This window comes from Taudactylus pleione, unplaced genomic scaffold, assembly GCF_031769625.1.
Source record: "Taudactylus pleione unplaced genomic scaffold, aTauple2 ptg000253l, whole genome shotgun sequence".
Classification (NCBI taxonomy): Eukaryota; Metazoa; Chordata; class Amphibia; order Anura; family Myobatrachidae; genus Taudactylus; species Taudactylus pleione.
Genome location: NW_028284655.1, coordinates 969,259 through 1,089,899, shown reverse-complemented (window position 1 = coordinate 1,089,899; position 120,641 = coordinate 969,259). Strand labels below are relative to the sequence as shown.

General features: G+C 44.6%; 1 protein-coding gene across 1 annotated transcript; it reads right to left on the bottom strand.

Annotated features, from left to right (window-relative positions):
- Positions 1 to 6,925: 6,925 nt before the first annotated feature.
- Positions 6,926 to 109,334, bottom strand: LOC148515089 (adhesion G protein-coupled receptor E3-like). The gene is made up of 18 exons (XM_088480437.1): positions 109,315 to 109,334; positions 97,674 to 97,727; positions 96,608 to 96,730; positions 85,444 to 85,602; positions 64,688 to 64,810; positions 53,279 to 53,358; positions 50,029 to 50,112; positions 39,489 to 39,681; positions 34,886 to 34,999; positions 31,246 to 31,433; positions 25,073 to 25,246; positions 20,530 to 20,724; positions 19,194 to 19,429; positions 16,754 to 16,814; positions 11,426 to 11,517; positions 8,147 to 8,315; positions 7,594 to 7,695; positions 6,926 to 7,199 (listed from the first exon to the last, which is right to left on the bottom strand). The coding sequence occupies exons 2-18, from the start codon at positions 97,717 to 97,719 to the stop codon at positions 7,149 to 7,151; spliced, it is 2,190 nt and encodes a 729-aa protein (XP_088336563.1). The 5' UTR covers positions 97,720 to 97,727; positions 109,315 to 109,334; the 3' UTR covers positions 6,926 to 7,148.
- Between the last annotated feature and the right edge of the window lie 11,307 nt (positions 109,335 to 120,641).

Here is a 120,641-nt window from a genome sequence, read left to right as displayed (position 1 = left end):
GTTGCTGTCGTCTCTCAATAAGAGATCCAAAGAGCTGTCACTATCAGTTAAGCAAGCCATCATTAGGCTGTAAAATCAAAAAAACCCATCAGAAAGATAGCAAAAACATTAGGTGTGGCCAAATCAACTGTTTGGAACATTCTTAAAAAGAAAGAACGCACCGGAGAGCTCAGCAACACAAAAAGACCCGGACCACGGAAAACAACTGTGGTGGATGACAGAAGATTTATTTCCCTGGTGAAGAAAAACCCCTTCACAACAGTTGGCCAAATCAAGAACACTCTCCAGGAGGTAGGTGTATATGTGCCAAAGTCAACAATCAAGAGAAGACTTCACAAGAGTGAATATAGAGGGTTCATCACAAGATGTAAACCATTTGTGAGCCACAAAAACAGGAAGACCAGATTAGAGTTTGCCAAACAACATCTAAAAAAGCCATTACAGTTCTGGAACAACATCCTATGGATAGATGAGACAAAGATCAACTTGTACCAGAGTGATGGGAAGAGAAGAGTATGGAGAAGGAAAGGAACTGCTCATGATCCAAAATATAACACCTCATCAGTGAAGCATGGTGGTGGTAGTGTCATGGCGTGGGTATGTATGGCTGTCAATGGAACTGGTTCCCTTGTATTTATTGATGATGTGACTGCTGACAAAAGCAGCAGAATGAATTCTGAAGTGTTTCGGGCAATATTATATGCTCATATTCAGTGAAATGCTTCAGAACTCATTGGACGGCACTTCACAGTGCAGATGGACAATGACCCGAAGCATACTGCAAAAGCAACCAAACAGTTTTTTAAGGCTAAAAAGTGGAATGTTATGCAATGGCCAAGTCAATCCCCTGACCTGAATCCGAATGAGCATGCATTTCACTTGATGAAGACAAAACTGAAGGGAAAATGCCCCAAGAACAAGCAGGAACTGAAGACATTTGCAGTAGTGGCCTGGCAGAGCATCACCAGTGATGAAACCCAACGTCTGGTGATGTCTATGCGTTCCACACTTCAGGCTGTAATTGCCTGCAAAGGATTTGCAACAAAGTATTAAAAAGTGAAAGTTAGTTTTAGGATTGTTTAGTTTGTCCCATTACTTTTGGCCCCTTAAAAAGTGGGAGGCACATATAGAAACCGTTGTAATTCCTACACCTGATTTGGATGTAATTACCCTCAAATTAAATCTGAAAGTCTGCAGTTAAAGCACATCTTGTTTGTTTCATTTCAAAGCCATTGTGGTGGTGAATAGAGGCCAAAATATGAAAATTCTGTCAATGTCCCAATATTTATGCACCTGACTGTATATATACATACATACATATACATACACACACTACAGTATACCGGTGGATGAGATGCCACCGGTCTATATCCCAACTCCAGAAGCCCGGTACAGCACTTAATATAGGCATTGAAATACCAAAGGAAATACCAAAATACCGAATGCCTAAGGATGCCAGCCCGAACGAGGTAAGTCCGTGGGTGCCCTTAGCATTATCTGCAGAGGGGGGCTTGGGGTTGGGGATCCCTGGGGGTAGGTTAGGGTTAGACACCCCCCTGGGAGGGTTAAGTTTAGGGTGTGGTAAGGAGGGTTAGGTTTATGCACCTCCAGGAGGAGGTTAGGGTTAGGCACTAGAGGGGGAGGTTAGGGTTAGGCACCACTAAGAGAGGGTTAGGCATAGGGTACTTACCTTCTCCCTCTGGCTGTCGGCATCAGGATACTTCAAATCCATTCCGTGTGTGCATGTATGCTTTAATAAACTTCAACTCTCTATGGTGTGTGTGTCTTGTGATTATTTTTATATTTCTTTTGCTGTGGAACTACAGGTACAAGCGGGCCCGTAATGTCCCACATGCTGGTACTTGTGGTTCTCCAAGTACCAGCATGAGGGGGAAACTTTCTGGAACCTGTAGTTTCACAGCAAGACAATGGCCCTCATTCAGAGCCGCTCGCAAAATGGGAGCGCTCGCTCTGAATGAGGGCGGCCGCTTCTTCTTTAAAAGCCGGCCTCCTGGCTGCTCACTAAGCTCTAGTGAGTGACCAGGTGATGGTCCCGATGATCGAGACCATCGCGACAATCAGGGCTTGCGACGAGACCCTTGAGGTAGGGTCTTGTCTCCCACAAGCCCCAGGTAGCTTCCTGCTCTAACAGAGCAGGAAGCTAATTACTGACATCACTGCTGATGTCAGTAGGGCTGCCTACAGGAACGCCTCCGTTTGTGTTTCAGCCCCCCGCTTACAAAACGGGGCGACAGCCGCCCCATTTGTAGCGAGCTCCGGATCGAGAGAATTTCTTTCTCGCTCCGGGGCTTGCGCACGCGGCGTGTGTGCAGTGCCCCACCATCAACCCGCTTGCGAGCGCATAGACGCTTGCGAGCGGGTCTGAATGAAGTCCAATATTTTTAACTGTTAAAAAAATAAAATAAAAAAAATTCCCATTCCAGGTCTCGAACCTGGGACGCCCACTCTGCAAGGCGCTCACCCACACCTCTAGCCCACGCATGCCAGCCGTAACGAGAGCTGCACCTGTCGTGTATGTGATGTGACATCTGCGAATTACAGCAAGCAATGTGTACAATGTCAATAGCAAGCTCAGCATGTGGCGGCATTGCATAGAAGCGAATGATGGTGGGGAATGGCGGTGAGTCATACAATTAGCTCACTGAGGTGGGGGGAGGTGGTGAAGGGACTTGGGTGGCCACACATAATATATAATTGGATATCGGTGTCGGAGGATGGGCTTGCTGCCAGAGTCAGTGGTTATAGCCGATGGAAGTAAGGAGGTTGGAGGTGCGGAGGCTGTGCCTCAGGCTTCAAGAGCCAGGAATCAAGGATATGCTATGGCTTGCCATGGAGGGAAGCGTAGGATGGGAAGGCGAGCCAGTGCTCTGGTAAGGTGGAGGTGGAGGGAGCACCGGTCTGCTCTCCCGGCAGTGCAGCTGTCAAATGTCCACTCCCTGGTTAATAAGATGGACGAGCTCTTATTGCTTCTAGGATGAGCTAGTACTGGCATCTCTGGATCATCTGTCCCGTGTTATACAGAGACTTGGTTCTCAGAGCTTATTCCTGATGACTCAGTATATAACTCAAATCACTTTGAGCTGATCCCCGTGACCAAGCCATGCAGGTGAAACCACACATCGGAACCGAACCATAGGATGCCTTACAGATGCACAATATTAAGGCACCGCTACTCCCTGGTTGTATGAGGACAAAATACATGTTGTCCAGTGAGTTCTTATGAAGTGCAGCGATATTGTACATGTGTGTTGCTAATGTAAACGGACTCTGACTGATGTCCTTCTATATGAGCTACTAAGGATACACAGGCGGATGTGATGACTGATTTTCCATACTGACACTAACTGTGATTTATACAGTCAGATGATCAATGAGACGCTGTGTTCTTTTTTTATCTTTGTTGCTAAAAGCATTTAATTCTTTTTGAGCGTACTATACATGCTATGTAAGCTAAGGCAACATTTGTAGATATAGTGTGATGTGATATCTGTATCAATATTGTCTAAGTAACAATTAATTGATCACACCGCACTGGCACTTTTTTGACACATTGCAATGTAATAATAATACAGTAATACATTATCTTTGAGTGATTTTTGACTCTGATGCTATTAATAAGAATATTTTGCTCCTGGCATATACATTATTTGTGAATTTGCTCATCCTCACAATTGATTCATACTGTATACAGTTAAATGTTTTAGATTATTAGGTTCACCGAATGAAAAATGCTAAAGTCCAATATGTTTATGCTTTTTTGTCAGATGATATTGCACAACAATATTAAATGATAAGAAGAGAAAATATGTATATGAGAAACTAATCCTAAAATGTGAATCTTTGAAACTCTTCCCGGATTTAATAATAAGGATTATGTTGGTATTTTTATTTCATTTTATGAGCTTGTTCTTTCTTCCTCTATCCATTTCCTATCAGTGCCGAGATAACTCTTTAACTCTCTCATCAGGTGTCCTATACTCCTTGATCCATTAATGTGGATTGGGCATGACACTTGAAAGCAGAAGCGAATGGCTGCACAGGATTACTGATAATAGCTGCTGTTTCTAGGGGATACTATACAACAGGGATCTCTCACTTCCTATCCAATACCAAGAGGTACGAGAGGAAGCAGCAGAACCTCCTGTTCTCCGCATCCCTGACTTTATTCTGATCTCATTCTCTACTGAAGCAGAATTACACTGATAAGTTTGGAATATATTTAACGAATGAGCTTTAAGATTGATCCACATTTTTTCAGACCTGGGTGTATTTTATAAATTTTTATTACATGTAAAAATTATGTGTTATTCTATGTATTGTTTGTAATATTTTGCCGTCCCTGAGGTATTTAGGAACCCATTTATATGGTCCTATTACCATATGTCTTTCCTTTTGTCCTCTGCACTCAATCACACTTTTCTTTGTCATTTGTACTTGTGAGTTCATTTTAATCACATTGCAGTTGGAATAAAGGTTAAGTTTTAACTATACTCCCATTGTCAGTAATACTGTGCTATCATTATAGAGTCTTTGTGTTAATTTATCACAAGACGTCTAACATATCACAAGCTACACAATAAAGTTCTATAGAACAGTCGCTTGTAAGACCATATCACTACACACTGCTCTAACTAAGTTATATCTGGCCATCTAGGACCAGAACATTTATACAGAAGTTTTCTCTAAGACAATGGACAGGAACACCTTGCTCATTGCATCCAGTCATCATTCAAGGTCCTTGAAGAATTAATTAGCAACATCCCAGATGATGAGGATATCACGCATAACCAGCGATAGAGATAAGCTCAGTGAGGAATTAGATTAAGTCATCAGTAAATTTGTTCAAATAGGTTACAACAACCTAACACAGTTAATAAAAGTAAAAAGAGAAGTTATGGACATTCTGAAACTTCTGAACCCAAGAAGCAGGGAATCTAGAGATATCATACCATGGAAGAGTGACTACACCCTGGCAAGCCCAATTATTAACAGGGCGACTAAAGCCCTTTTGTCCATTGTGGCCACAGACAAACAAATTAATATGAATGTACTGTATATTCCAACGACATAACAGTGAATTTTCATTTAATCTTGAGTCTACCCTTAGTATCCCCAGTACACTTTCTGACATAGGAACATGTTGGTAACACAATTCCCTGTGAAATATATCTGATTGTTCTCTTTAATTCATTCAGTTCTATTACCCTTGTATAAATATTTATAAGATGGGATGTTGCGGTATTACACAGTATGTTTATGTTATGTTTTGTGTCTGCCCCTGCAGGGAGACATGCACCAGCACATGTTGTTACTGGTTGCTACGACAACCGACGGTGTGGCATGGGTAACTGCACATCATCCTAGCCGGACACCAGCGCCCAGCAAGTAAGCAGCCAGGACCGGAACTGGGAGCGTATTGCAGATGGTGGAGGATTACTTAAGGTAATATGTTGTAATTTGCACATACAGTACATGTTACTTTGACCACCAACGTTTCAGAGTATATTACACTCTTTTTTTCAGAGTGACGTGACCTAAATACAATTGACTTTTGTAAAAGACCTGGAGTGCCGATTGTGATTTCTACCTATTTACGCTTATATGGAGGAAGGCACCCGGGCATTTTCTACTCTGAGGAGAGTGACGGTCCACATCTGGAATCTTTGGCCATGTGGATAGTTAGGTGAGGACATATCTGTGTTTGGCGATCTCAAAGAACTCTAAAATATATTTCAAAAACACATCTATAACATTACGATTATTACATCACTGGTGGAGAGGGGATGTCAAGATGTCTGACACCCTTTTCCTGCCACATGTGGCTGTATCTTTTTATCAAGAAATGTGGTATAAATATATAACATTAATGGACTAATTCTTTAGCAATCCCAACAGGGAGATTGATGAGGGAGAATGAGATTATAAGATGGGCGTTTTATTTCTAATGGTTCTTAGCAGTCCTGAGTACTGGCACCTTTATTTATTGGAAATCCCTCTGCCTTCATTGCTAGTCTAGTTTAACACTCCGACCTAGAACTTGTATCACCAGACTAGTTTATTCAAGGCCGTAAATAGGGGTGTTGAAGCGGTGGTGTCACCCAGAACGCAAATCCCTGGATATTGCAGAGTCGCAGCCCCATGGCACCTGCATGTGGCTTGCAGGGTGCCTGGAACAGCAGCCTTCAGCCAGTAGCTCTACTGCAGAAGGACGCTCCTGTCAGGCACCCTGCAGCCTGTGGAGCTGACCGAAACATTCTTTAGATGCTCTGGGCAGTGTTCTCCTCCCCAGAGCCGATGGCACCACCCCCTAGGTGTGGCATCACAGGTTTAGAGTCAGGGCAGCCACAGAGCACTGTGCCACCCTGTTACAGCAATGAGCCCATTCCAGATATATAATAACCAGGGAGGCACTAACCTGGCCGTAAGAGCTTCAGCAATTTCTAGGAGTATTGGTACCTTTTCTTTTCATAGTACTGGCACCTTTTTTCATAGAAGAAAGCTCTGCTAATAATAAGTATGATGACAGTTGAGGGAAGCAGTGCAGCAAAGGGAATGAAGCAGTTGCCAGAGCACTGGTGATCAACATTGTCAAATATAGGTGAGATATCCAGGAAGAACAGGATAGTTTTTAAAGGGTCTATTTTACTAAGCCTTGGACGGATATAAAGTCCCAACCAATCTATCCCTAACTGTCATTTTTCTGCCTGTGACATGGCAGTTAGGAGCGGATTGGTTGGGACTTTATCTCCATTCACTTTATGTCCATCCAAGCCTTAGTAAATAGATACCCAAGTCTGTGAATGATGATGCAAGTTTGAAGGAAAAAGGAAAGATTTATTTATTCAAGTTAAGCAGGGACAAGTGTTGTGAAGTGAATATACATTACACTAAATGAATGGTATCAGGTGGACAGGCTTGGCTGTGAGAGCTGATAATGCAGCTAGGTAGCGGATAGTGATGTGTGTGAGGCTGAACAAGACAAACAGTGGCAGTAAGTTTATGTATTACAGTTGGTCCTGTATATAAAGTTACTATGTAGAGAAGCCCATTACTGTGTTCAGTTAACAGCAAGAATTCTGCAATATGACTGCACCATATAAGCAGTAGTAATTGTCTTTTTCCTCAGTCTAAGGACTCTTTCTGTCGTCCGGAAGTTTAGACATTTCAGACATATTGGTCTAGGAAACAACAAAATTATAATTATTGCTCAGAAGTTGCTGCGTACAGTATGTAAAAAAACCAAAACAAAACATTATCATTAAAAACTAAAGCTGGGGACACACCTATACAATGGTTGGACTGATCACCCGATATCGGCTGATTGGCTCGATAAATACCGTAGAGTTAGCTGATAAACAATGTCAAATGCTCCAGCAACAGTGGAATCAGGAGGTCAGGATTCTTATACTGCTTATACAAAGCGATCCCCGACCACCCGATCCCTTTGAAGAAAGCACACACTGAGCTATAATAGGTCATTATGTACAGGGCACACACTGATCCCATAATCGCTCTGAGGATTGAAGCATTTATTGGATCAGCAGAGCATCCACTTTACAGCTGAACACTTACTGATTTAGAGGCTACTTGAAGAGTTCCACTGACAGATTCATCTGATGCCTGTTTGTTGCATATGTAAAGTCTGCGGAACAGTTTGCAGTACTCTTCCCTCACCTGCAAATTACAAACACGCATATGGATGCAAATTTACAGATGGATATTTACCAATATTATTTTAGAGTAAGATAATCATTTCCGTATTACCATAAATGCATGTAGTGGCAAGATGCAGCTAGGTGGTGATAGTGAGCCATGGATTGTGTGTGGGGCTGGAGGGATCCGCCCACACAGGGAAGAAAGAGTAGGTGTGGCCACACCTAAGGGCTGCTGAGTGGAGTCAGTCCAGGGAGGACTGAGGCAGACCAGTCAGGCTGCACTTGGAGACAGTCTAAGTGGGACTGTGGCAGCCAAAGAGCCCACTGTGCTGCCTGCACTTCCTCTTTTATCTCAATGATCTAAGTCTGATTTCGATTCAGTGCTACATAAACATCATCATATATATTAAAATATTTATTTATATTAATGATGCACAATGATTTCAGATACATGATAAATTGATTTTTACCTGACGGTTGAGCAAACAATACACAAGGAAGATGAAAGGACCCTGAAGGCTGTTACATATGGTAAATAAATAGGATATGACTATGGCTCCAGGTCCAAACTGGAAGTAGCCAATGCTCCAGGTACAGCCAAGAATAAAAAGATGAGCCAGAGCTTTGAATGTCTGTAGCCTGGGAGAGATGATGGACAATTAGGTGAGGGAGAAACGTGCATTAGGTCTTCTACATACTGTAGGCTCTAGACTAGTGGCTCTTACAGACTAACCACTACAAATGTAATAACATTCTTATACTAAACCCCTACTGATTGTTAGATATGTATCTCTCCATCCAACTGACTACATTTTGGTGGCGAATGCTATAATGTCAGTTGAGGGTGTAGCCACGCCCATTTAGTGGTGGGATTGGCTGTATCAGGGAGTGCCTAGGTAATATCGGGAAAGCTGGGTAGTATGGATATGCTCTATATGTCTATCTTATCTTATGGCTGTGCTCACCTTACATAGGTCATTATAGACAACATTAGACTATGCCACCAACAGCGTAATTTTACCAATAATGCTTTTGCCACTGAGAGTTTGACATCGGAGTATAATTAAATGTATCAGCTAAGAGGTGGCTTATAAACTACATTCCCTAAAACTTCAAGTAGTAATTTATAATATATTTTACAAAATGAAAAATAAGAGAAGACTGATGACAAAGAGATCATATCACACAGACAACATGAGAAAGATAAGCATGCTAGCTTGCAAAAATGATCATAAAGGTGTGGGCATGACAGAAAAATATATATTGTATTAAGTCAAACTTAGATAAATCTTTTCAATATTGCATAATTTGTGGATATCCTTCCAGAGGCAAGATAGGTTAATCTGTATCTCAGATGGTTGGTTATTTTTTGTGTTAGAAATAGAATAATGATCCTCTCTGGTGCTCCTGAGATTAAATCTACCTGACGTGCACTGGTGAGGGTGTTTGAGGACAAGCTTCTGAATCCCTTCCAGCGGGCCAATAAGAAACATCCAAGGTCTAAACATTTGTCAAGATGACAGTAGATTGCATTCCAAAAAGTTGCAAAACATTGTTTATTCATTAGCACATTACTAGGCTAGAGTACTAAAATGTCATTGTTATTGTGGTCAGTCGGTGGGAGAACTTCACTGCCAACTATGGAACTCCTGGTGCAGGAAATAAAAGGATGTGGCACTTGAAAGAAAAATGTCTTGTACTATATCTGCAGGGTTATAGTCTTATTGTTTGATGATCTGTAAATTTTATATGCTAGTGCTATAGAACAGAAATTAACATCCATTTTATCCATTGGTCCAAATTATATAATATCAGACCATGCATCTTTTGATTTGCCAGATCACTTCTGGCTTCATTGCAGCTTGTTATTGTGGTTAGATCATAACCTAACATAATGGCCGACAGGGGTGCCGAGAGGGGAGGGTACTAAATATCCATGTCCAGGGTGACTGTGGGATCTGTCAGAGGCCCAAGTCAGCTGTGGAGGAGGAGAAATGCCCGATTGAGCAAATGGTATTTTTATTTTTTATTGAAGTGGGTGTGGCTATGCCCATGTATCATCTGTCCGGAATGGGTATGTAATGCCGGCTGTAAGGATGCCTCCTGTCACAATACAGACAGCGGCATCCCGATGGTTGGTATCCCGACAGGGGTCAGGTAAGTATACTTACCCTCCCCCCCTAACTCTCCCTTCTTGTAGCCTAACCCTAACCCTCTGCACCCTGAACCCTAACCCTCACAATTAATTCCTGAACTTAAGTCCCCCTCCTTCGTGCCTAAACCTAACCCTCCCCCCTTAGTGCCTAAACATAACCCCCCCACCAGTGGTGCCTGACCCTAACCCTCCCTCCTAGGGGTGCCTAACCCTAGCCCACCCCAAAAAAACTTGTGCTAACCCCGCTAACTGCCCTAAACCTAACCCTCCCCCTCCGCGGCTAACAGGACTGGCACCCCAGACTTGCAACATTCGGGCAGGCGTCCTCCTGGATTCCAGCGTCAGGATTAAGATAGGTGTCTGTTTTTCGATGCCTATCTTACCTCCCTTGTCGGGATTTCAGCATCGGCATAGAAACCGGCAGCCTCCGTCCACCAGTCTCTTGACTACATCCCATCTGGCCTACTGTATTTCTCGGTGCCCTGATGTCCAATAGTGGTGATTTTCAGTCCATACAGTATTATCTGCCATGGCCCATAATGATCCGGTAGGAAAATTAATGGCATTTTGGCTAGTTTGGGGTCACTCAGTCTGTAATATTGAACATATGTGACCATCTTTAGAATAGACTGTACCAATAAACAAAGTAATTGCCGCTCACACAAATGATGCCTTCCTACTCATAACTGAGTTTTTACAAATGCGTGACCATGCAAATGTGTCACAATTCTAGATTCGCCTGTCATGATATTGCTGCACCTCAATTCCCATTGTAATAAACTGTGGACAAGATACTTTTTTCTATTTGGCATTTTCCTATTGCCCCATCTTGAGGCAGGTACAATACATGTTCAAATACAGGTTAAATCGTCCGTGACCCACTCACCTTCAGATAACTGAAGTATGGTCTCAACCTGTTGCACTTCAGAAATATAGGACGCAGTCAGACTAGGGTTAGCTCTGGTCGAGTCGAGGAGCGTAGTCAAACAGACGTCCTGGTTTTCGCAGACACAGCCGGTAAGTAACAATCCAGCTCGGCAAGCTGACATAACTCTTTCTCTGTGGCATATTTATTATAATATGGAGTGTGCCTCCGAATATTAAGTGTTACAGGTTTAGGATTCTGTTGGTCTGGTCCAGGACACTTGGGTTTAACTGAGGTGCAGGAGAGACGAGAAGGATGTATGTAGTTCTCGCTCATGGGGTACACAGGTAACACAGAACACTAGTGGCATGGAATAAAAACCACTGCCCGGAGTTATAAAGGAATATGTACCTGGAACCGAGGAGTGTCAGCCTGAAACCTTCTGGGTGTGACTTGGCCCATTGACCTAATATAGGCCAGAAGAGGCAACTTCACACTCCAGGACTCTGCATTGATGGTAACCCTTTGCTTACGGGTGAATTGTTTTCAGTTGTGCAAAAAAATAAAATAAAAAACTATTGGTATTCTATCTTCAGAACAATAATGTCTGTATACATCAGATAGGCATATCTTATACATGTATGTGTGATTAAGCTATTACATAATATAGATGTTCAGCACTACACATGACATTCTCTATAAAACTGACCTACAATGTCTTATACTTACCAAGTGTTCTTAACAGTGGACACATTGGTGTTTAGAGATGCAAGCTTCCTTCGGAGGCCCAAAACAGTGAGGACCAAGAGGGTAGTGTTCACCTGAGAGAGTTTGAACGAGAAACAAGGAAAATATAAAGTACCAGAGGCCAAAACAGCACAATAAAGGGGAGCAGAGAACAATGTATCTACAGAGACATTTAGCAAATTTTGTTTATTCAAATATGTGATGATTGAGATACTGTAAAGAGGAAACAACTCAACCTACGGCTTACCGTATACATATAATAAAAAAAATAGCTGTATGCAAATTATTGTTGGCATCGTAAAATATTATTTTTTCTGCAAACTGGGCTCTGGTTACTTCTATGTTCACCTTTACTTTTTACTTTGCACACTTTATTACTGTTGTTTATCTTACTGGCCATTGTTGGAAATATGTGTGTACAGGTTTGTAGGTGTAGCAGAGCCCCTGCATACACCAGCGAATGTCCTGAGACAAGGAACAGCCCAATTTCTTAACAGTGGAGTGGTATTATTGGTGTTATTTGAGATACAACTATACTGTTAAACACTGATTTGATGGACTGTAGCTTGAGTGGAGCAGGGTGATATACAACTCACCTGCCGGTGAGTGTAGCTGGTGACCGGGTAGCGGTACAATGATGCTGGAAGGCTTGGTGGGTGGCTGTAATACTGGGATCTCTCTGGAGCTAAGAGGGAGACTACTGTCTCCCTCTGTGGCACTCAACACAGTGACAAGATGGTGCCGCGCATGCGCAGTAGCTAAGTCGAGTGGCCATCTTTGAACAGGGACTGTAACCTCCCTGAGGGAAAAAAATTAAGTGTGTGCAGTATCAGTCTACACTTTCAACACCCCCCTCGCTATAAGCTTCTCTATGTTACATAAACATTCAATCAAAGCTCTTCTGTAGCAAACTGTAAAATAATGAGAGTTAAGAACATAAGAAAACATCAACAGATCATGTGACTCTGGTGCAATCTTCTTGGTAGACACATCAGCAAGAGTCTCCTCACTGACAGCATGGACCATAACAACAGTCTTTTGACCCACAAACTCAGCACTGCTGTCGCTTCATAGGGCCGTATTCAATTAGCGGCGAAAACGGACTTTTTTTCACCATAGGCGAAAACAGCTGTTTTTCACCAAAAAAAGGGCAATATTTTCACCCAAAAACAGGCAAAAACACAATTGGCGAAAAACTGGAGAAAAGTTTTCTCCATCCCAGTCCAGGCGGAAAAAAAAGCAAAATTCCTATTTTTGGCTAAAAATGTAGGTATTTCTTTCAGAACCCTTTGGACACCCCCTTAATTATAAATTACCCCCCAAAAATGTATGTAAGTTGCGCACTTTGGCGAAAAACGACCAAGCAAAAATTTTGGTTAAAAAAAAAATGTTGAAAATGGTTTTAATGTATTGGGTCTAATATTTTGGGGGCGCTATGGATGTGTGAAGTGTTTTAAACATCACACGCGGCCACAGCTGGCGGTTTTTAAAAATTTTTAAAATTGCAATTTTACGACAAGAAAATATACTTGCACCCATTTTAACGTACCCCCAATTTACGTGGAACAGTAATTTCCTGGAAAAAAAATTGCTTTGTATCATTTTCAATTTTTTTTTTTTCACCCAAAATTGCACGGTTGTTTTTCACCAAAGTGCGCAACTTATGACATTTTTGGGGGGTATTTTATCATTAGGGGGGGATGTCCAAAGGGTTCTGAAAGAAATCCCCACATTTTTAGCCAAAAATAGGAATTTTGCATTTTTTTTTTCTGGGTTGGAGAAAACATTTCTCCAGTTTTTTTCGCCAATTGCGTTTTCGCCTGTTTTTTGGCAAAAATATCACCTTTTTTTGTGACAAACGGTAGTTTTCGTCACTGATTGAATACGGCCATTAATGTCTTTCACACTTGTGACTTTTGAAACTTGCAAAGTCTCTTTGCCTATCTTGGACTTCGACTCAAACAAGTCAGATCTTGACTCTGATTACTGGATGTCTTGAGGTTCACAGAATGCAATATTTACGACATTCTGTACAGTACAGATGTGTCCTCATACATCTGGCCTCCTATTTGCATCGCTATGCAAATAAGATGCATTTGAATGGAAAAGTCACACGAAAAGGCAATCGGAGCTACCGAGTCACACGGCGCTCACATGTTATGTGTAACACTGCTCCTAGCGCATGGAGGATAGATGTATGTGGACACATATGTACAATTGCTGACACCTTGTGCCTGTAGCTATTATGGTCCCTTTTATGTTTGTACAGTACACTTTCCTTTAGCGAAGTGAACTCTATGACCTTTCTGTTCTAGGATACTGATGGCTATAAGATTTGTTCCCATTTCTGGTACATAAAACACATCTTGGATATCTGTGACTTTACTTCTAGTCCCAAATTTCAGGTGGGTTTTAATTGTTCATATTCATATTGTTGTAGCTGTAAGTACTTGATTGCCAATACCTTGTGATAGGATCAGATTTGATTAACTTGGTGAACCATTCCACATTGCATATGAAATGCCTTGTTGCACCTTAAATCAATGTACCAACAATCTTTTCTGTAGTTATCTGTAACAGGATTGATTCATCATTGCTTTTGCATTTCTTGCTTTGCATAGGATGCACACTCTTTTGCATGCACTCAAATGTGTTGTGACCTATTTTGTGACAATTATAGCACTTGAATTTGAAATTTCAAAATTTTTCACTTTTTGTGTGTAATGCAGTGGTCTCAGCACTTGTGTCTGTGGTCAACTTTTCTTTGCCTCTAACTCTACAACTAGGAAGTCAAACTTGGGAGTTAAAATATGTAGCATTGCCATAGCAATCTCTTCATCATCTACTTTCACTCCAACAGATAATAGTTGCTGAGAAACAGACATCATTTGGTCTATGTAATAATCACTCTTACTGCTGCATTCAAATAACTTGATATTGTACTATAAACATCTCAAATTAATTCTTCTCATGAGACCTCCATCTTAGTATGCTGCCTGCAGTGCTATCCACATGTTATTTGCCGACTCCATCCCATGTATAATAGAGTATACATGTTGCTCTACACTTAAGTCTATAATACCATGGATTTCTCTATATTGTCTGGCCTTGGATCTACACCTGGGTTACTGTGACCTGCCACAACCTTTCACGCTCTAATTGAATTTCCATAGCAAACTTCCACTCTTTAGCTTGATTGTGGGTGTAGCTCCTGTGTGTATGCTTCTCATAAACATACTGTATCTGTGCAGCTTCTATGCACTAACCATCTTCTGTGCTGTCACACTGCACTGGAAACACTCTGTGCTGTCTTCATTCTGTGTTTTGTCCAGCTTCTATTTACGGGCTAACTTTAGTGCCGACACATTGCACCGTAAATGCTCTGTGCTGTCTTCACTCTGTGTTTTGTGCAGCCTGAGTCTTGCATGTGCAAAAGATGTGTGCTGCTGTGGGTATTCTAGTAGCTTGGAGCCTGTATGCCTTATACTTGTGTCCCTGTGCCCATAACCTGTTGGAAATAGGTGTGCACAGGTTTGTAGGTGAAGCAGGGTTTTTGCAGAGTTGCCACGGAGATAATATGCAAATGCTCGTCTTAGCCTTCAACTTGTGTACTAGCGAATGCTGAAATGTACAAGCCCTGAGACACCACTTTCAGTACCTGTGGACAGTGTAATTCCACCAGTGGCTAGGAACGATCGGCCAAAAGCACACCATCCTTTCCACCATCGATACTTACACCAGCCTATTGCAACCGTAGTGTCTCCTTGTAAAATTGCCCTAAACATCACCTACTGTATGTAGCTGCAGCTGCAGCTCTGCATTTGGGAATGCAGCCGCACTCACTGACACGCTCATGACACTCCTAAAACACGCTGCCCGTGGAGCAGCCTTTTTTTGCATTTACTTTAACCCATTAATGTGAAAGAGGGTGGCAGAAATGTGCAGTCAGTTGGTACTAGACTAGCCTGTGTGTTTCTCTTATCTGTGTTTCTGGGTGTCAACTGGGGGCAACTGGGCATATGCACGGAAGAGAACTATCTTATGGGAGTGATGTGGCTGTGTAGGCAGAGAGTTGTATCCTATTCTGATAAGTGTATTTGCCCATTGGGCGCCTATTTCAGTAATACTCGTATCTTTGTCACCTAGCATGGGGTAGGTGTCAGTGTCGATGATAACGACTCTCAGGTATGGAAAAAGTGGGGCGCTGCGATGCGTATTCATTAAGGCGTACGTATAAACACAATGGCGCTCCATCTGCAATCCATCCGTATTTCCCACGTGGCCACGTCTGGACCTGTGTGAGCCAGAGCCCACAGACTTATACTCTATACCACCTTGTAAAACAAGACCGTTTGTAATTTGAATGTCCTGAATAAATCCCAACAATAGCAACATTGTAAATGCTCTTCTGTTCCAATATTATCCATTACCAGCTGCACACTTCTAGTTGTTTTACATATAAAAGTTTCATTCTTTTTTTGAGTATTAAACTTATTCAGCATACACTATATTAATCTGCAAAAACGACTCATTTATCAGATGAACATATACAACAAGGCTTGTAGGCAGAGGATCTCCCTGCAGGGGATGTAGTTGACATCTTGACAGTCGGGATGCCGGTGCACAGAATACTGGTACCGGGAAGTATTACGATTATCGGGAAGGTTAGGGTTAGGGGTTAGAGTTAAGCACTAGGGGGAGGGTTAGGGTTAAACTGTGGGGGAGGTGAGGTTAGGGTTAGTCTGCAGAGGGGGAGGGTAAGGGTTAGGCTGCGAGGGGAAAAGTTAGGGGAAGGGTTAGGGGTTAGGGTTAGACATAAGGGGTAGGGTTAGGGTTTAGCTGCAGGGGGAGGGTTAGGCTGTGGGAAAGGATGGTTAGGGGGAGAGTTACGTGATAGGGTTTAGGATTAGGCACTAGGGGGAGGGTTAATCTGTGGGGGGGGTTAGTGTTAGGCTGTGGGAAAGGAGGGATAGGGGGAGAGTTAGGGGATGGGGTTAGGCAGCTTAACTTTGGGCATCGGGATTCTAACAGTCGGGATACCGTTGTCTGTATTCTGACTGCCGGCATCCGCTGGGATCCCGTACCCAATCCCTTTGAAGTCTAGCTGTGTCATACTGTAGAATACTGGCTACTAGCCACCTGTGATGCTATTGACCTCCCTCAAAAGGTGAACCTGTGAGTAAACCTTTTCCTTAAAATATGCCAATACCCACTATATTTGTACCCAACATACTGTAAATAATTGGCAGACCTCTACTAAATTAGGGAAAGAGCAGGTGAGGCATACAAAGTATAATACTATGTACTCACAATGATGAACACACAGACTGGACCAAGGAAACTCCAGATGAGATGACTACTGAGCCAGCAACTATAGGAGAGAGCAGAGAGACACAGTCATCTGTTACTGTCAGGATGCCCATCACTGACCTGCCACATACTGACATCTTACAGTATAACCCATCTTGGAGCTCTCAGTGCAACCACAGCAAGGATTTGGCCATAACGTGAATTTAAGTCTGGGAACGTTTGGGGGAGGTAACAGAGGTAAAGGAGGAGTGTAACTTTTTAGTGACTTAGAGGGAGATTTAATAAAGCTTGGAACGAGATAAAATTGGAGATAAAGAGCACCAACCAATCAGCTCCTAACTGTCACTTTACAGGCTGTGTTTCAAAAGTGACAGGAGCTGATTAGTTGGTACTATTTATCTCCAATTTTATCTCTCTCCAAGCTTTATTAAATCTCCCCCTTAGCATCTGATTCAGAGATGGCGGCTATTGCCAGTGCTGCTGCAAATTTGTGTTGTGACTGTTTTGGGGGCAGCTCACAGACTGCGATCCCATGCACAGAAAATATGGCTCTGGCATCTCAGTTCCTGCTGCCATTCTGTGGGAAAATAGGGTTACTCAGAACTCTGATTATGGACTGATCTGTGACTGATGCTGCGTCTTTGGACTTGCAAAGCCGTCACTGACGTCTCAATACAAGTGTGTATACACAGATGGTCTGATTCAGACCCGCTCGCTAGGATGTGTTCGCACGCAGCCAGCCGATGTTTACAATCTGCGCATGCATACGCATCGCAGTGTGCGTGCGCAAACCAGTGCAAGCGGTCAGGAAGCGTTCACTCGCTGCGCATAGACAGCTCGGCTGAGTGAGTGACAAGACGAGCCGTTTGTGGGTGTTGACATGGGCTGGCCGCTAAAAACGTGGGAGCAGAGGTGAAATGAAGGCATGCCTGAGCGTCTTAACACCGTTTCAGTGTCGTGCGTAATTAAAAGGCAGCGTCATAGTACACATCACTTACACTGAAGCGCTCGCAGTGCCTGCGGTAGGGTATGGTCAACCATAAGTACTGTGTATGCATCCGATTGTACTCGATGTTACCGATGGTTGCATACTCTTCCTTGAGATGACGTGCGCAAGTGGGCGTCTTAAGGCTGGTGGGCATCTGCATACACAGAGCGATCGCACGCTGAGACACAGTGGGCATGCTAATGCCTTGCCGAATTTGCATACGCATCTAGCGAGCGGGTCTGATTCGAGCCCAGAGACCCACAGTCTCAGGAATGTATTGGAAATTAACTGGATGTTCCTGGGTGCTGACTGGGAGGTGCACTGTCTTATGGGAGTGGGCTTGTCGCATAAATGGTTAACTTACACTGGAGGCCATAATCTGACAGAGGATCTGCAACTAGCAAGGGGCTGGTGCAAGTTTCCATGATACGTTCGATGGTTGTGTCTAAAGATGCATAAAGTGTCCTTCCCAGTCCTTACACATCAGGAACCACTGATGTACATAAGGTATACTTGCCGACATTCAGCTCTCTCCTTCCTTGATGTTTTGGGGCGGGGAAAGTGCCATGACCGCATGATCACGTCATCGTGTCCCCCACTCGAAAATAAAGGCATTGTGAAGCAGGGGATGGAGCCACGATAACGCGATTCAGCGTGAATCGCGTCATCGGGCCCCCCTGCTGCGGGGGTTCTAGTAGTAGTCCAGGGGGCAGGCGGCAGCCGGGAGGCTTGTCTTCCTTTCCGGGGGGTCGGGAGCAGCACCCGATATTCGGGAGACTCCCGACCAAATCGGGAGGGTAGGCAAGCCTGACATAAGGGCATATAGTAGTATTTAGCATTAAGTCGCAGACACAACTGCAGCAAAAGAGGCACACACAGACGCCACTGCGTGCGACTCAGAATCAGCCCCTATATCAATGGTTCCCAAACTCGGCCCTCAAGACACCCTAACAGTCCAGGTTTCTAGCATATCCATACTTAATCACAGGTGACTTAATTAGTACCTCAGTCAGTTTGATTATATCGTCTGTGCACAAGCAAGAATATCCTTAAATACTGGACTGTTAGGGTGCCTTGAGGACCGGGTTTGGGAACCCCTGCCCTATATGTCTTCCCTGTGATAGGGCTGTGAGTGCTGGGATTGTACTGTGAACCTCTTGTTTCTTATTCATGTAAAGTGTGTTAGCCATAGCAGTCCTGTGTATGTTTTACACTTAATGTATAATTTGCTTACTTGTCTAGTTGATTTCATGCCCAATAAGAGATGCTGGGTGTGCAAGGATAGTACATAAGGCTGCCTCTTGGCAAACAATCCAGCTGGTACCACAAAAGAGATAAACATCAACCCGATTTCCTCACACGGGATCACTACATATGTAACATAAACTAATACTGTGCAATATGTGACAACAGAATAGACTAATAGAGAATAGAATAATGAAACCAGCTTACAGTTCCTCTGTTCCATATTCATGTGGGTGTAGCACTGCAGAGATCCCCACAATCACAGCAGGAACCCCAAACCCAACAAGACACATCAATGGAAGGTTTGAGCCTTTAGAAGACATATAATTCAGCGCTTGAAGGTTACGGACAGTCATGTAGAGCAGGAGACTCTCAATAAACATCCAGCAGAATGCACCAAGGAACAGGAATTGGATCGCACCAGCAATGACTGAGCAGAGGACCTGGAGCGTGGTAGACAGGAAATGGATTTAAATGTTTGTAATTGTTTTTATGCTTGTGAGTACAAAAATGTCCTGACCCTGAGGAGGTGATTCAGAGGTGGCTGCAGTTGCGGCCACTACTTTGGCTTTATGCTAATGCTGCAGCCAGTCCATGGCTGGATTAAGGGGGGGGTGACAGGGATGGTTGTCCTGGGGCCCCCACACACAGGAGGGCCTCCACACAGATGCCTGGCAACAGGGGGACTAGGGTCACAGGTGGACTGTTGCCTGTGCTGCTGCATGATCAGCAGGGCGCAGGCAGATACCTGTACGGGGACAGTCCGGGGAACCGCGGCGCTCAGTAACTTTATTGAACAGGCGGTGGCCAGTGCAATAAACTTTATTTTGTAACTGGGGTGGGAGAAGCACTGGGCTTGAGTGACAGAAGGGGTCTGTGAAGGGGGCACTGTGGCCATATTGGAAGGGGAGAAGGTAAAGGGCCAAGTTATTGGAGGGGGCCCCCATAATTTAGTTGCCCCAGGGCCCCCACAAGCCTTACTCCGGCCCTGCCTCTGGCTGATGTGCAAATCCGCCAATGTGCGTACAAGATGCACTCCATCGATTGCACCATTGACAGGTGCAGAATGTCCGAGTGACCATAGCCACCGATGTTAGTGCAACCACATCTTTATAGAAGCAGTCACTGGCACAGACACGCCTGCGACAGATAGCCACCCTCCCCAGTTACAGCCCAGAAATGCCCATCAGAATTTCATGGATCTCCATGCAATATTGATCTGTATCTCCTGGCGGTAACCATCGGGACGCATGCACACTGTGTCAGGGACACATGCTGCTTCCACCACTGAATCCCCTCCTGAATCTAATCCAAGAAAACATTACGACAAGCCCATAGAACATCATGCTATCACGGCCTATGTACGAGTGACCTCCTCTATGATAGGATGTACGTGAGCTCACATGCACAAGCAACTTTAAGCATTTGTAACCTTTACATTTATATAAATGCTGTGAAACTTGTTGTAAAAGATAATTATTAGGAAGTTTATAGAAACAGATGAACATATTGCACCAGTAGATGATCCGGGCGAGACAGATACCTTATTAAAGGTTTGCTTAATCCCCACAAGAAAGAGAAGTTGTCCCAAGAAGAGACATCCACACAGAGCTGTCAGGGCAGAGGTGTGAGCAGTCCTCAGAGACCTACAGACGATGAATGTGAGAAGAGACAGAGCCAGGCACGAGAGGGATATACTCAGGCCAATGAGAGAGACCATGGTAAGACTACTGTGTGTCTGTGGGGGGAGAAAAACATAATTTTATCATATACTAAACCATACGACAATGTCTCATAGCACAAAACAATAGATCATGTAGTAGAGAGGGTGACATGACATAAAGGGCCTGAGTCAGGGATCGGCGCTGCTGTGTGTGTGTAGTGGTGTCTGTGACTTTATGCTAATGCTAGTAGCAGCACGCCCGATGGTGTACAAGCCTGCGTCTGACTGTGCAAGGACTGAGACGCCCATTTTGAGTGTCTGTGCACACTGTAATATTATTGGTGCATCTGTAGGTGCCACCATTGGTTGCCAGGAACGCCCTACACTTTTCCGATACTGCGCATGTCAAATGCAACTGTGCCATTGTGCGTGCACGCCATGCAATGCAGGCGGCGTAGGAGTTTTTAGGAACTTTCGCGCATGCGCAGTAGAAAAAAAGTCAGTTGACTCCATGAACATTGGCACAGCGCCCACCTCTGAGTCCGGCCTAAAATGGGCAATCCACGCTCTAAAAAGGAAACACAGATACAGTACAGTACATGTGATTAAATTGTGAACTACTGTAGGTATCACTATTTAAAGGTTGACCCTGCTCATAATCACCCATTAGTAGGTTAGAGAGAGACACGTTAATGGTTCTTAATAGCCATGTGGGTAGTCAGAGCTAATAGGTTATTTAGGGGGAGATTTAATAAAGCTTGGAGAGAGATAAAATTGGAGATAAATAGCACCAACCAATCAGCTCCTAACTGTCACTTTACAGGCTGTTTGAAAAATTACAGATAGGATCTGATTGGTTGGTGCTATTTATCTCCAATTTTATCTCTCTCCAAGCTTTATTAACTCTCCCCCTTAAAGTGAATGTTTTGTCATTGCTGACTCAGTCTTCCCATATGTAAGACGTGAGACTGAGGGGGTAATTGAGTCTCTCTACTAGAGGTTATCTGACTGCTCCCATTGTCCTTTAGAAACTACTGCCAAACATGGCAGAGCCAATAGCAAGGGGGATGGGTAGCTCCGTGGAACCTGCCCTGTTGGGTCAGATCAACAGAACTCCTTTTCTGAGCAATGTAATACCGCTACCTATAGATCTCTGCCTGGAGAAGTGACATATGAGGGGCTGGGGAGTCTGGTACTGAGAGCAATTTATCGTTTGTGATGGATCAACATGTTGAGGAGCTACTGTATAAATGCCAGTATATGTCCAAGAAAGGCAAAAGGCAGTAACAAGTTCTAGTGGCTGATGTGTGCCTGCTGATGGGGTGACATACGATGTGGGCTGACCTGCTGCAGTCTGGCAGGAGAGCTAACCAAAGATGGATCTATAATCAGAGGGGGAAATGAATCACATCTTCTAAAGAGAGATAAAGTGGAGAAGTTTCCCAGCAACCAATCAATCAGCTTCTAGTTAGCATGTATCAACTACATTTCTATAAAATGTTAGGTAGAAGCTGATTGGTTGCTGTGGGCCTCTTTTCCACTTCTCTTATCTTTACAAGGTTTGATTCATCTCCCCCAGAGACTGGTAAAGTCTCTGGGCCTGATTCAGACCCGCTCGTGAGCGCTGAGCGCTTGCAAGCGGGTCGATGTTGGCCCAGTGCGCATGTGCACAACGGACCCGGCTCCGTCGTGTGCATGCGCAAGACCCACATAGCGACGGCCAAGCCGTCGCTATGCGTCTTGTACCAAAGGGGGCGTGCTGTCAATGGTGAGTGACAGCACGCCCCCTTTGGTGGGCGTGCCAGGGGTGTGGCTGCCCAGACGGAGGCGTTCCTATGGGAATACCTACCATCTGGGGCCGGCCCCACTGACATCGCAAGTTGATGTCAGTGGGAGTGCCTTCGGCTCTGATAGAGCCGAAAGCACTCCAGGGCTTGCGGCAACGAGATCCTACCACAACGGTCTCATCGCAAGCCCGATGGTCGCGATGGTCTTGACCATTGTGACCATCTTTTTGGCCGCTCGCTATAGCTGTGGGTGGTCACCCACAGCTATGCGAGCGGCCAGGAGGCCGCTCTAAAATTAAGAAGGACGGCCCTGCTTCAGAGCAAGCGCTCTGTCAGAGCATCCGGCTCTGAATCAGGGCCTCTGTGTGTATGTGTAGGAGGTTTGCTTGTAAGGTAACTGAGGCCATTATGGTTATCAGAGGTTATTAGGGTCTAATTCAGAGCAGCATGCAGCACCGATGTCCACGCAGTTGAGCAATGTTTTGCTATGGCACGTGAGGGAAAACCCCTGAAATCTCCTATGGCGCATGCGTTCCCCAGAGTGTACACACAGAGGCGCTGCTCTGACTGAGGTGCATGGTATCAGAGATGGCTTGTAAAAGTGCTGCTCACATCGGAGGCCATTCTCGGACAGAGAAACTGCAGCTGCCATAGGGCTGGTGCAAGTTTTATGGTGCATCTGATGGTCCATCTAAAGACGGATCAATTAGTAATTCAGAGTCTACATACGCTGACAGTGAGCGCCTCAGTCCTTGCACATTGGGACGTATGGACATGCACCAGGGAAGGGCTTTGTAGCGGCATTTGCATAATGTCGCAGACGGGAGACCACCTATAGACGCAGCCGCACCGTGTCTGCCTCCATCTTTGAATCAGGCCCTTAGCTTAGTGGTACTGAATGTGTGAATTTCTAATAAATGATGGTTATACTTACACCCATCACAAGTCCAAGTAGCTGATCCTGCACCCATCCTGCTAGCGCTGCAGATAGACTAACTGGTCTGAGCAGTTCTCAGGGTAACAGAAGTTTTGCCCAAGTGCATTCTGGGTGTAATCCCCGCACATTTCAGGGTATTGTGACAGTCACACTAGTATGGAGGCCAAGAACCTTGGATTTCCAGTCACAAGCCCAGAAAGACATGCCTTTTATTCAATGACTTTCCTATTTATATGCTAAAACTTCTATTAATAATGATCATTTCGTAAATTATAATTTAAAACAAACACAATGAATATTATTATAATCATTATCCAGTCATCAAGCCATGTTGGATAAATGTAGTATCCTATGATTGTTTAGAGTATAATAGAAATTTATTTTCATACCTAGGGCCCATTTATAAACTAACAAAAATACCAGCGGCAATTTTTGTTTAATATCACTGTGATACAAACGAAAATGCCACTAATACTTATTAATACTTACCCCTCCGGCGAGGTCCCGCGAAGTCCAGCTAACTCTGCGTCCTCGGCGAGGTGCTCCGCTGGGCTACTAACATCCTAACGCTGCCAGCAACAGGCCTCCAGTGTAATGCGCATGTGCGATGGTCCGTCTGGGAATGTGCATAACATGGGGACCCGGCAGTGCCTGGAAGGCTTCGCTGAAGCCGGTAAGGCTCCGTCGGGTCTCCATTGCCGGCAATGGTGACTGCATCGCTTTCGCCATTTAAAAGATGGTGAGAGCGATGCTGTGAAATCTTAGATTACCGGTGTTTATTAAATCCAGAAAGGTGGCATAACTGCTATAGCGAGCGCTAAAGGGGTTATGTTTCGTTAATAAATGGAGCCCCATGTAGGTAATAATATTGTACAGTAGTATGATAATGTCCAATAGTCAGCTAACATTTGGGGGTATATTTACTAAAGTATTGGTTTTTAGAAGTGGAGATGTTGCCCATAGCAACCAATCAGATTCTTGTTAACATTTTTCTAGCACCTTCGAGAAGATAATAGCTAGAATTTGATTGGTTGCTATGGGCAACAGCTCCACCTCTGAAAACCCACACTTTGGCAAATATACCCCTTGGTGTCACAAAGTCCTATGTTTGTGCAGGCATTCGCTATGTCGGGAAGCCGGCGGTCGGCATTGCGTCCGCCGATTTCCCGAACGTATACCTTTGTGCAGAGTGTAATTGAACTGTGTTATGAATATAACCGGAGGTCAGGTCACATTTTGTATAGAGTGTATTAGAATTGTATTGTCATGCTGGGTAGATATAATGTCTTATGTTCCAGTTGGATGATTTCTGTCTCCTATATGTTATCTACACTCCTGTTTACCCCATACATCCCCCGCTAATTCTCCCTACAGTATCTTCTCTATTTTCCAAATTATCCCCTCAAGTTAAGCTTTCTTCTAATTTTATCTTCAATGTTCCTCTTGCCCTTTGTCATTCTATATTTATCAAATGAAAATACTTTTTTTTTTTATTATCCAATATCTGGCTCATGTTGTGGCCACACATTATGTAATATGAGGCTAATTCCAATATAATTGTCAACCTTTTGGTAAGTGTGACACTATCAAGCTCTACTCAGTGACTGAATGTGTATAGCAGTGCATCATATGGTTTCTTTTTACTGTTAATGTGTAATTGTGCTGGTTGTTAAATTAACATAATTTCCAGAACACGAACCTTAATCACAGCAATGTCATGTGGTGCCATGATAACAGCAAAGCTTGACAGGTGTATGCAGGAACATGTGGTGTAATCATTATTATAAGAGGTAGTGATACATCCTGTGTCCGACCAATGACGCTCTTCAGTGTCCCAGAACACACATACGGACTTATGACGAGGTTTGATAGTCTGAGAGAAAAACAAAACAATAATTTAGACAATTCAATGACAATGGCATTCTTCATTTAACTGTATTCACCCCTTGCACACAGGAAGACAGCCAGTATATGGAGCAAAACTAATTTCATGAGAATGTAGCCTGTGTATTCAGGGGACCCGACAGCTCTGCCGGGCTTGGGTACTGGGAGGGGGTATGGCCAACACAGAGCCCCATTTATGAACAAACATAAATGCCAGCTGCATTTTCCGTTTAGTATCACAGTGATACAAACAAAAATGCCAAGGGTATTCATCAATAGTCCTCCTTGTCGGCGAGGTCCTCCGATCGGCTGCTGGCAGCCTAACACTGCCAGTTACGGGCTCCAGTGTAATGCGTATGCACGACGTTCTGTCAGCGCATATGCTTGGCACTGTTACTCGGCGGTGGCAAGTGCAAACAGCTGTAAGCTTAGATTGTTGAATACAGAATAGATGACAGGACATAGATGACATAGCTAAAGGGGTTATGCTTCGTTGTTAATTGGGGCCCTAAGGAAGGTGTGGCCAGACTCCCTCCTGAAATAATGGAAACAATAGATTATGTTACACGGCTGCGTATGGTGTCCGGGGAGAGAGGGAGCGGATTTGTGTAATCGCTTATTCTCAGCACATCTCGCAGGGAGACAGAGGCTCTGATTCAGAGCCGGACGCTCTGACAGCGCTCACTCTGAATCAGAGCCGTCCTTCTGAATTTTAGAGCGGCCTCCTGGCCGCTCGTATAACAGCACTGAATTAGGTCCAGAGTACTGACTACTGCAGAAGTTAGTCCTTTATCTCCCTACCTGAAGTACTGCATCAGGGGTGGGGGCTGCAGGACCCGAACCCCCGCTGGGCCCCTCCAACAGGGCCAAGCCCCCCCATCCTTATCGGCAGTCATGTGTGTATTTATTAAGACCTGGTAACATAAATGAGGCTTGAGGGACTTTGTGCCTCTTGCCTCATAGATATTACTGGTTCCAAAAGACAGTGGGGGAGATGTACAGTACTAAGCTCTGAAAAGTGATAAATGACCAGCCACTCAGCTCCCAACTGTCATGTTACATACAGGCTGTGTTTGAAAAATGACAATTGGGAGCTGATTATTTGGTAGCTAACACTCTCCATTTTATCACTTTCCAGAGCTTAGTACATCTGGCCCTATATTCTGTAGCCCACAAAATTACTTAGCCCATTGTGTGTAGGTGATAAGTGTACTGTAATAAACAATTACAAACAGTTGCAGATTTTATCTAGGGGCTGCGGATTGCACCACCATCCTCCCCCTAGCCCCTGCACCCCACTCCACCTTAGCACAATCGATTTGGTCTATTTACTAAGCCTTGGATAGAGATAAAGTTCACAGAAATAAATTAACACCAACCAGATCCCAACTGTCATTTTTCAAACACAGCCTGTAACATGGTAGCTGATTAGGACTCGATTCCCGGCAGCGCCTGGCCGACAAAAGCAGAGTTCCCGGCAGCGGGAAGCCCGACAGCGCTGGAAATCCCGATCATCGCTAAGGTAAGTATAAACTAACCTAACCTAATCCCCTAACCCTCCTTAGGGGTGCCTAACCCTAACCTCCCCCCAAGTGCCTAACCCTAATCCCCCCTCTAAGTGCCTAACCCTAACCCCCCCCTTCCCCGCTGATAAACCTAAGTCCCCCGGGGGATGCCTAACCCTAAGCCCCCCGGGGGTGCCTAACCTTAACCCTCCCTCCCCCTAGCCTAACCCTAACCCTTCCGGGGGGGGTGCCTAACCCTAAGTCCCCCACGGGTGCCCTAAACCAAAACCCTCCCCCCCCGCGGCTGTTCGCTTGCGGCGCCTGGCATCCCTTCGATCGGGATGCTGGGCGCTTGTCTCCCGGCGTCGGGAAAATGACAGGCGTCTAGATATAGACGCCCGGCATTTCACCCTCATCAGGATATGACAGTCAGGAAGCCGGCTGTCGGTATTAAGGCAGCCAGTTTCCCGATTGTATACCGCTGATTAGCTGGTACTTTCTTGTCTATTTACTAATCCTTGGATGGAGATAAAGTGAACAGAGATAAAGTTCTAACCAATCAGCTCCTAAAGCTGGGTACACACTGACAGATACATTGGCCGATCGATTGATCGGCCAATGTATCTGCTGGCTGTCAGGCAGTGTGTACCCGCGATATGTCGGTGAATGTCGGCGTTCACCGACATATTGCATTGGCTGAGCTGCACAGCCGATGGACAGATATGTCTGCAGACATATCTGTCTATCGGCAAGTGTGTACGAGCAGCCTGCAGACCGCCCGTAAACACACAGCGGCAGCCGCAAGGAGGGGGGCGGCACACGCCCCCCGCCCGCCGGGACACACCCCTGGTCACCAGGACCCGCAGATGATGGCCGTTCAGTGTGTATGAATGACCATCATCTGCAGATATATCTGTCAGGTGTGTACCCAGCTAAACTGTAATTTTTCAAAAACACAGCCTGTGACATGGCAGTTAGGAGCTGATTAGTTGGGACTTTATCTCCGTTCACTTTATCTCCATCCAAGGCTTAGTAAATAGCCCTCTTACCTTTATGTATGTCATGTATGTATGTATGTATATATGTCTTTTACAACCCAGTCAAATTTTAATGTTTATTCGTATTGTTAAGCGCAACGGAATTTGCTGCGCTATATAAGAAACCGTTAATAAATAAAATAAATAATAAATAGACCACTCCTCTCCTCGGTGAGGGCAGGCACAGCAGGGAGCAGGAGACAGTCTCCCTGTGTAGACCGGCCCTACGGGGAGCAGTTAGCTGTGTAGTGGCTTCCTACTGGAAGCTCTGCCTGCTAATCTTACACAGGGCTGGCAGTCTCAGGGGGAGGAAACTCATCCCCATTTGGGAGTCGGTACTGCCAGCCCAGCAGGAAGCCCACATTATTAAGGTGCGTACACACTAGACGATAATTTATATGATTCGCCCGATTTCGACGCATCGGAACGACAAATCGTGTAAAATATGTCCAAATCGTGAGTGTCCACTCACGATCACGATGCTGATGCGCGTACCCGCTGGTCGTACATCGCATCTTCAGATCTTGCCTACTGCAGGCAAGATTTGCCAATCTCATACATGATTTTGTGCAGATTGTTCGTGTGTTGGCACTGACGATCTATCGCACAAACTATCGTCCATTCCGCGTCACTTGACTGACATATCCCTGGACACGCCCAGTCTTTATTTTGTGCAGCATCGTGCCGTGGAAGGAGACAAACGCGATTCGAGCAGCTGGCACACCTGATCCTGCGCTCCTTATATTTTGGGACGTATAATGATAGTGCTGCTGAGCACCAATGTGTTTTAGTGTAGCCCCTGTCCACCAATGTCTATTATTAAATGCATGACCCACTCACTGACCTCCACTGTGTCCCCTCCCCTGTCCACCAATGTCTATTATTAAATGCATGACCCACTCACTGACCACCAATGTGTACAGTATAAATAGTAATACATAACCCACTGTCCACCAATGTTGATTAAATGAATGATTCTCCCACTGACCACCACTTTGTCCCCTCCCCTGTCCACCAATGTGTATTAATGCATAGCCCACCCACTGACCACCAATGTGTATAATTGCATGACCCACTGTCCACCATTCTGTGTCCAGCCCTATTGTGTATATATAATATATATTTAAAAAACACAAAAAACCCAGTATAATTCATATTATGAACATAATAAAATAATTAAATTATTCAAAATAAAACTTTATTGAAAAATTCAAAAATAAAAAATGTATTTCAACATTAAAACACTGTAACATTAAAACAGCATTATTTAAAATGACATTAAAAATACTATAACTATAAACAACATAAAAATTGTTTTGATCAATGTCCATTTATTTTTTTTTTGCTTTCCCATAGATATATCTTTGGATAAGGAATGCAAATTTATAACTGTCTCCCTGGAGCTTATGAAGCCAGAGTGTCTCTGGAGGGTCACTTGTCGTGACTATGCCAACAAGTCCAAAAAACTATTGGCATTAGAGGAGTTGGTCCAATATGCAGTAGCAGTCTATACAACAGCGACGCAAGAGTTAAATGGGTGAGGAGTAATATACAGAATATCAGGACAGAATTTGTGAAAGAGCAGAAGAAGGTGGAAGAGTTCAAAAGAACTGGAGCCTCCGCTGATGATGTGTACCACCCCACCTTGTGGTATTACAATTTAATCTCCTTTCTTCTGGAGCAAGAACCTCAGCGAGGGTCGGTTGTCCTGATGGCCGAACAAAAGGGAGAAGAGGATGCGGCCGAAGTTGTCAGCATGGCGTCCAAAGCAGGTAAGTAAAGACACAGGGGGTCATTCAGACCCGGTCGTTGGCGCCGATGCGCTCGGACCGGGTCGATGGCCCCCCACAGAGCATGCGCACGACGGCATAGGACAGATTGTTGGAAGCCGGGGCCACAATCTGTACTTGCGCCTTCTGATTCTTGGCCTATTCAATCCAGCGTCAGACCCACCATATACCATAGAGCAGCATAGCTATTGGGAGTGATAAAACTTGATGATAGTTGCCTTTTAAATTATAAATGCATATAAAGTAAAAAAACTGCAAAAGTTGTTTTTTCCATGTTTGGAATGCCAATTTTATAGTGTTGTCATAAAGACAGTTATATTACATGCAGCCATGTTGGCAGCACATTTGACACTGTTTTAAATTGTTTTTACACTTGTTTTCTACATTTCCTAAAAAAAAAAAAAAAAAATTCTAAATTTCTAAATAAATAAATGTGTAGTGTGTTTTTTCTTACCTTACAAAACTGGTACTGCAGAACTTTGACAATAGCCTTGCAGGTCTCCGGGGTAATGACACCCAAAGCCTGAGGGGAGATGAGGGACCCAAACCTCAGGTCAGCCAGGGACCTTCAGGTAGCTAGGTAACTCAGGGTAGCCACCAGCCTCTCCTCAGCAGGGATGGCCCTCCGCAGCTGAGTATCCTGCCTCCGGATATAGGGGGTAACCAGACACAGCAACTCCTGGAAGGTGGCGTCATCCATGCGCAGGAAGTTGCAGTAGTCGTCTGGATTGTTCTCCCGAATCTCCAGCAGCAGGGACATGTGAGAACGACTCTCCCTCTGCAGCAGCCACTCCTTCCACTAGCATACTCTCCTCCTTTGCTGAGCCCTCTCATTCACCACCTTAGCCCCAGCATAGGCTAGCAAAACTCTATAGCGATAGGGATCCATCACCACAGAATACAGGATAGAATGTTGTATACTGTAGAACACACTTTGTTAAAGGCGAGCCAAAAACAAAGCAGAGCTCAATAGCAATGTACAGCGTTCAGCAGGCATAAACCAAGCCTCACTAGTCACAAAGCAGAAGTGCACATGCCTAAAATGGTGCCTGCTTTATATACCCCCTAGTTAGGTCCGCCCATTATTTAAATATTGATGATATCTTGAAGATCATCATCAGGTGTTTGGTAAGCTAACGATATATCGAGTACGATTTGCAAATTGTTAAGGACGCAAGATAGATCGTTAGACCATTGGTCAGATTGGACACTTCTAAGCATCATATCGTGTCTTGGAGTGCAGGGGAGCTGCCGAGGAGAGTTCATGGATAATTGCTCACAATATCGCATCGTGAGCACATCATCTAGTGTGTACGAACCTTTAGAATGCTGTCCATAATGTGCTTATAGGGGCTGCAGTCTGCACAGTGCTAGAAGCTGTTGTACGCATTTTACTCCCCTCCGAGATTTTCTGCGCATGCATAATAGATGATTATGGATTTCGGGTCAGCGCTGACCTGTGCTGCAGCCCGGGCAGCCCCCTGGACTGAAAATGGTAGGAACCACCACTGTTTACAAAGGATTCTTCATATAAGCTGTATAATAGCTTAATATCTATTTGGATCTTGTATTATGGATATGATCAGTAACATCCCATTAATAGATTAAAATCCCTATCACCAGATAAATCTGCCCATTATACTTTAACACACTAACCTCTAGATGAGAAATCCTGAATAACACCGGCAATTTTAGGTTTTCCATAGCGGGGTTTGAGACTATTCCAGTCACCACTCTTGAGTTGATCCAAGATACACTGTTATCTTCAGGGTCTTGTCGTGTAACAAATATATTCCCATTTAAGATTGATTCAAGGCCTTTGTAGATGATAAAAATAGCACCATCTGGGGGGAGAAATAAATATAACCTATCTAAGCAATATGCAAATTAATAGAAGGTCATTACTGGTATGTTGGTAAAGTGGCCACAGATGCCACAGGTCAAGTGGTTGGATCACTTTTGGAGATTGTCCATGGAGACAACTGCACACACTGATGTATTGTGATTTCTTCCAGCTCTTTTGCAGAGGTTATAATGCCAACCAAGAAGGCCTAAATATGCTGAATTAGGTAAGGTCGGAAGTAACAATATGAGATTTCATTCAAGCAAACCCGGTGTTATTTATGCCGACATGCATGCAATAATTGATGGAATGCATTCAATGCAAAATGCGATGCATCATACATCCCGCCCAGCATGTTTTTATAAAATGACTCTCAATGACTACAAACTATTTTGTTATAAACCAAAACCTAGACATACAAATGTGACTCCACTTCAAAAGAGGGAGGGTTAGTTGTTCAAAACACTGTATAGCAATGGTTCTTAAACTCTGTTCTCAGGACCACACATATTTCACGTTTCCCAGGTCACCCAGCAGGTGCACAGGTGTTTTCATTGCTCACTGGCACATTTTAAAAGAGCCACAGGTGGAGCTAATTATTTCATTTGCTATTCTGTGAGGAGAACTGGAAAACATGCACTGTTTGGGGACCTGATGACAGAGATTGAGAACTTATGCTTCAGGAAGAAGCAATCATTCAACTTAGAGACACGGGCCCGATTCAGACCCGGGCGCTGAGCCACGGATGCACGCTATGGGCAATTGTCGCCCGTCTGCGCATGCATATGCGGCAAAATAAGCATGCGCGAACCAGCCACTGCGTCGGGGAATTGTGTGCTCATAGTACACAGACTGGATGCTACTTTGAGTGACAGAATGTTCTGTTTGTGGGTGGTAACAGGGGAAGGTGCTTGTGAACGGGGGAGTGTTGCTGCAGACGCAGGCGTGTCTGGGCATCAAAACCAAGTTTTATGGGTGTGCATAATTAGCATGGAAGCGTCATTGTACACATCACTTGGTTGTATTTCAGCCTGCAGTGATCGCAGTGCTTGCGGCGGGGTAGGGTCTACCTCAAGCGCTGCGTGCTGCTCTGATGACTCTCGATGTCACCGATTAATCATACACTTCCTGGAGATGACGTGTTTTAAGAAGGAGAAGTGGACGTCTTTAGATTGGTGTGCATTCACTCTGCCGTCGCTCTCTAAGACATCGAGGGCGTCCTTACACCAGACAGTGCGATCGCGGAATTTGCATACCCGGCCCCTTTTGGCTGCGAGAGAGCGCAGCTTAGCATTCGGGTCTGAATCAACCCCACAGTCTTCTATACAGCTTTAGAATCAAATCCCATTAATCAATTCCAGATACATAATAATGCACTTGAGCTAGGGGTTATATCCAGCGAAGAAAGTTTTTGTATATTCCTTTTCCTGTCACCCCCATTTACTATCACCTCCCAAATACATCTCCAGGTTGTCCCATTATATTGGGTATGGATTCCCTTACTTCACATGTATCCTTTTCTTTTATTTCCCCAACCTCGGGTTGCCTCTCTGCCTTCATAGCTATGTGATACTATGCACCAAATGTTTTTAAGACCTTAGATGTTCAAGTCTTATATTACAATATACCTCATGCCAATGGACTGGTGGCCATATGAAGAAACCTAGATCTAGAAGATTCTTTGACAGAGAGGCCCTGGGTTTTCGTTTTGATTCTATCCAATTTATTTTGAAACACATTTATTTTATTTTTCATGGCACTTATCTTTAGGTGAAGGGAAAGGTCATGGGTACCAGGTTTGCCCCAAGCTACGCCTATAAATTATCAATTTTGACCATGTGTTGGGTGGCCCATTCGGAGCAAACCTGCTGCGCTATAGCCATTATATAGATGATCTGTTTATTATTTGGGTTTCTTTTCATAACATGAACACTGTCACTTTAACATTCATTCACCAGTTTTGTATCGCCTCCATCAATTTTCTGGATGTGACTCTCTAAATTGTAGATGAAAATATAGTTATGTCCAATGATAAGAAATCTATTGACAGGAAAATGTTTTTAACATTATGGGACATTACAAACCATGGAAACAATATATACCAAAAGGAAATTTTTTATGACTAATGCTGGGCATGCACTGCCAGATAAAATGCCTGTCACCCTGCAGATATTGTCGGTAAACACTGCGAGATTTCTCCTGATATCTGCACTTCTCCCCCCAGGGTGGAGACATTTCCCCATTCCTTCCCTGTGACAAAATTGTACATTAGAAGATACTTTCCATCACTATGAAAAATGCTTTTTTTATGTAGAAGCTATCCAAAAGAACTGCTAAATAAATAAACAGGCACAGGAGATGGATAGAGCCACAGTTATTTATGTAAAGGGCCCAAATGAAACAACAGATGAGACCTGAAATTATCTCTAGATACCACAGCTCTTTGTTCCAAATTAGAAATATAATTAAAATAAATATTCTTTTCTGTTTACAAAAAAAGCAAGAATCTATAGTTGGTAATATATTGGTACTGCCACAGTGAGCTTGAACTCGACTTCTTCTTACTGGGTCCTGCGATGCTTGTTTTCGCTGGGTGGCCGCGGTACTGTGGCCGATGAGTGCTGGTCTTTTAATGTCCAGCACCCACCTCAGCCTTCTGCCTATCCTCTGCCTGATGTCTAGCCAGCACTCCCCCTCCCAAACCACTGTGCAGATGGCTCCGGATCCTTCCACCAGGCTCAACTGGTGTTCCCAAAGGGATGTTTTGACGCTCTGTGTTAAATGGGATGGGGATGGGCACACTAAACATCACATCCCCTTTGGCGCTAAACTCAAATTCCTTATTTAGAGATCCATTTGCTGTCAAGGACACACTAAAGGAGCAACTTGCAAAAATATTTTTATTAATGTGCATTTACGGTATTGAAACAGTAACACATTGAGGGCTTGTTGGATAGATAGGATAGATAGCTAATACACTTTTCCCTGCACTCACCAGGCTAAAGTGTATTACTCAGATCGTCTCAATTCCCCCTCCCCTTTAGAATGTAAGCTCTCACGAGCAGGGCCCTCGTCCCTCATGTGCTTCTCCTCCCCCTACGTATAGTATAATTTACTCCTAACTCCCCACAACAGCACCTAACACTTGGTTGCTTATGTCCTGCTGCTTGTGTTATGCAGCTATGTCTATAAACCATGTCCTTGTCCTGCATTGTATTGTACGGCTAATAACTATTTTTTTTGTGTGCTCATTTATGTACCGTGTAAGGTGCTGCGGACCCTTTGTGGCGCCATATAAATAAAGGATAATAATAATAATAATTCAGGTAAAGTCAACATTTCACTCAGAAACAGACATTTCTCAGGACATAACCCTCACCAAGTAGAAGAAAGACAGAAACATACACCCTAGCGTATATATATATATATATATATATATATATATATAATTACCTCTGTCTCCAGACACCAGATGGCATGGTACCTCCATAATGTTGTCACTAACATTCAGGATTATGGACTTCACATCAGGCCTGCAGTGGTCACGGGAAGCCTTCATGGAGAGGTCTAGTATAATGAAAGTTGATTTATGAGTGAGATATAGTCTGATTGTGCAATCATGGGTTATGTTTGTCAAGTTAATGTTATGTATTCAATTGAACTACAATTCCTGTGTGACATCTCCTTAAAATAAATGTCATCCTGAACCATTCATCTAGCTCTTTGCTAATGATACTGTATATTCTCTTTACTGTTCAATAATGGTCTCCTCTTAGTGCTTTTTGAATCATCAGTGAGTTGAGATGTCCTGGTTACTGAATCTCTTGTACTAGTATGTATCAAACATTTTAAGAAGTGGACAAGTGGAGAAGTTGTCAATCCCAATGCCGGCATCCTGACTGCCGGCATGCAGATGTTAAGTACTGGGGTTAGGGCGAGGGTTATGGGCTAGGGTTGGGCACTAGGGGGAGGGTTAGGTACTAAGGGGGGAGGGTAAGGTTTAGGGCGTGGGGAGAGGAGATTAGGTTTAGGCACTAGGGGGTAGATTAGGTTTAGGCAGCAGTGAGGGAGGGCTAGGGGTAGGGAGAGGGGGGTGGTTAAGAAACTGACCAACAGGTGTTGTATCCTAACCCTGTAGGGATGCCGGCATCGGGCTTCTGACGGCTGGGATCCCGAGCGCCAGCATCCCGTCCCCAACCAATCAGCTCATCGGAAGAGCTGTTCTTTGCAGTTTTAATCGCAAAACAACATGCATACTGGATTAATAAATGCTGCTATGTATGCAGTAAATGGCGGGATGTATTGCATTCATAATTAGATGCTTGATACAGTACAGGCCGCACTATGTTATTTTATAGTAGGGAGTCACATTTCGCTAACAGTTACCCTAACGGACTGCGTGTGTCACTTCTACTGCAGAACCGTCTTGTGAAAGTCAAGATGGTATCACAAAAAATATTATACTATGTCAATATTCAGTTGTTCTCATATGTATAATTAAAATGTTTGAAAAACTAAAATAAAAACATTTTGAAAAAAATAAGATTTAAATGTCTTTGTTTGCCTTGCGTGAAGACCCTATTAATATTTTTGATTAGTTACATAGATGTTATATCTACAAGAGAAAATGCAACAGCGTTTAACTAGGTTAGTATTTTAAAATATGTAACGTGTCTCCAAGAAACTATAACCATGCGTGTCAGAGACTCTATGGTGAATACTGTATGTAGTAAATTGTGAATACTGTAGCCTACATATACTGTATGTAGTAATTGGTGAATACTCTAGCCTACATACACTGTATGTCAGGGGTCTTCAACCCTTGGCCCGCGGAGCCGATCCCAGTGGCCCGTCGATGGTGACTGTAGTGCAGACCGCAGTGAGTGCAGTCTGCACTACGCACAGAAACAAGCACACCGCCGGCGGCGCCAGCCTCAGTGTGTTTGTTTTGGCAGCCAGCCAATGAGAGTCAGACAGACTCTCACTGGCTGGTGCACACACGTCAGGAGCCGGACTGGAGCTCACTCATGAACTCCACCTTCCGGGTCCCACAGAATGTAGCATGGCCCCCTGCTGTCTCTCCATCGCTGCCGGAATCGGCATATATACTATTAGACTCTTCTTATATAATCCCCCCCTATATAATCTCATTCTCTTTCTTGCCCACAAGGATGTATGCATACATTATTAGTTATGTGTATACAATAGATATAATCTAATTCGGAAAATTACATTATGGAATATACAACTTTGGTTGTTTTTAGTCTGGTTAATTAAAATTTTTGTATATACAGGGGGGTGTAGTAATTATCGCTCAACATCAATTAAGATGCTATCCCTTATTTAATGTATTTAATGTATATATAATGTATATATAATTGCTTCCTATAGATTACAATATATTGTCTTGTTGGTCTCTCTACATTATGAAATAGGGCTATAGGTATCTATAAATAGAGATTGAAGAACAAATTGATATACGTTACACATTAGAAATATGGATAACTGTTTCTCATATTTATCTTTATCTAGTTGTTATTTTCAATCTGTATTTTTTCAACAAAATGAAAATAATTAATATCTCAATATGGCATTGTTTATTATATGCTTATTATATGTTTATTATATATTTAATACATTTATTGTATATTCTAACAAAGAACGATATAAATTAAGATTTCAAAAATAACAGGTTGTTGCTCCACTATCAAAAAAGACATAAGAGAGAGCTGTATGAAGTTAAAATATAAAGATAGAAATCAGTCTCTATATATCGAGTCCTGGATAAGGAGTAAAGCTGCACATGCACTATCTCTGACAGACAGATAAATGGAGAGTCCCGCTTAATGCTGAGACATGCTGACTGAGGAAGTCGCCGAATCCTTAGGCGGAGAAACGCGTTCTACTAAGTGACGCCGGCAGATACTGGGGTAGATGTATGATAGCGACACTTAACGTGCCGCTATACCGCTTCCTGCTTCGCCTCTTTAGCGAAGCAGGAAGTACTACCGATAAGATGTAAGAACATCTCATCGGCCGGAGAGGGGGAGCGTTAACTCCCCCCTCCGGCGCTACCCGTTAGAGACAGCAGCGCATCAGCCTAGTGCTTATGCGCTGTGTCTCTGTCCCGGCCAGCTCCACTGAGCATGCGCGGGATCTCACAAGTATCGCGAGATCCCCGCATGGAGCCCTTGAGCCAGCAGCCGCCGCAGCAGGGACAGCGCTGTCCCTGCTGTGGGGATAGGCTAGCGCCAGGCTGTAGCTGTCGATAACGACAGCTACAGCCGGCCAAACGGTCAGACGATCTGACCGTTCGTACATAGCCCAGGCTATCGGCGCTGCTATCTTGTAGATAGCAGCTCCGATAATGACAGGGGCGCATAGCGCCCCTGTCACTTACCACCCAGACCCCCGATTATACATCGGGGAGAAGCGGTATCAGCGCACATAACGTGCGCTGATACCGTTTCTGGGCTTCATACATCTTCCCCATTGATCCACATTTACCGATCACACGCTCAAAGGGAACTGATGTTTTCAACCCCTAAAGACGAGTGGCAGAGCCATAAGTGCTACTAGCGGGCTCCCCAGAAACCGCGGGCTCAACATCCCGGTAAAATAACAATCTATTTTTCTTTTTTAATACCACATGGCCACGAGGGAGCTACAACTGAATATTGCAGAAACTCTAAAAATATACATGTGTGGCAAATGTACAGCTAAACAGTGTTTATAAAAAGACTAAGAGACTATCAATCGTTTGGGTATAAGCATTTAAGCAAAAAAAGGGAACTGTTATATTGCTTAATGGATCAACAAGCTGTTTAAAGCTGCCACACAGGTGAAGCAAATTCATGCGGAGAACGAGTGTGTTGTTTGAAGCTCTATATCAGATAAACCGCAGAAGCAAAATACTGTGTATCAATTTGTTTCAGAGTATAAAAATATCAATTGCTACAAAAGTATCCTCATAACTGAATACCAAGTGGATGTTGTTTGCCTACTTGTTATATGTATCATTTATGATAAACCCTGAATAGGCATTTATTTCTTGGTGGAATAAGTGGCATTGATTTACAAGGGCTGTTTTTTTGATTAAGATAAATTATTGTAGATCCTATAAGGTGTTTTTATTATGCTGATTCTTCTAGACTTTTATACATCAGTCAATATATGTGGTATATAAAATTTGATGGAGATTAATGATTAATTATTGGATTTTAATATTGCTGGCCGGCACTTGATACATGTTTATTGTAATGATATTTAATGTATTTTAGAAGTATAAAATTATAATCAATCAATAAATATTAATTTAGATGTTTTCAGCGCTCTCTCTTTTTGTCTATATTTAATATATCCGTGTCAAACAGTCTCCGTGCAGCGCACCCCTGATGCCGGGATCGGCACTACTGAAGTGACTCCTGCACTGTTTCTCTGATGTCCCCGTGGGCTCACACGCTTCACATGTTTGCTTTTACAACAGATCTTAGTTAATATTTTTAGTGATTTCTAGCGGATGGCATTTCCTTAATCTTTACACCACAACATATACACATGTAAATTTATTACATTAATAGACAAGCACACGGCAGACGCCAATGCGCATTTCGCTTAGTCAGCTTTATCAAGGCTTATAGAGCCGACGCCCACCAGGTTGAAGATTTAAATAGCGTTAGTCATCCAATCTGAAGGGAGGACAGTTACCTCCAATCAGCGATGGGATTGCCTCTATACTACTCTAGTATTGTGTCCCTATAGGCTCATCTTGTTCTACTAAGAACTCCAAAACAAAACTATTTCCCTATATCAATGCAAGTTTGATGTTTATTAAACAAATATAGACAATTATCGTAACATCATAAGAAACCTTTCCCAAAATTAATATAGTGATTTCCCAGTCCCTAGATTACAATCCAGTTAAGCATGTGCATAATATAATGTCTGCTAAATTTAAATTTTTTAGTTCTTTGATATTAAATGTTCAGCACAGATCATGCATCATGTATCTACCAATGTTGAGCAATTTACCATCATGGGTTAAACACATTCTCACCTATCTTAGAGGTGCTGATATTCTGATTCCTTGGATCATCAGTAAAAGATAACAGAATAATTGTCTCCACATTGCTCAGGAAAATTGTGCCAAATAGACCCCTCTGGTCACTGGTAAGGGCTGAGGGCATAGCAGACTTAACCAAGATCTCAGTGATACTTTCTACTGTCTTGGTAAGTTCTTTCTCTGTGTCCTGTGGGGAGAGAGGGATTGATAAAATGATGTATAATATGCAATAGTGAGGATGGGAGATGGTGGAAAGAATACAGAGTGAGATTGAATAAAGTTCAGCTGTCACAACACCAGGACCGCACCAGGACTGTGCTTTACTAGGTTACCTTCCAGGCTACCACCTGAACCAATACCAGATAAGTATTTTCCCACTCAGGGAAATATCTGAAAAAAGAATGTTCAGCATTTATATAACACTAATATTCTCCATAAGCGCTATAGCAGTATAAATGACAGGGTTCACAAACAAATTGTAATATGACAAAATAACACAAAGGGAAACAGTACAATACTGGTGTCTCTAGCCCAGTGGTTCTCAAACTCGGTCCTCAGGACCCCCACACAGGTCACATTTTCCAGCAACTGCACAGGTGTAGTCATTACTCACTGACACATTTTAAAAGATTCACAGGTGGAGCTAATTATTTCACTCTTGATTCTGTGAGGAGACCTGGAAAACATGCACTGTTTGGGGGCCTGAGAACTGAGCTTAAGAACATGTGCTCTAGCCAAAGCCTGGGAATCTGCATCAAGTACCGGTAGTAAGGTTTCTCTCCCTCTGCCAGCAAGGCAATGATCTTGTTTCAAAGGTCATCAGGGGTGCTCTCCCCCCAGTGTAAAAAAACAAAAAAATGAATCAAAGTCTTTTTTTTCTGTGTGTATGTTAGCCGCACTTATCAACAATGTAGCTGCACAGGGGTGCTGCCTGTGTCGTTATCAAGGGGCTGCTGCTTCATTCAAGGGTGCTCTCCCCCCAGTGTAAAAACAAAAAATGAATCAAGTGGGGTTTTTTTTCTGTGTGTGTGCACGCATTAGCCGTACTTATCAACATTGTAACTGTGTAGGCTGCACCAATTATCAAGTATCAACTCTTCTTACTTTAGTCAGTGGCTGCACCAATTATCAACTATCAATTCCTTCTTCAGTCAGTGACTGTATCAATTATTAACTATCAATTCTTCAATCCTCAAGGGGTACCCCAACCATTATCTTTGCACAGTCCTCAACTCTATTTATCACTCAGTTTTGATTCCGCCTAGGAATCGTGACAGCCAGCTAGCTGGATGCAACCTTTTGGCCCTTAACTAGATGAAAAAAAAATTATGAGCTGTGAGGTGGTGAAAAATTACTGAAAACTAGTGGAAATAAATGTTATTGAGGTTAACAATACTGTAGAAACAAAAAACAGGCCCATTTTATGTGATTTTAGCTGTTTTATGATTTTTTTTTTAGAAAAAATCCAGAACCAAAAACCAAAAAACACGGAAGGGTGGTTTTGGCAAAACCAATCTAGATCCAAAACCAGAGGAGATACAGATCCAAAACCAAAACATGGGGGTCGGCGCACATCTCTAGTTTAAATATAAGTTTATATGGTACTTCTTTATGTGGTGAGGATGTTCCTCAGTTTATGGGATACACATATAGGACCTCATTCAGACCCGGGCGCAAGCACTGAGCTCTCACAACCGGGTCAATGTTAAGGCCCTGCACACGCACAGCGGCCGCACTGCGCGTGTGCAAGCCCCGGATTGAGAGAGAAACTCTCTCGCTCCCGAGCTCACTACAGAAGGGCCGGCTGTCGATGTTGATTGACAGCTCAGCCCTTTTTGTAGGCGAGGCGGGGGGGGGGGGTGGCTACACAAACGGAGACGTTCCCAAGAGAACGCTTGCTGTTTTGTGGGCGGCCACACTGAAATCAACAGTGATGTCAGTGGGGAGCTTCCTGCTCAATCAGAGCAGGAAGCTCCCTGGGGCTTGCGGTTGCTGAGACCCAACCTTAGGGTCTCGTCGCAAGCCCTGATGGTCGCGATGGTCTTGACCATCGCGACCATCAACCTGGTCGGTCTCTAAGCTTAGCTAGTGACCAGGAGGCTGCACTAAAAAAAAGAAGCAGCCGCCCTCATTCAGAGAGAGTGATCGCTTCTTGCGACCGCCTCTGAATGAGGGCCATACTGTAGAAGAAGGGACAGAGTGATATCGGTGGGAGTGATTTGGTTCCTGCCAGGAAAAGAGGGTCTGGTTTGATAGTGGTATATAAGAACTGTCAGCAGCAACTGACAGTTAGCCATGGAGATCCCTCCCTCCGGCTGCTCACCCCCTGTGTCTTGCTTGGCAGCAGAGTGGTGAAGAGGCTGCCAGGCATAGCGGGGTGGAGCCTGTCAGAGCAGGAGCTGTGAAGATGATGCAAGCCGGCACCGCCCTGCTGGAAAGGTGCCTGCCGGCAACGGACGGTCTGGTGGCCGGGGTGCTGTCAGTGGCAGATTAGCCAGCAGCAGTGACTGACAGTGGGTGGTAGGCGGAACAGCAGCAGTGTGCGGACAGCCATCTGGAAGGTCTACAGGCTTGTAGAGGCAGGGCAACAGCCGAGGGCTGGTTCCTCTGTTCAACAAGCAAAAGGGGCTGGGTAAGCTGTATAATACCAACTAGGGATGGCCATCAGTATGGTTATCATCGATGGCAAAACAGAAAGTGGCCATTGATGGTAGCCAACTATGCAATGGATGACCATCGATGGCTTCACCAACCAATGGTCATCCCTGTTCATTGACTGACTGGCCCGTGGGCCAATCAGAACTGGGGGGCGTGGCTTCGTGGGTGTCAGGTGGCGGAGCTATGCTCCATGTCCTGCACCTTGTAAAAAAAAAACTATTCAATTATGTTCTTCCACCAATGGAGGTAAAACATCGATGAGAAAAACATTCAACATCAGACATAAACCATCGATGATTATGAATCATCGATGCTCGCTGGCCATCCCTAATACTAGTACCTGATACCACAGTAGTGGCCAGACAGCAGTACCAGTTAACCGAGATATGGTAGAGAGAAATTTGTAATTACCACCACTCAGGGGACAAGAACAGCAGCAGCTATCAGTAGGGGAGCTGCATACCAGACACATACTGCTTTCTGTAAAAGTTATGGATTACCAGAACTCTAAGCAAAGCTATTGCATTCAAATAAAGAAAGAGGACTCGTAATACTCCATGAAAGAGGAATTATAATATAGGCCCTTTGCTCTAAATGCATTTATACACATTTACTACTATGAGTGCACTACTAAGGAGAGAGCTGGGGGAGTGGCAGTGGCTCAAATGAGCTATGACTTAAGGTGCGTACACGCGCAGCAATTTTTTGGATGACCTAACGATAAAGATATCTATATCATTCAGTCGTCCAAAAAATCATTCGGTTTCAGCCTCAAAACGATGAACGATAACTACCAATGCGCGCTCCCATTTGTAATTGGTAGTTATTGTTCATCGCCTGAACCTCCCGTCCAACCTGACGATATTCTCAGGTTGAACATGTTCGGGGATGAGGGAGGGTGGCCGGCCCTGAACAAAATCGTACTTGATTTCGTACAGTGGGCCTGATTCAGACCCGCTCGCGAGCGCTCGCAAGCGGGTCAATGTTGGCCCAGAGCGCATGCGCACGACAGAGCCTACTCCGTCATGCGCATGCGCGAGACCCACATAGCGACGGGCAAACCGTCGCTCTGGGTCACACACCAAAGGGGGCGTGCTGTCGATGTTGAGTGACAGCACGCCCCCTTTGGTGGGCGTGCCGGGGGCGTGGCTGCCCAGACGGAGGCGTTCCCAAGGGAACGCCTACCGTCTGGGGCCAGCCCCACTGACATCACAAGTGATGTCAGTGGGAGTGCTTTCGGCTCTGTTTGAGACGAAAGCACTCAAGGGCTTGCCATTGCGCCGAGGGTCTCGTCGCAAGCCTGATGGTCTTGACCATCACGACCATCTTCATGGCCGCTCGCTATAGCTGTGGGTGGTCACCCACAGCTATACGAGCGGCCATGAGGCCGTTCTAAAAATCAAGAAGGACGGCCCTGATTCAGAGCGAGCGCTCTGTCAGAGCGTCCGGCTCTGAATCAGGGCCAGTGTTTGTGCTCAGTTGCACACCCCTGCCTTGGACACACGGGACGATTTCGCTCATGGAGTGAATCATCCCATGTGTATGCACCTTTATTGTATGTCCCTCTGCTGGAAATATACCACTCTTGGTAATTAAACATTATACAGTATATAAGCACTGAGGCTTCAACAGGCATCATCACAAGAACAATCACCATTATTTAATATACACAAGTATTCAAGTTTAGTCAGCAAAGATAAGCGACCGCTGGGATAACAGAGCTCATTTGAATCCTGGTTGTTTCAGCATGCACAACCTGTCATATTCAAAAGTTGTTCTTTAGTAGGGGGCTGGGATTGAGACCATTGTATCTTTCTTTAATCTTTGCAAACTCGTTAGAAGAAATTATACTTATGACTCTGATGCAGCTGTAGTCAGGAGATTCAATATAATTTGTTACAGTTTTGTACATTTTTACTGCAAAATAATTCCACAAAGCACAGAGTTTAACAACATTATAAGAGGCTTTACATATTCATGGAAATTCTACAAATATACATTTCAGAGAGTACAGTAATCCATTCTGGAAAGAGACACTCCTAGTTACAGAATATTCCGGAGAATAGCCATACAAAGAGTCAGGAATATTACGTTGATTTCAAGCTAAAAGATATTTGTATAAAACCATATATATAACAGGAAATTATACTTCTGGCTCAGAGTGCAAATAACTACGGGTTGAGAGGGACCTGGACTCATAATTAAAAATGAGTACCCTCCTATTAAAGCAGGGGTCTTCAACCCGTGGCCCGCGGAACCGTTCCCAGTGGCAGTGAGTGCAGCCTGCACTATGCACAAAAACAAGCATTGTGTTTGTTTTGGCAGCCAGCCAATGAGAGTCAGACAGACTCTCACTGGCTGTTGCACCCACTGCCAGAGCCGGGCTGGAGCTCACTCATGAGCTCCATCTTAGGGCTCCCACAGTGGGAGATGGGAGAGACGTCATGCAAAGTGGAGCGGCCCGGGAGGATGGTGGAGCGGACAGCGGCGGAAGCAGGACCAGGAGCCGGAGCGGGGAGTCAGGTGTGTTTTTCTTTTTTTACGTGTGTGTTTTTGTCTGCATTGCTGAGGGACCACTACTTGGGGAACTACTGGGGGGATGACCACTACTCGGGGCACTGCATTGGGGGGAACTATTACTTGAGGCACTACTGGAGGGAACACTACTGGGGGCACTGCATTGGCAGACCACTACTGGGGGCACTGCATAGGGGGGACTACTGCTGTGGGCACTATATAAAGGACACAACTGGGGGCACTGCATGGGGGGACCACTACTGGGGGCACTGCATGACGGGGACTACTATTGGGGGAACTATATAAGGGGCACTGCATAGGGAGGACCACTATTGGGGGCACTGAATAACCGGTACCACTACAGGGGGCACTGTATAAGGGGCACTACTGGGGGTCTGCATAAGGGGGATCACTACTGGGTGCCAGCATGCCTGCCCTTTGGCACTTGTGGAACTACAAGTTCCAGCAAGTGGCCGGCACCCGTACGCCCACTGTAAAAAAAATAGGTAAAAAAAGACACAACACACACACACACTGTAGATAGTATACATTTATTACACACCTACCTCACTCACACATACTTACCTGCTGCCAGATGTTCACGTCCACTTCTCCCATGTAGAATCCGTTTGGATGTACCTGAAAAAAAGATCATATACTCACCTCCATCCTTATGCTGGTCTCCGTAGCATCCAGGGGTCTTGGCAAAATAACAACCCGAAAAACCCGAAGCCATATGGACAAGTATTGTTATGTGTGTTGTCACACACAACAATACTTCACGAATGACAGCTGACGGGCCTCCTTGGGAATTCCCATGGGCTGCCAGCCAATCAGAGGCCGCTTTACATGTAGCTGCCGCTCATTGGCTGGGACCCACGTGTAACCAGCCAATGAGCAGCCTCTGAATGGCTGGCGGCCCGTGGGATTTCCCGAGGAGGCCTGTCAGCCGTCATTCACAAAATATTGTGTGTGACAACACGCATAGCAATATTTGTCCAAATGGCTTTGGGTTTTTCGGGTTGTTATTTTGCCAAGACCCCTAGATACTACGGAGATCAGCGCGAGGATGGAGGTGAGTATAGGATCTTTCTTTCAGATACATCCAAGTGGACGTGAACATCTGGCAGCAGGTAAGTATGTGTGAGTGAGGTAGGTGTGTACTAAATGTATACTATCTACGGTGTGTGTATGCGTTGTGTCTTTTTTAACTATTTATTTTACAGTGGGGGTACAGGTGCCGGCCACTTGCTGGAACTTGTAGTTCCACAAGTGCCAAAGGGCAGGCATGCTGGCACCTGTAGTTCCACAGTAAAATACAATAGTTTAATACTATTTAACACTTTATTACCCCCATACCCACCACTCCAGGGGTGCAGGGAAGTGCCCCAGGCTTCAGACCAAGCCTTGGGTTTTGGGAAAGGGGGGACCATTTTTGGGGGGGTCCCCACCTCCCCTGAGATCCCCGGCTTGACCTGACTGGCTTGGGATGAGAATGATTTGGCCATGGAGACCCGGTAATAAAGTCTCCTGGCTGTGGCATTACAGTCTGGTTGGTTTGGGTCCGATGCTGGTTTTAAATATAGGGGGACCTCTACACACACTATTCATTATTAAACATACACAAATCACACTAATTTGTGTATGTTTGATGGCAAATCGTAGCTCAGGAGGTGGTGCATTTGAAACTTCTATTGACTCCCCGATTTGACTGTAAAAACAGCCGAATATAGCAAAACGAATAACGGTAAATTCCCGATTTAGGCAGAAATGAATAAAAAGCACTTCCGATTTGAGCCGATGGTGAATTCATTTCTAGTGAAAAAAAGGCCGAATTTGCGGCATTAACTCACCCGATTTCAACTCCAAAAGATGAACAAATAACCCGAGTTTAATTATCGTAAATTCCCGATTAGCAAAAAAGTGATATTTTCACCCGAGAAAGCAATCTCGGATCAACACGAATCTTAGTAAATTTACCCCTGTATGTGTGTTAAATGACCATTACACTGATATTACCTTTTGTTTAATCATATGGGGATAAATGTAATAGTTTGCATGATGTAGGCATTGAAGAGTTTCCAGCGAGTCTACCTGATATTTTAAAGGGGCAATCGTTTAAAAAGAAAAAACAGATTTGACTTTTAAATGATTGTCCCTTTAGAACATGGGGCAGACTCTCTGGAAACTCACTTACTATTGCATTTACCCAATGGAGTCTGTTACAGAGTTGGACATAAATCAGCCATTTGTTCTCTTTTATGGCATGGACGGAAAGATATGCTTCTTGCAAGCTGTCCACCCGCTATCCGTATGTTTGATCATCATCAGTGCACACTTGCACCAGCTTATGCTTGCTGTAAATACATACCTGGAAACAGGCATATCTACGCTCACATCTGATTCTGCATAGCCTGCACTCGCTGAACTTTGCCTACATGACATCCCGTTACAGCCCTGGTACGCCTCTTCGGTTGTAAGTGGGGATGTGATTGCGTGCATAGTGTGAAAATACTCAATAAATGTCAGCTTTATAAGATGCGGCACTCAAAGACCTGTTCACTAAATGTGCCCCTGTATCCCCCAACCCCTGTTTGCTGGTTCCAATGTTCTAGTATTCATATCTTTTTAGATGGTTACCAATTGGTCTTCTATATTCTAGAGCAGAGGTTCCCAAACTCTGCCATTACAGTCCAAGTTTAAGCATAGCCATGCTTGAGTCCAGATGGTTAAATCAAATTGGCTGAGGTACTAATCAAGTTACCTGCGCTCAAACGTGGACTGTACTGGCGGAGTTTGGGAACCTCTGTTCTAGCATAATATCAATGCCTCCACCCAAGGAACCTATTTGTAAATACCAGTGCTAAGAGGCTTGCTTGGGAAAGCCCCACTTCAAAATTATTATAAGCAATCAATATTCCCATTTAAATATATACAGTTTACAATGCTAACATTTCACAACAGTAAACTGAAACTTGTAAATAATAAAATAACATCTATTTATTTTATAGGAATACTTCACTGCTGTTGGTATTTGGTTTGCCTGAATACTGTCACATTGGACAGGTAAGTACAGACATTACACACTATAATGCTACAATACAGGCAGGGACAGTTCAAGGGATGGGCTGGCGGGACTATTACCTGGGGCGCAGACGTAGTCATCCTGCCAGTGCTCCACCGCCGTCACCTCACTAGCAACTTTGCCTTCTTTTACTACTGGCGGACTCGGCCAACAGCCACTGGACACTAGGACCCAGCAGCTTTCCATGAAGGCAAATCATCTGACATGCGCCTTCTGGCCATGATGTGGCAAGAGGATGGAGTGAATGGGGCAGGAAGCTGGAGTAATGGGGCAGGAGGATGGAGTGAATGGGGCAGGAAGCTGGAGTGATGGGGCATAAGGATGGAGTGATAGGAAGCAGAAGGCTAGAGTAATGGGGCAAATGGATGGAGTGAAGGGGCAGGAGGCTGGAGTAATGGGGCAGGAGAATGGAGTAATAAGGGGCAGAAGGCTGGAGTTATGGGGCAGGAGGATGCAGTGACAGGGGGTAGGAGAATGGAATGATGGGGCAGGAGACTGGAGCATGGGCATAACTACCATAGGTGCAAGGGGTGCAGCTGCTATGGGGCCCAGAGCAGAGTTATATGTGTTATATACATTTTTCACCATTGGGTGGTACATAGGAGCCCTCACAAACTTTGCTATGGGGCAGAGCCGTAACTAGACTTTTTTGGTGCCCTGTGCCAGAAAGAGCATTGCACCCCCCCCATTTTTCAAATAGGGACAAAAGACGCGTACCCAAAAATGGGCCACAGCCTCATGGGGAAGGGCCAGGGAAGAGATAGGGGAGGCCAGGAGATGCTGGGGATAAAAGAAGAGGAAGCTACAAGTTAGAATAATAATAAACAGAAATTTGACAGGCCCAAACAGCGCCCACACCACCCTAGTTACAACCCTGTTATGGGGCCTTCACATACTTGGTTACGCCCCTAGGCTGGAGTGACAGGGGGCAGGAGACTGGAGGTACACAAGGGGCAGGGAGATGGTTAGGACACAGGGCAGGAGGTGACACTGGGCACGAGTCTGGTTGAACCTCTGTTGTATGATCCTGACATTCCTACAGAAGCAGGCATCTTCTGGACCAATGATTGCCAACTGACAACACTGACTGCCTAGGGAGGATACATGTCTTCAGAGGATCCCCATTGCAGAGAAACCACCATTTAGGTAAGGTATTATTTTTATTTAGTACACATATACTGTGTGTATGTATGTATATATATATATATATATATATATTTATTTAACCAAGGTTTTATAAGGTTGCTTTGTAGACGACATTAGTCATTTTTTTCTCCTGGCATCAATACGAAAAAATTTTGTTTTGATGTGACATGCAAAAGGGTCACGTACAGTAAAGTTGTCCATTAGAAATACAGTCTCCACTTTACTGTCTGTCCCTCTGCTTCATTTATTATCATGACAAAGCAGACACTTACTGGGAATTAGACTAGTTTGAAATTAAAGAATCGTTTTCCACATAAATTAAATAGGAATGGTAATAAAAGGGAGAAACTGAAATTTTGTATCAGTACATCAAGTTTTCTGGAAAAACCGTATAATATGTATCAATGTCTACATGGTATAAAATAAAGTCTATTGTTGTTATATATCTTTAAGGGTTTAGGCAGCGTCAGCCAGGACGCCTACAAGGGACTTTATTTTACACTATGTATAGACAATATATAATCAACAACAACAACAACACACACACACACACGCTGCCTGGGGTGCCACCTCTTGAGGATCCACAATTATAACCCTAAAGAAATTAACAGAGTACTCTCACTAGGGAGTTTTATAAGCAGACTTTATTCCTCAAAAATGGTCTAACATCATAGTTTAGTCAACGTTTTGGCCATAAACTGGGACGAAGCCCACATCAAATAAGGAGCAAAAACAAAACAGTTTGTCACACTCTTATGTGATGTTGGCTTTGTCCTGAGGAAGGCTAGGTTATGGCGGAAACGTCAACTGCACTATGATGTGTATCAGCACAGGTCTCAGCAAAGGCAGAGGACAAGGAGGAGGAGGATTAAGGGAAATGCATATATTTACAATCCCCAAATCGACTTACATCTAACTCTAAACGATCATCAACACTATGCATGCTGTTTCCAAGTATTAATTAGTAAACTGTATTAGTAAAGATCTATATCACCGTGACTTATTGAGTACAGCAGATAAATATATACGGTTTAAAAACAGGAATCTGTATGTGGATGTGGCACAGCAAGGAACCACTACTACTGTGCATACATTATGATTACATATAAGGTCTCCTGAATGTCTTACCTCTCCAGTATTGTGATTCTTATTTGCTTGGCAGGATACCTCCAGAAGATTGAATGTGCTCTGGAGCACAGAACAGACTGCAGCCTGTAGGGTAGAGAAAGTGGAGGTTTTTTTTTTCATTAATAGATGCATCATTGTCAGTCAGTGATTACAGATACATTGAAAAAATAGTGGCAATTGAAGGCAATTTTTTAAGTCCCTAAAGTAATTTTTTAAAATTCTTCAAAAATGCACCTGCCGCTACCAGCCGCATTCTAGAAAACACCTGCCGCATACATAGGAACCCCCTCCCCTGAATCAATTTCACTAGTTTAAAACTTTGTTCCCGAATATATATTTTTTTGCCCCCAAAATGAAAGTACAATTTTTGGGGTATCCTGAGGACTTTTTAAAACATTTTTGGACACAGAATACTTTTAGGGGACACTCCCAGGGGTGCAGGCTATTTTTTTTAAGTCTGCAACCCAAAACCCCAATTCTGCACTTTTTTTTGCCATGTATTACATGGTGAAAACTTATCTCCATTTTTTAACAGACTTTTCGCACCTGTGAGAAGTCTTTAAAATTGAATATGGGGATACAGTAAGTGAAACAGACGAAAATGACGGCAGTACCAGCTGGGTTCCCAAAAGTTGAAGAAAAAGAATAGTGTTCTTCGTGTGTTAGACAGTTGTATATGTGACTTATTATGTGTGTTGACACTTGCCTGTTATAAAATGTAATAAAACCTTTAACATGCATCTGATATTTGTTACTGTGATTAATTCCAGGGATTTTCAACAAATGAAAACTATTTTCATAAGACCATCTTTGTATGTCCTTTTTATTAATTGTTTTTGTATATTCTTTACACATTGTATTTTTCTCATATTAAACTTATTTTAAAAAGATTGGTCTCTGTGATTCTGATTTGATCCATTTTGCCTGTGGATTCAACCAATTCATGCTACATATACTGTATGTGTGTGTAAGTTGTTATTATCAGGGTAATAATAACTTGGACTGAATTGTAGTCGTAGAGAGTGTTTAAGGCATCTTAAAACTCTTTGGTGGTGGCAGTTATATTATGTAAAATTAATAATGGGAGAGATACAGACATGTCCTTCCTCGTCTGTGCGTTATGAGTCGCATTACACAGGGCACATGAGAGCCTCTTGCTGGCCGTCCTTTTCACCACAAATGCATCTTATTCGAATAAGACGCACAAGCAGACTTTGCTGAGTAAAATGACATGCGCCATGTGTTTGTTCTGTGTGCGGTCGAGTCTGTAAAAATCATTACAACGGAATGTAGTGTGGAAAACAGCCGCTGACACTGTAATGTAGCAATTCGTATGCAGATACTGCTGCAGTCGCACAAAGAACATACACATGCCACATATCGCATCAATCAACAAAGTCTGCCTGTGCATCTTATTCGCATTGCATTGCCTGTTCTCGGACTCTATTCATACTTACCTACCTTTCAGAATCTCTTCCCGGGAGAAGCCCGGGTAAGAGAAGCAGCAGGGGGCCAATGGGGGCGGAGCCTAACAAATCGCGTCATTAAGCCCCGCCCCCTCACGGCAAAACTGCCGCAATTGGGTAAAATTTACATAGGGGGCGGGGCCAAATGCTGTGATTCATGCAGAATCACATCTTAAGCCCCGCCCCCTTCACGGAGACCCGCGATCACCGCGGGTATTCTCCTCATTCTGCCCACTTCACTAGGAAGTGGGCAGAATGCGGGAGAAATGCATACCCTTCTGGGGGTGCGGGGGGTTACCCAAAAAATCGGGAGCCTCCCGCGAAAACCGGGAGGGTAGGCATGTATGACTCTATTACATTGGGCGAGTTTAAAAAGTTTGAGAGGTTACTGCTAAACTCTCACATTTTCTAATCTCTCACCCTATTACATTTGGTGACTTTGGTACTTTTGGTCACCGGTGGTTGTTTTTTTTATTAACTCTGTGTCACACCCACGTCATGCAGTCTGAAGTGAGGGCTGAAATGACAGGTTGTGGATAGAGAATGGATAACCTTAGAGCTGGGTCTGTGTCAGTAAAAGATGAGCGATACAATATAGGAAAACCTCTTCTACTGGATAACCTTTGGCTGCGTTAAGTGCTTCTTTTAACATATTTTATTTAGAGAAAATATTGCACCACAGACTTTCATGAAATCTTTCAGAATAAAGATTAATACTAAAGCATTGTAACGGTGTACAGAATGTCATAATACCAGGGCTCTCACAGGCTATTAGTCCTCATTGACCCAACAGAGTGTACCGTGAGTTAAACTGTAGCAACTCCAGCACCAAATCAGAGCTCATCATGCTACCTTTAAACCTTGCATGGATGTGAGGAAGCGCAGTATGTAACCCATTGTTATTTGTGTGCAGCAAATAAAACAAAGGGGATTTTGTCATGATTTGATCAAAACATTTAAGCCGGCAGCCTAGCATCAAGGGACACCATTTTTATGCAGGAAAATGGGGCCCCGTGATGCTGGGCTGCAGGCTTAAATGCTATGATCAAATCATGACAAAATCCCCTTTATTTTATTTGCTGCACACACATAAATTTGCAGTATATTATTGTTAGCGCCGATAGCAAAAGTTTTTCTGTTTTGTATACATATATGGCATTAATATTGCCATGCTGCTGGTACCATGTATGATATGGGTAAAACCGAGCGCGGGCATATTTCTTTTCTGTTATGTAACCCATTGTTAGCTTATCTTCAAGGTGAGTGCATTTCTCAGGCTTCAAACATTAACTACATTTTGACAAAGAGCACCCTATATTGATGTATAATCACTCCTCAATCCCTTCTATTGATTACAGGGCAGTTATTGGACATATTACAGTTTTTATTACGCCATATAATAGGTGATTGAAAAGGAATATAATGAGGCACATATAGATCTCTGAAATACACAGACAGTACTATCGTTTTCCAATTGAGATGAATTTCCCAACCCTAAGTAGAAAGCTACAGTACCTACAGTAGAATCATAGTATAGGCCAGTGGTTCTCAAACTCGGTCCTCAGAGCCCCACACAGTACATTCATTACTCACTGACACATTTTAAAAGATCCACAGGAGGAGCTAATTATTTCAGTTGTGTTCTGTAAGAAGACCTGCACTGTTTGGGGACCTGAGGAGCGAGTTTGGTATAGGCAATTAGGACCTAATTTATGTAATACACGATGTGGTTCTAGAGACCTCTTGACTGTTCCCACACATTTCCACAAGCGCACATTACTCACCGATGTATTCAGCATGGCACATATCACCAGCTCCTCAGGATTTGTAAAATTGGATTTACATTTCGGCTTCACTATAGCCTCTAGAGACAGATAAAAAAGAGGCTGTGACATGTGACTACTCAATGGCTGTCACTCTACATTTAAATGCACACAGGCCCAATCAATGAATGGGTATGTAATCCTGGAAGTCGGGATGCCTGCTGTCAACATACCGACAGCGGCATCCTGATGCTCAGGTTCCCGACAAGGGTTGGGTAAGTATACTAACCATCCCCCTCATCACACTAACCCTCTATTTCTACATTGTAATACTACCCCCCCCCTTGGTGCCTAAACCTAACCCCCACAGTGGTGCCTAACTCTAACCTCCCCCTCCCCTAGCCTAACCCTCCCTGCGACGCCTAAACCTAACCCCCCCCTATATTTACATTCGGCATCCTGGCTGTCAGGATTCCGGCATCAGGATGTCACCTCCTGCCAGTATTCCGGCACTGGTGTTCTAGCCGGGTAGTGGTATTCCAGCGCCGGGATATCTTCAGTCAGGATGCCGCATGTTGGGATTATAACTACATTCCCCTATAAATTGAATTTGTAAATGGGGTTTGGTATATTTTGTCAACATTCATGCAAATGTCAACATGGTCATAATAACATGTACATCAAGTTGATATTCAGCATGTGTGAGCAGACATGAAAATATATACGTGATTCTTAGCCTTTTATTGGGTGAAAACTGTGGGTTAACACATAGGTCTGGGAACTTTTCCCAGATTGTATGTGTTAACGCATGGCGACAGATAATTTATTGGGCGATAAAAAGGGCAGTAATTAAATAGCCCAGAGGCTACCTCCTTTTTTCACCCCCGATAAATTATTGGGGTTAATTGAATTCTCCCCATTGTCTGTAGTTAGCTAGCCAAAAAGGTCTGTATCCCTGATTTTCGATCTTTGTGATTTTTTTATTTTTTGCTATATCAGTGGGCTGGTGATCGTAGACTAAATCTAATTACTTATGATCAATGTGATAGCCAAAACCAGTGCTGGTGGCTAATCATAACAGAATCGGAACCCTGTCCACCACATAACTGACTAAGGATGACAGATAAGCACAATTTACTTAATAATGTTTGCTGAATTTCTCTATAAGAAACTTTTGGCCTAAGGGTGCCATAAAAAAAATGCTGATACTCTAGGGCGCCGTGATTCAAGAAAGTCATGTCTAATGCAGCTCTTCTAACTACTAACATTGTATCAACTCTCCATCAACCCCTTAATCTAGAAAAATTGAAATAAAAAGGTAGGAAGGTGAAGAGATTGAAAGAGAGGGAGAGAGAGAGGGGGAGGGAGAGAGAAGAAGGAAGACAGAGAGGGAGAGAGAGAGGGAAAGAAGGAGGGAGACACAGAGTGAGACCGCGAGCACACACACTACCTGACAGGGGTGCCTCTACACTATAGTGGGTGGCCGGAAATCGACTGATGATCTCTAAGCTCCGCCCCCCGGCACTGATAATGACCGTGGGCATGTCACTGCATTAGGTCCCACCCCCTACCCATACACCCGCGAATCGCTGCATTTTCAGTGTGGGGGCGTGGCTTAAAGATAGTAAGTCATTGCCCAGCCACCCAATGTAGTGCAGAGGTGTAGAAAAGTTGTCTCCATCTTGAAAGACTTCAATCAAAAGTCCACCAGGTGAGCGACAGGCTGTGATGCTGCCAGGAGCCAGAACAGGGAGGATCCAGAGTGGCCCAGTACATTGTTTGCTGAGTGTGGGACCACCCCTTCTGCCCCGTCTATAATCCGACCCTGGATAATATATATAGCCAGAGGGCAGGGTTTAGCGCATGTCACCGGCGCTGTCACTGTGCAGCTGCTTGAAGGGCAGTCACGCATTTTCATCTTGGATGTGATGTACAGTGAAACTACTATTGATGTTCTGCTGGCATCTGCTTGTATGAAGGTACATTAGTAACTGTTAGGGTCATTTTCAGGAATCAGTGGTGACGTCACAGGGGGAGGAGCTTAGCACTGGCTGCTGCAGGAGCTCCTTTCCTGCCAGGCAGTCATTATCAGAAACTCTGCTGTTAACCCGGCTGGCGAGGGGCAGGCACAGACGCAGAGCCCCCCTGGTGCTCCCTGTTAACCCCAGGCTCAGTATAGGGATGGCTATCGAGCATCGATAGTTAGCAATCTTCAATGGTCAATTGTCAACGAGTTTGCCATCAATGCCAGAGAGCCATTGGTTATCCGACATCGATGGATGAGTGGGAGCAGACGGTTATTTTTTTTATGAGACCGGTATATGATCTGATATAGCTATATGTACCACTTGTAGCTATATGATACCGGGAGACTCATTATATCACACACATTTGGATAAACGTTAATTTATTAACCACAAACTCACTTATAATTCAAAATTCACAGTATATCAGACCATATGCCTTTGTGGGCTTTCATACATCAAAAAGATGGAACAGGTTGGCCGACAGAGTGCTTTGATTAGTAGCAAAAGTGACCAGCCTGTGACCCGCCATTTTTGTACAATGCCACATCCTCTATTGCCGCTAAGGTACAGGGTGATTGATCATGTCACTCAAACTTTTAGGATGTGACCATGGACTCAATAGCGATATATTTATTTTTTTATGATAATATGTTTAGTCCTTTTAAACATGTGTTAGTATGTTGCCTACAGCTTCTATGGTGATGGGAGCATTTTGATGACATGTCATTGAAGCAGACGGCATTTTTTATGCGTGCCTGCATCGGGTGTGCAGTCTACAGTGTTCACGTGGGGCACTAGTACACAGATTTAAGGTAAGATGGTTTGTTGTTATTTCTGCCTGATGACAGTGCTGTGATGGTATAGGCACTGGGACATTGCTGTTTTTTGCATGATCTATATTATATATATAATATATATATATAATAATATATATTATGTGTGTGTATTGTGTTGAGAGCGGTTGCCTCTCACCTGAATTACCCACATTCTGGTGGGATCAGCTCCCTCCAAAGGAGGCTAATGTAAAACCTGTGCATTCTGCAGTAGCAGTGGAGGTTTGGAACTCCAGGTTTTCAGAATTGCACAGGTCCAGCTGCAAGTCATCACTGGAAGACTGGAAAACTTTAAAACTCTCATTCAGCCGATGCTCTGGGCACTGATGTCGAATAGCGGCCAGCGAGTAGGCCTGAGTTTCCGTAGTGCCATGGCCTATTGGATTTGGCTGTGCTAGGAAGCATAGCAGACTTTAGCTGCATGCTATTGCAGCAAGCCGAACATTATCAATCACTTTGGGCTCGGGATCATTTGTTTCCACCTGCATGTCCTTTCACTGTGCCTGTTTGTCCAGACCTTTGTGTGTATATGTTAAACTGCAGTGTCTGCTGCCATTAAAAAGACACTGTTTCACAGGGAACCTGTCTGTTGTGCGTCCTGCTTTCTGTGACCCTGTAACATATTTGGTGGCCCATGCGGGGACACTGCGCTGCTGTGGGGCAGCACAGACGCCAGACGCCTCCGGCTTGGCTAAGGATCCAACAAGTCCTTAAAACCGCAGCTGTTACAAGAAACTTGTTTAATTTGCCATGTACTGTGGGAAAAATTTGTTGTGCGTAGGGAAAATAAAAACTTTTTTTTTTACCCTTTTCAATAAAAGTGGTGCTTAATGCATGTTTTACAAGTCAAATGCTGTTAGCACAATCTCCAAGTGTTTATTGCATGCCTTGTGGTTAAAATCCACATGGTACCTGAACCAGAGCAACGCTCACCTTATTGTCATCAGCCTAGGGATGAATCCCATTGACCATTGCACTGCTGGAGAGGGAAAGGGCAGTACTTTTTTTTCCTTAATGGTGCTTGAGAAATGATATGCTGCACTTTGTTGTCTGTTATAAAAGTGTATTTTTAGAAAATATTGGCCTCTCATTGCCCTTATTTAAAAGTACCTAAATTCTTGCATAAACCTCCAGCAATGGAGGAAGTATTTCGTACTTTGACAAATTTGATGGCCTCTCAACAGAGGAGAAAATATTGCAGCTGGTATCCCAGTCAGTGGAATTGAAAGCTGCTGGGCACTTAAAGAAAATAACTGATTCAGATGACCCAGAGGCATATTTATTGATATTTGAGAGGGTGGCACAGTGTTTAAAGTGGCCAGCCGCTTCTTAGGCTGATAGACATGCCCCCTATCTCCCTAGCGAGGCACAAAAAGCATATGCTGACTTATCCTCCACTGGGGAAGCATGATCTGGTCAAAAATTCCATTTTGGCCCAGTCAGGACTCACTCCAGCTGGGAAGGCCCAACGCTTCCACGAGTGGGCCCTACTACCAGGGGCCCTATTCGGAAGCAGGTTGCAGAACTCTCCAGACAGGGGCAGAGTTGGCTCCAGCAAGAGGTCTGCACTACCGCACAGGTTGTGGAGGCAGAAGTTGTCGACCAGTGCATAAGGACCCTAGATTGAAGTATGCAGCACTGGGTGTACACGTCGATCCTCAGAACCTGGAGGAGTTAGTAATAGTGTTTAAGCGGTATGAAACCACAGAAAATATGGTAAAAATGCCGGAAAAGAGACCAGGGAATGTGTCCCATTAAATTGACATCACAGTCGCCTGTGACCCCGTCTACACCCAATGAGACCCCAATGGAGACTCTGTGGTCATCTGCTATGAATGCGGAGAGCCAGGTCACGTAAGGTGGGCCTGTCCAAAGATACCAGTTCGTTAGAAAATTATATGAATGGCTGTATAATATAGGGTCCATTGTTCGAGAAAACCTTATAAAGGCCCAAGTTCATCACAAACGACCCTATGATGCCACAGCCCAAGTCAGAACGTTCATCCAGGGGACAAAGTTCTAGTGTTGGTGCCGACGTAAGTAAGTTGTTTGCCCATTGGCATGGGCCCTATGAAGTGGTGGAACCTATAGGACCGGTAAATTACAGAGTCAGTCAGCCAGCATGGAGACATAAAGAGCAAATATATAATGTTAACTTGCTCAAACTTTGGGAAGAGGAGAATTCGATTCTTGTACTCTTGACTAGACCACACGGTTCTCCCACTGTCCCTGTGATGGATACATTGTCTACAAAGCTGAAGAAAATAGTAAAATCCGGCTATCGCAGGGAACAAGGGATGTTTACTCATTTGCTAAAATGCACAACATTTGTCAGGTATGAGGAAGATATGACTGGAAAAGTGGTCAGAAAGCATCAGTAACCAAACCAGGTACACAGACGTCTGTTTCATGGAATTTAGGAAGGCTGAATTGTGTCGGTCGCCACAAAAGAAAGATGTGTGTTTCCCCAAGCTTGGAAAAGCAAAAGGTGGGTATGGGTGGTGAGATGGGTTGCCTCTCACCTGAATTACCCACATTCTGGTGGGATCAGCTTCCTCCAAGGGAGACTAAAGTAAAACCTGTGCAGTCTGCAGTAGCAGTGGAGGTTTGGAACTCTGGGTTTTCAGGATTGCAGCTGCAAGTCATCACTGGAAGACAGGAAAAGTTTTAAACTCTCATTCACCTGGTGCTCTGGACACCGATGCTGAATAACATCCAGCGAGTAGGCGTAGTGCCAGGGACTTTTGGATTTGGCTGTGCTAGGAAGAATAGCAGACTTTGGCTGCATGCTATTGCAGCAGACTGAACATTAGCACTTTGGGCTCTGCAGGGGCTGGCTGGCAACTTTGAGCCTGGGGGGCAAATGCAATGAAGTGGCCCCAGGTTTTCTACCAGCCAACCCTGATTGCCCCCTCCATAGCGGTTTTTCACTGCCAGGTTCTTCCATATAATACTGATCCACTTGCAGCACACACTGACCTCACAGCAGTCACTGACCCGTCTCACTATGGCCTCTCTCGGCTCTCCCCTACCACCATGTGTCTCTTCATGGCCTCCCTCAGCTCCCCACACCTCCCTGTCTCTCTTTATGTACTCCTTGACCTCCTACCCTGTCTCTCTCCAAGGCCTTATTAGGCTCCCCCCTCCTCCTGTGTCTCTCAATGGCCTCAGCTCTCCCCACTCCCAGTGTCTCTCACTGACCTCAGCTCCCCCCACCCACCTTTGTATTGCTATGACCCTCATCTCCCACCGTGTGTCTCTACCATGGCCTCCCTCAGCTCCCTTTCCTGTCCGTGTCTCTCAACAGCCACACTTTCCTCTCCTAACCTGGCCTGGTAAATACTGGGCTGCTGGCTCTGCTGAGTACCTCATTGTGCGGCAGTGGCTCCTCCTGTATCCTTCTGCGCTGGGTCATGTGTCCCAGCGACCAGGCCTGACATCACATGGAGGCGCGGGCGCTGAAACACAGTGAATGGTAGTGAAGCCCTCCACTCCTTTGTGCCATGTGTTTGAACTGCGGTTGGATGGGAGAGGGACGTTGCAGCGCAGGAGTTTCAGTGGGTGGTGCCTTAGATGGCTGGCGGCCAAGTGTGTCACTGATTACTCCAGCAGAGGTGGAATGGCCGTGGAGCTTTTATACCTCTGCCTCCCGCAGCTGTTTCATGTACATGCAGAATACAGCTGCAGACGGCCCTGAAACATCAAAATTGCACCGGCCCAGGGCGCAGATGGCACCCTGCCCCCCGGCCCAGCCCTCCCCTGGGGCTCTGGATCATTCGTTTCCACCTGCACGTCTAATCACTGTGCTGGTTTGTCCAGGCCTTTGAGTGTATATGTTAAACTGCAGTGTCTGCTACCATTTAAAAGACCCTGTTTCACCGGGAACCTGCCTGTTGTGTGTCCTGCTCTCCGTGAGGGGTGTATTGGTGCAGTGTTAGAGTTAGGTGCTTGAATCAGGGTCCATACACAGCTTCCGTTGTAAAATCAAATAAATGGAGCTTTACTTCTCAGCATAAATCAAATGGAAAAAACAAACAGCCTAGCCCCCATTCAGGGCAACTGACTCACTTCTTGAGCCCTCCCTAACCTTGGACTGAATACATAATACTGAATACATATGGGCAGCCATTAGGTGTGCTCACACCTGGCTTTTCTTCCCTGTGTGGGTGGATCCCTCCAGCCCTACATTGAAACAGCTATTCACCAGCACCATCTTTGGTGATCCTGCCACATATCCCCATCCCCAGATTAAAACCCTGGTGTTGAGTGACATGGGACGAGGCATTCTCATGGCAAAGTCCCTCTTTACCCTTCTCATGAGAGCCATCCACCACATCCATGATCATCAAAACTCTGGTAATCTCTGGTGGCCTCCTTTTCCAAGTTATGTCTGTGGTTTTATATTCTTTTAACTTTTTCCCTAACTTTATAGTACCACTTGAACTCTGCTTTCTATATGGAGTACTTGAGGCTCATCCTTGGGTACCAGATCAGGCATTAAGAACTTGAAGTAACTTCATCTTCATTCTTGTCAACTTCAACAAAACCCAGCAAGTCCTTTTACTCAGAATCTTCTGGTTTAGACCAAGAATAGCTTCTTCTTTTTTATTTTTAACCAAATAAAGGGTTTTCTTGCTTAAACCTCTTAAAGGCACAATCATTGGCCAACATCTGCTTGAAACATCTTTAACCTTCAGCCTTAAAGCCCTGTATTGGCTATTGGCATATTTCTAGGGCAAATAATTTAGTCACCAGCATCACAATTTCCAGACCTTGGGTTCTTGTGTTCAGAGTATGTTATCTCACGGCTTTGATGGCTATCTGCCACTTCAATAAGGCACATATCTCTTGGATTTTCTTATGCATCCGCTTTTTGGGCCTTGAAAATACAACAAACAGCTTACACATGTTCCACCAGCACAGGATGAAGTTCACTATCTACAGAGGTCTTTATTTTCCAATTCTGTTTAGCTGTGCTTCAAGCTTTGCAATGTGAACCCACTTCACTTCCCCAAATACAAATTTAGCAGTGTTGTATGAAGGCATTGTATCACATACATGAGTATTGCTCTTCACAAGACTGTCAGTAATAACTTTCTTTAAGGTTCTGCTTTCCACAGCAAAACAGTGTAATTGGGTCACATTCACATCAATCTGATCACATGGGGACAGCGGACTCTCATCTGTGGAAGCCATTAACATCTCTGTAGACTTCTGTACATCCTGTACCTTTGCCTCTTAGGTCATACGATCACCATCTGTTTATGTCAGTTCTTTATAATCAAATTTAGACACAGTCTGGTTATCTGGACCTGTAACACTTTGGAAAGACGTCACACCTTTAGCTATGACTGTAAGCTGAAAGTCACTGCCAGGTATCTCATCCACTTTTACAAGATAGACTTTCAGGGAATTTCCCAACTTTGATACTTCTGTCCCTTCTTGTACACTGGTATCGTTAATGAGGGCATCTCTATGGTCCCACTGCTGCTCAGAGATCTCATTCTGGAACATCTTAATTTGTTTCCACCATTCACTATTTGTCTGTTGCCCATTACACAGGACACTTGGCACTGGTAGCATATCACTCTTCTCACCAGCCTTTTCAAGATCAACTTGTAATAATTGCTGCTTGTGTTTATGTACTTCTGTCACACTGGGTTCAGTGTAGACATCGGATGCCATTTTGGGTTCAGAATCCAATCTCTTTTCCTCTTCTGATTTTCCCACTACCACATGGAACTTTTTCTGAGATGCAGAAAGCTGCTCTTCCAGCTCGGCAATTTTCGCCATGGTGCCTTCTAATTTGCTCTCCGACTGCCGAAGATTGCACTTCATAACTTCAAAGTCAACAAGTCTCAACTTTTGTACAGCTATTTCAGACTCTGCCATGTTTCATTTACATTGCAGCTCCAGTTCTCTAATATTCCTTTTCATTTGGAAATTTTGCAACTGGTTCTGTGTACTTAGCAGACATTTCTCAAGGTTCTCACTCTGGACCTCATTCAGAAGCGGTCATTAGTTGCAAGCGGTCGCCCTGAATCAGGGCGGCCGCTTGCATCCTGAATGGCCGCCTCCTTGTCGATCGTTAAGCTGTGGGTTACCCCCCACAGCTTAACGACCGACCAGGTTGATGGTCGCGATGGTGATCACCATCGCGACAATTGGGGCTTACAACCAGACCCTAAGGTTGGGTCAGGGCACTCGTAAGCCCCAGGAGGTTTCTGCTCTGATGGAGCAGGAAGCTCCCCACTGACATCACTGATGATGTCAGTGCGGCCGCCCACAAAACGGTAGGCGTTCGTAAAGGAACACCTCCGTTTTGGAAACCACCCCCCTGGCCCGCCTACCAAACGGGGGCAGTTGTCGATTAACAATCAACATCGACAGCCGCCACTTTGGTAACGAGCTCCAGAGCGACAGAGTTTCTCTGTCGCTCCATGGCTTGCGCACGCTCGCGACCGACTCTGAATGAGGTCCTCTGTCCTTGCAATTTCCAAGCCACGCCATGTGCATGGGTAAGTTTTTCTGCCAAAGATTCACTTTGTTCGGTATGCAATCGGGAAGCTGACTGCCTAAATACCGGCAGCCGGCTTCCCGACTGTCATATCCCGGCAAGGGTGAAATGCCGGGCATCTAGATGTAGACGCCCGCATTTCCCCGACGCCGGGAGACCGGCGCCCGGCATCCCGATCGTAGTGATGCCGGGCGCCGCGAGCGGACAGCCGCGGGGGGGGGGGAGAGGGATAGGTTTAGGGCTCCTGGGGGTGGACTTAGGGTTAGGCAACCCCCGGGAGGGTTAGGCTAGGGGGAGGGAGGGTTAGGGTTAGGCACCCCCGGGGGGGACTTAGGGTTAGGCACCCCCCCGGGGGACTTAGGTTTAGGCAGCGGGGAAGGGGGTGGTTAGGGTTAGGCACTTAGAGGGGGGATTAGGGTTAGGCACTTGGGGGGAAAGTTAGGGTTAGGCACCCCACTCGAATACCCACACCTTACCCTGCTCTCACACCCATACCCCACTTTTACATCCTCTCCCTGTGGACCTTTATATAATAGACTGACATGTTATAACACCCACCCACACAGCCCAAACTTTGACAATTTTTTCAAAACTGGTTTACGCACCAATTAATGCCCCACCTCTGAAAAACTCCACCAAGGTAAGGGGCCCTGCCTGTTTTGTCAGTCCCAGACCCACAATTTCTGATGGCTTCCCTGCTTGCCACCCTATTAGGGAATTAAAACATTTTTTGTTTGCTTCATTTACTATCTCCAACCTTCTGTTATTGTCAGCTCCTTATATTGCCATTTGTTCAAACCAGTCACATGACTCACCTCACAGTCAGCATAGGTGTCCCACAGACAAACCATGATATATTCTACAGTATAGTAACAGTGATTGTAATTGCTCAGAAAAAGCTCTTAGGCATTATTACACATCAACGCCATATAAAGGTGGCAAATATGATATACAATTTTACATGTGACTTTTAGCCCCCTAATATACAGTTTTATAAAGCACACATCTTGGTAGAGAGAAATCCTGTCACCCATCCCTTTAACCTACTCAGACTGAGTGGTCTATTTATCAGACTGAGTGGTCTATTTATCAGACTGAGTGGTCTATTTATCAAAACTAAAAATTATGCAGTGTTAATTAGGTTTAGAACTCACATTGAGTTCTACCTAATTTGATTCATTTATCTATCTCAAGGAATCAGCCTGGACCATGTTTTTTAAACTTCAGATTGATTTCAGCAGCAGGGTGGGGTAGGGGAGGCTGGTGGTTCTCCCCATTGTCCACACGTTGTCCCTGTCTTTAAACTCATTCAAACTGACAGGTCTTTGTCCCCAGGGTTTAGCATGGAATCAGTTCTAATCCCGACAGCGGAAGCTCGGCAGGGGTGAAGATCCCGAAACTAGAAAGGTAAGTATAAACTAACCTATTTTTACCCCCTAACCCTCCCTTAGGGGTGCCTAACCCTAACCTCCCCCCAAGTGCCTAACCCCAAGTCTCCCGAGGGGGTGCCTAACCCTAACCTCCCCCTGGGGGTGCCTAACCCTAATCCCCCCTTCCCCTAAACTCCCGGGGGGCTGCCTAACCCTAAGTCCACCCCCGGGAGCCCCTAACCTAACCCCCCCACACCCCCCGCGGCTGTCCGCGCCCGGCTTACCTTCGATCGATAAGCCGGGTGTCGGGCTCCTGGCGTAGGTCTAATGACAGGTGTCGGGATTTCGCCGCCTGTCATTTGTATCTTGCCGGGATTAGATAGTCAGGAAGCCGGCGGTCAGGATTTCGTCCATCGGCTTCCTGACTGCTTCCCTTTAGCATAACTTGTAGTCTGAATTTTACTCCAGGGCCTGGCAGCCGTACTCCGGGGCTACGTTCCTGCATCTAACAAACAACTGATACTTTATTTCCTAAACATTCCCATTTGTGTAATTGTGGTCATTTTGCCTTCATACATTAGTTATTTCTTTAACAGGGGGGACTGAATGTACATAGATTCATGATACAGAGAAACAGTGGTAAAAGAAATGAGAGGTTAATAAAATTATAATATGATTCTCACCTTTACATGTATTGGAGATGTTTCTGTACCCACTCTGACAGGTACACTTATAGGAACGAAATGTGTTTGTACAGTTACTGTTAGGACCACAGATACCCGGGGATTCTGTGCATTCATCTATATCTGTGGCAGAAAAAGATTAAATCTTACTTACAGAATTATCAAATAGACACAGGTGCAGTTTGTCAATTGTTACTGCTAAATTGTTATTGAATTGTTTATTTCCTATCTTACAGATCATTGCAAACACAAAGTGGCTCATATACAGGTTGGCATCTGTTTTCTTTTTAGCTACTGTAAGATATACATTTTCATACAGCACATGTATGGTAGATACACATTCATATGGCCATAAGAAGAGTTTTGTATAGTTTTGTATAATTATGCCTGAAGATTATAACGTTGTAAGGAGAGGACGGGTGAGCGTGGGCTGAACACTGTAATGACATGTGCTGCTTATTGCACCTGAATAACACCTGGATCCATATTCAGATATGCGGCTGCTGCTGGGCTAGTGCAAATATTCACAATGATGATGATGATGATCACTGCAATGCGGCAACTAATCTGCGGATCGATCCATCTATTTGCATTATGTCATTGGCATTTGCAGACTGCTGCTCATGGCCCCTTTCATTTTGAAATGGATAAACAATAAATGTGAAGGTGTTGTAGTTATTTTTTTATTTATTTTTTTAATATGGTAAATGCAACTTCTGCTTTAATTAACACATTATCTATTGTGTAACCGGCCGCATTATGCAATTTGTACACAACTTAATAATGTAATAGAACATGTTTTATAACATTATTAGGTTGTGTACAAATAGGACAATGCTACTTCTGCATTTAGTAGTAACACATACAACTAATACTTGGTGGGACGTAAATGTTAGCTACGGCAACTTCATTGTGTGCGTCTTTTTTCGCTGTGCGTCTTTTTTAAGCTGTAAACATGACTTGTGATTGTGTAAAACTAAGGTGCTGGGACAAGTGCTGGAAAGGGCATGAGGTCATGGGCAGGGAGTGTGCAGATGCAGCCAAAGCAGGGTAAGGGCATGATGTGGGCATGAGGTCATGGGCAGGGAGTGTGCAAATGCAGCCAAAGCAGGGTAAGGGCATGATGTGGGCATGTACATGGGCAGGGAGTGTGCAGATGCAGCCAAAGCAGGGTAAGGGCATGATGTGGGCATGAGGTCATGGGCAGGGAGTGTGCAGATGCAGCCAAAGCAGGGTAAGGGCATGATGTGGGCATGTACATGGGCAGGGAGCGTGCAGATGCAGCCAAAGCAGGGTAAGGGCATGATGTGGGCATGTACATGGGCAGGGAGCGTGCAGATGCAGCCAAAGCAGGGTAAGGGCATGATGTGGGCATGTACATGGGCAGGGAGCATGCAGATGCAGCCAAAGCAGGATAAGGGCATGATGTGGGCATGTACATGGGCAGGGAGCGTGCAGATGCAGCCAAAGCAGGGTAAGGGCATTATGTGGGCATGTACATGGGCAGGGAGCGTGCAGATGCAGCCAAAGCAGGGTAAGGGCATGATGTGGGCATGTACATGGGCAGGGAGCGTGCAGATGCAGCCAAAGCAGGGTAAGGGCATGATGTGGGCATGTACATGGGCAGGGAGCATGCAGATGCAGCCAAAGCAGGGTAAGGGCATGATGTGGGCATGTACATGGGCAGGGAGCGTGTAGATGCAGCCAAAACAGGGTAAGGGCATGATGTGGGCATGTACATGGGCAGGGAGCGTGCAGATGCAGCCAAAGCAGGGTAAGGGCATGATGTGGGCATGTACATGGGCAGGGAGCATGCAGATGCAGCCAAAGCAGGGTAAGGGCATGATGTGGGCATGTACATGGGCAGGGAGCGTGCAGATGCAGCCAAAGCAGGGTAAGGGCATGATGTGGGTGTGTAGTCACTATTTCCAAATATTATGGCTGCTGCATACATGCCTACTCTCCTGGGAATCGCGGGAGGCTCCCGATTTTTCGGGTAACCCCCCGCGATCCCGGAAGAGTAGGCATATCTCCCGCATCCCGCCCACTTCCTAGTGAAGTGGGCAGGATGGGGAGATTTTACCTGAGATTATCGGGTCCGTCGGGAAGGGGCGGGGCTAAATTAGGCAAATCGCGTAATTTAGCCCTGCCCCCTCCTCACGGACCCGCGAATCACGGGGGTTTTCTGTAAAGGGGCGGGGCCTAATGCTGTCTATTGTCTGGCCCCGCCCCCCGAAGAGGAGAGCAGCAGGTCCCCTCCTGCTGCTCCCGGAAAGCTGCCCAGCAAAGTAGGTAAGTATGGGCTGCTGAGTAGACACATCTGCCTGATGCTAAAACCCTGTGTAATTTGCACATTGATTACAGAGGCATCCTCATTGGATGAAAACTTCCCAGTTACACCGTCTAGGCAAATACCTGTACATTTAAACTGCTGTAACAGTGTTTAAAAACTCAAAATATAAAGCAATGAATATTCGTGTTTTTTCCAGTGGTTCCCAAACTTTCTTGAATCACAGCGCCCCAGAGTATCAGCTTGTTTTTCACACACCCCTAGGCCAAAAGATTCTTATTGAGAAATTCTCCAATCATTATTAAATTATGCAAATTGTGATTACCTGTCATCCTTAGGGCCAGTTATGTGGTGGTGGACAGGGTTTCACTTCTGTTTGTCCACATAAGTTATGATTGGCAGTGACCAGCACTGGTTTTGCCTGTAACATGGACCATAAAAAGATGTATTTGGTCCTTGACCCTCCAGGCTGTGACACCCCTCCAAGTGCCTCGCAGCACCCAGTTTGGGAACCACTGTATTACACAAATAAAATATGCTGCATACTATCTTGGTGAAGGGAAGGCTGCACATACTGTTAGCTCAGCATTTCAGATACTCAAAGGCACTTACTGTAAGTACTTATCTGCCCTATGTGACCATTAAATGTAATGTGCAAGTATGGTGTACTGTGATTTTTAGGTTTTTCTGGTACTCATAGTGAAGCAAGGCCTCCAGTCATATTCCAGCCACATCTGAGCCAGGTACATGAAGGTGAAGCATTTTGCAATTCTTTTTGCACCCACCTCTGGATCAGAGCCGTAGCTAGACTTTTTGGTGCCCTGTGCCAGAAAGAGCATTGGCGCCCCCCTCATTTTTCAAAGGGACATAACACACCCAAAAAAGATGAATGGCCTCATGGGGAAGGGCCAGGAGATGCTGGAGTTGAAATAATAGGAAGCTTCAAGTGACAATGATAATAAACAGAAAATTGGCAGGCCCAAACAGCGCCCCCTACCCTGCGGTGTCCTGTGCCATGGCACTGGTCGCACTACCCTAGCTATGGCCCTGCTCTGGATATAGCCCATTATGCTCCTGTCAGGTGTGAATAAACATACTTGTATCCTTATGTACTGTTTGAGCTGCTCACATTACAATATGCTTTTACTTGTCTGTGTCTTTTCCAGCATATGACAAAGATGTCCAACAATCAGATAACCCCGGAGCGCACTTAAGGTCACAAGCTAAAGTGGTTTTTTTGCAGAATAGATTTTATACTTATTTTATAATATATCTAGAAAATGACTAGCTGTTGCCCACGGCTTTGACCTTGATGAAATTGCTTCTGTGAAAATCTTTTTTATTTGAGGTGTTCTAGTTCTATTGCTGTGCATAAGGGCCCTGTTACAGGACTTGCCAATGTGACCAACAGCGCTATACAGACTGGTGGCAGCAGCGCCTGCACCCACCACTCACACCAATGTCACTGTGTGCCCTGTGCACAGACTACTATGTAGCCTCTCCTATTCATCCACCACTGACACCAATGTCACTGTGTGCCCTGTGCACAGACTGCTATGTAGCCTCTCCTATTCATCCACCACTCACACCAATGTCACTGTGTGCCCTGTGCACAGACTGCTATGTAGCCTCTCCTATTCATTCACCACTGACACCAATGTCACTGTGTGCCCTGTGCACAGACTGCTATGTAGCCTATCCTATTCATCCACCACTCACACCAATGTCACTGTGTGCCCTGTGCACAGACTGCTATGTAGCCTATCCTATTCATCCACCACTCGCACCAATAGCAGTCTGTGCACAGGGCACACAGTGACATTGGTGTCAGTGGTGGATGAATAGGAGAGGCTACATAGTAGTCTGTGCACAGGGCACACAGTGACATAGGTGTGAGTGGTGGATAAATAGGATAGGCTACATAGCAGTCTGTGCACAGGGCACACAGTGACATTGGTGTGAGTGGTGGATGAATAGGATAGGCTACATAGCAGTCTGTGCACAGGGCACACAGTGACATTGGTGTGAATGGTGGATGAATAGGATAGGCTACATAGCAGTCTGTGCACAGGGCACACAGTGACATGTAGCCTATCCTATCCACCCACCACTCACACCTGTGTCACTGTGTGCCCTGTGCACAGACTGCTATGTAGCCTATCCTATTCACCCACCACTCACACCTATGTCACTGTGTGCTCTGTGCACAGACTGCTATGTAGCCTACCCTATTCACCCACCACTCACACCTATGTCACTGTGTGCTCTGTGCACAGACTGCTATGTAGCCTATCCTATTCACCCACCACTCACACCTATGTCACTGTGTGCCCTATGCACAGACTGCTATGTAGCCTATACTATTCACCCACCACTCACACCTATGTCACTGTGTACCCTGTGCACAGACTGCTATGTAGCGTATCCTATTCATCCACCACTCACACCTATGTCACTGTGTGCCCTCTGCACAGACTGCTATGTAGCCTAACCTAATCACCCACCACTCACACCTATGTCACTGTGTGCTCTGTGCACAGACTGCTATGTAGCCTACCCTATTCACCCACCACTCACACCTATGTCACTGTGTGCTCTGTGCACAGACTGCTATGTAGCGTATCCTAATCACCCACCACTCACACTTATGTCACTGTGTGCTCTGTGCACAGACTGCTATATAGCCTATCCTATTCACCCACCACTCACACCTATGTCACTGTGTGCTCTGGGCCTGAATCAGAGCTGGACACAATAAGCCGTTCGCTCGTACGCATTCGATTATTTTAAACCACGCATGCGTCCGGTTCTCATTGCACATGTGCGGCCGGATCATTGCGGTCATTTTTCGTTCGCATGTTTACACAGCGAACAGGAAGTGACCTATGTAATTTGATTGACAGAATGTTCCGTTTATGGGTGGTAACGGCGGTGGAGATGAGAAAACGCAGGCATGTCCAGCCGTTTTTTGGGCGTACATGTATTATTTTGTGCGCACGTCCAATTTGGACGGTCTTTTGGATACGTCACTGTGTGATCCAGTTTCCATTATGACTGCTCGTTCAGCTTGTGGTACAGTATTGGATCTCGCAAAGACGATGGTCTCTTCGTAGCTCCCTTAGCGAATCAATGTTTTGCTATTCTCCTTTGCAAGGCACAACACCAATCACCTAATAATTGGTTAATTTGCGAGAAGGTGATTTGCAATGGCCATGATATATTAGCTAAATTTGGAATGCATGTTGTGTTCCTATTTGTTTGTTTTTCGAAATCACAGCAATCACAAAATAAATGTTGTAATAAAGGTAAAAATGTTAGATGTTTTTCCTGTATTCCGTACGCATGTTGTTGTCAGATATTTTTTTGGTTTTAAAAAGCCCAACACCTTATTTTTAATTTTTTAAAAAGCCCAATACCTTATTTTTCATTTTTTAAAAAGCCCAACACCTTATTTTTAATTTTTTTAAAAGCCCAACACCTTCTTTTTAATTTTTTAAAAAGCACAACACCTTCTTTTTAATTTTTTAAAAAGCCCAACACCTTATTTTTCATTTTTAAAAAAGCCCAACACCTTATTTTTAATTTTTAAAAAAGCCCAACACATTCTTTTAAATTTTTTAAAAAGCCCAACACCTTATATTTCATTTTTTAAAAAGCCCAACACCTTATATTTCATTTTTAAAAAAGCCCAACACCTTCTTTTTCATTTTTAAAAAAGCCCAACAGCTTATTTTTAATTGTTTTAAAAGCCCAACACATGTTTTTTTTTTTTTTTTACTTTTGTTTTTTAAATCCAGAAAGACAATCAGCTACTAATTGCTTTGCTTGTGTTATTGTTTACTTACCAGTTACCTTTTGTTTTTTTAACTTAAACTTTTTTTAAGTATCTGACCTTTGTTAAGTATTTAATTATGTTTGTTACAGTCCCTTTTAGCCATTTGAGAATGAATTAGACAATTTTTTTTTTTTTATTTGTAAATAAATAAATGTTATCATTTTTGACAAAAATTAGAGTAATTTTTCAGTCCAAATATTGTTTATGGGGACTTCAAATATATAAATTAATGAAAAAAAAAAACAATTCACAAGAAAGGAAAGGGAGGTTTTGAGGTGCAAAAATATGGGGCAAACACAGAGATGGAATGTGGGGAAATTTGCCAGTGCTGTCAATGCCTTCTCCCCCGCTTGGCTTGATGTTGGAGGGAGCATGACTTTGTCCATCTGGTCGAATGCCTTGCCTGGCCAGAGGTAGCTGGTGTTTTCTCTGGCCTAGGCATAGGGCTAGGCACATTTGGAGGGTTGGCTGATGTTGTGCCAGAGGTGGAGGGCCCACATGTTCTGGCAGGAAGGGAGGCCGGCTCCAACATGCGCAGGCGGACGAGCTGCTCCAGGGCATTAGCTATTCTGACATTGGCCGCAGCGTTATCCTCCAGGGCGTCCGCCACCCGTAGCAGATTGGCATCCATCCTCATCAGAATCTCTGTGTTTTTATCCATTTTCTCATTGAGATCTGAGAGAAGGACCACTGCCTGCAAGGGGGAAGGCCCTGGACTGTCCGCCACAGGGTCCCCAGCTGGAAATACTGCTTCCTCCCCTGCGGAGCCAGCAGATCTACTGCGGCCAAAACTCAGTTCTGGAGCACACTCGTCCTCTTCTGTGCCTGTGTGAAAAAGAGAGATCATACAAATATTAGTAAATTTTTAAGTTTTTACACAAAAAAAAATAAAATTTTTTATTTCAATGACCTGCGGGAACATGTGGAGCCGCAAAGTCTGGCATGTCTGTGTCCATGTTGACACGCCAAACACCTCCTCTTCCTGCACACACCCCTGTGCCAGCTCCTCCAAATTGGTCAGCTCGAGTGACACAGAGGTTGGCCCACCACCTGTCCCCCCTGCATGCCTAGCCCTATCGGCCAACTTTTGTTTGAGACGATATTTGAAGTCACTCCATCTGTTGGTAAAAAAAGTAATTTTAGATTTGAAATGTTCCTCAACATTTTGGGACTTAGGTGAGAGCATTTACGGACCGGCGTTTGACCTCTTTGGTTGAACGGACAAAGTCACCAACCCCATTGACAGCACTGGCTATGTCCTCCCACACTTTCCATCTCTGGCTTGCACCCATATTTCGTGGCACCTCTGCCAGGTTGTCAATACAGTTTTGCACCAAAACCTCCATCTCCTTTCTTGTGAATTGCGGCTGTCTTTTTCTTTTAGGCCTTGGCTGGGTACTAGGCCCCACAGCCTCCTCATTGTCAGTCTCCATACCTTAAAAAAAATATATATATATTTTCTCCTTTTTTGTTATTTTTTTGGGTTGCTAACTTTCATTTTGGAGCTACTTACTTTGTTGGCCAGGATTTTGGCTTTTCTGCTGTTCTGTGGACATGTTTCAATCCTTGAATTCAGCATACCCATTGTGTGCTCTCGTGACGTTTTTATAGATGCGTGTGCATTATACGGGCGCATCTATTGAGCGTCATTGATTTGTGTGGGAAAGTTAGGTCTATTTAAGGTTTTTTTGTGGCCTTGTTTCGGGGTGGGTTGATAGAAGTGGTTGGTGGATGTTCTAGGTGCGGAGTTGCTGTTTGTGAAGGTGTTTGGATTTGCTGAGAGTTGTCGAGTGGTTTGTTTTTTTGTCGCATTTTTGCGTTTTTGTAAAAAGCCTTTTTTTTTGGCTTTGAGGTAAGTTTGTTGGTTTGCTTGTTTGATATTTTTTTGTTTAAATTTTTGTGATTTGTTTTTCTAAGATTATTATTTTTTATTTTTTTTTAATTTTTACATTTTATCTCCTTTCGTCTTGTGGACTGCATTTGTAGTTTCGGGTTGGTCTTTGTACAGTAAGTGTTTACTGAGATACATTAGACCATGTTTATTTTTAACATTTATAATTTTTTTTAAGGGATCTCATTGTGCATTTTTTGGGAGGTGACCAAATGACCAAATATTTTGCCATGAAAAATGCGAAATGTCTAGCGTATATTTTGCCATTAAAAATGCAAAATGTCTAACGTATATTTTGCCATGAAAAATGCGAAATGTCTAGCGTATATTTTGCCATGAAAAATGCGAAATGTGTAGCGTATATTTTGCCATGAAAAATGCAAAAATGTCTAGCGTGTATTTTGCCATGAAAAATGCGAAATGTCTAGCGTATATTTTGCCATGAAAAATGCGAAATGTCTAGCGTATATTTTGCCATGAAAAATGCGAAATGTCTAGCGTATATTTTGCACAGCTACTGTCTGTGGCGTTAGCGTACATTGGATTAATAGAATAAAATCAGACACTAACAACATCTGTGTAGTGCATGCATTCTTTATCTTTTTGCCTTAGGCTGTCTTTTTTTTTTTTTTTTTGGAGTTTTTATTTATGTTAAATCTAATTCGTAGGTTTTCTTCAAGATGTCACTCCCTAACCCTGTAAGATTCTTCTTACTGTGTCAAAAAGATAAGTATATTTTCTTATTTTGAAATTTTTGAAAATTAACTACATTGTCTAACATTTTAGATTGATGTTGGGCGAATTATAGTGGCAATGGTCCACGACCCCGACCAACCTGAACATCCTCCTAGGCTTAGGCATCGTAGGCGTGCAAGGCCCCAGATATTTAGAACACGTGTCACCCTTTTTATAATGCCTGATGTGGTTTTACAGCGGTATCGCCTACCACCCCAAATCATCCTAGACACTCTTTCAATAATAGAGAGTGATCTTGAAAGGCAAATTAACAATCCAACAGCAATACCACCACTTACGCAGTTAATGTCGGTGTTACATTTTGCGCCTCAGGATCCTTCCAGACCACAGTAGGGATTGTTGCAGGCATTTCCCAATCCTCCTTTTCAAGGATCCTGAGGGTGGTCATCAATGCACTGTTTAAGCACCTACATCATTTTATTAATCTGCCATTGGATATGGATTCCCTTAATGTGGTGAAGCAGAAGTTTTACCAAATTGCAGGCTTCCCACACATCATAGGGGTTGTGGACAGCACTCACATACCACTTCAGCCTCCAGCAGCGCTGGAGGCCATATTTAGGAACCGCAAGCATTTCCGTTCGATGAATGTAATGGTGGTATGTGATGCCTCCCTCCAGATCCTGTCCCTGAATGCCAAATTTCCAGGAAGTGCACATGATTCATTTGTCATCCGGCAATCAGGGCTTTGGCACAAATTAAACAACCTACAAGCTGGTGACGCATGGCTTCTGGGTAAGTGGTACCCCTAATTTTGAAAACAAACACTGTTGACTTAGAAATGGTACTGACTGCTTTGTTATTTTTACAGGAGACAGTGGTTACCCTTGCACGCCCTGGCTGCTCACTCCTTATTTGGTTCCCACACCAGGGCCACAAAGTCAATATAATTCCGCACTTACTGCCACCAGGCAGGTGGTGGAGCGTTGTATTGGCCTTTAAAAGGCCGATTTCGATGCCTCCACCGCTCTGGTGGCGACCTCATGTATTTGCCGGCTATGGTTTCAAAAATTGTGGTCCTGTGTGGGATATTTCACAACATCGCCATAAGGAGTGGTGTCCCAATGCAGCCAGAGGATGCCTTGCCTGAGGATGGCCCCCCCGAGGTTGGTCGGAGGAGAGTGTCAGGGGGGGCCATACGTGATGATGTTGTTTCCCGCTTTTTCAGGTATTTGAATTTCCTTGTTTTTACATTTGTGGACATTGTGAAGACTAAAAATTATGTGTGTTTACTATCCTGTTTCGAATTTTAACCTTTTTTTTTTAATTTTGCAAAATCCAAACAACAACCTTCTTACTTCCTGAAAATGCTCACCTGTGACATTAATGACTCCATAATGACCTTTACACATGGACTAATGTGTTTCTTACCTGATTTTGGGACATGTTGGCATGCACCATCTTCAAGCAGTTCTTGATTTTTTTTGGCATTCTTTGTGTGTATTTGCTTTTTATTGTGAAAAATAGTATAATAAACTACTTTTAAAATTAATTGTTTTTTTTTTAACTGAAAAACCAGCAAATGCACAGTACCTTTTAACTTAATTTACAAGTACCTTTTTTTGGCTAAACAATTTTAAAAACAACATAACAATTTACAACATGTTTGCATATTTGGGCCTACCTTTTTTATTAATTTTTACATTATTATGGGAGTTGCATGGATATATTTGAATAACTTAAATAATTACAGAAGGGATTTTTTTTAAACATTATGGAGTTAATGTCAATTGGACCAATTCTTGGAATGTACAAATATATGTCTTTAAAGTCTGGGCAATGGTTTTTTTATTTTAAGTTTTACTTTTAAATAATACTTACTTCAAAAATTTCGTATGCCACATTGTTTGCATTTTCATATGCAAAATCCATAAACCAAAATTTTTACACCAAAATTGTTAAAAACAAATGACCTTGTGAGCTAATTTTGGAGTCAAAAAATGAGATTGGTTTAAACAAACAGCTTTTATTATCAACAAAAAAAATAAAAAAATGAATGTCTCAAATACAAAATCAAATGGTCCATTGTAACCAGCAGCTGGACCAAATGTCCCCTCATTGCCATTATCTGGCCAAAAATGGCTTGATCCCGCATCCTTGGGTCTGTAGAAAGACAAATATGATTCTCAAATAAATGTTAAATTTTTAAAAAATACATACAAGAAAAAAACAGGATTATTTACAGATAAAGTTTACATACATGCTAATTTTGTGGCAAAACTATAGTGGTAACATAAATTTGCCTAAATTAACAATTGGCAATAAAAAAAAAATGAACATGAGAATAGTGGTTTGAACAATCACTTTGGGATCTTAATTAATCCTTACACAATTTGTATTAGAATTTTATAGTAGAAATGTAATCAAAAACAATGAAACTTGTATTTTGCTCTGGCATATGTGGTTATTGTAAAGTTTCTTTTGTTTAGAAACATGAATAAATTTTTAAGAAATGTAATTCTAAAAAAAAAAAAAAAAATGTCTAAGAAAAAAATATGGGTTTTTAAATAAAAAAAAAATACTTTGAAGCCAAATTTTTTATAAAATACCACCAAAAATAAACAACAAAAAAATGCAAAAAATGGACTGCCCTTAGATTGTAAGCAGGGATACAACAGTATATGCATATAGGGCACATTTTTAAACAATAATTGCAAACAAACACAAAAAAATACCTGCAGGTTCAGGACCAGGTTGGCCCAGATCCTCTTCCTCCGAAGTGGGCCAGTGGATGGGTGAAGATGGGGTGAAATGTCCGGGGGGGATAAAGGGGAGGGGTTGGATTCAGGAGTGGGTGCATCATTGGAGGATGTGGGAATGTGGATGGGTAGGATAGGGGAGGGAGGGGTGATTTGGCTTTGAGGAGCAGGAGAGGAAGGGGAAATAGGGATGACCAGGTCAGGGGAGGGTGGCGAAATTTGGGAGGAGTGGGCAGGGGAGGAGATGGTGGGAGTTGGGGAGAGGGGTCGGGCACGCCTCCGTCTCCGGATCCGCTCCTGACCTAAATGATGTATAGTTTGTAATATTAGCAAATATGTATACCCAAAAACATTTTTAATGGAAAACATTAACCACAAAGAAAATATTAATCTAAAAAAAATAAACAATAACAAGGTCTCATTTAGCCCGAAAAAAAATGCATACTGCACACATGCACACGCATTAATGCAAATTTACATTAGCAAAGACAAAAAGTCACAACAGATTGTCATAGATATATAAACATTCACATATCCACTTACGCTGACGGATCCTCATCCGAAGATGCGCAAGCAGGTGTTGGGACCGGCGTCGTAAATCCGACCACCGGCGTTCTAATTGGCCGATGGTCCGACGATATCCCATGGCCCGCAGCCTGCGCCGCACCTCCGCGTACGCCCAGTGCTTGCATTGGTTGGTGACAGGGGGCGGCATATCAGTAATTCGCCGATCTATCACTTCAGTGAGCACCAGCAGCTCAACCCGTGTAAAAGCACTGGCTCTCATGATGGCAATGGTTTTTTTTTTTTTTTTTTACACAAATCAGTTTTATTACAGGGACCCCTAAATTTGGATTGGCTAATGTACTTTCATAAATAACATGAAGAATTCTATTGGTTAATGTGTGAGTCATGTGAACAACCCCTAAAAATATATTGTGACTTATGATTGGCTTGCTGCATTTGGATGCGTTAGCAACAAGCTGGAAATAAAACAATTACAAAATTATAAAGCAAAATAAAAGCTATTAAAAAAGCAAACAAACTGCCTTTGTATGGAAAAAAAACACGTTTGCCGTTAAAAGCGACGGATTCTACGGACCAAAATGAACACAAAACAAACAATAAAATTTATTGACATTCAAAAAAAAAAAACAAGATTGAAAACTTTCGACAAACAATTAAGTAAATTAAGGTAATGATTGGCACCAATCGATTCACGGATGTTTGACGAAGGAAAAACAAGGCAATCGAGAAATGACAGGCCTACTTCCGGTCGTAATTGTGCGAGCGAACAATTCATCCAAAAACGAGTAGTGCGCTCGCTATTTCGGACGCTCGTTAGCTAGAGGAGGGGTTGGGGAAAGATGGGGTGGAAGACTCGCTACGAGCGAATACACGTGCGAGCGTTTGTTTTGGCTTTTGGACGGACGTACCTCCTACGAGCGAATGGCTGATTGCGTCCAGCTCTGAATCAGGCCCTCTGTGCACAGACTGCTATGTAGCCTATCCTAATCACCCACCACTCACACCTATGCCACCAAGAATGTAGTAATACAAAAAGTAACCAACACTTAGGTCATCCAAGTGGTAACAACTTAGATAATTGAACCTTTTTTGTTTTTTTTACAATGGAAATAGTATTTGTCCTTTACTAGACCTATTGCAGTTCTCAATGAGTTTTGGGGTTCTATCCATCATCACTTGTGTAACCCTGGTTAAGAGTTATAAAAATAGATTATATAAATAAAACTATAATTTGTGTGGTAATTCATGTATGGATATTACTGAAAACATACGTGTAATTCATTATAATATATTTATGTAAATATTTGATGGAATTTGTGGTATGTGGTGCCAGGGGAGAACTAGAGGCACAGCTGTACAGGCTCCAAGATTCTAGGGGCCCACAGACAAACCTAATGGAACTGCTGCCGGCTCTGCTGCTGCAGTGATGCAGGGTGCACTGCAGGCATGTTCGGGCCCCGTCACTGCATGGTCCATCACAGGCAGACGGGACCCGAACATGCCTACAGCGCACACTGCATCAGTGGTGGAACGTCCGGCGGTTCAGCGGCACTGACAGAGTACTAAAAATTATTCAGACTGACTCATTATAGTACACTGCCGTGGGCCGTAACACAGAATGAGGCGGCGGTCTGACCGCCCTCCTCCTCTCGTGCCTGCTCCATCCCCTCCTCTTACCTACTCTCTCACACTGCTGTTGCCGGGGGCCTGACGTCAAACACTCTAGTGACCGGCCCCAGCGCAAAAAACAGTGTTCCACTTCCTAGATGCAGCCAGGCATGCGGGCTCTGGCTTTGCCCTACTGCAGCGGCCAGGAGAAGTTCCCTACTGAAGATAGCGTCTCTGCAGAAGAACTAGGTGAATCAATCAATATCTATTTTTTTTCCCTCGCTCTCTCTCTCTCTTTCTCTCTCCTTATTTAACCTTCACACCCTCCTACAGAGGCTTCACTTACTCTGCCCCTACCCTTCACCCGCTGCCTGTCCCCGTCACCCACACCCTTTTACCCATACTATATCACCCACTGCTTCTCCCCATCACCCTCTGTTTCTCCCAAATACCCTCTGTCACCCTCTGCCTCTCCCTGTTACCCTCTCCCTGTCACCCTTTCCCTGTCATCCAATGCTTCTCCCTATCACCCTATAGGTGCATACACACGGTATGATAAAAATGAATGATAACAATATCATTCATATTGTTATATCATTCATATCATTAATTTTTATGTACCAACCAACTTACCCATGACCGTCGATGCGCGTTCCCGCATGGATATAATGATATCGTCCATGCATGCAGGCCAACCTGGACGATATCGTTCTCTCCATAGGGGTCCGCAATCGTTGGTCGTGGGTCTTTGGTGTTTTTTTGGTGTGTGGATGAACGATATTGTTCATCCAGCACACGGTGAATTTTAAAGGGAGATCATTCAGCGATATTTTTATCACTGATGATCATTCCGTGTGCAGGCACCTTATGTCTCTCCCAGTCACCCTCTCTCTGGTCAAACCTCTGCTATATGACAGTCCCATGCGGCCAGCGGTCAATCATACTGAATCCATATAAGGACGGACGGCAGTAGCTGCTGGCCAGTCTGCAGATCCCTCCCTTCAGTGCCTGCCCTCCTGTGTCCTGGGGCAGCCGCTAAGTGGCGATGCACTGCCGGGCATAGGGGGCAGAGCCGGAAAGGGAGCTAAGCCGGAGCGGTGGATGCCGAGGGGGCAGTGGTACTCAACCTGCCCTGCTAGCACTGGAGGGGACAGTGGCATCCCAGGAGGTGTTCCTGGAGGGTGATTCTGTTAACAGGAGGAGAGCATCATCGGCAGAGTGGCAGGTGTGGGCTGAGGTGATCAAGGTCACGGCAGCAGAAGAAGTGGGGCGGAGCCAGCAGCAGAGGCACTCGGCAGCCACAGACAGCAGTGGAGGCGGAGCAGCACAAAGGGTTCTGCAGCAACTAGTGGCTGTGAGTGGGGTGGAGTCGCGGCACATGCCTGCAGTTTAGAGACCTGGGGGTCTATTTACTAGCAGTGTTAGGAGACAAAGTGAAATGAGATAAGGTTCCAGCCAATCAGCTCCTAACTGATCTCTTAAAATCAAGACACAACCTCCATCTGTGTTACCCCCATCCACCACTGCCACCCGAAGTCATAAATGGCCTTAGGGTGGCAGTGGATGGCAAACTGCAGCCATCCAGACCAGCATGCGGGAGCAAACCTCTGTTCTTAAGGATATCCGCCAAGATCTCAGAGAGATAAAAGATCGACTTCCTGGCCCAAGTGGGTGCTCAACCGTGGTGGACCAGTGCCTTGCCCGGCCGGGAACCAGCTCTGGGCAGGGTACCCGATGGTCCTCCTGGAACCAGGATTATTCTGCTCTCGAGTCTGTTGCGAAGAGTCAGAACACAGCATAAACTCTTTGGACAATTTCAATACAGGTCTTTCCATGATCTTTTGTGAACTTCGTCCTTGTATGAAATCTGGACAATATTGCCTCTTGGAGGAACCTCTCTGATTTTCTAAGACCTGGTACTCTTATCTTGGGTCTCATTACGTTGTGCCAGACACATTTGGATGGAATTATTTTGTAGGAGAAAGTGGAATTAGTACATTTGGTGCAGCCACAGTAGGTGCGTGAGGGCCAACCGACACACTACAGTGGAGCAGCTCACCATCAAAACGAACCTGGAGACCACCAGACGTGTGTCTAAAATGACAGTTCATCGTACCCTACTGCGTATGGGGCTCCGAACCAAACGGATGGTCACTGCACCTATGCTAACAAAAAATGCATCAGTGGAAAAGGCTTCAATTTTCGCGCTTGTATTGGAATTGGCCCTATGCTGATTGGCAAAGAGTTGCCTTCTCCAATTAGTCACATTTTCCACTTCATTGAACAGATGGACATTGCCGTGTCAGACGAAAAACATCGGAGAACAAACACCCTGCAACCATGGCTGGAAGAACAGAAGCTGGTGGTGGCAGCATTATTGTCTGGGCAATATTTTCATGGCATTCTTTGGGCCCACTCATCCACGTGAAAGACACCCTCAATTGTTTTGATTATGAATCCATCCTTGCAGAGCACGTACAGCCATACATGCTGCTTGTTATCCCTGAGGCGGAAGGGATCTTCCAGCAAGACAATGCGACATGTCACACGGCTACAAATGTCCGACCGTGGTTGGATGAGCACGACCAAGACTTCCAAGTTCTTCACTGGACCCCTAATTCCCCAGACATGAACCCAATTGAGCATCTGTGGGACCACTCGATCATTGTATTCGCTCAATGGATACTCCACCACACACCCTCCTGCAGCTGTGGGATGCACTGCAGTCAGCAGCTCTAGATACCTGTGCCAACCTACCAGCACCTTATTGAGTCACTCCCAGCCCATCTAGCTGCTGTCCGTGCTGCACACGGTGGTTACTCCGGCTATTAGCTGGTGGTCATAATAATGTGACTCGACTGTGTATTATGTACATGATATGAAATAAGGGTAAGTTTATAATAGCAGGTTTTCAGCTTGTGGGAAAATGGACAATGTATGTTCAAATGTGAAATATTTTAGGGCACTAAGGGAAAATAAAAAAATAAAGCATAGTACATAACGCTCATGAGCCTTAAGACAATAGACACACATAAGGTGAATGAGGAGAGGAGGCCTAACTAGAGAGAGCCTAAATAGTTAAAGAATGAACATTTACTGCATCTGTGCTTGGGTGCTGTGCTGTGGATGGTATATCTATATTAATGTCATCCACAATCTTAGTTTGTTGGGGTCAATGGTTTAAGTGATGTCCTGGGGGAATCAAAGTCAGCCCAAGTCTTGGATTACCATAAGTCCCCCTGGCATGCTGGTGATTTTTGAGAGTTTAGCTTTAAACCTGTGCTTATTCTCCATGGAACGGCTGTTTGATGCGACTGCAGTGACTTTTGTTGTGATTTCTTGCCAGATAGCCAGCTTGCCCAGCTTTATTGCTAATATTTATTAACAATGAGCTCTACTTTAGCAAAGGTTGTTGTTTTTTGGCTGGTTGCTGTCTGGTTGGTCCTAGCTGAATCTCTACCGAGCCTTGGTAGGACATCTTCTACAGCAGTGGTTCTCAAACTCAGTTCTCAGGACCCCACACAGGTCACATTTTCCAAGTCACCCAGCAGGTGCACAGGTGTACTCATTGCTCACTGACACATTTTAAAAGATTCACAGGTGGAACTAATTATTCAATTTGTGAGTCTATGAGGAGACCGGGAAAACATGCACTGTTTGGGGTCCTGAGGACAGAGGGCCTGATTCAGACCCGTTCACGAGCGCTGAGCGCTCGCAAGCGGGTCTATGGTGCCCAAGTGTGCATGCGCACGACGGAGGCGGCTTCGTCGTGCGCATGCGCAAGACCCGAATAACGACGGCCAAGCCGTCGTTATGGGTCTCGCACCAAAGGGGGCGTGCTGTCGATGGTGATTGACAGCACGCCCCCTTTGGTGGGCGTGCCGGGGGCATGGCTGCCCAGACGGAGGCGTTCCCATGGGAACGCCTACCATCTGGGTCCGGCCCCACTGACATCACTAGTGATGTCAATGGGAGTGCTTTTGGCTCTGATAGAGCCAAAAGCACTCCTGGGCTTGCGGCAACGAGACCCTACCGCAGGGTCTCGTCGCAAGCCCGATGGTCGCGATGGTCTTGACCATCGCGACCATCATTTTGGCCGCTTGCTATAGCTGTGGGTAGTCACCCACAGCTATGTGAGCGGCCAGGAGGCCACTCAAAAAAGAAGGAGGGACGGCCCTGATTCAGAGGGCCGTCAGAGCGTCCGGCTCTGTCAGAGCGTCCGGCTCTGAATCAGGCCCAGAGTTTGAGAACCTGTGCTCTACAGTAAAGCTGGCCACACAAAGATCTGTCCAGCCAACTAGTTGATTGGTTGGAATGAAAATCTGGTAACGTATGGGAGTAAATGATGATCAGCAATTTGCTCCTAAATGCCAGAAAACAGATGAAAATGGTTGTCAGACAAGTTTGTTAAACGTTTGATCTAAACAATTTGTTCCAACAACAGTTTTTGTCCATTTTCCAGCGTTTGGGAGCAAATTGCTGATTGTCATTTGCTTTCATACCTTACCAGATTTTCATTCCAACCAATCAACTAGTTGGCTGGTTGGACAGATAATCTTTAGATGTGTCGCCAGCTTTAGTCTTGATACTTCCTGAATAATCTGGAATGGATTTCCTGAACACAAATGGGTGAACGAAGCACTTACATGGGATCACATCTCAAAAATGCAATGTGGGAGCTAGTCAGATACTTGCAATTCTGTACTGCACTTCTCATTTGCACTTTCATAAATATTCCTTCAGTTTCCATATTGTGTTTCATGTGGAATGTGCTGCATTATATGGGGCTGATGCAGAGTTGGGAGCACAGCAATATTAACATGTGAAGAGAATTTAGATATTCGTGTCCAAGCTCAAAACTAAATTTCAGTGTAAAAATAAAACTGGCCAGCATTTGTGGGCTGCATGCAAAATCAGACAGTGTTTACCCTGCATGCAAAAATAATAAATGTACATGCACTTCTATTTTCATTCACCAGGTCCCTAGCTCTGTTTCATCTCTCTCCCCCTCCCATCTGTATCTATCTAATCCCTGCCCCCCTCTCCCCTCATCTCTGTCCCCCTCCCATCCATATCTGTCTAATGCTTACCCCATTCTCTCTCTCTCATCTCTACCCCCCCTCCCATCTGTATCTAATCCCTGCCCCCCTCTCCCCTAATATCTCATCTCTGCCTCCTCCCACCTGTATCTATCTAATCCCTGCCCCCTCTCCTCATCTCTGCCCCCCTCCTGCCAATTTCCAACATCCAGTGGGTAATCCTCATCCATCCTCTAAGGTCTGTCCCGTTGGGGTTGGCTCCCAATGCGCTTGCTGTGGCTCCTACTGTGCAATATCATATTATATATATATCTATCTATCATGTCATTACCTTTGTTGTTCCTGACAAGTATTTATATCAGTCTTATTTTTATATGATTTTACGTGCTACTCTGTTTAGGTGTCAGTAAAGTACGCAGAGGTGTTGACCAAGCAGAGAAAACACAGATTTTCCATCTTTTGTTATATAATAAGCCTCTGTTTGCATGTTTGAGCCTGTCTGTAGGGTAATATTCTAGGATTATAGTGTCAAGTTGGATTCTATTTTGTGGGTCCATAATGTTGCTCCTTCAGATTGGTAGAAACCAAAAAGTAACTGGATAATTGTAAAATCTCTGAGGTGTTAATGACATCAAAAGACATAAATGAAGCTTTGTCAAGCAGTATTCTAGGAGCAAAATATTAAAGTTGAAGAACATTACGGGATTAGTGCAAATAGGATTGCTGGCAACAATGTAAAATGCTGCATGCTGACAAAATCCTATAACAAACTGCAGCCCCACAACACTGAGGCACAGTATTTGTACAGCGGCACTTCTAGTCACAGATTGGGGCACAGTGTTTGTACAGAGGCAATTCTAGTCACAGATTGGGGCACAGTGCTTGTACAGGAGCACCTCTAGTCACAGATTGAGGCACAGTGTATGTACAGAGGCACTTCTAGGCACAGATTGAGGCACAGTGTATGTACAAAGGCACTTCTAGTCACAGATTGAGGCACAGTGTATGTACAGAGGCACTTCTAGTCACAGATAGAGGCACAGTGTTTGTACAGAGGCACTTCTAGTCACAGATTGGGGCACAGTGTTTGTACAGAGGCACTTCTAGTCACAGATTGGGGCACAGTGTTTGTACAGAGGCACTTCTAGTCACTGATTGGGGCACAGTGTTTGTACAGAGGCACTTCTAGTCACAGATTGGGGCACAGTGTTTGTACAGCGGCACTTCTAGTCACAGATTGGGGCACAGTGTTTGTACAGAGGCACTTCTAGTCACAGATTGGGGCACAGTGTTTGTACAGAGGAACCTCTAGTCACAGACTGGGGCACAGTGTTTGTACAGAGGCACTTCTAGTCACAGATTGGGGCACAGTGCTTGTACAGAGGCACCTCTAGTCACAGATTGGGGCACAGTGTTTGTACAGAGGCACTTCTAGTCACAGATTGGGGCATAGTGTTTGTACAGAGGCACACTTCTAGTCATAGATTGGGGCACAGTGTTTGTACAGAGGCACTTCTAGTCACAGATTGGGGCACAGTGTTTGTATAGAGGTACAGTACTTCTAGTCATAGATTGGGGCACAGTGCTTGTACAGAGGCACTTCTAGTCATAGATTGGGGCACAGTGTTTGTACAGAGGCACTTCTAGTCACAGATTGGGGCACAGTGTTTGTATAGAGGTACTTCTAGTCACAGACTGGGGTGGGGTGTTGGTACAGAGGCACTTCTAGTCACAGATTGGGGCACAGTGCTTGTACAGAGGCACTTCTAGTCACAGATTGGGGTGGGGTGTTGGTACAGAGGCACTTCTAGTCACAGATTGGGGCGCGGTAAACATATAGGTGCAAAATACGTCATGTGCCGCCACTTTTTTCCCTGTTATAAATGACACCGTTCTGCAGGATAGACTAACAAGGAAATGTCTTTTTATCAGTTCTTCTGTTCATGTTCACTGACTTCACTGCACATACAGAGTGGTAAATTCACATAATATCAAATAATCATATATCATGTAGGGTGTAATTTTATATATATAATATATCAATTCAACATACAATGTAATATTAGGATTTGTGTAATGTAACTGGGTCTTCTTCTATTTGCTCACTCACCTGTGCAGGAATTCTCAGTTCTGTTATTAGTAGGACAGAATTGTGTCTCATTTCCTCTGCGGGTACCATTATAACACTCACACAAATAGCTGCCTTTCAAGTTTATACATATTGTAGTAGTGCCACAGTTGTTAGGACCATCACGACACTCCTGTATGTCTGGAAAAGCAAAGAAGGGAAACATAACATCTGTGAGTGTGAACAGTGTGACATAGCGATGCATACTGTAAAAATAGTCATTTACAATTATATAGTTACAGAGTTATTAAAGTTGGAAAAAGACAGAGCCATGAAGTTCAACCTTTCATTAGTTCTATACATGTTCATCCAGAGGAGGACAAAACCACCTGGGACATTTTGCAATTGTGTCTCGCAGGGGAAGGATTCCTCCCAACCACCTTGAATAACTACAACTAAATGTGCAGCTTCTTTTTAGAAAGGTATCAAATTGGTTTTCAATTCATGTAAGTAAATTTACCATAGCAACCTTATACAGTAGGTCTTATGTAACAGGCTGAAAGATGCAGGCACAAGCGCATTTCTGGCCAGTTGGTCGGCATTTTTAAGAGGATGACAAATCATGGAAAATGTACAAAAGATAAATGCAGCAATGAGTAGGATTGAATGCTTGCCATAGAACAAAGGGGAAGCCATCCATCTGCAATAACAAGCAACTGAGGGCTTGATTCACAGCCACATGTATCCCCATGGTCATCAAGTTTAGCGATTTTCCACTACTGCGCGCATGTGAAAATCCCTAAAAACTCCTATGGCTCAGTGACGTGCGGTGAGGTCAATGGCTGGGGAGGCACACATGGAGAAGAGTTTGAGTGCTGGGAGCCCGTCTTACCCCCTACTCACTGTAACTCTCCCCTCACTACACTAAGCTTGCATCACTGTGTCTTCTCTTGCTGCTGCTGACTGAGCTCCGCTCTCTAAACACTTCAGTGCACTTTCTGGTCACATGACACGACCAAGATGTCCATCAGTGCTCAAGGCACCCCCACCCCCAATACTCAGAGGCATGCCTCTATTAGCTCTCTTTCTGCGCAGCTTAATGCCCATGGTGTGGCCCCACCCCCAGCTCTGCAAGCATTGTGACTAGACAGAAGCAAGGCTGAGCTGTTGATGCCTCATCTCTCATCTCCCTGCAGTCCCAGGGAGCCCCACAAAGCTGGTGAGTGTTAACTATAAAATGGTTACAATAAACAAAGAAAATGTTTATAAGTTATAAATATCTTCTTTGTATAACTAATCATTTTGATATCAAATCTCAGGAGTATGACAGGGGAGGCTTTGCCTCACCTGCCTATTCTTACTGCATGTCCCTGTTATGGCTCACGCGTTACACAGTGTGTGTACACAAAGGCCATATAAAGAATGAGAACCACAGTATTAGAAATGTCTTGGCGAAGTGCTGAGCGTTCCTGGTCAGTGACTGGAAGGTAGCTAAACATATGCACAGAGATGGTCCGTCTTAGGGGGGTGTTATGGGGGTCTCGCGGATGTGTAATTCTTTCAATTCAGATGCCACACTCTAATCTGCATCTGCCGTAGGGCAGGTGCAAGTTTCGAAGCACCAGGCTGTATAAGAGCATCTACAGATGCTGAGTCTGGGCGTCTCACTCCTTGCACCATCAGCAGGGATGTACACCAGGGAAGGACTTTGTAGTGGCATCTGCAGTCGGATGAACGTCAAAAAATGCAGACTCGCATGCTTCCACTTCTGAATCAAGCCCTAAGAGAGATAAAGCCGGCTGCATGGCAGCCAAGCAGTGAGTTTGGGGTAGGGGTGAGCGGGTTCGGATTTCTGAAATCCGAACCCCCCGAGCCTCCCCGATCCGAGTCAGGCTTGACTTTTCCCGCCTGACTCGGATCTGAAATCGAGGCAAAACGTCATCATCCCGCCTTCCAGGTCTCGCGGGTTTTGGATCCTATATAAGGTACCCGCGTCTGCGCCATTTTCTCACTCAGCTGTGGACAGTGAAGAGGGATGGTGGGAGTTAGGGCTGGCTGGGCAGTGTAGTGTAGTGTAGTGTAGTGCAGAGTAGTGTTGTGCTGTGCTGCTGTTGTCCATAGGGGCTGTGTCCACTACTTCAAAGTCCATAGGGGCTGCCTGGACTGTGTTGTGCAGTCAGTTGTCCATAGGGGCTGTGTCCACTCCAAAGTCCTGTGCAGTGTCCCAGTCCTAAAGGTGCTGTAGTGTTGTCCAGGGGGTGCTCTGTCTGTCAGGAGTGCTCCCCCCAAGTGTTAAAAAAATATATATTTTTTCTGTGTTTGTGAATTGTGTGCACTGTGGCTGCACGTGCATCAACAAAGGAGCAGCGCCAAGCGTGCGCCTGTGTCCCATTAGTAAAGGGCCGGCTGGCTTGTCCGTTAAAGGGTGCTGTAACCCCCAAAGTACACTCCAAACAAAAAAAATATATATTTTCTGTTTTTGTGAATTGTGTACGCAGTAGCTGCTCGTGCATCAACAAAGTAGTGCCAAGCGTGTGCCTGTGTCATAAGTAAAGGGCCGGCTGGCTTGACCGTTAAAGGGTGCTGCAACCCCCAAAGTACACTCCAAACCAAATAAAAAAATATTTTCTGTGTTTGTGAATTGTGTACGCAGTAGCCGCACGTGCATCAACAAAGTAGTGCCAAGCGTGCGCCTGTGTCATAAGTAAAGGGCCGGCTGGCTTGACCGTTAAAGGGTGCTGTAACCCCCAAAGTACACTCCAGTCCAAACCAAAAAAAAAAATATTTTCTGTGTTTGTGAATTGTGTGCGCAGTAGCCGCACGTGCATCAACAAAGTAGTGCCAAGCGTGCGCTTGTGTCATAAGTAAAGGGCCAGCTGGCTTGACCGTTAAAGGGTGCTGTAACCCCCAAAGTACACTCCAAACCAAATAAAAAAATATTTTCTGTGTTTGTGAATTGTGTGCGCAGTAGCCGCACGTGCATCAACAAAGTAGTGCCAAGCGTGCGCTTGTGTCATAAGTAAAGGGCCGGCTGGCTTGACCGTTAAAGGGTGCTGTAACCCCCAAAGTACACTCCAAACCAAATAAAAAAATATTTTCTGTGTTTGTGAATTGTGTGCGCAGTAGCCGCACGTGTATCAACAAAGTAGCAGCGCCAAGCGTGCGCCTGTGTCCCATAAGTAAAGAGCCGCCTGGCTCATTTCTTAAAGGGTGGTGTCACCCACAAAGTGCACTACTCTCCAACAAAAATACAAAAATATTTTCTGTGTTTGTGTGCGCCTTAGCCGCACGTATATATCAAATCGATATAACATAAATGGAGGACCAAACTTTCTCCGATAAAAATAAAATAGGGAAAGATCAAGAACCACTTCCTCCTAGTGCTGAAGTTGCTGCCACTAGTCATGACATAGACGATAACATGCCATCAACATCATCTGCCAAGGCCGATGCCCAATGTTATAGTAGAGGCCACATACAATCCCAAATGACAAAGTTCAGGAAAATTACCTTAAAAAAAACATTTAAATAATCTGAAGAGAAACGTAAACTTGCCAATATGCCATTTATGACACAGAGTGGCAAGGAACAGCTAAGGTCTTTCCCTATGACTAGTGTGTGTCACACTAGTATGACTAGTATGTTCATGACTAGTGATTCAGCTTCACATGACGATGGAAGCCCTCCTCCCGCTAAAAAAATCAAACGAGTTAAGCTGGCAAAAGCACAGCAAAGAACTGTGCGTTCTAAGAAGACATCACAAATCCCCAAGGAGAGCCCAAGTGTGGTGGCGGTTGCGATGCCTGACCTTCCCAGCACTGGACGGGAAGAGGTGGCTCTTTCCACCATTTGCACGCCCCCTGCAAGTGCTGAAAGGAGCACCCACAGTCCACTTGCTGATATGCAAATTGAAGATGTCACTGTTGAAGTACAACAGGATGAGGATACTGGTGTAGCTGGCGCTGAGGAGGAAGTTGGCGAGGAGGATTCTGATGGTGATGTGGTTTGTTTAAATCAGGCTCCGGGGGAGACAGTTGTTGTCTGTGGGATGAAAAAGCCCATCACGGTTATGCCTGGGCAGAAGACCAAACATTCCACCTCTTTGGTCTGGCAATATTTCTATCCAAATCCGGACAACTGTCTTGCCATATGTACCATATGTAAAGGTGAAAAAAGTAGGGGTAGGGACGTTAACCACCTAGGAACATCCTCCCTTATACGGCACCTGCAGCGCGTTCATAAAAAGTTACTGTCAAGTTCAGAAACTTTGGCTAAGACCGTAAGCAGTCCAGGGACACCTAAATCCCGCTGTCCTGTTGTATCCAAGCGCCTGCAAACCACACCATCAACTCCCTCCTTGTCAATTTCCTCCTTAGTCAGGATCGGAAGTAGTCGTGCAGGCCATGTCACTGGCATGACTGACTCTCCTATCCGGGATTCCTCCAGAGGACCCTGCATTGCTACGCCTCCTGCTGCCGCTGCTGCTGTTGCTGCTGCTGGAAGTCGTTCATCATCCCAGAGAGGAAGTAGGAACACCACTACTTTTACTAAACAATTGACCCTCCAACAGTCCTTAGCGAGGAGGATGAAGTACGACAGGAGTCATCCTGAAGCAAAACGTATAACTGAGGCCTTGACTGCTATGTTGGTGTTAGACGTGCGTCCAGTATCCGCCATTAGTGAAGGGATTTAGACAATTGATGGAGGTAGTGTGTCCCCGGTTCCAAATCCCGTCTAGGTTCCACTTCACTAGGCAGGCGATACCGAGACTGTACAGAAACGTCAGAAAAAGTGTCCTCAGTATCCTGAAAAATGCCGTTGTACCCAATGGCCACTTAACCACGGACATGTGGACAAGTGGAACAGGGCAGACTAAGGACTATATGACTGTGAAAGCCCACTGGGTAGATGTATCACCTTACTCAGCAACAGCAGCAGCGTCACCAGTAGCAGCATCTCAGAAATGCCAGCTCGTTCCAAGGCAGGCTACGCTGTGTATCACCGGTTTCAGTAAGAGGCACACCGCCGACAACCTCTTAGAGAAACTGAGGGCAATCATCGCCCAGTGGCTTACCCCACTTAGACTCTCCTGGGGATTTGTGATATCTGACAACGCCACCAATATTGTGCGGCCATTACATCTGGGCAAATTCCAGCATGTCCCATGTTTTGCTCACACAATAAACTTGGTGGTGCAGAATTTTCTGAAAAGCGATAGGGGTGTGCAGGAGACGCTTTGGGTGGCCCAAAAAATTTCTGGCCACTTTCGCCATTCAGCGACTGCGTGCCGAAGACTGGAGCGCCAGCAAACACTCTTGAACCTGCCCCACCATCACCTGAAGCAAGAGGTTGTGACGCGGTGGAACTCAATCCTCTATATGCTTCAGAGGATGGAGGAGCAGCAAAAGGCCATTCAAGCCTATACATCCACCTATGACATAGGCAAAGGAGGGGGTATGCACCTGACTCAAGCACAGTGGAGAATGATTTCCGTGTTGTGCAAGGTTCTCCAGCCCTTCGAACTTGCCACACGTGAAGTCAGTTCAGACACTGCCAGCTTGAGTCAGGTCATTCCCCTCATCAGGCTTTTGCAGAAGCAGCTGGAGAAAGTGAAGGAGGAGCTAAGACGGAGCGATTCCGCTCGGCATGTGGGACTTGTGGATGAAGCCCTTCATTCGCTTTGCCAGGATTCCAGGGTGGTCAATCTGTTGAAATCAGACCACTACATTTTGGCCACTGTGCTCGATCCTAGGTTTAAAGCCTATGTGGTGTCTCTCTTTCCGGCCGACACAAGCCTGCAGAGGTGCAAAGACCTGCTGGTGAACACACTGTCAGCTGAAGTGGAACATGACACGTCAACAGCTCCTTCTTCATTTTCTCCCGCAACTGGGGCTGTCAGGAAAAAACTTAGGTATCCTAAGCAACCCACTGGCGGTGATGCAGGGCAGGCAGGACCAAGTTTGGACATCTGGTCCGGACTGAAGGACCTGGCAACAATTTCTGACATGTCTACTGTCACTACATATGATACTGTCACCATTGACAGAATGGTGGAGGATTACATCGGTGACAGCATCCAAGTAGGCATGTCAGACAGTTCATACCTGTACTGGCAGGAAAAAGAGGCAATTTGGAGGCCCCTGTACAAACTAGCTCTATTTTACCTGAGTTGCCCCCCCCTCCAGTGTGTACTCCGAAAGAGTGTTTAGTGCAGCCGGGAACCTTGTCAGCGAAAGATGTAGGAGGTTGCTTCCACAAAATGTGGAGAAGATGATGTTCATAAAAATGAATTATCAACTCTTCCAGGGAGACCAGCCTCCAGAAGGTACAGAGGGACCTGTGGTGGTGGATTCCAGTAGGGACGAGTTAATACTCTGTGAGGATGAGGATGTACACAACACTGAAGAGGGTGAGGAATCGGTGGATGAGGAGGATGAGGACGACATCTTGCCTCCGTAGAGCCAGTTTGTGCAGGGACAGATTAATTGCCAGCTTGTTTTGTGGGGGCCCAAACGAACCAATCATTTCAGCCACAGTTGTGTGGCAGACCCTGGCGCTGAAATGATTGTTTTGTTAAAGTGTGCATGTCCTGTTTATACAACATAAGGGTGGGTGGGAGGGCCCAAGGACAATTCCATCTTGCACCTCTTTTTTCTCTTGCATTATGTACTGTTTGGGGCCTAGTTTTTCAAACTGCCATCCTGTCTGCCACTGCAGTGTCACTCCTAGATGGGCCACGTGTTTGTTCCACCCACTCGTGTCGCTTAGCATAGTCATCCAGCTACCTCGGTGCAACCTTTTGGACTAAAAACAATATTGTGAGGTGTGAGGTGTTCAGAATAGACTGGAAATGAGTGGAAATTAATGTTATTGAGGTTAATAATAGCATAGGATTAGAAAAACCCACAAATTCTGTGATTTTAGCTGTTTTTATGCTTTTTTTCAAAAAAATACAGATCCAAAACACAAAACCCAGAACCCAAAACACGGAAGGGTGGTTTTGGCAAAAGCAATCCAGATCCAAAACACGAAGAAAGATCCAGATCCAAAACCAAAACACAAAACACGAAAAGTGGCCGGTGCACACCCCTAGTTTGGGGATCGGTTTAATTTACCGCCGGACGCATGTGCGGCGGTTCAAATCCAGACGACGGAAGACTGGCACCAGTGAAGTTTCCCAACTGCGCTAAAGGTAAGCATAAAGTAACCTAACCCACCCCTTAACTCTAACCCTCCCTTAGGGGTGCCTAACCCTAACCCCCCCTTCCCCGCTGCCTATACCTAACACTCCCGTGGGGGTGCCTAACCCCAACCTCTCCCCGGGGGTGCCTAACCCCCCCTTCCCCTAGCCTAACCCTCCCGGGGGAGTGCCTAACCCTAAATCCCCCTTGGGAGCCTCTAACCTAACCCTCCCCCCCCGCACCCGGCTTGCCTTCGATCGGTAAAATGACAGGCGTCAGGATTTCAACGCCTGTCATTAGACCCTTGCCGGGATTAGACAGTCGGGATGCCGATGGTCGGCATTTAGACCGTCGGCATCACGACTGCATACCTGAGTTACACCTAAGGAGGATAGCTGTGAGTAACCCATGTTGCAAGTGTACAGACATGCTGTATACTGTACTTTTCAGTATGTATTTAAGGAAAGTTTAGAAAGAGCATTCTGAGCCTGATTCAGCAAGGATCGCAACTGCTAATACGCACGCAATAAGCTGATTGTTGTGTACTGCATATGCATCACAGTGCGCGAACCGGCCACTGCGATGGTGACTGCGATCGCAGTGACTACGCAGACCCATCGCAGAGTGATTGACAGGAAGTACCATTTGGGGGTGGTGATTGGTGGTGGTCAGCAAAATACAGGGGTGCCAGTGCGTTTGAACTAGTTTGCAGGGGGGTGCATAAATTATCCACTGTGATGCCTTACACAGCCTGAGGACACATAGCGTGCGCTGAAGTTAGCAATTTCTAAGAAAGGATTAACCTTGTGCAAGTGTGCGTGATGCTGCGATAGTACTTGATTGCACCGATGGTTTTATCATCTTGCTAAACATTATGGATGTGTGTAAGGTAAAGTGGGCGTCCTTATATTGTGCTGAGGCGGCATAGCGATTGCGATGGATTAGCATACTATCTCTGTTGAACTGCGTGCGTAATCGCCATTGCATTCTCAGTTGTGATCGGTAGTGAATCAGGCCCTCTGTACAGAGGTGCTCATGCTGTATTGTATTTAATAATATGTAACATTTATTATGTTGATTTAATAGCTGGGAAATATAAAATTAAATGGTGATGACTACAATACTACACGAGCTCCTCTTTACAGAATATTTGTACTTTTTATTTCTCTAATACATGTATCTTCTATTCTCATAGCAATACCAACAGTAATACTACATGACTAGTCTGGCATTTTATCATTTAGCCATTATCTAATGTAAACATATTTCTCTGCAAACTGCAGTTTAGGCAGAGAGTAAGATACTAGGGGGCTGTGGTGCATGGATCTCTGCTTATGGACACAGACGGAGACATTGTGCACACAGCTGGATGCACACATATGAATTTATGATAGTCTTATTCAGAGTTTAACACAACTTGGTTGGATTTGTCTTTCCGTGAAATAGGGCGTTTCAGGGCAGTGCAATGCGATCACATGTAACCACCCGGACTTGTGTAAGTGTCGCGGGTGTGTATGAAAAGCTCTGTGCATCTAGGAGTCGTGTATAGCGGGAAGGGAACCCTGTTTCTGACACTTTTCTTGCACCTACTGTAGCATGGGGCTGCTTGCCCACATACGAACACCCTCATTAGTTGATTGGACACTGGCATCAGTACGAGGTAGTGACAGACCACCGGAACTGCTAGCAGCTACAGACCCCCTGCGTCCCACCCTGTATCAGCCTCTCAATGAGGACTGTAAAGTTGAACCTGTTTGTTCCACATGGCAAACAAGCTAGAAGTTACCCAGCTATCGTGGGCGGATCTAATGGATTTCAACATACTGCACATGAGTCATAGAAAGATCACTGAATGCACATGTGTTGGGCCATATATACACACAGGGACAGAGATTGTGGATGTATTGACCAGTATGTAGATGGAGAACGCTTTCCTTGAAATGGGCGATACTGGGAGGCAACTATGCGGACACATGGAACAGCTTTGCCTAGTGGGATCGCAATGGGGGCGTCAGGGGCATGTAAGCCAACTTGCGTGTTCAATCATAGCGTGTGGACGGAGATGGGACGACTGTTTCAGTCCAGTCATTTGCAGCCAGCATGGGGGGGGGGGGGGGGGTGGTAAATCCGGATACTAATGATGACTGCTGCGGATGGAAAAACAGTGGGCAGGATTACCTTCCACGCACAGTCGCGCGGATCTTCGGATACATTGGTGGACTCTCACATTAGCATAAGGTAGTAAGAAGGCTGCCGCGGACATACGGAAACACAGCCGCAAGTGTGGCCAACTCAGAATAAGGCCATTATTACGCAGAAAGGTACTGCCCAATATTAATTGCAGAGACCAGAAAGCAGGAAGAGGGGCAATCTGTGTTACAGACAAAGGGCTCTATTATTAACATTATTTTTACTAAAATAAAGTGAAAAAGGGTGTTTTCACACCCTTTTCACATTATTTTAGTTTCACCTGTAGTTATTACAGGGCAATTGGAGTAGAATTAGTAAAATTCTACTCCAACCCCCAGTATCACTTATTTTTAGTAAAGCAGATCGCATTTCCCATAATTGTAATGGGAAATGTGATCCAACCATAGTTACTAAAAATAAATTGTGAAAAAATACCGGGGGAAGCCGTGTGTTATCCAGGGTCTCCCCCGGTTACTGGGCTCCCACTCTGCTCTAACGGGGAGAGCAGGGGCGGGAGCCGGTATCAGTAATCAGCTGTGTGGTCTAAGCAGACCGCAAGCTGATTACTGTAAAAAAGAGAAAAAAAAATTAAAAAATTTTTTTTTTACTTACCTGAATCCAGGGACCGGTGATCGGGCCTCCGGTGATGGCTCCTCTCCGGTCAGCTGGTCTCCCATAGTACACTGGGGCCCGGTCATCAGGTGATCGGGCCCCAGTGCAGTATGGGAGATCACCTGATCGGGAAGCCAGGAGAAGATCACCGAAGGCCAGGAGGATGCAGGTAAGTGTAATGAAGGGAGGGGGGGTCGCGGGGGTCCGCGATCGGGGGGGGGAGGCTTAGCGCCGGGGGGTGGGGCTTAGCGTTGGTGGGGGGGTAGTAGCGGTGGTCGGTCGGCGCATGCGCGGGCTCTTAGGCGCGGTATTTTTTCCAAAAATACCGCGACTAGAGTGCGGATGGGATCCGCAGGGACAGAGCTTTATCGCAAACTCTGTCCCTGCAAGGGATTTATAGTAAATCCCTGTGATGTTGCCTGAATTCGCAATGCGAATTCACTCGGTAATATCACACTACAATCCGCATTCAATATGCAGATTGTAGTAAATAGAGCCCAAATTCATGGATGGTTTGTGTGGAGGAAATGGAGACTGCACACTGCTCCATGGCTGATCTCTTCCACCATCCAGCCAGACTCCATACCCTGGTAATACTAACGCATGCATCTTTAGGGATGGAAGTACATTGGCACCAGCAGGCTGTGTAATTATATTATGTTATCTTAGGTAATTGATCCTGTAATATATGCTCTTCATAAACTCAATGGAATATGCTGTGCTATATAAGAAACTGTTATTACTAATAATAATAATAATATTGTTGATTGAACAACCTGTAAGTAGATATCATTTTGTTTTGTTCATTCTGTATGTGTAGAAGATTCCCTGGCAAGTATGATTCAGTTACATGCAGAAAATATTCTTGCGTCTGTCCTACTGTACCTAAATGGATGGGTGACTTTTGCCTCTATGTGGTGGTGGCTTCCTACAGCTGCCCACATCCCAGCATCCAGACAGAGACAGACTATAGGTCACAATACCAAGGTCTGCAAGTTATTGCTGCCTATGATCATCTCACCTGTCCCCTTTGTATTCCCAAACACTTCACATTGAAACTAAAAGGATTTGAATAGTAACAATATGCAGGATTTCTTGTTGCCATAGAATAAGTACTTAGAACTGTATTTGTTTAAAATATATATATAAAAAAATCATTCATGAAACTGAAGTGTAAACATAACCATATGGCCTCTGTGCCTGTAACTATGCACTTTACTCACCATCACAGGTAAATGTATTTCCAAAGGTCACTTTATAGAATCCATCCATACAGACACAGAGTGATGTATTAGAACAGTCATGTGACGGCGGGCACAGCACATCCCCATCACACAGTGTCCCATCTGTAGGATGATAGAGTAATACATCAGGGCACAGAATAACATCATTCTTGTGTTTATATCCATGTACAAAATTCATTATTTAACCTTTAAACCGCAGTAAATCAAAACACCTATTATTTCCCCTAATGGCTTCATTCAGACCAAGATTTACATTTTTGTCCCCAGTCCTCTTTCCCTGTGCTTCTGCCCCTATAGCTCTCCATAATCCCCAGCAATATGGCATCCCATCTGATAATTAGGTATGTAGGACCTTTTGTAATAGCCTGGGAGAAGCCGGCACGTGCATGATTCCAGCAAGTATACCCATATTATTAAAGCAGCAACAATTTAAAATGTAAAACCAACCTGATTTATAGTGCAAACTACAGTAACAGCTGCCTTAACTCCCATTGAAACCTGATTTAATGCAGATTTCTAATTGAATGGCAAAACATCGCAGCTGCGTCTTTTATCTGAACTAAAAAGTTGTGCAACCTAATTTCTGGCTAATTGAAATGATAATAATTTATTATTTACATGTTATAAATATTAAATGCTTGTATAAATTATGTCTTATCATACAGTACATGTGGAATAGAAAAATAGTTGGGCACAAGAGTGCTGCCGGGGTTGTTGCAGGGCAGCACATAGACTGGGTGCTAGATGGGAACAGCACATGTGACACCAACCTTAAAACTTATAAGACATACTAGTAAAATATAAAATAAACATAAAAATGCAGGATAACCACATTCATTTCTAGTGCTTACTTATTCCAGGCCCTGACTCACTGGAAAATGATTGTCCTCCCTCCTAAAGTACCATATAAATAAAATGACATACACTGTCTGCTCATTAGCGTCACTGATGACACAATAACCTGGTAACCTATTACTTCCTTAGGACAAAAGATATTATATAGAGGATTGTCCGTCTGTCCTCATTGGGAGACAAAGATACGTACTTGTGGGTTTTTGAGAACATTCAATTCCCAAACTTTCCGTGCTCATGACATATCCTGTAATGAAAACAAAAAGTAAAATTAATCCATATAATATAACATTGAAGAATTATATGAGAATATTCTAAAAGTCTAAAGGCAAGCTAGAAAAACAGTATCATACAGAACTTACATTGCATTGCTCACAGCCCATGATCTCACCTCCTACTTCCACAGCAAAATCAATATCATGAAATAAGATATTTCCTCAGGTCAAATCCTGCAGACCCCACCCACCTTCTGCTACAGTCCCCAGACCACCCTCAGTACATTCTCTCCCATAATCAAAGACAAAGGGGTAAATGTAATAGCCTGTGTGATGCAGGAATCGCCCAGGGAATCTACCCAATGCTCTAAACAGGCAATCGTTTCAAGAGCAAATCTGGTTTTGCCTTTTAAAAGGATTGCCCCTTTAAAACATCTGGCAGACTCGCCGGGAACTCGCTATGCCTTCATCACCCAGGCTATTACATTTCCCCCAAAAGGTATTGTATTAAATTTGGGAGCGAAAAGGCCAGCATGGACTTTTCGCTCCACATTGCAGTTTGTCCGGGGATAAAGTATCGGGTGCGTGCCCGCTTTACCCCGTATTCAATTACAAATCAACTAAAACGGGAGCCGGCGGAAAGGTAAGTATCGCCAAAAATTTTTAAATTTCCGGAAATATTCCAGGGACCCCCCTAAAGATGTCTAGACATGGGGGATCACTATGGGTACCCCCATTTTTACCTGCTGAAGGAAGTCGGGGTTTCTAATAGCTGTGGCAGGTGCATATTTGCGGCTATGAAGAAGGGGTGAAGAATAGCACTTCGATTTTTTTTTTTTGTAAAAATAACTATTGCTATCAAATTTGGGGTACATGAAAATGGGGGTAAGCATTTTTTTAAGTCCCTAAAATGATTTTTAAAATTCTGCAAAAATGCACCTGCTGCTACTCCCGCAATGAAGAAAACACCTGCCGCATATCAGGGAACCCCTCTGCATTTAATTTGGCTATTTGAGAAGTGTGTTCCCCATTTTTTTTTTAAACCTCAAAATTAAAGTTACATTTTTGGGCTGCCCCTATTCTTTTTTTAAACTTTTTTTGACACACTTTTTTTTTTTAAATGACATTCCCAGGGGTGCAGGTTTTTTTTTTTTTTTTAAGCCTGCACCCCTAAACCCCAATTCTGCACTTTTTTTGCCACCTATTTCAGTGGTGAAAGTTATCCCCGTTTTTTTTTCAGAGGCTTTTCAAACCTGCGAAGTCTTTGAAAATTGAATATAGGGATAATTGAAATAGGCGAAAATGACTATGATAAATTATCGCCGATTCTGACATTTCGCCTCAAATTGAATATGGCCCAAAGTCTCTGCACCCATCTCATCATCTCACCTAACGACCTGCCTACTTACCTGTATTGTATTCCCTTCAAATGTCTCCACTCCCTCACTGCAAGACCATTTCTAGCTAACATTCAGCCTGTCCATCTCCACTGGCACATTAAATACGCCCTCATCTTCCCAATTCTAAAGAACCCAACTCTCAGTATCTTTCTACAGCTACTGTTTTATTTATCTACTCGGAGTAGACTGCTCCCCAATTGTGTCCACACTACTTACATAGAGTGATTGCGTAACATTTCCCTCCTGTCTACAGCGGTCGGCTCTAGCGTCAGATCGTGGGTGTGCAGCACATCAGGGCAGGGAGAGAGCAGAGATTGTGGCTGCTCTGCAGTAGCAGCCTCCCAGCAAAGCATGTGCTGGACTGGGGAGAGGAGCTTCTGCCACTGAGCAGCGCAATCTCTGCTGTCTCCCTGCTCTGATGTGCTGCACTCCCAAACTCTGCTGTCTCCCTGCCCTGATGTGCTGCACTCCCAAACTCTGCTGTCTCCCTGCCCTGATGTGCTGCACTCCCAAACTCTGCCGTCTCCCTGCCCTGATGTGCTGCACTCCCAAACTCTGCCGTCTCCCTGCCCTGATGTGCTGCACTCCCAAACTGCTGTCTCCCTGCCCTGATGTGCTGCACTACCAAACTCTGCTGTCTCCCTGCCCTGATGTGCTTGCACTCCCAAACTCTGCTGTCTCCCTGCCCTGATGTGCTGCACTCCCAAACTCTGCTGTCTCCCTGCCCTGATGTGCTGCACTCCCAAACTCTGCTGTCTCCCTGCCCTGATGTGCTGCACTACCAAACTCTGCTGTCTCCCTGCCCTGATGTGCTGCACTACCAAACTCTGCTGTCTCCCTGCCCTGATGTGCTTGCACTCCCAAACTCTGCTGTCTCCCTGCCCTGATGTGCTGCACTCCCAAACTCTGCTGTCTCCCTACCCTGATGTGCTGCACTCCCAAACTCTGCTGTCTCCCTGCCCTGATGTGCTTGCACTCCCAAACTCTGCTGTCTCCCTGCCCTGATGTGCTGCACTCCCAAACTCTGCCGTCTCCCTGCCCTGATGTCCTGCACACCCACAATCTGCTGCAAGAGCTGACAGCTGTAGGTACCAGGCCGGAGAGAGTGTTATGGCTCTGATTGACCCCTCTCAATCGCCACTGACTCCTAGTCCTTTAATGCTGTTGCTCACCATTCACTCATTGGAATTTACAGCACAGTCCATTTCTGGTGCACTTGATACCCAATGATTTGCTCCTTTTGGAGGAGATGTATTAAACATTTGAGAGAGGTAAAGTGGCAACCAATCAGATTCTAAATGCCATTTTATAGACTGTGCTAGATAAATGATAGCTAAAAGCTTATTGGTTGTTATGGACACCTTCTCTACTCTATCTCTCTCAAAAGTTTGATAAATCTCCTCCTCAGTTTCTTACTTCTGGTTCATGATCTCCTCCACTCTCACTATTTGTTGGGGGTCCTACAAGACTAAAGATATGGAGTCTAAAGGGAATTGCTGTTTGTTAATCAGCCTCCAGTACAACCTTTATGCTGCTGACACTCAAATCCACCTACAGTATCCTTCTCTGACCTCTCCCCTTCAGTACAAGGTCATGTGACAGCTGTCTCGCTGCTATCTCCCCTTCCCAACACCAACTACAGAGCTTAACATGTCCAAAAAAACTATTTTTTTATTTTTTTCTGTTTACCAATTTCTAGTAACTCTCTCTCTCTCTATTTCATGATTGGCGACACAGTGCCTGATGCTACATTGCGGCACTGAACTAAATGCATATGTTTGCAAAAAATGCAGAGTTTTACGCACCACTGCGGAACACCCATACCTTATTTACATATTCATTACGCTCCCATCCAATTCTGTATATACCCAGCTGCGTTATATCACCCTTACTGAACATGCCATTAAATTGTGTGTGACTTTAGTATACACCCAGAGTATGAGCAGTGTGAAATCACATAAGATATGTTTCACAAACAGGCCCAGAGTAAATGTGTGTGACTCATTCTAGGTGCTTATTGTCACACAAAAAGGAAAATTAGAGGTTAATAATTACATTTAGTGGAACTATTTTTCCAAACAAATAACTCTAAAGTAGCTGCCTCATCAGAGAGATGTGGGCTCTCTGTGTATAAAACTAATAAGGAGAAATAAGAGTAACACTTTAGAGCAGTGGTTCCCAAACTTTTTGGAATCACGGCTCCCTAGAGTATCAGTAATGATTTCACGGCACCCCTAAGCCAAAACTTTGTTATTGAGAAATTCAGAAAATTTTTTGTAAACTAGTAAAAGTGAAGTAAAAATTGTGCTGACCTGTCATCCTTAGATTCAGTTATGTGGTGATGGACAGGTTTGCACTTTTGTTTGTCCACATATTTACATTACATTGAACAAAGAATTTGATTTGATGCATGGCCCACCATCCACAGGCACCCCTGCAAGTGTCCGAAGGCACCCCAGGGTGCCAAGGTGCACAGTTTGGGAACCACTGCTTTAGAGTATTCTGTTTGTACAAATTAAAGTGTTCAGGTAAATATATATAGAAAAACAATTACACAGTAGCTAAAATAAAACACAAAGTAGCACAACACAGTATTTGTAATCAGATGATAATGCAACAACGTATCGAACTGTTCTGTGAGCCAGCAGCATTTGGAAAAAAAAAAAAAAAAAAATGAGCATAACATGAATGTATTCAATCCAGCTGGAGTCAATAAAACTATGCAAATAAGATACAAGTACCGATTGTGTTTCTCAAACAGTGGGTGCAGATGGAGCTATTAACCCATGTTAATTATAATATATATATATATATATATATATATATATATATATATACACACACACACACACACACACACACACACACACACACACACACACACACCCTCCTCCCCCCCACCATCCGGAAAGTATTCACAGCGCTTTACTTTTTCCACATTTTGTTATGTTACAGCCATATTCCAAAATGGAATAAATTCATTTTTGTCCTCAAAATTCTACACACAATACCCCATAATACCAACATGTAAAAAGTTTTTGAGATTTTTGCAGATTTAATAAAAAAATAAAAAAAACCACTAAGAAATCACATGTACATAAGTATTCATGGCCTTTGCCATGAAGCTCATCCTTGAGATGTTCCTACAGCTTAATTGGAGCCCACCTGTGGTAAATTCAATTGATTGGACATGATTTTGAAAGGCATACACCTGTCTATATAAAAGGTCCCACACTTGGCAGTGCATGTCAGAACACAAACCAAGCATGAAGTCCAAGGAATTGTCTGTAGACCTCCAAGACAGGATTGTCTTGAGGCACAAATCTCGGGAAGGGTACAGAAAAATATCTGCTGCTTTGAAGGTCCCAATGAGCACAGTGGCCTCCATCATCCATAAATGGAAGAAGTTCGGAACCACCAGGACTCTTCCTAGAGTTGGCTGGCCATCTAAACTGAGCAATTGGGGGAGAAGGGCCCTAGTCAGGGAGGTGACCAAGAACCCGGTAGTCACTCTGTCAGAGCTACAGCATTCCTCTGTGGAGAGAGGAGAACCTTCCAGAAGGACAACCATCTCTGCAGCAATCCACCAATCAGACCTGTATGATAGAGTGGCCAGATGGAAGCCACTCCTTCATAAAAAGCACATGGCAGCCCACCTGGAGTTTGCCAAAATGCACCTGAAGGACTCTCAGACCATGAGAAACAAAATTCTCTGGTCTGATGAGACAAAGATTGAACTCTTTGGCGTGAATGCCAGGCATTATGATTGGAAGAAACCAGGCACCGCTCATCACCAGGCCAATACCATCCCTACAGTGAAGCATGGTGGTGGCAGCATCATGCTGTGGGGATGTTTTTCAGCAGCAGGAACTGGGAGACTAGTCAGGATAGAGGGAAAGATGAATGCAGCAATGTACAGAGATATCCTGGATGAAAACCTGCTCCAGAGCGCTCTTTACCTCAGACTGGGGCGACGGTTCATCTTTCAGCAGGTCAATGACCCTAAGCACACAGCCAAGATATCAAAATATCCCTTTAATAAGCACAAGGTAAATACAGGCACTCGTTAAATCATTCCAGGTGCAGTAGGTGGCTGGAACTGTCACCTGTAGTATCCAGTCAATAAGCAATGGGAGAGATGTGCTAAGCTCTGGAAAGTGATAAATTGTAAATGTATAAAATACCAACCACTCAGCTGCTAGCTGTCATGTCACAGGCTGTGTTTGAAAAATGACAGTTAGGAGCTGGTTGGTAGTGTATTACTCTCTACTTCATCACTTTCCAGAGCTTAATACATCTGCCCTAGTGTGTGGCGCACTGTGTAAAATCAATATTCTTTCCCCAACACTCTTGCGTGTAGATATGCGGCAGCAGTGAGCGGTAATCAGGGAATGTTACTGGAGCTCAAATGTAGAGATAGTTTGTTGCAAACTCCCAAGATGTGCTGCAGACACAAAGAGGGTCTTCAAACTAGGGGTAAAAAACAGTAACAGGGTACCTCTGTTGCCAAGGCAGACACAGGACCATTTCCTTACATTCAACTCAGCATCAGGGACTATGCTCTTAATTTTATACCACAGAGCTACCCCTGTGTATAAAGTGCCTTGATTCCCAATAGTATTATCTAACTCCACCTATAATATTCCTGTCCCCTAAGAACACTATTTGCATGTCATGTGCACCCAATGCAGCGCAACAGTGGACGGAACATACATTCCAAGCCAATCAGGACAGAGCCCCCAAATCGGGACTGTTCTGCCTAAAGAGGGAACACTGAGACATTATTTTGTAATTTCAGATTTTAGGACAGATCATGTAATTAACTTATAATTTCCACAGTTATATTATGAGTGTAATATACAGTAATAGTTTCTGATTTTGAAATACAGCCACTATTCTGGGGATGTTCCGGTGAGTTTCATGTTGTCATTTGTAATAAAATGCAAAAAACTATATTTTTGAAAATAGTTACCAGAAAACTGCCTTAGTGAATTTCTCCATGATGCAAGTTGCTATCCTGATTTTTGTAATATATCAGATAGATGTTGCCAAATTTATAGTATTTGGCAGAGATTTGAAAATTTGTTGAAAATGCACCAGAAAAACTTGCAAAACAATAGACGGGGTAAAGAGCAGCAAGATAGCTGCTGGTGCAGCTATGTCACCATTCTCCATATGTGTAATGGGAATCAGTATCAAATACCGATGGACGGAATGCACACTGACAGCGGCATCCCGATAGTTCAAATCCCGACAGTGGAAAGGTAAGTAATGTTGCCCTGTCCTATTCACCCCCTAACCCTCTTTTCCTGTACCCTAATACTAACCCTCCCTACCCCTCCTGGTAAGTGCCTAAAACTAACCCTCACCCTTAGTGCCTAACCCCCCCTCCGTGGTGCCTGAACCTAACCCCCCTGCCAGGAGCCTAACCCAAACTGCCCCCTTGCTTGGAGCCTAAATCTAGCAGCACATCAGCCTAAGCTGGTCCTGGAAAAATTGGAGGGACAAAGAGCATGGGATCTCTCTGAAATTTTCATTAGCAGCACACAGTTTGGGATTATTCAACCATAGTGCCAGCCAGCCCTAGGCCAGTCAGCACAGAGATAGAATCTCTAGAGAAGCGGGGCCCACCTAAGGACATCCAGCCCTGTGCTGATAGCAATAGCCCCTTGGTTGTAAAAAAAATAATAATATTCTTCTTTACTGGCACACTACAAATCTCATCTAGTCTCATAGGCAAACGCAGGGGGGGTTTCTGTCTGCCTGAAAACTCCCCTCCCTAGCCCACACCATGACCACAATAGAAATAGTAATATCATAGAATTTTACTAGTGCTGCAGTTTATTCTCAGTATTACAAATGAAATAATTAGCACCACCTGTGGATCTTTTAACATGTATCAGCCAGTGATAAATAACCTGAGCACCAACTAGGAGATCTGGAAAAACATGTACTGTTAGGGATGCACTGCTATAGAGCCCAATATGTACATATATGTCCAGGGCAGTGCTAGGTCCTTCTGCTGCTCTTCCAGGATCCTGAACTTGCTCCCATGCTCTGGAATGGTTCCCACATCTAAAATAAATACATTCAGCTCAGGCAGGATGGCCCTACTGCTGCATGTAATGGGTTACTGTGATCTCTGGTCCTGTATATGCTGGAATAATCACACTCAATACAGTATGTATGACGCATATTAAAGTTGGAAAAGTACTAATTCTGCCCTCTTCATGGACTGGCCACACTCGCTCTAAAATCAAGCATTTGGAAACCCCCCTCTAGAAATCCTGCATTTGCCACAAAGTCCTGTCATTCACAATTTTAAGGGCATTCAAGGCATGCTGGCACTTGAAGAATTACAAGTGCCAGTATTCCCTGGAAGACAGGGTCCACTGACTCCTGAATAGAAAATATTACAATACACAGATATCAAAAGAAAAGTTACTGAGATCTATTAGAATTATTATAATGATATTTGCAATTGGAGCAATAAATCAGATTCCCATGTCAGCTTTAAAGGGGAATGCGACAGATATATGTGTGTTAAGATATAGTTATTATCCCAGCTGTTGCGCTTCCGGTACTCAGAATGTCAGCGCCAGAATACAGAAACAATTCAGCACCCCAATGCCGGGGTTAGGGGGAGCGTTAGGCACTAGGGGGAGGTTTATGGTTAGGCTTCAGGGGGAGGGTTAGGTTTAGGCTGTCGGGAGGGAGGGTTAGGGTAATATACTTACCTCCATCTGTCGGGATTGTGACCCAGTCGGGATTTTGACCTCCGGGATACCGAGCACAGGCATCCTGTACCCAACCTGTGTGTGTCAATTTACTTTCAGTTTGTGTTTGCAGGCTTGTTCTAATTTCCATGGTAAATGTGATTTTAGTAGTTATATAGTGTCAGGACATGTAATATATTCTGTTAGACAACTTTTGGAACCTTCCTTCTGGGAGATTCTGGAGGGGAGGTATAAGTGCATAAATTGCATCCCAATATGATAGGATAGGGGAACTTAGGACCAACCGCTGTGACCACCTCATTGGTGCATAGGCTCACTCGCGCCCGGGAGAAGTTTTCTGTGGATTCATGAACGCAGAGAACTTCAACTAACCCTGACACCTTTTCTACTGCCCTGGTCAGGACAGCCTCGGAGATCAGGGTTAGCTCACTCCCTGAGTCTATAATAGCTGGGAGTTGTCAGTCATTCAATAACAGTTTCCCACATTAATGGGGATTTGGAATCCACGGGTACCATCATGCAAAAAGCAGGGTACATAGCACCCATATTAGCAACCCCTCACTCCATAGGCTCTGTTTTTCTGGGACAGTCCCGCCTTATATGACCTGGCTCACTGTACTCCTAGCAAATGCCCCTGGCATCTCCAGCAGTGTTTCCTTCAGGAGAGGTGACAGTCGGGGTCACAGGCCAATGGGGTGTTATCTTAACAGGTTGCTCATTCCCTGGTTTCTTTTCTGGCATTTTTGTCATATTTCCTGCGGTCTGATACTGCTTCAACACTGTACTTAATTCTTCTAGATTTTGAGGATGAGCGTAAATGACCCAGCATTGCATATTCCGTCCTAGGGTTCTTATACACTGGCCAACAACCACCATCTCTACAATCTGAACGACAGTGCGGTCTTCTAGCTGGAGCAAATTCTGCCCCTGTATGGAAAGTTCTGCAACCTGCTTCCGAATTGGGCCCCGTGGTAATAAGGCCTATTCATGGAAGCGATCCGCTTTCCCCAAAGGAGCGAGACCTGACCTGGACAGAAGAGCACTTTTGACTAGGTCATATTTCTCCACATCAGCAGAAGACAAATCAGCATAGGCTTTCTGAGCCTCACTAGTGATATAGGGGGCAAGTCTATCAGCCCAAGTATCTGCTGGAAATTTTTAAATGCTGTGGCACCCTCTCAAATATCAGCAAATACACCTCTGGGTCATCTGATTCAGACATTTTCTTCAGATAGATGCCCAGCACCTGTTGTGCCCATTGACTGGGTCCCTAACTGTAACATTGATCCTCTGTCTTTTGGTGAGAGGCCAACAAATTTACTATAGTGCAAAAAACTTCCATTTTTATAGAGGGAGGGGTATGTACAAGTGTAGGTGCTTTTAGATGAGAAAGAGGTACACACACACACACATCAAGCAAATAGGCGGCACTCCAAGTCTTGAGATAATAGAAGAAGTGTCTTTATTGCATCAACGTTTCGGGTACTGCTACCCCGACATCAGGACAGACATAAGTGAATGCAGTGTAATGGTGCATATACACAGTCAGATTTGTCAGATGAACGCTTGAACGATTTCTGACTGAATTAAAATGAATGGAATCGTCCAAGTCTGACTGCAAACACATTAGATGTCAGATATCGTTATCTTACCATCGGGAACGCTCATCGTTCAGGCATGTCAGATATGTTAGATTTTCCTTCAGATATGAACGATTGAGCGATTTTTTAAATCCTTATCGTTCAGATCTGAAGAAAAATCTGACCGTGTGTATGCACCCTTACATACATTCTTAAATACTCACAGTGCAGACTGCTAATCAATCTCCTGGCAGGTGCCGTCCCTCAGCTGTAATCAGTAACAATAACTAGAAATCTCAGGCACAGCAGAGTGCAAAGCATGTAAACCAGGGGCTGCGTCTGAGCAGAGATTAGAAGACATGCAGTTGTAGTCAAGGGCAACAGTAAATAAACTGTAACCATATAGAGATACAAACGTGTATCATAACCAACATATAAGCGTGACCATTATGTGAACTCATTATGCTGCTAAATCTCACACATAATATCACTACCCACATAAAACATAAATATGATAATAAATATACAAATATAAATCAGTGCAACACTATATTAAATAGGTCAGGTGCCGTCCCTCAGCTGTGATTTGCAGCGATAACTAAAAAAAGCTGAGTGCAAAGCATATAAACCAGGGACTGCATCTGAGCTGGGATTAAGAGCCACACAACAGTAGGCAAGGGCAACAGTAGATAAACTGTGATCATAACAAGTACAAGCAAGTGAATCATGACCAACATATGAGCGTGCCCATTATGTGAACTTATTATGCTGCTTAATCACAAACACATATCACTACCATACCATCATATAACTTGTGAATATGATAAATACATAAATAGAAATCAGTGCAACACTATATTAAAGTGAATATAACCTAATCTGGAAATCTGAAACCATAATCATTCTAAAAGACTACATAAAAAAAATATAAAGTACATATACACACATAATAAAAAAAAAATAATATCTTAAATATAATGTGAAAACATGTAAACATCCATGGACCAGCTCTAACAATACTAGCCATGTATACTAATCACATCAGAGTAGCATGAATTACAAATATCTATGATTTAAGGTGCATACACGCACAACGATTTTTTGATCAATTATCGTTAAACGATATCGTTTAACGATAATCATTTGTAAAAATCGCTCACTTTCTGAGTCAAATGATGAACGATTATCGTTCATGCGCGTTCACTTTTGTAGTTTGTCGTTTGTAGTTTGTAGTTCAGTCAGACTTGTCAACTCAATGATTTTCATTAAAGGAATATGTAAAAATCGTTTGTAGTTCATAAAAATCGTTCATGACATTTAGTAAATGAACAACTTTAGTAAACGATTTTAGTAAATTTTTTCAAGGGAAAAAATCGTTTACTAAAATCGTTCATAAAAAAAATCGTTGTGTGTGTATGCAGCTATAAAGTTGATAAACAAATGGCACAAATGAGAACATAGCTATATAAGATGCATCAAAGAGTATAGAGCTATAATGATGCAACAAGATGCATCCAAGAAAAAGTTACAAAAAACAGCTTAAATTAAGAGCTTCATTTAATCCGTTAGGACTGACTGTATCAAGTGTATAGATCCACTTGGTCTCTATTTGCAACAACTGATTGGATCTGTTTCCTCGTCTCATTCTAAATGGCACCTGATCAGTCATCCTGTAAAGTAACATGGCCATATTATGCTTAGCCTGTGCAAAGTGTCTAGCAACCGCTTGGTCGCTTTTACCAGACACAAAGGCTGCTCTAATTGCTGCCCTATGTTGGGCCATACGCTCTTTAAATTGCCTTTCTGTCTTGCCCACATAGTGAACACCACATGGGCAAGATAGAAGATATATCACATATTTGGAAGTACAGGTGAGCGCTCTCTTGATGGTATAAACTGTACCTGAAATCGGGTGTGTAAACTTGTCACCAGGGATAAGATAATTGCAGATGGTACACCCCAAACATCTGTGACTGCCACCTTTTCTACTCAAAAAATTAGGCTGGCTGTGGATTTTCATACCAGTGATGTCTGTTTTGACCACTGCATCTCTAATACTGCAGTTCTGGATTGGTGGTCACAATGGGCCATAAATCACGAGCTGTTTTTTTTGTATGTTTGCTAGATGTGGAATACGAATTGACCCAGGGAATTACTTCACTGATTTTGTTAGGAGTTTTTTCTACTAACAAGTCTTGTCTACTAAATGCTTCAGCTTTGTCCCTGGCTTTAAGCACATTGGGCCTGATTCAGACCCACTCGCGAGCGGCTGTCCGCTCGCAAGTGGGTCGATGTTGTGCACTGCGCATGCGCACGACGGCGGGAGCTCCGTCGTGCGCATGCGCCAGACGCGACGAGCGAAGGACTTTCCTTCGCTCGTTGTGTCTGATCAAAGGGGGCGTGCTGTCGATGTTGATTGACAGCACGCCCCCTTTGGTGGGCGTGCCGGGGGCATGCCTCCCTGACGGGGGCATTCCCAAGGGAACGCCTACCGTCAGAAGCCTAGTGATGTCAGTGGGAGTGATTTTGGCTCTGATAGAGCCAAAATCACTCCGGGCCTTGCGGTTGAAAACCTCAACCGCAGGCTCCGGCTCGCAGTGGCGATGGTCGCGATGGTCACGACCATCGCGGCCATCAAACTGCATGCTCTTATAGGCTGTGGGTGGTGACCCACTGCTATACGAGCGTCCAGGAGGACGCTCCATAATTATGGAGGGCGGCCCTCATTCAGAGCGTGCGCTCTGCTCAGAGCGTACGGCTCTGAATGAGGGCCATTGTCAACAGGGTAACCCCTGTCAACAAATTTGTTAACCATTAAATCCAATTGGGATTGTCGCTCTGCTGCATCACTAGAAATACTAAATGCGCAGCATTTGGGAATATGGTAGACTATTAATTGTTGCTTTAGGGTGAAAGCTATTGTATCTCAGGATCATATTCTTGTCTGTAGGTTTTACAAATAGCTTGGTAGTAATACACCCATCAGAAATAGCTATAGTGACATCAAGAAAATTTATTTCACTAGTGCTAGTTAGTTGAGCAGGACAAAGGGAGTGATTGTGCTGATTGATGATATCAACTCCTCTTTGCCACTCCACATCAGCATGATATCATCGATATATATCGAAAGACTTTTTCCTGGATATTGTGGTCTACAAAAAATAGATCAGATTCTACCATGTGCATATAGGCATTTGAATAAGAGGGTGCTTCCCGACTACCCATAGCACATCCCGCAAGCTGAATGAAAAAACTACCATCATATAGAAAGTAGTACTACATAGTTGCTGTTATTGTTATCTAGATCAGAGGTTCTCAAACTCGGTCCTCAGCACCCCACACAGGTCAGGTTTTGCAGGTAACCTAGCAGGTGCACAGGTGTAGTCATTACTTACTGACACATTTTAAAAGATCCACAGGTGCAGCTAATTATTTCACCTGTGATTCTGTGAGTAGAACTGGAAAATGTGCACTGTTTGGGGTCCTGAGGACCGAGTTTGAGAACCTGTGATCTAGATGTTTAACAGCCAATGGGGTAGATGTATTATAGCGGCACTTAATGTGCTGCTATAACACTTCCTGCTTCGCCTCTTTACAGAGGCGAAGCAGGAAGCACTACCGATGAGATGTAAGAACATCTCATCGGCCGGAGAAGGGGAGTATAGGGGTATAGGCTAGCGCCAGGCTGTAGCTGCTGATAATGACAGCTACAGCAGGCTGAACGGTCAGGCGATATGACCATTCATACAAGGCCCAGGCTATCAGCGCTGCTATCTTGTAGATAGCACCGCCAATAATGACAGGGGCGCATAGTGCCCCTGTCATTTACTGCCCAGACCCCCGATCATACATCGGGGAGAAGCGGTATAAGCACACATAATGTGCGCTGATACCACTTCTGGGCTTCATACACCTCCCCCAATAAGCCATCATGGTGTGGTATACATGTGTACTAGCCAATATCAAATAATCAGGTACATCTACAATGTCACACAGCATTCTTAACAAGGTGTTGGTATCCTTAAGGTAGGTACTGGTGTTTTGAATCACCGGTTGTAACAGTGCATCAAGGTATGCTGCAATAGGTTCACACAGAGAGACCCTGGCAGACACTGCATGAGAATATATATATATATATAATATCTTTCAGCAAAGAAATTGTAATTCACATTTCTCCAGCAATGCAAGGGTTAATCAGAATCCAGGAAAAAAAAAACTAGCTTTTTCTCTCCCAGCACTGCAGTACTTAATTAGACCTCAGTAATGCGTGTCTTGCTCTTGTTCAGCCAACAGGTGAACTTAATTAGACAGCATTCTAGCTGGTGAAGATACTAATCAGAATTTGTTATAGCTCAAGCACCTTAGCAAAAACAAGGCACAGTAACTTTTTTTTTCAGTACACAAACAGCTTTTGCACACAGTATCCTTAATATTAACCGCATTTTTTCTGGTTCACCAACCATACTCACATATACCAAACATTTTGCTTGGTCAGTACTTTACTACACCATAGGTGTAGGCGTCTAGCAATTGCACTGCAACACTGCAGTGCAGAGGTTCCCATACGGCCACCACATGTAACACGGGTTATGGAAATTAGGACTCCAGACAGGCAGGTACTTTGTAAAGCAGTGTCTTTTTAATGGTAGCAGACACTGCACCTTAGCATACGAGAGCATAGGCCTGGACACACACTGGCACATAACAGCAAATAAGCAAACAACATAAAGTAAAGCTGGCCACACACTAGACCAACTTACATCCAACCAGCCAACTAGTTGATTGGTTGGAATGAAAAATCTGGTAAGGGATGAAAGCAAATGACAATCAGCAATTTGCTCCCAAACGCCGGAAAATTAACAAAAACTGTTGTTTGAACAAATTGTTTAGATCAAACATTTAACAAACTTGTCTGACGACCATTTTCATCTGTTTTCTGGCATTTAGGAGTAAATTGCTGATCATCAGTTACTCCAATTCCTTACCAGATTTTCATTCCGACAAATCAACTAGTTGGCTGGTTGGATGAAAGTTGGTCTAGTGTGTGGCCAGCTTAAATGTCTCAGCACTCCTTGTGCTAATGTCTGTGGACCCTCCAGGTCTTGGCACCCTAATGCTATCCACCACTCCCAGCTATCACTTGGCTAGCTTATCCAACATCAGGAGCAATGAGGAACAGGTGTGTGAGAGTTTTAAACCCTTCCTGTGCTGCTGGCTTTGGGCGACCTGGAAAACCTGGCATTCTATATTTCCAGTTTGAGCTGTGCAGCCCAGAATACCTGGAATTCCAAACGTCTATTGTAGGTGCAGAATGTGCTAATCTTGTTTTCCTCTCCCTTGGAGGGAGCTGATCCCACAAAAATGTGGGAGATTCAGATGAGAGACCACCCCTCTCACCACATAATGTAAAATTAGCTTTTATTACTATCACAATAAAGTCATTATCACAGGTGTATATACTGTTGTTTACTTCTGTATTAAAACATATGCTGTTTGCAATATGAAAGCTCTACAAGCTAAGCAGAATAAGCCTTTCTGCTGAATGCATGTTGCTCCTGCTATTTAGGTGCAAATACCGTTCAGCTGAGAATGAGCCCCTTGTTATAGATTAAAGCTAATAATAAAAAGAAAATCTGCCCTGTCATTTAATTTAGAACGTAGATTCATTTAGCAGCCCAGGAGAGTATGTGGCCCCTTGCCCAGGTTGTAAAGGGGTTTTTCCTGTTATATCTCCTCATACTCTGCAGGGAAGCACCATGCAGTATGTCTTTATATGGAGATTGTCAGTACAATGTGATAATGAAACAAGCCATGAGCTATGGCATTTTGTTTTACTTTTTAATTTTATACCCATATTACAGTTTCCAGGTGCTTCCTTCAAAATTTGCTTTCCAAACATTGCGCAATAACATTAATAAAGCAAACATCCGAGAGCCGCCCCCAGCAAGAGGCATCCATTGGCACGTGCTCATGTGCTTAATGGGAAATTCACCACTGATTATACCACTGCTTGCAGGGACCTTGGGGCAGTGACTGTGCTGCCCCCATTGCCCCCTGCCCTGTGTGATCTCAACACTTGCATACACTAGTTCAGTGATTCCCAACCTCGGTCCTCAAGGCACACTAACAGTCCTGGTTTTAGTGATATCCATGATTGTCCACAAATGGTTAAATCAAAATAACTGAGGAACTAATTAAGTCACTTGTGCTCTAGTATGGCTATCCCTAAAACCTGAACTGTTAGTGTGCCTTTAGGACCGTGGTTGGGAACCCCTGCACTAGTTACAGCCCTGTCTAACTACACCACCATTATATCATTGCTTGTATCTCTAGCTCAGGGGTAGCCAACCTCGGTCCTTGTGAGCTACCAACAGTTCATGCTTCCCAGACCACCTAGCAGGTGCACAGGTGTATTCATTACTAACTAACACATTTGAAAAGCTCCACAGGTGGAGCTAATTATATCACTTGCGATTCTGTGAGGAGACCTACAAAACAGGCACCGTTGGTAGCTTTTGAGGACCAGGGTTGGCTATCACTGCTCTAGCTATATCACCATTATACCATGGTTTGTTCCTCTAGCATGCAAATGTGACTATAAGTCCCATTACCAGGACAACATACAGCATTTCACATCTGTATAACATCTACTGGTAATTAGAGATGTGCGCAGAGCACTGTGTTTGGGTTTTGACAAACTACCAGGTACGTGGAGGTGTAAATGATGTGGGACAGGTACGTGGAGGTGTAAATGATGGGGGACAGGTATGTGGAGGTGTAAATGATGGGGGACAGCTACGTGGAGGTGTAAATGATGTGGGACAGGTATGTGGAGGTGTAAATGTGGGACAGGTACGTGGAGGTGTAAATGATGTGGGACAGGTACGTGGAGGTGTAAATGATGTGGGACAGGTATGTGGAGGTGTAGGTGCTGTGGGACAGCTACGTGGAGGTGTAAATGATGTGGGACAGGTACATGGAGATGTAAATGATGGGGGACAGGTACGTGGAGGTGTAAATGATGTGGGACAGGTACGTGGAGGTGTAAATGACATGGGACAGGTACATGAAGATGTAAATGATGGGGGACAGGTATGTGGGAGGTGTAAATGATGTGGGACAGGTACATGGAGGTGTAAATAATGTGGGAACAGGTACATGGAGGTGTAAATGATGTGGGACAGGTATGTGGAGGTGTAAATGATGTGGGACAGGTACATGGAGGTGTAAATGATGTGGGACAGGTACATGGATATGTAAATGATGGGGGACAGGTACGTGGAGGTGTAAATGATGTGGGACAGGTACATGGAGGTGTAAATAATGTGGGAACAGGTACATGAAGATGTAAATGATGGGGGACAGGTATGTGGGAGGTGTAAATGATGTGGGACAGGTACATGGAGGTGTAAATAATGTGGGAACAGGTACATGGAGGTGTAAATGATGTGGGACAGGTATGTGGAGGTGTAAATGATGTGGGACAGGTACATGGAGGTGTAAATGATGTGGGACAGGTACATGGAGGTGTAAATAATGTGGGAACAGGTACATGGAGATGTAAATGATGGGGGACAGGTACGTGGAGGTGTAAATGATGTGGGACAGGTACGTGGAGGTGTAAATGACATGGGACAGGTACATGAAGATGTAAATGATGTAGGACAGGTATGTGGGAGGTGTAAATGATGTGGGACAGGTACATGGAGGTGTAAATAATGTGGGAACAGGTACATGGAGGTGTAAATGATGTGGGACAGGTACGTGGAGGTGTGAATGATGTGGGGAAAGGTACATGCAGGGCCGGATTAACAATGGGGCGGGTGGAGCTACAGCTCCAGGCCTCCCCATGAAAATAGGCCCACAAGACTTACTGCTGCAGTGCAGACAGGAAAAACTATTTTCCTGTCACCACCACAGCATTTTGAAGCCTATCCATTATACTGGCAGCCAGAATTCTTCACTATTCCACCTCCGCCTACCATCGGGCTTGCATGAAGCTTTGCCCCAAGCTGTCCAAAACTCCGTCCCAAGGCCGACTGTTAGTTGCGCTAAGCTCCGCCTCTGATTCATGCTAAACTCTCTGAACCTGAAGCTGTGTACTGCATACTCTGAGTTGCCTGAAGCTCCGCCCCCGTGTCTTCTGAGGCTCCGCCCGTTATCCCCTCCCCCCCCCCCCCTCCCTAGGCAACTGCAGCCAGGCAGTAGCTGTGACAGAAAACTCAGGTGGGTGTGATGTCCGGCACCAGTATATGCATTGTGTGTACTATATTATATATAATATCTGATCACATAAAGGTTTAACAGCAGTATACATACACTGCTCAAAAACATAAAGGGAACACTAAAATAACACATCCTAGATCTGAATGAATGAAATATTCTTATTAAATACTTTGTTCTTTACATAGTTGATTGTGCTGACACCAAAATCACACAAAAATTATAATTGGAAATCAAATTTATTAACCCATGGAGGTCTGGTTTTGGAGCCACACTCAAAATGAAAGTGGAAAAACACACTACAGGCTGCTCCAACTTTGATGTAATGTCCTTAAAACAAGTCAGTCTGAGGCTCACTAGTGTGTGTGGCCTCCACGTGCTTGTATGACCTCCCTACAATGCCTGGGCATGCTCCTGATGAGGTGGCGGATGGACTCCTAAGGGATCTCCTCCCAGACCTGGACTAAAGTATCTGCCAACTACTAGACAGTCTGTAGTGCAACGTGGCATTGGTGGATGGAGCGAGACATGACGTCCCAGATGTGCTCAATTGGATTCAGGTCTGGGGAACGGGCGGGCCAGTCCATAGCATCAATGCCTTCGTCTTGCAGGAACTGCTCACACACTCGAGCCACATGAGGTCTAGCATTGTCTTGCATTTGGAGGAAACCAGGGCCAACCACACCAGCATATGGTCTCACAAGGGGTCTGAGGATCTCATCTCGGTACCTAATGGCAGTCAGGCTACCTCTAGCGAGCACATGGAGGGCTGTGCGGCCCCCCAAAGAAATGCCACTCTACACCATTACTGACCCACTGCCAAACCGGTCATGCTGGAGGATGTTGCAGGCAGCAGAACGTTCTCCTTGACGTCTCCAGACTCTGTCATGTCTGTCACATGTGCTCAGTGTGAACCTGCTTTCATCTGTGAAGAGCACAGGGTGCCAGTGACGAATTTGCCAATCTTGGTGTCTCTGGCAAATGCCAAACGTCCTGCACGGTGTTGGGCTGTAAGCACAACCCCCACCTGTTGACGTCGGGCCCTCATACCACCCTCATGGAGTCTGTTTCTGACTGTTTGAGCAGACACATGCACATTTGTGGCCTGCTGGAGGTCATTTTGCAGGGCTCTGGCAGTGCTCCTCCTGTTCCTCCTTGCACAAAGGCGGAGGTAGCGGTCCTGCTGTTGGGTTGTTGCCCTCCTACGGCCTCCTCCACGTCTACTGATGTACTGGCCTGTCTCTTGGTAGCGCCTCCATGCTCTGGACACTACGCTGACAGACACAGCAAACCTTCTTGCCACAGCTCCCATTGATGTGCCATCCTGGATGAGTTGCACTACCTGAGCCACTTGTGTGGGTTGTAGACTCCGTCTCATGCTACCACTAGAGTGAAAGCACTGCCAGCATTCAAAAGTGACCAAAACATCAGCCAAAAAGCATAGGAACTGAGAAGTGGTTTGTGGTCACCACCTGCAGAACCAATCCTTTATTGGGGGTGTCTTGCTAATTGCCTATAATTTCCACCTCTTGTCTATTCCATTTGCACAACAGCATGTGAAATTGATTGTCAATCAATGTTGCTTCCTAAGTGGACAGTTTGATTTCACAGAAGTGTGAATGACTTGGAGTTACATTGTGTTGTTTAAGTGTTCCCTTTATTTTTTTGAGCAGTGTATATATATATAATAGGGATGTGCAGGCTCGGATAGGTTCGAGTTTGCACGTGGAGTTCGGATTTTTCCCTCCAAAAAAACGGAACTCAGAACGAGGCAAAACGTCATCTTACATGGACGAACATCATCATTCCTGGTCTTTTGTCCAGGAATGATGATGTTCGTCCATGTAAGATGACGTTTTGCCTCGTTCTGAGTTCCGTTTTTTTGGAGGGAAAAATCCGAACTCCACGTGCAAACTCGAACCTATCCGAGCCTGCACATCCCTAATATATATATATAATATATATATATATATATATAAAAAAAACACAAAGGTTTAAAACAGTTTGATATAGAGATTATATATATACTGCTATTAAACTGCTTTAAGCCTTTACGTGTGTGTAATAAATTAATTTAAACCTTTATGTATATTAACTTTAATAAGTATGTAACTTGGGAATGTATATATATGTATGTGAATATATATATATATATGTGTTAATAATATGTATGCGTGTGTATGTATATATATAATATATAAATATGTTTATATAAATGTGTGTATATATAATATACATATGTGCATGATGCATGTGTGTACATAGCATACATATATATATATATATATATATACACACATATATACACACACAGTGGTAAATGGGGAGATGGGGAGGGTGTAGGAGCTTGAGGCGCACATAAGGGACCAATTCTTTTCATTATGGGCACCACAGCCAGGGGCGTCGAGAGGGGGGGGGAGCGGGTACATATTACCGGGGCCCGGGCTTCCTGAGGGGCCCGGCGGGGGCCTGGGTCCGGCGCCACTCCCCCTCCCTCACAGCAGCCCAGCACACAGCGTGTGCTGAGCTGCAGTGGAGACTGCTCGTGGCTGCTGAGCAGCAGCCACGAGCAGTCTCCTATGCCTGTGGGGGGGGAGCGATCACACTGATCGCACCTCCCCTGGCTTTGAGCTTTTTGTTTTTTTTTCTTCGGGAAGGGGGCGTGGCCACGCCTCCCGTGATTAGGCCACGCCCCCTATTACCCGGGCCCGCCGCGGCTCTCAGCGGGCCTGACCACAGCTGGGAGTGCAGGAGGGGACAACTAATATGGAAGACTTCACAATCCCTCCTTGCATCGTATAGAGCGGGGCCGGCACTAGGTTACTCGCACCCAGCGCTGTCCTGTGCTCCCTTCCCTCCCCGAGCTTATACTAATAACGCCAGCGAGCGGATGGAGGGCGGGTTTTTTTCAGACCTGGACCCTGGAGCCCTTGTGCGGCCGCACGCACGGAGCGTGCCTGGACCCGGTACTGGTATAGAGTACCACCCCACCACTCCCAAAGGGACAGTGTCAACACACACAGGCAGAGTCTTGATTAAGGTTATTAGGGATCCCCCCCCCCTGTGCTCTCCATCCCATCTCCTTTGCTGCATCCTGTACAGCTCTGTGTCACAGCACAGAAATTCTGCTCCTCCAAGTTCCAGCTGCACTGCACAGTCGCGATCTAAGGGCTATGGGCCTGATTCAGCCCCGGTCGCTAAGCTGCGCTCGCACGCTCTTGCTGATAATCGCATGTTTGCGCATACATATGGTTTGCAGTGCGTGTGCGCAAGCCAGTCTTAGCGATCGGGAATCGTGCGCTCGCTGTACACAGACTAAGGTGCTTGTGAACGGGGGTGTGGATGTGCGAACGCAGGAGTGTCAGGCCGTCAAAACGGAGTTTAATGGGTGTGTATAATTAGCAAAGTAGCGTCACTGAACACGTCACTTGGTTGTATTTTAGCCTGAACTGATCGCAGTTCTTACGGGAGATTAAGGTCTACCACACGCGTTGCGAGCAGCATCGATGGCCCTCGATGTTCCCAATTAAACACACACTTCCTGGAGATGACATGTGCAGCGAGTGACAGGTGGGAGGTTTGATAGTCCTGCAAACGCTTACTGCCATCGCTCACTATAGAGGGCGTCCTTACACCACACAGTGCGATCACGGGATTTGCATACCCGGCCCCTTTTGCAAGCGAGATGCCGCTGCTTAGCGATCGGGTCTGAATCAGGCTCTATGTGTAGGGGCCCTCCATGTGCAATATGCAGTGCCAGATTAATGTCCACATGGGCCTGGAGCTGAAATTCATGAAGGGCCTATTGTGTGCCGCTGCAGGGTGTGTGACAAGTGCCGCAGTAGTGTGACTGGTGATGTGGGGTCGTGACCAGTGCGGTGTAGGTGTGGTTTACATAGGGATGTGGCCTGTGCTGTGGATGTGTTTAGTTCCATGGAGGGCATAGCTGGCGCCTACCTTCAACCTTGTGAAAGGATGTAAGCTGTATGGTCTGCCTTACCTTGTGTGCTAGAATAGTGTAGATTTATAAAACAAAAAAAGAAATCCAAAACTATTGGCATATTTTTTCTATAAGTGTTATAAAAATGTCATTATATAGACAGACAGACAGATAGATAGTAAATTGGGAGGGTACACACTTAAGGGAACCCAAGCAGGTATAGGGCCTGATTCAGACCCACTTGCAAGCGGCTGTCCGCTCGCAAGTGGGTCGATGGTGTGCACTGCGCATGCGCACGACAGAGGGAGCTCCGTCGTGCGCATGCGCCAGACGTGACGAGCGAAGGACTTTCCTTCGCTCGTTGTGTCTGATCAAAGGGGGCGTGCTGTCGATGTTGATTGACAGCACGCCCCCTTTGGTGGGCGTGCCGGGGCGTGCCTCCCAGACGGGGGCGTTCCCAAGGGAACGCCTACCGTCAGAAGCCGGCCCACTGACATCACTAGTGATGTCAGTGGGAGTGATTTTGGCTCTGATAGAGCCAAAATCACTCCGGGCCTTGCGGTTGAGAAACTCAACCGCAGGCTCCGGCTCGCAGTGGCGATGGTCGCGATGGTCAAGACCATCGCAGCCATCAACCTGCACGCTCGTATAGGCTGTGGGTGGTGACCCACAGCTATACGAGCGTCCAGGAGGACGCTCCATAATTATGGAGGACGGCCCTCATTCAGAGCGTGCGCTCTGCTCAGAGCGTCCAGCTCTGAATGAGGGCCATAGTGTGGTATGTTGAAGGGAAGGTTAGGGTTAGGCTGTGAGGGGAGGAGGATAGTGTTAGGCACTAGGGAAGGCTAGGGTTAGGCTGTTGGGGGAGGATAGAGTTAGGCACTGCAGGGAGGGTTAGGAGCTAGGGAGAGGTTACAGTTAGACTGCGGGGGGGAGAAGGTTAGGCACTACAGAGAAGGTTAGGACAGGGGTGCACCTCTCCAGAGTCCCGTGTCCGCTGCAGTAGGGCTGCATAAATCACCTAGAAAATGGGAAAATGGTCACCAGCCATTTTCACGGTGTTTTG

Bases quoted from the DNA above. Each gene is read 5' to 3' on its own strand.
- LOC148515089 (XM_088480437.1), bottom strand. From the start codon at position 97,719: ATGAGCACGGAAAGTTTGGGAATTGAATGTTCTCAAAAACCCACAA. The intron at 39,682-50,028 runs GTAAGACATTCA...CTCTCCCCACAG, and splicing joins AGAATCACAATACTGGAGAG to GACACAGAGAAAGAACTTAC. The intron at 20,725-25,072 runs GTTCGTGTTCTG...CTCCCCCCACAG, and splicing joins ATGACATTGCTGTGATTAAG to ACACACAGTAGTCTTACCAT.